Consider the following 131,080-nt stretch of genomic DNA (forward strand, 5'->3'; position numbering starts at 1 on the left):
GAGGAGGGCCAGGCCAAGACCACGTCTGGTTTATCTCAGCTTCTGGCCAACAAAGTCCAGTCCAGACAGGCTTCCTAAGTGCTTAAGTAACGGATGTACTAGAGGGAAATGTCATCAGGCAAGGCCTTGCATTAGAATAGTGGCAGCCCTTCAGCCAGCTTCACCAGATCCGTCCGGAGTGCCAGGATCCATGCGGGGAAAGCAGGGGGAGGAGGGCAGGGCCCAGAGACATGAACTGGCCTGGCCCTGCCTTCACTGAGCTCAGCCTGACAAGTTTTTGTCAGACACGGATACCCCTACCACCAGGCCAACATGAGGGTCCCCTTGAATGACAGGGCCGTTTAGGATCTTGGCAGCCCCAGGCCTGAAGCCTACTCACACTCATCGTAGAAGCCGTAAATGCGGTTGATGCTGGCACATTCGTGATTCCCACGGAGTAGGAAGAAGTTCTCGGGGTACTTGATCTTATAGGCCAGCAGCAGGCAAATGGTCTCCAAAGACTGCTTGCCCCGGTCCACGTAGTCCCCCAGGAACAGATAGTTGCTCTCTGGAGGGAAGCCGCCGTACTCAAACAGCCGCAGGAGGTCGTAGTACTGGCCGTGGATGTCACCTGTGACCCAGAGAACCAGGTCAGTACTAGGTGCAGTCCAAACTTGAATGCAGGGCCAGGGTTGGGTTCAAGGGAGGAGGGATCCAGGGACTTTACGGGGGGGGGAGGGCAAAGCCACTTTAAGGAAACAAAAGGGCCTGGGCAGGGGGCTCACCACAGATCTTGAGGGGTGCCTCCAGCTCCAGAAGAATGGGCTGGCTCAGGAAAATCTCCCGGGATTTGAGGCACAGACCACGGATCTCGTTCTCTGTCAGCTGGACATTCTTTCCAGGCCGCGAGCCCTGCACTGGGGGTGGCATGAGGCATCAGGCCCCTGGTCCCTCAGGCAAGAACACGGGTGACCCCATGGGCACTTCTGGGACACCTGGGCTTCCTGGGCCCCTGCTTGCCCTGGGGCAGCTGTCGCTGATGGGCCTCCTGGGATCCCCCCTCAAGCCTCCGGGACAGAACCCCAACTACCCTCAAGGCACTCGAGAGGGGGCTGCTGTGCGCAGGGGCCTGTCACCCAAAATCTCATAGCGCAGGACCCCTTCCTGGGGCGCTAGGCTTCTTGTGTTTCTCCCTCACCCCAAAAGCCTAGGCCAACCCGTGAGCCCCCAGCCCTGCTCCCAGACGTCCCAGACGCGCCGCGATTTCGGGGAGCGGCTGCAGCCACGGGACCTCGCGGCCCGTCCCCGCCCAGTCTAAGCTAGCCCTAGGAGGGGCAGGTCCACCCGCGCGCCACTTCCGGGCCGGGCAGGGGGCCAGGGCGCGGCGGGCGCCCACCTCCCCCGACCCGGCCAACCTTCCAGCAGGCGCCCGATGATAGAGTCCAGGTTGAGCTTCTCGCTGTCGGACATGGCGGCGCCGCCGCTCTGGCCCAGCAGCTCCGGGCCCGCTCCTGCCTCCCGCCCTCCCTCTAACTCCTTCCGGCCTGGCGCTCCTTCCGCCCACCCTGGCCCGCCCCGGCCCGCCGCCCCGCCTCCTCGGCCGCCCGCCCCGCCCCGCCCCGCCCGCTGCCCCAGCGCTCTAGCGCCTCCGCAGGACGCCAAGAGCAGCGGCCGCGGAGGCCCGGGAGGCGGAGCTTCGGTCGCGGGGCGGGACTTGGAATGAATTCGTACTCCGGGGCGGAGCCTGCCCAGTGGGCGGGGCTTCGCGGGGTGAGGTCGAGTCTAGTCCCGCCCTTGAGGAGTGATCCACCCCTGTTCGGAGGATATGGGACCGGAAGTACTGTGGAAGTTGTTTTTCTCTTTCTTCGGGGGCAGAAGGGTGGTGTGAGCTCATTGGTAACCACCTCTCCGAATACTGCGAATTAAGTCCTTGAAGTACAGGAAAGGAAACGGAGGCTCAGAGATAGCAAGGGGCTGGTCCAAGACTGGGCCTCAAAGCTACATTCACGGAGGATCTCTACTTCTTGAGTCTCTGTGGCCCCCGGGCAACTGACCACCCAGACACCTGTTGCTGACCGCTGATCACATTCTGGTCCACATTGCCTGTGGTGTATACTAAATTAATTTTTTGTGTGTTTCATTTTTGTCTTTTGAGCAGCATAGTAATGCTGCCTTGTGTGCATATTAAAAGTACTACTTTGTAAAGAGCAAACGTTAAATAAACCATAATTCTCATTGGAACCCTGAATTGAGTGTCTTATGTGCCAGTAACCTCAAATCTGGAACCCAAGCTTGTACCCACCCAGCCCACTGGGATGGGGGGAGGAGTCCAGGGCCACTGGGTCAGGCCGGAAGAGCCTGGGAGAGGAAGGGGTAACCCCCTACACACATTTGGGAGGGGCCCCCAGCGGGTTGCTGAAGCTGTGGCTGAGGAGGAAGTGAGAGGAGGAGGTGAGATACAGCAGGGAGGTAAGCTGGGCGGTGGGGACAGGGGCTGGGCCCCGGTCTCTGTCCAGGGGGTCTGGCCTTTCTGCCACTTCTGGGTGTTACCCTACTATCATCCTACAATAAAAGAAAGGGCTTGGTGAGATACCCTGAAATCTGCCCCCTCTGACCTGGGGCTAGGGCCTGGCTGGATAGGAGCCCAGGCCCCAGGCTGGTCAGGAGCTGCCTCTCCTTTGACTTTGCCGACATCTTGCAGCCTGTGGTACCGGGGTCTGTGGCACCATGGCCCAGGCCTTGGGGGAGGACCTGGTGCAGTCTTGCGAGCTGCAGGATGACTCCAGCTCTTTGGGATCTGACTCAGAGCTGAGTGGGCCTGGCCCATACCGCCAGGCTGACCGCTATGGCTTCATTGGGGGCAGCTCAGCAGAGCCAGGGTAAGTGGGGAAGGGATGGGGTTGGGTGGGGTGCTGGGAAAGAGGGTGGGGGCTGAGGGCTGAATTCTAGAGTGAAGCCCAAACTCGAGGGTCTTGGGAGGGTCTGGGGACTCAGCTGGTGTCACCCTTCCTCAGGTTCCAAGTAGAATCCTAAGTCTGGCAGGGCTGCAGTTTCCTATATGCCTCTTTTACTTCCAATCTCTGAGGGTTTGCACCCACCCTTGGGGCTAACATTCTTCCCCTTTTAATCTCTGGCCCAGGAATCCCAGCTCCAAATTAAAGAACCTACACCCCTTCCCCTAACAATCCTCCCCCTTCCCAGCATACAGACAAGAAAACAAGTCCAAAGACAGATAGGAAGGTCACACAGCAGAATAGAGACAAAATCAGATGCAAACTCATGACTCCTGGCTTCTAGTCCAGGGCTCTGTCTACCCAACTTCCCCTGTGAGTAGACTGTGTCCCCATCCTGGGGGACAGCCAACCAGCCCTTCCCCCAACACACACCTACACACCCCTTTCAGTCTTTTCTGCTTCTGCCCACATCAGAGCCACATCCTTTCCTGTCCCCATGACAACCACTGGAAACTCCTGGGTGACAGGTCACTGCCCACCCCCAGCCCCCAGGGCTTGCCAGAGATCTCCAGGGCCAGGAGTTGGGCTCACCTGGATAACATTAAGAGTGGCAGATATGGGCTCTAGGTAATAGCTGCCCAGTGTCTGGATGCCTGGGCCATGTCCCCCCAGGCCAGGTCACCCTCCTGCAGACCTTATCCGTCAGAGAGAGATGAAGTGGGTGGAGATGACCTCACACTGGGAGAAAACCATGTCTCGGCGGTACAAAAAGGTGAGGAGAAGAGGGGCCCCACCCAGGCCTCCTTGGCTCATCCGCATTTGCCTCGGCCATGCCCCAGCAAAATTTCCCCTCCGTGTCCCAGCACCTCACGCCTTTTCTCCTTCCTACCTAAAAATGGCTCTTGTCCAATGACGGGTTGTGCTTGGGGCCTGCCAGCAGGAGCTGGGGAAGCTGGCGTGGCTGGCCTAACAGGGTCCCTTGGCCTCACCCACAGGTAAAGATGCAGTGCCGGAAAGGCATCCCCTCGGCCCTGCGGGCTCGGTGCTGGCCCTTGTTGTGTGGGGCCCACGTGTGTCAGAAGAACAACCCTGGCACTTATCAGGTGAGGGAACTGGCAGGGGTCCCACCTCCCCTTCCCAGGCCCTTCCCCTGAGCCTTCACATCCACCCCCATGCCCACCCACAGGAACTTGCTGAGGCCCCTGGAGACCCACAGTGGATGGAAACCATCGGCAGGGACCTGCATCGCCAGTTCCCTCTGCATGAGATGTTTGTGTCACCCCAGGGTCACGGGTACGAGGCCAGTGATGCTCAGGGACCCCTAGCCCCACAGCCCTCAGGCTCTTTGGCCTAGTCCCTCACCTTGACTTTCTATCCTTGCATCTCAGAGGACCCAGCAAGGCCCTGGGGTGGAGTGTGGGGACTGAGGCCTGGACAGGGGTCGCCAGAGGGTGGGGAAGGGATGCCTGGAGGACTGGCCCCTAAAGGGGTCTTCTGGCACAGGCAGCAGGGGCTCCTGCAGGTACTCAAAGCGTACACCCTGTACCGGCCCGAACAGGGCTACTGCCAGGCCCAGGGCCCCGTGGCTGCCGTGCTGCTCATGCATCTGCCCCCAGAGGTGAGTGCCCTCAGCCCTGCCAGAGCAACCCAAGACCCGGACCCCCCACCCCCAGGAACTCTGGCCTCAGGGACCTGTGATCCCTGACTCTCAGGTCCTGTCCTAGTGACCCACAGCCTCATGACCCCCAACCTCAGTGACCTTCGAGCCCAATGGCCTTGACTCCAGGAACATGGAACTCTGATCCCTGACCCTTTCCCCAATGATCTAGGAGTCTAGACATTGTCACTTTGATCTCATGACTCCTGATTCTGAACCCTGTGACTATGATCCCCTGACCCCAGTGACCCCAAGAACCCAGGACTTGAACTTTGGGATCCTCCTGACCCTTGACCAGCAAGCACCAACCCTGTGACCCTCAAATTCAGCACCCTGAGCCCTGTGACTTCTAACCCCCCAAATCCCTTGGTAGGCCTTTGTCTGGGCAAGGGGAAGCTTTTGGTAAGAACTGCTCCTAACCCACCCCAGCACTGAGTCCAGGCTCCTGGCTCCAGGGTCACTCCAGACACCACTGGGTCCAGGCCCTCCCCTTTGCCCCTTTCCTCTGCCCAGTGGTCCCCTCTGTGGTCTCCTCCACGGTGGGTACTCAAGACCTGTGCCCACCCCCCAGGAGGCCTTTTGGTGCCTGGTACAGATCTGCGAGGTTTACCTCCCTGGCTACTACGGGCCCCACATGGTGAGAGGCTGGGACAGGGCCAGAGGGAGGTCTGGGTGGGCAAGTGGGGGCCTGGGGAAAGGGGTGGGGCAGAGCCAGGGGGGTTGGGAATGGAGTGGAGGTGCTGACGGACGTGGCTGCAGGAGGCTGTGCGGCTGGACGCTGAGGTGTTCATGGCCCTGCTGCGGCGGCTGCTCCCGCGCGTGCACAAGCACCTGCAGCAGGTGGGCGTCGGGCCCCTGCTCTACCTGCCCGAGTGGTTCCTGTGCCTCTTCGCCCGCTCCCTGCCCTTCCCCACGGTGCTGCGTGTCTGGGACGCTTTCCTTAGCGAGGGTGAGTGGGTGGCCGGCCAGGTGGGTGGGGACTGGTGGGGGGACTGGGGCCCGGAGCCTCGGGTGCCTGGTGGGCCCAGGGAACGAGCGTGCCCACTCTGCTCTGCCCCGCCGCCACTGCCGATCCTGGCCCTTGGTATGGGTGCCGTGGTGTGCTGAGGCCACATCCCACCCATGTAATGAATGCTAGCCCTCTCAGCAACGAGCCCACCATAGAGAGGGCAGCATCTACTTGGTGGAAGGCTGAAGTCAGGGAGGCTTCCATGAGGAGATAGGGCAGGAGCTGGGGAGATCACAGCAGTAGGACAGCTCAGGGACTGGGCACGGTCGGGGCATGGCTGATGGAGCTCACAGGCACTGGGTGAGCATTCACAGAGCCCAGTCACTTCTCTGGAAGCCAGGGCCACTTGAGTGAGCGAGACCTACATTCTGGTGGGGGTGGGGGTGGGGATGGGAGGCAACAGTAACCAAATTAACAAGATATTTATAGATCGTCATAAGTTCCACGAAGAAAATAAAACAAAGGATGTGCCAGAGTGTAGGGGAGCTTCAGGAGGCGAGTGCTGTTTAAAGATGCTTGTGGCTGCGCTGTGGAAGAGGCAAACTGGCAGGGACGTTGTGGAGGCTGAGAGGCCGGAAAGGACACTGTCCACAGGGTCCAGGATACAGATGACTTGAGGGGTCCAGACATGGAGAGAGGTGGATACCAGAGCCCGGCCAAGAGTGGGAGGAGTTGGGGCAGAGCTGAGCTTGACGCTGGGTTTTTGGGGCTCTGCCTTGATACCCCCATCAGTAACCCACCTGCATTCTTTTCTATGTGGGTTGTCGAGCGGTTGCACCTAAAAAGTGGTAGAAATCGATCAATACCGTTGTTGAGCATCTGCTGTATGCCCAGTTGGCTTCAGGCTAGCTTAGAGCTCTGGCCACGGGTGTCCAAGTCACCATCTACGCGTCCTTCCCTGCAGACTCAGACCCTGAGGGCGGGGTGGGGCCCATCAGGCTGGTGAACTACCCTTGTTCTCTGCTGCAGGCTCCCTTTTATAACAGTGAGAACGTTAGTAGTCACTGTTATCTCTTTAAAGTCACTAGGCCTCACTGGTCCCCTGACTGCTTTTCTCAGCAGACCCAAGGCTGCCAGGAAGGGATTCTGAGGCTCCAGGAACAGGCCCAAGGTCACACGATGTGCGTGCATGTGTGTGCACACGTGTGCACTGTGCTCTTGGCTTAGGGGTAAGGAGCTCTGGCTAGAATCTCTCTGGAATCAAGTCGCAGATCTCAGCTGGAAAGGTCTTTGTGTCACCACCCAGCCCTTCCCTGTAGTGATGAGGTGCTGAACCCTAGAATGAGAAGGCTTGGTGCGAGCCTGTCAGTAGCCCCTGGCTCCTGGTGGGCTGCTTTGGTCAGAGGTGTCTGTGGTTGCTGAGACATACTTGATCTGGGTCTTGGCAGAAGAGCTGTAGGAGCAGGGAAGGAGTCTGGCTGAGGGTAGGTTCAGATGCAGACCAAGGAAGGGCAGGACTGGCCCCCACTGAATGAGCCCCCGGCCTGCAGGTGTGAAGGTGCTGTTCCGGGTGGGGCTGACGCTGGTGCGCCTGGCGCTGGGCACTGCTGAACAGCGCCTGGCCTGCCCAGGACTCCTGGAGACACTTGGCGCCCTTCGAGCCATACCGCCCACCCAGCTACAGGAGGAGGTCTTCATGCCCCAGGTTGGTGCCCCCTCCCTGTCCTTCTGCAGTGGCCCAACCACTGCTGCACAGTTGGGGAAACTGAGTCCGGAGCAGGAAGTCAGAGTAAGAACTGGGACTTGCTTTCTGTCCTCAGGCCTCAAGTGGCTTTCTGTGACTCCCTTAGCGAGTCTGTCAGCCCCTCAGCCACTTCCTGGGGCTGTGTACTGCCCGCCCCCCAGAGACCTCATCGTTTCCTGCCCTCCCCTAGGCCAGGTAGACTCAGTACCGACCGCTTCCCACAGGTGCACAGCGTGGCCCTGTCCGAACATGACCTGCAAAGGGAGATCAAGGCCCAGCTAGCTCAGCTGCCTGCGACGGCATCCGGGCCACCCCCGAGGCCGCAGGCCCGCCTGCCTGGGGCCCAAGCCATCTTTGAGGCCCAGCAGCTGGCAGTAACTCGGGGAGGCACTAGGCCCGAGGTGCCCCGCATCGTGGTGCAGCCCCCGGAAGAGCCCAGGCCGCCTCGGCGCAAGCCCCAGACCCGAGGAAAGACTTTCCACGGGCTGCTGACTCGGCCCAGGGGCCCCCCTATTGAGAGCCCCTCAAGGTCCCATCGCGGCTCGACCTCCTTCCTGGACACCCGATTCTGAAGGACCACGGACTCAGTGTCCCCCAACCCAACTGCCAAAATGGATGATGCCAGCCCCGAAGTGGGCGCCGCACTTTACAGCTGGGATTCGATGCCTCAGCTACCTTCTCAGGGACTCTGTCAGGCACGAGGATGAAGGAAGGTCACAGAGTGAGGTTTCAGGGACCCTGGCCCACCGTCTGCCCACAGAGCTGTCCGGATGCCTGAGCCTTTGCAAGCAAAACGCTGGTGCTTGAAGGAGCATGGGGGTAAGGTGTGGGCTGGGCGAGGGGAGCCTGAAAGGCCCCTGGGGAGGCCTGGAATAAAGTCTGAGTGGAAGCCTGTATGGAGTTGGATCGAATGCCCCCTATCCCCACCCTAGACCAGCTGCTACTTCCCCTCCAGCCCTCATTCCCCTCACAGCCCACCTCTCTAGTCCATCCCTGGCTCCCAAGGGCACAATGAGGCTGCCCATTGGCTACTGGAAGGTGTTTACCAGCGGCAGGAACCAATAGGAAGTGCCTTGCCCTGCCTCTTGGGGGCAGATAAAGCTCCTGTACCTGTGGGAGGAGGGCTCCCCAAGTGGTTGCTGGGCCTAGAAGTGGGGCTCTGTTCCTTATTTTGCTTACTCCTCTGCTGGTTCAAGACCCCTACCCATAGTCCTGGTCTGGTCCTCAGAGAGCCAGGCGAGAACAAAGGCCTAGTGTGCCTGGACAAAGGAGAAAGGGCCTGCCGGCCTTTGCCCCCGCCCTAAGCCCAGGCCGCACCCCTCGAGACTGCCACCATGGAAACCCCCTCCCACACTCGCTAATTGCCCCCAGGGGTGCCTTGGGTGCCTGGGACAGGAGCCATTGCCAGGACAACGGGGCTGGTTCCGATGCAGGCTTGTGTCCCTGCAGGGCTCATTCCTCCCTGCCTCCTTGGGTGCCCTCCCTAGAAGGATGGAGGGTTGGCGGCATGGCAGGACTTGGGAGTACACGGAGAAAGTGTCTGCAGTCTGCTTAAATGGCAGAGGGCTTGATCTGACTGTCTCAGTGGCTGTATTAGAACACTGACACCTGTCAGACCCCTGATTCAAGATGGTCTAGTGACAGGACCAAAGGCTCCAGAAATACACTCACTCTACATACAATCTTGTGGCCTTGACTGTGTGACTGGCCAGGCCCTGGCTCTGGGGCAGACCATCCCACTCCCAAGGAGCTTATGGCCTGGAGGAGGGACTCACGGAAGCGCACAGCCAGACTGAAGTTTGCCTGGGGGAAAGAGGCTCAGGAGGGGACACAACTTGGCCAAAGCCTTGCTGCCCATGGCAGACCTAAGGTTTACCCCCACACCACATCAACAGCCATCAACCTGGCATCCACCTCCGTCTGTCCTCCTAGGGGTGCTCTCTCTCCTGCTCCCACCCACTCCCCAAGCCTTGCCCCAACTGGCGTTCCAGCCGCTCTGAGTGTCCTGTGAGTTGAATAGAACTTCCTGAGCCCTCCCACCCTCCTCCCCACGCCACTAGGGTACTTGCAGCTTAATAATAGCACACTCTCCTGGAACCCTTCCTCAGACCCCCTCCTCACTTCACCCCAGACACCCTCTCTCTGCAGGTGGCATCGATGGCCTCATTAGAGAAAGGGGCAAGTGGCCAGGTTGAGCACACAGCCTGGGAACACACTGAAGGCACAGCCCACCAGCCCATGCCTGTGGCTGAGAGAGGGTGTTTAATGGAATCTCAGGTGTTGTAGCAGGAAGGATGCAGGAAACTTCAGGGAGTCCACCCGTGAACTCTCAGCTATTTTGCTGGGAAGCTGGGGAGCAGGAAAGCAGCAGCCTTGGCCCCGGGGCCAAGAATCCATCCTGAGTCTGGAGAGAGGCCATGGTAGCAGCGGTTTTCCCTGGATATAGATCCTAGGGGCAGGTTATCTCCAGCAGGACCCCTCCAGCTAGGGTTGAATCACTGCCTTGTCTTTCAGGGAAGCATTTCCTGGGTAGTCCTTCTGCAGGTTCTGTTATCAACCATCTCCCTGGGGAGCCCGAGCCCTAGGGCTCCAGAGGAGGATCAGCTCCTTCCTTGTGCAAACTTTTTAACTCTCTCTGTTCCCACAGGGCTGAGCTAGCCCCTAAGGCACCTGTGCACTAGTTGGGAAAAGATGCCTCCCTCCAGCCATATGCATAGCAGAAGGGACAGGACATGACCACTCAGCTGGGTACCTTTGTGCAGTGAGCAATCTGCACAACCATACTCAGTGAACCTAGCAGCCCCAGCTCCCCACAAACCTGCCTGAAAAGGGGCTCAGAGAAGGCAAGGCATGAACCTGAGAGTAATCAGCCTACAGGGACCAAAGCTGGGATGGCACCCTGCAATGTCCATTGGCCTGGCTCAGCTTAGGGGATAGGAGTAGGGGGAAAGCAAAGAAGTGGAAGGGTAAATGGACCCCCCTTGGTTTGGAGGGCATGGTCTGCATCCTGACAGCCACTCACCCCCAACACTAGCCAGAGGCTAGGCTTGGACTCCCTGTAAAGTCTCTGAATGGGAAAGGGTCTCTCACTCTGAACCTCAATCTTCTCCTACAGATAATAGGATAATAGCAGTTCCTACCCTGGCCCCAAGAGCGCTCTACCAGTCTCATTATTACGATAATTATTGTTCATTTGAGCTGGGCAGCTGGTGTCATCACAGCCAGTGCCCAGCCAGGGCGGTCTGGGAGTGAGCACAGAACCACACTGCTCTCCAGGCACATACGCACACACTCTGGCAGAGGGAAGACCCCAACCCTGCCTCTCATCAGCTGTGTGGCCTTGAGCAAATCACATCACCTCTCTGAGCCTTGATTTCCTCATTTGTAAAAGGTAGAGACTCATAACTGTTACCTCACAGGGGTAAGTGTATCTCACTGAAGCCCTCTGCAGGTACCAGGGACAAGTCAAGAAATGCTTGCTGACGTGGCTACCAAGTGCTTACCTTCTACCAGGCACACCCTGCCCAGCCAAGCCTGAACTAAAGTATGCATTATAACCCCCATTTGAGGATGAGAAAACTGAGTCCATAGATGCTACATTGCTTGGATTAAAAATAAGACAACAGGCCCAAAATGGAGTCACTTATGCTCAGCCCCACATCACCAAACCAAGACTTAATTACAATTTCAGCTCTCCTGGGAATAGTATCTTGAACCAGTCAATCAGGAATGGCCTGACCAGCACTAGTGGGATCATCTGCCTGATAGATCCCTGCCATCCCCTAAAGAAAAGCGACCTTGCAGAAACCAACCCTCTTTTTCACATAAGTTCTTTTCTTTGTGTCTGCTCCATTCTGGCTATAAAAGTCTTTCATTTTGCACAGCTCCTTGGAGCTCCTTTCTAGCTGCTGGATTGGATGCTGCCCAATTCATAAATCATTGAATAAACCCAATAAGATCTTTAAAATCTACTCAGTTGAATTTTGGTTTTTAACACTTGTTAAGTGTCAAAGCTCATGCTCTTTCATGACATCCATGCCCCAACCCTGCGCCCTCCTGTGGGATGGCCCTGGAGCTCAGGTTACCGACGCAATCATGCAATGGATCTTCTAGGGTGGATTTGCCTCATTCCAGGAGCCTGGGCTGGCCACAGGGAGGGGGGTCACATGGATCTGGAGCTGGGGAGCCCAGAGCAGCCCTCGAAAGCTGTGTGGGGAATGCGGGCTGGGCTGGGGGGCCCTGAATAATTCACTTCTCCCCTTTGAGTAGCTTCACTGGTAGACAGGAGTGGATCCTCACAGGCTGCTCTGTATATAGTTGTTGAAAAGGCCCAGAGCAGCTACCTTTGCCTGCACAAGTGCTGTGGGGCTATCAGTACCCTCCCCCAGCCCAGGAGGCTCTTGGAAATGGCCAAGGGGTCTCTGGAAAGAAAGCCTGAGTTTGTGGGGATAAGGTAGAAGAATTCTAACAATAGCCTATATGTGCTGGGTGCAGGATGTTGTGATAATCCTCAACACAGTCGAGATGATAAGTAGCCCTATCTTAGGCAGGAGGAAAGTGAGGTTCAGACCAGTAAGGAGAGGTGCCCAGGTCCCAAACCTGGAGCTCGGATTGGAACCTCCCTAGTGGGACATACTTGAGGAGCAGATGTGAGTCTCTGGGTGTGTTTCTTGGGGTGAATTTGTGGTTGTCAGCCAGATCTCTTGAGGTCTGCATATTTGAGTGGGTGCACCTGGGGATAAGGATGTGTGTCTTGGAGAGATTGTGGGTGTAACTGTGGGTGTCCAGCTGACCTGGATGTGGATGGGCAGGGCAGATGTTGCAGACACCCCACTTCTTTTCCCACTGGAACTCCCAGCCTGACCACCCCCTTCCCTCTTGGCTCCCTGCAGGGCAGGGGGTATTTCAAGGAACTGGGACTGCTCTTGTGGGGGTATCTTACCCAGTGGTCACTACTCTTGTAGGAGCCAGGAGAGGTGAGGAGGGGACCACCCACAGACCTACAGGTTTGCCTGCCGAAGGTGCCATTCTGGGAGAGCTCCCCGCCATAGGGCAAAGGGCTGGTGGGTGGACAGCCGCTGCAGTGTGTGCTGGGGAGCTCAGGACTCCATCCAAGGGCAGAGCTCCAGACTGTGTGCCCCAGCCACTCTCCTGGCCACCCCACCCCCAATGGCAAGCCCGGGTACCAGTCTCTGCCGGCTCCAGCTCTCCCCTCCCCCCTCTTCCATCTCTTTTCCATTATGGGTCTCTCTTTCCCCTACCCTCTGTCCTGTCTTGTCTTTCCCACGGCCCTAGGTCTGTGACCTTCTCTGAGGATCTCTGGTCTTCTGTTTGACTTCGTGTGTCTCTGAAGGTCCCCTGTCTCTCTCTCCCTGGCCCCTACGGCGCCCTACCTCTGGCCGTGTAGGGCCGCCAGCCCCAGGACCCCAGGTTCGGGATGAGTGGCGGAGGTTTTGGCGGGAGGGGCGGGGCAGGTCCCCTGGCGGACAGGCAGTGGCCCCTCCGCCCCGCGCCGCCCCCGCCCGGCACTGGGCATGCCCCGGGCGCTTCTATATAAAGCGGCGCCGCCTCGACCCGGCGCTGTGCCGCCGCCTCCGTGTTCCGCCGGGTCCGCGCCGCCCGCCGAGCCCCGCCGAGCCCCACCGAGCCCCGCCAAGCCGCTGCCGCCCGCCAGGTACCCCGGCTGCTGCCTGCGCCCCGGGGAGAGCCAGGGAGGGGACTCTGGGGCAGGGACCGCGGGGACAGGGACTTTAAGCGCCCGCGCCCCTCAGCGGGACCCGCGACACTACCTGCAACGCCCACCCCACCATGCGCACACACAGGCGGGGACCCAGCGCGCCCCCCTCTGGAAAGGCTGAGTGCCAGGACCCTCAGCATTGCCCAGCGCAACTTAGGATGTGTGAGATGGGGTGTGGGTCCCATGGGGTCTGGGCTTCCGAAAACCTTCTGCTTCCTTGGGGTGGGGGTGGGGTAGCCTTGGACACCTCCTGGCTGGGACAGGAGAGAGGCACTGTCGCAGCCACCTCTTAGCTCCCAAAGTCTTAGGGGCAGGGTGCTGAGGTAGAGACCCTGCTGCCCTGACTCCATCTTTGTCTCTCTTCTTCTCAGCCTCTCCACCTGTAAGATGGTGAGTCTTCTCTGGCCCCTCTGGACAAAAAGCCCAAGCCCCTAAGCAGAGGGAGAGCCCAGAGGGCAGCACCTGGCCGTAAAAGCCTAGCCCTGGGACTGCCTGGCAGACAGCTCCAACCCATGACCAGCTGCACACATACGCCTTGACTTCCCACTCTGTGTGCCATGGGACAAGCAGGGGCTGTGTGCCAGGCCCTCCATCTCTCCCCCACCAGCCCTGGGAGGCAGGCACTCTTGGTCCCTTTCGGCATTCATTCATTCTGCAATATTTATATTACCATGCGCCTTGCCATAGTCTAAGTTTGAGGACATAGCAGTGAACCCAGTCTGGACTCTCAGGGAACTCAACTTCTAAGAGAGTGCACCGAAGCTCAGAATTTGGCACTGGCCAAACTGGGGTTCAAGTCCAAGTCAGAGGCCCAGACCTCTGCTCTCCCAGCCGCCTGCAGTATGCTGTCTCCCAATGACTGAGGTGATTCCCTAGGTCCAAGCCTCATCAGCACCATGGGGGCGGACATAACAGGCCCCAGGCACCCACAAGGCTCAAAGAAACCTCATGACTTGTCCAAGGAGGCCAAGCCTGTCCCCCGGAGGACAGGCCCACCCGTGTCCCCGCCTATGTTCACACTGAGCCTCTGAGCAGCCTCATTTGGGAGTCAGCCAGCCTCAGAAAGGGGCAGGGTATAAGATTTCATCCAAAGAAAGCATTTTCATGATTCAGAACATCCTCGGGCCTGCTTGGGGATGATGATGGAACAGATTCACCTACATATTTCGGTCTCAGCAGAACTCCATGATGGTAGATGGGTCACTGAGGCCAGAGAGAAGTGAGCAGCCCAACTGATTGCTTGGTTCATTAGCTTATTTATTCTTCAGTCATCAAACACTGAGTAGCTGCGGTGTGCCAGGCACGTTTTAGGTGCTGGGGCTGCTTCAATAAGCAAAACAGACAAAACCTCTGCCCCTGTGAACCAAGCTGGGACGGACCTGGGCGTGGGATGTGGGGGGTGCAGTGGTCCAGCCAGCAGTGCACTGCTTTCTGCCCCCACCCCCGGGGGCACCACACATACCGTTTACAAAGCACTTCCACCTACATGTCCCTGGTGTCCAGCCTTCATCCTCCAATCCAGCCCCATCCTCTTTGGTTCCGAGGACAGTGTCTACCCAAGGACAGGACAGTAGGGGGCTTATACCCTTGGGTGACTTAATGTGCCTCTTGCTCACCCTGCCCAAGACCCACCACTTCTGCCCCCCTCAGCTCTCCCTGGATCCACTGGGTCCCGAGTGGGACTGCCCCCTGGGCTCCAAGGACCTGGAGGAGGAGGAGGGCCCATGGGGCGGGGGCTCTGGCCTGCCACCCCCAGGCTTCTTCCCTGGTTCCTGGAGCCATGAAGTGGGCCTGGACTGCAAGGGCTCCCCTGAGGGAGCAGAGGCCCGGGCCTGGACTGTCTACTACTACAGCCTCCTGCAGAGCTGTCTGCAGCAAGCTGGCCTTCCGGAGACTCAGGACCGCAGCCAGGTGCCCCGCACAGGTGCCCAAGGGCTCCGTGGAGGGGGGCATCCCTGGGGAGGAGGGAGGCACCCTCAGCCCAGCCTGCTTTCCAGCTCTGTCAAAGTCAGCCCCTTCCCCCAGGCTCTGGCTCAATCTGAAGCCAGGGAGGCAAGGCCAGTCAACCTCAGGCAGGCAGGCATTTCAAAGGGCATCTGGCACCAGTAAAGTCAGATATCAAGGCTCCCCTCCCACCTCCAGAAGATCCAGCCCTGGGATTTGCAATCCATGTTCTGTGGAGCCAAAGCTTCTACAGAAATATCTTGGGAGCTGCTGTGGAGCCAGCTAGCAGTTGGGATCCAAAACTCCTCCCTTGTTTTATCTGTTTTATGTACCAGGTAGCCACAGAAGATTTTGTGTGGACAGAAGGTTTACAGCTAGAATACATGACCATCTCAGACTTTGCCCCCTTCTACAGATGGGGAAACTGAGGTGCAGAGACTCCTCTCTCCACTGCACAGGGTGCACAGGGACCAAGGGTCACACAGAAAGTCAGTGGCAGAGCTCAGGCTAGAACCCAGGTCTCCAGTCACCCAGCCTTCATGCCTTCTGGACCAGCCACAGAGAGAAAGGAGCCAGCCTCTCGGGGCAGGGGTGGGCAGACAGCTTCCCCCTCCCTCCCCAGCCTTCTCTGTCCCCTTTCTCTTTTGGTCCCATACCCAGGAAGGACCTGGGGGCCCAAGGGTATGGGCAGGCCTAGGGGGGTGGGGAAAGGTGGGCAAAAAGACAGCAAGGGGAGCCCCTGGTGAGCTTGGCAATGTTCTCTTCCCTGAGGCTGCCCTGGGGCGGAGGTGACCTTGTGCATTCTGGGATCCCCCTGCACCTTTCTGTCCGTGCTGCTGGAGGGTGGGGTCCAGAGCCCGGGTGAGTGTGTTCCCAAGTTCCCCCACCCCCTCCTACAGAAAGGGCAGTCCTGCCCTGGCCCGGCCACATCCCAAAATACCCGCCGACCCTGGCAACTGCCTGCATTCCACCACACCAGCTGCCCTGCTTTGAGTGGGGGTGGGTTCTGGCAGCAGCTGCCCACTACGACCCAGGGGCCCAGGCTGGAGGTGGAGGGCATGGGGCATTAAGCCTTCCCTGGCCAGCAACCCTCCTCCCTCTGCCCACAGGAAACATGCTCCTTTGCCTGTCCCCTGCTTGGCTGACAAAGGTGCCAGCACCAGGGCAGCCCGGTGAGGCAGCCCTGCTGGTCTCCAAGGCTGTGAGCTTCCACCCGGGGGGCCTGACATTCCTGGATGACTTTGTCCCCCCGCGCCGGGCCACCTACTTCCTGGCGGGCCTGGGGCTGGGGCCTGGCCCTGGTCGAGAGGCAGCTGAGCTCGCCCGCGACCTGACCTGCCCCACAGGAGCCTCAGCTGAGCTGGCCCGGCTGCTGGAGGACCGGCTGCTGACAAGGCGATTGCTGGCTCAGCAGGGTGACGTGGCCGTGCCAGCTACCCTGGCTTTCACCTACAAGCCACCAGCACTGCTGCGGGGAGGGGATGCCAGCCCGGGACTACGGCTGGTGGAGCTGAATGGCAAAGAGGGCCAGGAGACACTGGTGAAGGAGGAAGTAGGGGCCTTCCTGCACTCCAAGGCCCTGGGTGATGCCCTGCAGGTAACAGGCTACTGCCCCTGAGGCTGTACAGATGCCAGCAGGATGGGAGCCATGGATGGTTACCAAGTCCTGCTGGGAAAGTGTCCCCAGCTTTGAGCCCTGCCACTGCCCCATCTCTCTGTAGCAGTCACCTGCCTTACCTCAGTCTGTTCATGAGCTCCTATGGTCTGCGTGTCCCATCTTGCAGGTACATGGCGTGGTGAGGATGCCCCCTTCCCCTCCCTGTTGCAGGTAGCCGTGAAGCTCAGTGGCTGGCGCTGGCGGGGACGGCAGGCTTTGCGTCTGTACCCACGAACAGAGCTGGACCCAGTGGTGGACACAGTGCTGGCACTGCTGGAGAAACTGGAGGAGGAGGAGAGTGTCCTGGTTGAGGCTGTGTGCCCACCTGCCCGACTCCCCTTCCCAGGTGAGAGCCACCTGGGCTGGCCAAGGGTGGAGCTTGGCCTGGCCTTCTGGCTACTCAGTGCTGGGCTCAGGCCTCACTGTCTTTCCCCAGGTAGTCCCCTACCTGGCCCTGAGCTGGCTCTGCGTATCTGTGCTGTGGTGTGTCGGACACAGGGTGACAGGCCCCTGCTGAGCAAGGTGAGCATGGCTCAGGTTCAGGTCATGATCCTACTGCCACACCCCAGCCCATCTCCACTGGGCCGATGGGGGGGCCCCAGGGCAGAGAGAGGACAAAATCTTTGCGGGCATTTTGTTGCCTCCAGGAGAACTGAGTCTGACACTTTCCCTCCTCTCCAACCCTGTACCCCTCCCACATCAGGAGCTCTACCTGGTATCCTGCGCTGAGTACAAGGACCCAGGGCTGAATTCTCTTTCTAGGGAGCTCTTGCCCAAGAAGAGGCTGACCCAAGGTCCTTGATAAACCTCCAGTGCCTGGAGCCCTGTAGGAGGGCCCTCCAAGTTGGGAGGTCAGGGAGGCTTGGGTTCCCTTCCTGGGGACATATCTCTGTGCCAAGCAGAGAGAGGAGCTCTAGGGCTGGGGCCCACCAGGGTGGCACAGGCCCCCAGGGCTGCAGGAACTAGAAGCAAGCATGCTTGGAGACCTTAGGGAGCAGAGACCCCAACTGGGCCTGGAAGCTTGGCTAGAATCCCCCTAGTGGTCTAGAGACCAGATGAGTAGTTTACGCAGTAAGTCGCACTGGAGGACAGGACTTCGTGAATGTCCATTGAGGGGTGTGGCCTGAATCGTGGCACAAGGGAAGGTGTGTTGGGGGCCGGGGGTAGTCCCGAGAGGACTCTTCTTGGACAAGCCCCCTGAGCCACACCCTGCCCAGGTGGTATGCGGAGTGGGCCGTGGGGACCGGCCTCTGCGGCACCAGAACTCCTTGCCACGTACGCTGGAAGTGGCGCTAGCCCAGTGCGGCCTGGGTGAGGCCTCGCAGGTGACGGATGTGCGGCGGCGCGTGAAGGCGGCGGCCGAGGCTGCGCTAGCCGCCGTGCTGGCCCTGGAGGCTGGCCTGAGCGCTGAGCAGCGCGGCGGGCGCCAAGCCCGCACTGACTTCCTCGGTGAGTGCGGGACGCCGGGGACTGGGACGGGGGTGGGGCACGGGGCGGGGGCCGGAGGCCCGAGGGCGGCTCGCACTGAGCCCGCGTCCCGTGCCCGGCCCAGGGGTGGACTTCGTCCTGACGGTGGCTGGCCGCGCGCTGACCCCCGTGGCCCTGGAGCTGAACGGAGGCCTATGTCTGGAGGCGTGCGGCGCGCTCGAGGGGCTGTGGGCCGCACCGCGCCCGGGGCTGGTGGCCGAGGAGGCGGCGGCCGCGCCGCTGCTGGAGACGATGCTGAGGCGCTCGGCGCGCTACCTCATGGAGGGAAAACAGCTGCTGCTGCTCGGCGCCGGCGGCGTTAGCAAGAAGTTCGTGTGGGAGGCGGCGCGCGACTACGGGCTCAAGGTGGGCGGGGCTCAAAGTCCGGGCCTTGGTGGAGGCGGGTCCCGGGGGCGGGCCCGGGGCGGTGTTGACCTTGGGGCGGGGCCTGCGCCGGGCATTCTAGCAGGAGGCCTAGAGCTCAGGCGTGGGCTGGCTGGGCGACAGGCCCCGCCGAGGTGGGCAGTCTCAACTGTTTTTGGCCTCTAGGTGAATTCTCTTCCCGCCAGGTGTGAAAAGCCTCCGGGACACCAGACCACCAGTCCCAAGCCCTAACCCTTGAGGTTTCCCTACAAGTCTTGACCAGACTGAGCCTGCCTATGGGAAAGAGTCCACCACCCTTCTGCACTCTGTCACCCCTCCCTTCTGCACTCGAGCCCCCTCCCACCTTGGTCACAACCTCTCTCCTGCAGCCATCTTTCCTCTGGCCGACTCTTATCCAGCTCCCAGCTTAAACACTGCCTCCTCTAGGTTGCCTTCCCTCACCTTTAGGCTGGATTAAGTGTCCCACCTCTGTACCTTCCATATAATCACCAACAAATATTTTTGGAGCACCTAGCATTGGTGAGCCTGTCTCCCCTGAGGGCCAGGACTATGTTCTAGGTCCCATCCTATGGCCCAGTGCCCAGCAAAAGCTCATCTCAGTGTGTTGCCGTCCTGTGGTTTCTGCAGCTGCACCTGGTGGAGTCGGACCCCAACCACTTTGCGTCCCAGCTGGTGCAGACCTTCATCCACTTCGATGTAACAGAGCACCAGAGGGATGAGGAGAATGCACGGTTGTTGGCGGAGCTGGTGCGGGCACGTGGCCTGCAGCTAGATGGCTGCTTTTCCTACTGGGATGACTGCCTGGTGCTCACAGCCTTGCTCTGCCAGGAGCTGGGTCTGCCCTGCAGCCCGCCGGCCGCCATGCGCCTGGCCAAGCAGAAGAGCCGTACCCAGCTGCACCTGTTGTGCCACCATGGCCCACCCTGGCCCGCGCCCTCCCTCTATGCTGTGCCCTGCTGTCCACTGGAGAGTGAGGCTGACGTGGACAAGGCTGTCCGCCAAGTACCCCTGCCAGGTGTCATGAAGCTGGAGTTTGGGGCAGGCGCTGTAGGTGTACGGCTAGTGGAGGATGCGCCACAGTGCCATGAGCACTTTTCCCGGATCGCCCGTGACCTGCAGGGCGAGGCCGACCATCCCGGCATTGGGCTGGGCTGGGGCAATGCCATGCTGCTAATGGAGTTCATTGAGGGCACTGAACACGATGTGGATCTGGTGTTGTTTGGTGGGCGACTGCTGGCTGCCTTTGTCTCTGACAATGGCCCCACACGGCTGCCTGGCTTCACTGAGACAGCCGCCTGTATGCCCACTGGACTGGCACCAGAGCAGGAGGCGCAGCTGGTGCAGGCAGCTTTCCGCTGTTGCCTGGGCTGTGGGCTGCTGGATGGCGTCTTCAATGTGGAGCTCAAGCTGACTGGGACTGGGCCGCGGCTCATCGAGATCAACCCCCGCATGGGCGGCTTCTACCTACGAGACTGGATCCTGGAGCTTTATGGTGTGGACCTCCTGCTGGCTGCTGCTATGGTGGCCTGTGGCCTGCGGCCCGCCTTGCCTGCCCACCCACGCGCCCGTGGTCACCTGGTGGGCGTCATGTGCCTGGTGTCCCAGCACCTGCAGGTCCTGAGTTCCACCACCAGCCGTGAGACCCTGCAGGCTCTTCACGACCAGGGCCTGCTGCGCCTCAATCTACTGGAGGAGGCCCTGGTGCCTGGCGAATATGAGGAACCCTACTGCAGCGTGGCTTGTGCTGGGCCCAGCCCGGCCGAGGCCCGTCTCCGCCTGCTGGGCCTCTGTCAGGGCCTCGGCATTGATGGGCCCCACTACCCCGTTGCCTACTTCTTGTCCCACTTCAAATAGTGCTGGGGCTGGAGGGCAGGGGCAAATTGCTGGAAGGGGCACTGCAGTGCCCTCTGCTCCCTGGTGCTCTCCCAGCATCTCTTGCCAAAGCCCTGCCCCAACCCTGGTCAGGTCCACTCCAAGGCCCCAGGTCTCTTCCAGAGTGGCAGGGCCATTTTGACACCAAGGTCTCCTGGGCTTGAGGGGCACAGAAGAACGTATCTGGGAGGCTGTTAGGCCTTCTTGCCCTCCCCAAAGCCCCAGTCCAGCCCACAGCTGTCCCAGGACTCTACCCATGGAGAAGCAACAACAGTTGCACATACATACACCCTACCCCCAGGTTGCTGGGAGTGGGCCTAAACCCAGTCCATCTTCCCCACCCCTCCAGGTCTGTCTCTCTTCCTGCTGTCTGCAGGAGAGAACCTGGCTGGCCCCTGGCCTTGAACACATCCCAAGAACCCTTTGTTCTCCTCATGCCCTCATTTAACAAATTTTAGGATAGGCCTAGAATGCCTGGTGACAACTTCTGGCAATGCCCCACCTGCGTCATTTGGCATGAGCAGTAGAAGCAGGTGACTGGGGTCAGCAGTAACCATCTCCCCTCCAGGCAGACACTATTGCCCCATTCTACAGAAAAAAAAACAGGCTCAGAGAGGAAAAACCACTGCCTCGATGTCATAGCACAGTGGTTGAAGGGTCAGGGGACAAGATGCAAGGTCCAGGTTTCTGCTTTTACTAACTTGTACGTGCCCACTCAGCTTCTAAGCCCAACTCACCTCCCTGCCCTCACACGTGGCCCTGAGATGTGTGAACCTCCCCCCTCCCCCCAATGCACCTTGCACCTTCACCAAGCTTTGGTGGTTGGCCTCAGGCACACCTAACTAGCACGGGCTACACTTCCTCATTCAGGGGAGGCTGCTTTAAGAATACTGCCTCTGTGCAGCACAGGAGCTGTGGACAGCGCCACAAGCATCCCTCTCCAAATAAAGGCTTGTGGACTAGTGAACTGTCCAGAGTCTGGGATAGGTTCTTGCGACTCGGACAGCACTTCTCAGGGTCAGCTAGAGGAGGGGATGAGGAAGGGGGAGGGAAAGGTAGTTAGGGGATACCTGTAGCCTCTGGAGCTAAGGATAAACCGCCACACTGGCCAGGCCTCTGAGCTGACCTGTGGGAGGCCTGCCAGGGGCACCTACACCAGGACCCAAACCTGAGTTTCCCGAGGGTGAGATTACAACCAGAGGGCCACACCCAACCAGATAGCCTTTCTCCAGCCTGGGGACCCCTGAATTCTGTCCATTTGAGTTCATACCTAGCCTGCCCTGTCCAACTGGAATGCACATCCAGACAGCTTCCAATGATCAGAATTCATCCAAGGCTTGGTCTGGCCCAATTCACCCCCTCAGAACCCCATCCAACAAGAATACATGTCCAAATCTAAACTCACAGACAAGGTCTGGTGTGTTCATTCATTCATTATATTTGTAGTAAAGTTTTATGAAGCACCTATTCTGTACCAGGTAACCGAATCACGACTAAATGTGCTTAAATTGGCAACAGGCAAACTCCAGCACAAACTCATATTTACCTGGTGGATCAATGAGACCCAAACCCTTTCAGTAAGGAATTCGGCAACAAAACCCAGCATTGAGCAGAGTATGGAGCAGTAGAGGCTCTGATTTGCAGGGTCCTGGAGCCGAGAGGCACGTTAGGGAGATCACGATGCAGCAGTCGGCTCCCTTTCGGAGGCAAACAGAGGAATATACGCCAGCTGCTTCTCGCCACTCAGGGAGCCTGACAGGGCACGGCTGCTGGGAACTGCATTTACACTCACACATGCATGCACTTCTGACTCTGCCCCATCCAAACTCTTCCCAGAACCAAGATAGACGCCTTCCAGGCCGCCCTTGTCCGGTGCCGCCCCGGTGAAGCTGTGCTGGAAAGATTGAAGGGCCCGCGGAAGAGAGTGCGGAAGGCCTTAGTACCCCTGCACTCTGGGACTACCATTCCCGAGATGCCTTGCAATCGACGCCATCTTTTCTCCTCGCCCGCTAAGCGGCCGGCTCGAGGGAGGGACAACCTCTTGCGTCATCGGCGCGCGAGGCGGCCGTCGCGGAGTGATGACGTATAAGCCACAGCCCCTGCCTGTCAGTCAGATCGCGGCCGGGTACCGGCCGAGTGGCCCGCGGGGCCGGCGCCGCTATGGCGGCGGTGTTTGACCTGGACCTGGAGACTGAGGAAGGCAGCGAGGGCGAGGGCGAGCCAGAGTTAAGCTCCGCGGTTAGTGTTTCGCCCGGGCGCGGCTCGATCCCGGAGTCGATCCCTTTACCCGGGCGGTGGGATCTCCCGGTCTCCCCCAACCCGGAGTGGGCTCCGCTCCTGCAGGCCTGGATCTGTCTGAGATCCCCGCCACTATTAAGCTCTGTCCCCACCCTCACCCTGACCTGCCTTGCAGGCCCCCAGCCCTTCCCATGAGTCTCCCTTTCCCGCTCTCGCCTCTCCTCCCAAGTCCTGGCCCATCTCCTGCCAGCTCCCATTGCTGATCCCCTCCTCCTGGGCCGAGCAGTCCAGCCTTAGGGGGTGGTGGGGGAGGCATCCTGGAACCTCCCTTGGCTCTTACCCCTCGGTTTCTCACAGGACGTGTGCCCCCTTGCCGAGTTGAGGGCAGCTGGCCTGGAGTGAGTGAGGGTTGTGTTGAGGGAGGAGGGAATGGGCTGGGGAAGGGGACCTGAAGAATACTGAAGCTTGCTCCCATTAACTTCTTGTGCCCACAGGCCCGTGGGACACTATGAGGAGGTGGAGCTGACTGAAACCAGTGTGAACCCGGGCCCTGAGCGCATTGGACCCCACTGCTTTGAGCTGCTGCGTGTGCTAGGGAAGGGGGGCTACGGCAAGGTACCGGCCCTCCCTCCTTCCTCACAGCCTTAGTTCTTGCTACAGCAAAGGGTCTCAAAACAAATTAGACTTGTAAATCAGTGGAGCCTCTGATAGAACTCAGAGATAAAAACATAAAGGAGGGAAGAGTAAATCCTCTCAGACTTGAAATCTTTATAGCCCCACCCTTGGGTGGGCCTAGGCCTCTGGATCCCTGTGCCAGAGCTTGAGGGTGGGGCTTTTTGAAGATAGGATATGGAAAGGGAGGTTGATCCTGTCTCCCCTGCCCTACAGGTGTTCCAGGTGCGAAAGGTGCAGGGCACCAATCTGGGCAAAATATATGCTATGAAAGTCTTAAGGAAGGTGAGTCATTGTTCAGCCAACAGAGCCTCACTGAGTGGTTGCCTTTCCCGATGTGCAACACCAGGCTTTGGGAAGACAGCGGTGAGCGTGCTGGAGGAGGTGGTCACTGTCGTGGGCATTTGCTTGTTTATCGTCGGTTGTGATATTGTTGTTTTGCAGTAATTCCCAACCGTGGACAGTATTGCCTCCTAGGGGACATGTGGCAATGTCTGTGTACATTTTCGAGTCGTGGCTAGAGAGGGGAGGCTCCTGGCATCCAGTGAGTAGAAGCCAGGGATTCTGCTAAATCCCCTACAGTGCAAAAGACGGCCCCCCACAACAAAGAATTATCTGCCCCAAATGTCGTTAGTGCCGTGATTGAGACACACTGTGCTACTAGGAAGAATCAGTCCCTGGAAAGGATGATTGCTGATAGCAGCAGAATTATGGAGAAGTACAGTGGGGTCAGAGAGGATGGCAGAAGGGTGGTGGCTGGAGGGACTAAAGGAGCCCTGGGTGCCCACCTTCTAACCGATTCCTGCCTCTCCAGGCCAAGATTGTGCGCAACGCCAAGGACACGGCACATACGCGGGCTGAGCGGAACATTCTAGAGTCAGTGAAGCATCCCTTCATTGTGGAACTGGCCTATGCCTTCCAGACTGGCGGCAAACTCTACCTCATCCTTGAGTGCCTCAGTGGTATGAGTGTGGGCCCAACCAAGGGTGTAGGCAAGGCCAAGGAACCAGCACAGGGAGCACTGGGGGAAGCTGGGAGAGATGTGGTGTGTAGAGTAGACAGGTGGTCCCCACTCCATCCATCCATTGGTCCATTCATTCATTCATTGATTCAGCAAACATCTGTCCAGTGCCTCTTGTGTCTCTCCCCTGTGTTGGGGGTGGGTGGGAATGGTGGGAGTTTGTATAGGAGTCCAGAGGGTTGTTTTGTCCATTTCCACTCCCTCTTCACATCCTGGTCCTCTCTCCTGTGTGCCCTGCATCCAGTCAGGTCCCAGATCCAGGTGGTTCATTCTCTGCAGCATTCTCCATTCTCTCTGCTCTCTTGGGGGTGGGGGAGGAGTCACAGTTGTTTCTTAACTAGACTTGAGACCTCCAGCTCACCCTCTCCCTAGTGTCTCCTTCACTAACTTCCAGGGTTATCTTCTGAGAGCACAGGATTGTCCCCAGCACTCTTGCTCAGAATACCATGGTTCCCTGTAACTCCTCAGATTGAGTCTGGCCTTCATGGCCTGGTGTCCCCTGCTCACCAAAGTGGCCCGGGTCTGCTTGCCGCCCCCTGAGCCCATCTGTGCTGATGAGCCCTGTGAGCTTCATCCCCTGTGTTCCATCTCAGCATCCTCTTAAATTCTCACTGCTACCACAGACTTTCCCTGTCCCCTCACTTTGCTGTGTCTCCCTGTCTCCCCTGAGGGATTTCGGGTTAAGCTCTCGAAACTGTTGCCTCTGGCATATCAGAGCAGCTGCGTGCGTGTCTGTCTCCTAGTAGACTGAGCGTCCTGAGGGCAGTGGCTGGGTCTCTTCATCTCTGTGTCCCCAGCTTCACCCAACACAGGGCCAGGCACCGCGTAGGCATCGGTAGATGTTTGCTGAATTGAATTGAATCCCCACGGCAGCTCTGTGAGGCAGGTAGGGTGGGAATTATGAGCCCTACTCTCCCCGAGAAGAAACCAAGAGTCAGTGAGCAGAAGAGCTTGGTCCCAGCACGCAGCTGCTGACATGTTTGTGTCGCAGGTGGTGAGCTCTTCACACATCTGGAGCGAGAGGGCATCTTCCTGGAAGACACGGCCTGGTGGGTGTTACCTCCTGCCTCTCTCCTGAGGGGGTCCAGGGATCCCTCCCCGACAGGGCCTGGCTCTACCCCGCCCCTGGCCTTCATCCTGTCCTGTCTCTGCAGTTTCTACCTGTCAGAGATCACACTGGCCCTGGGCCACCTCCACGCCCAAGGCATCATCTACCGGGACCTCAAGCCTGAGAACATCATGCTCAACAGCCAGGGTGCGCATGCGTCTGCTGCACTCGCAGCTGCGAGTCCGGGGTCAGGACCCTCTGGGAGGGCCAGGGAGCCCTGTGGGGTGGGCTGGGGCCCTGTCCTACCCCTGTAACTTCGTCCTCAGGCCACGTTAAACTGACCGACTTTGGACTGTGCAAGGAGTCGATTCACGAGGGCGCCGTCACCCACACCTTCTGTGGCACCATCGAGTACATGTAAGCGGTAGACGGTAGGGCCCAGCAGTCGGGAGAACAGCCAGGCAAGACTTGGCCTGACAGACTGTTCCACTTGGCCCCCAGGGCCCCTGAGATTCTGGTGCGCAGTGGCCACAACCGGGCGGTGGACTGGTGGAGCTTGGGCGCCCTGATGTACGACATGCTCACTGGATCGGCAAGTCCAGCCTCCTCGGGGGCGGGAGTGGGGGCAGGAGGAGGGCCCCCTCCTGGGGCAGGGCAGGGCCAGGTGGGAGGCCCACAAGGCTCCTCTCACCCTCTGCCTTCTCCAGCCACCCTTCACTGCAGAGAACCGGAAGAAAACCATGGACAAGATCATCAAAGGGAAGCTGGCGCTGCCCCCCTACCTCACCCCGGATGCCCGGGACCTCGTCAAAAAGGTGGGCTCCTGGCCGCCTCTCTCACTCCCTCATCTACAGAGACGGCCCACACTCTGTCTATGGAGTGTGTATCTGCTTTTACTTTAACCTGAGCACCCAACCCCCACATCCTGTGGCCTTTCTCTTGCCTTCTGAAACAGCCTACACTCTACACAGTATGTATTTCTCTAAATAAATCTACCTTTACTCAAAAACAGAAACAAAAAAACCCAAAAAGGTGGGCTCCCTCCTGCCCCTGACAGGCCCTGCATGGGCTCCTGAGTCTCCCTGGGCCAGTTGCGGGTCCACCCCTACCTGTAGACTCTGCCATTGGATAAGGAGCACTGGCTCTGGTGTCCAAGATGACAGCTCTGATGCAGACCAGCTGCTGACCCCAGACAGGTCCCTAGTCTGAGTCTTAATTGGTGAAATGTGCATGACAGACTAGTCACTCTCACCAACAAGGCAATCACTGGGGACGAAAGTGGGTGGGTAGGCGCCCCGCCCAGATTTCGAGGTGGAGCACCGCTGAAGTGCCCTGGAGGCGTGCCGGCAACCAGCTGCCTTTGCAAACGCTTCACAGAGAAGGGCCACTGGACCAAATCTGGGAGGTCCTAAGGGTGTCTGTAGGTGGAGACCACACTCCAGAGCAAACCCCCCAACCCCCAACCCTCGTCTCACCTTTCATCATTCCCTTGAGGCCATTCGGGAACACTCGATTGTACCTCTCCCGCAGACCCTTACCCTCTGCCCTTATCCTGCAGTTTCTGAAGCGGAATCCCAGCCAACGGATTGGGGGTGGCCCAGGAGACGCTGCTGAGGTGCAGGTGGGTCTGGGGCCACCACAAGAGGGCAGGGCTGAGCCCTGAGGGGTGCCCTGTGCAGGGAGTGGGGCCTTAGGGCACAGGGAGTTTCTGAGGGAGCCAAGGAAGGGGAAATGTTGTCAAGTTTGGGGGCACTCCACCCACAGCGGCACCCCTTCTTCCGGCACATTAATTGGGATGACCTCCTGGCCCGCCGCATGGACCCCCCTTTCCGGCCCTGTCTGGTGAGTGGAGGTCCCATTGGCCCCAGGGCGGGTGCGTGGAGGCCCCTGCCTTGGACACCCTTGACCTCTCCCCTCCACCGCCGGGGTGACCACAGCAGTCAGAGGAAGACGTGAGCCAGTTTGACTCCCACTTCACAAGGCAGACACCAGTGGACAGTCCAGACGACACGGCCCTCAGTGAGAGTGCCAACCAGGCCTTCCTGGTGAGGTCCGGGGCCCTGAGGGTTATAGGGTCACGGGCAGGGATTGTGGCCAAGGAGCAATGGACCTTGAGCCTCGCCCGGCCCTGCCTCTGCCCCTCCAGGGCTTCACGTACGTGGCACCCTCCGTGCTGGACAGCATCAAAGAGGGCTTCTCCTTCCAGCCCAAGCTGCGCTCCCCCAGGCGCCTCAACAGCAGCCCCCGGACCCCCATCAGGTACCGCGGGGCAGGGGACTCCAGTGGCAGGGGCACTTGACCTCACAGCCTGAGCACCAGGCAGGGAGTCGGCCCTCCCGACCCCATGCCAGTAGGCGCTGACTCTGCCTTGGTTTCCCCTGCAGCCCCCTGAAGTTCTCGCCCTTTGAGGGATTCCGGCCCAGCCCTGGCCCACCAGAACCCATGGAGCCTCCTCTACCTCCTCTCCTGCCAGCACCCCCACCACCGCCACCCTCGAGCACTGCACCTCTCCCCATCCGACCCCCCTCAGGGACCAAGAAGTCCAAGAGGGGCCGTGGGCGCCCTGGGCGCTAGGAGGACGGGTGGGCGAAGGCCTCCAGGAAGACCCCTCCCTCTAAGCCGTGAGGACAGTGGGCCCCTGGGCCAGTTCAGAGACCTGGGGCTGGGGCTGGGGGTACAGGAGTGAGTGTGTGTGGGAATGTGTGTCTCTGGGGAGGGTGGCTGTGCCCCTGAATCATGATCATGAAGGGCTGCTGGTCGAGGGGCCACCCACCTGGCCTCTCGCAGTTGAGCTGTGCCCTTGGAGAATTAAAGTATTGAATCATGGCACTGACCTGGCTCTTCCTTTAGACTTCTGGGGCCAGCGGGTGGGGGAGGTCACAACAGGAGCACAGAGCTATGGGACTGGAGAGGTTTTATTTCAGATGGCTGCCCAGTGCCCCTGGGGATGGGTGGCCTTCCTGGAGGGGCCAGGGATACACACATTCGGGGATAGAACTAGTGGGGGGCATGACAGTCTGAGGTTCTCCAAGTGGGGGTGTGGGTTACAATGTGTCCAGGGTAGGCCGTGTCCAGACATGGCAGCTTGGGAAGCAGAGGCACAGTGGCAGGGATGCAGCACCAGGGCTGGCTCCTACAGTGCGGTGACGTGGAGACCCTGGCCCCCAGCTGCCCTATCGCTGTCGTCCCAGGCCGCGCTTCCAGCAAAGGCGTGCAGGTCACTCAGTAGGGCCTCGGCACTGCCCCCTGATCCTTCTGGCCCCTGGGAGGCCAGGCCCAGGCCCCCTTCGGCATCATCGTCATGTACCTCCAAAGCCGGCTCTGGGACCTGCTGTGGGATGGGCCTCTCCCCGCATCGCTGCTCCTCTTCCTGGGATTCAGCCTCCACCCGGCTAACTCCCAGGTCGTAGTCATCTTCCATGTCCTGCTCATCCTCCTGCTGCTCTGGCTCCTCATCTGGCGACTCCAGCTCAGCCCTGGTCCGGAGCCATCGGCCTGGCGGGCTGGCCCAGAACAGGCGACGAGTGCGGCCCCACAGCGCGGCACCCAGGCGGGCCGGGTGGTAGTAGCCCCCCGAGTCCCGGCTGAGGCGGCGCCAAGCCAGTGCCAGGCCAGTGACCAGCAGCAGGAGCAGCAGCAGCAGCAGGACAACAGTGACTGAGTTGGAGCCCCCGCTGTCCTTGGCACCTCCATCTGAGCCCAGGGTCCCCGGCAGTGCCAGCAGTGTCCAGAGCCCTAGGGCACAGGGCAGGTCCTGTGGGGAGACAGGCAGGGGCTCATTGCCTGTGCTTGGCAGCCTCTTGGGCAACATGGGGACAGTCAAGCAGAAAAGCCCGTCCTTAGCCAACAAGGCCCTTCCTGGCTTTGTGATATCTGACCACCGGTGCCTCCTCACTCCCACTGCACCACGTAAGCCTGCTCCTGCCCAGGGCCTGTTCCCTGGCTGTTCCATCTGTCCAGAATGCTGCATTCCCCTGAGAGCCACATGGCTTGCCTGCTCACCTGGCTCAGAGGACCTCAGTGCGGCCTAACCAGACCTGGATTTCTACCCTGACAGTTACTCCTGTGGCCAGCCCAGCCCTGCTCTGCATTCCTACCCACTCCCCAACACTGTAGATCACTCTGCTTGTTTATTGTGTTTATTGTCTTTTTGGCTCAAGCACCTAAACAATTCATAGCACAGAGCAGGTGCTCAATAGATAATGGTTGAATGTGTTAAGACACTGCCACCTGGGAGTGGGAGATGGAAGGGAGGGAAGATGCCTGCGAGGCTGGTGTTGGGGCTGGCTCCTCCCAAGGCCCCAGCCAAGGGACTGGGCCAGGTCCTGGGATGGGAGTCCCTGAGACCCCTCTTCCTCCCCCCAGCCATGGGACTGCCCCAGCTGCAGCATTTCCGTTCAACTCTGTCCCTGGGGGCCTCAGGCTCGCAGGGCCAGGGGCTCAGGGAGGCAGGTGCAGCTGCCAGAGGAAGCCTGCGGTCGGAACAAGTCAGGTGGGGGATGTGGGGAGAAGGGGGAGGGATGCCGGGGTGCAAGCAATACTTCCCCCCGCCCCCGGCTGTCTGCCCAGGCTCTAGGGAGGCAAGCTGGGACTGTGCTCAAGTCCCAGCTCCTGGGTAGAGCAGGCGTCAGGGTCTATCTGTGGGTCGGGCGTAGAGTACGGCACTGGGGGCCCACACCCTGAGTCCGTAGGAGGACCATCTAAAGCGAGGTGAAAGGCCCAGTTTCTGCCCTGTGCTCACCCTGAGTCTCTTGCCTCCGCCCTTGACTGGCTGTTCCTGCCCCTGGGCCCCAGTCAGAGGATCTCTCCTCAGCTTGCGGGACCCAAACATTCCAGCCCTGACCCCCTGTGGCCCCCACCCCAAGGACCCAACAGGTGCCATCGCTCACCATGGTCTGTGGGCCTCTCAGCACTGGGCGCCCACCTCCAGCTCGGGCTGTGTTGAATGAGAAGTGAGCTCTCGCGCTCTCGACTGCAGCTAGGGGTTACTCAGTGCTTCCGCTTCCTGCCCACAACACTCCATTGGCCCCCACCTCCGTGGGGGGCCTTGGCCTCTCAGCACTACCCCGATCCACACCAGATCCTCACCGGTCTCTCACCCAGCGAGGCTGGAGCTATGGGGCCTGTGACCAGGCCTCCAAGAGGAACTGGGCACCCAGCTTGAAGCAGGACAAGGCCCCGGAGGTACCCAGCGACCCTCTGCCTGTTTCCCAACCTGGCAGAAGTCAGGGACTCGATGACTATGGGGGATGCTCACAGCCCCCAGATCTTTCTCTGATCTACGATCTCAAGAGGCCACTTATGTCCCCAGGTGTCCAGACTTCCTTTCCCAGCCCTACCCTTGCAGCAGAAGGGCAAACCTGGCTTTTAGAAAGAGAATTTTATTTGGAATGAAAATATAGAGCTGATCCCTCCAGCTTCCTCAGGGCAGGGAACAGGGGGGCTAGGAGGGGGCGGGGGAGATGGCCCCTCAGAATAGAAGCTCTCCTTGGTACAAAAATCCTCCACAGTAACAGTGACAAAAGCCAGGTGGTGGCTCCAGCCTGGGCCCACAGGATGGGTCAGGGTGCAGACTGGCCCCTGAACCTGCCCCAGAAACCCTCAGTAGGGGGCAAGGGGCAGCCAGTTGGAGTCAGTGTGACCTGCCAGCAGAGGCTGAGTGAGAAAGGGGGTGGAGGAGGAGGAGGAGGAGGTGAGTGGGGAGTGGCATCCACAGGGTCTGTGGTCCTACGCGTCTCCATTCTCCATGCGGCCGAGCTGCTCCTCCAGGCGTCCGATACGCTCGCCCTGCTCCTTGACCAGCGCTCTCAGTGCCCGCAGCTCCTGCATCACCTCCTCCAGCTTCCCTGCCTCCTGCAGGGGCATCAGCGGGGTCAGGGGTTGCAGAACTGCAGCCCTCCCCAAATCTACTATCAGGCAGGAACTTGAGGCTCAGAGAAGGGCAGTGAATGGTTCAGGCATGCACAGCAGAACTGGGGCTTCCCAACATCACCCCTGACTGAGCGGCACATACCCCAGCTCCGGCGAGGCTGCTGCTGGGGGTGGCAATATTGGTGGAGGCAGCAGACATGGAGGCCCCCGGGCGGGTGGAGCCAGGGGCCGCTGCAGGCCGGCTATCTGATAACACGTTGCGCCGGCTGACCTTCAGGTCCCGCTGTTTGCTAGGCACGTAGGCTTCCCGCAGGGAGATGAGGATGGGGTTGGCATCCCGCCCGCTCACCCACTCCTCTGCCTCCAGGGCCGCCTCAGGACCAGCTGTGTCAGGGTACAGATCATCCTGGAAGAGGTCCGACTGGGCGGCGGGGAGAGGTCCAGATCAGCTGGGAGCCCACCTGCAGGGTCCTCTTGTCTGGATCCTGAGTCGCCATCTCCTTCTCACTCTCCTGGCCTCCAGGCTTGCACCCTGTCAACTTATCTTCCAAAGGCCTGACCCCTAGGACCTTTTTAAAGCTCAAATCTTCCCTTTCACTTCCCTTCTGGACACCATCAATAGTTCCCTAGGAAGACTCCCCCAACCTTTCCAAGCAGGGGTCAGCTATGTGGCTCTGTGGGATTCTGGGAGCCACGTCTGTGCTCTGTGGATTGGGAGTTCCTGAGGCAGGCCCTGTCAAACCTGTTCACAGCTCTGCTCCTGGACGTGCCTGGCATGCAAAATTGTGCACTCTGTAAACGCTCGCAGGAGAAAAATGAAGCCTGTCCAAGGCTCTTGGCTGGGGATCTGAGGCCAAGCCACATGTGGCCGAATCCTCACCTTGTGGGAGCCTCCCTGCAGCTAGACCCCTAGTTCTGCTCTCCATTCCCACCTCTGTGCCTTTGCCTGGCTTGCTATCCCTCACTGGAGGCCCTGCCCCAGCCCTGCTGTCAGTCCTGCCTTGCCTCCCACAGGGAGACCTCCTAGGCTGCCCAGCATCTGTCTCCTGCGGCTTGTCCAGGGCAAGGCCTCAGCTCACTGCGTGTCTCATCCCTGCTTGCCCCTGGCCGGGCATGCTGGAGTCCATCTAGCCCCCTGGCTGCACCCACACTTGGCCATGTCCCATTCACAGGCCTCACCTTGGTCACCCATGTGTGGCCTGTCTGCTACAGAAGGGAGCTGGTGGGCAGGGAACCAGGTGGCCTCACCTTTCTTGGCACAGTCATGACAATGGGCTCACACTTGCGCTCATGCAATTTGTAGAACCTGGGAAAGGAGGGGAGGGAGGACCCATGGGTGAAACCTTCCCTCACCAGCTCTCCCAGCTGCCTCCACGCTTCACTTCTAGTCCTTATCCCAGCCCCTCCCACTGACCCTGGGGCCCCGTTCGTGCTCCTGAGCAACCTCTTGTGACTTGACCTTTCACCTGGGATGCCCATGGTCCACTTCCTGCCCCGAAGGCAGACCCATCACCCTATGGCCGGCTGCCTCCGGGCCCTTCTTACCGGGCAATCTCGCACTTGCTGACCTCCAAGCCCCTCTTGGGCATGCTGCCCATGCCCCTCTGCGGCTCTTTGCTAGTGAACGTGTTCAGGAAGTGGATGTAGGGGGGCTCGTCTGTGATCTCAAAGTACCGGATGCTAGAGTCACCCTGCAGGGTGGGAGGGGACAGGGGTCAACACCCGGGCCTGCCTCTCTCCTCCCTGCACCCCTCAGCCCTGCCCAGCCCCACCTTGCCACAGACGTAGACCACGTTGGTGTCAGGGTCATAGAAGGGCAACAGAGCCCCGTTGCTAGAGTCCAGCTCCTGCAGGGCCATAGGCTCCCCGAAGTTTTCCTGGCACACAGGGTGAGGGGCAGTCAAGCCAGGCCAGAACCTCCCTCCTCCTTCCCCATCAGGACTGACCCTAGCCAGCCTCACAAGCCGGCTGGCACTGCCCCTACCACACTTACCCTTTGCCCACACGGAGTGCCCCACCATCCCCTCCTGGCTCCCATGGTCCCACTTTCCCTGCCTACTCCAGGACTTCAGAATACTCCTAGGCCACCAAGCAAATGCTGAGGAAGTCCCCACCACATGGGAGCCAGGGGTGCCATGCAGCACAAGTCCCTGTCTCAGAGGGGCCCTTGGAGGTCACTATACAGAAGGATAAGGCTGTGGGGCAGAACACTTCCGGGGAAGGGCTGGGAGGCTTCCTGGAAGAGGGGACCTCTGTACCGGATTTCAAAGGGCAGCCGGGCGGGAACAGACAAGCAAAGGAGGAAAGAGCAAGAACACTGTGGGCAGATGTGGAGGTGGCTGCAGGCGGTGGGGGAGGCCAGAGGGCAGGGGGCAAGGAGAGGAGAGGATGGCAGGGTTCAGGTTCTCGAGTGCCTTGGGTGCCAGGCTGTGAACCTGGGAACAACAGGCCTCTCCAGGGTGACCCCGCCCCTCCTTGCCCAGGGTGGAGCCCAAGTCTTGAGCCTGCCATTCAGACTGGCCACAGCCACTCACTGGGTCCCAGAGCGCTAGCTGCCGCTCACTCATGCGGCTGAAGCCTGTGGTGAACACCTTGCCATCAGCCAGGAAGATGGCCCGCATGGGCCGGGCCCCCTCATGAGCCTTCTCCTGCTCCTGCAAGGGAGATGGAGCGGTCAGTGTGGCGCCCCAATAGAACCCCTCACTCTGTCATCCCCACCCTCCAGGGCCACGTACTGCCACCAGGGTCCCCCGGCGGGGGTCAATGATGCGCACGCTCTTGTCCTTGCAGGCAGAGCAGAAGAGGCTGCCATTGCGGTTCCAGCTGATGTTGTAGATGAGGTCGGGGTGCAGGCTGTCCAAGCGGTACAGCTCTTCAGCTGTGCCCACGTTCCAGATGAGCACCACGTTGTCGCAGCCTGCCGGGCGGGGGGCCATCAGCCCACCAGGCCCGCTCTGACCACCCTCCTGGGACCAGACCCTGCACTCCACCTCTGTGGGCCTCAGCCTTCCCGGGTGTCGGATGGGTCTGGGAGAGGGTGGGGGGTGTTCCGGAGCTGTGTGTGGCAAGGGGTGGGGTGGGAGCAGTGGTGCAGACCTGCGCTGAGCAGCACGTTGCGGGCCGTCGGGTGCCAGGTGATGATGCCTACACGCTTGGTGTGCCCCTCCAGCACCACCACCGGCTCCGTCAGCGGGGAGGACAGCCCGTTCTCTGGGATCTGCCACACCTAGGGAGGGGTGGGGAGGTCAGCTGAGGCCTCTGCTTGGCCCGGCTGCCAGGAGCCTTGAGCCACACTTGTGACCCCAGCCCAACCACAGCCCCACGCCTCACCATGACTGTGCAGTCCTCCGAGCCACTGGCGATGACTTCGTCATTGTGGGGACACCAGTCAATGTCCAGGACAGGTCCTGTGTGTCCGCACACTGTTGGGTAGGCCTTGTCAATGCGGCCCGTCTGTAGGCACGAGGTGGGCAGTTAAGGTGGATCTAAGACGCCCAGGCTCCATCCCTTCCAGAGCTTTAGTCCCCACTCCCCTCCATGGAGGTGAAATGATGCAATTGCCCTGGCCCACAGGTGGACCACTTATGACTCTCACTCTGCATCTACCTGACCCACCTCTTCCTGACAGGTATCACCAGGTGATCAGGAAATCTTTGTTGCCTCTGACCCTGATTCTGCAGCAATAAAAGACTGTCTCCATCTGAGTTAACACCTCCCAGGCAGTAAATCTGGATTACAACACTGGTCCAGCAGTGTGGGGATGGTCAAATTATGGGTTGTGAAGTGAGCAGAGAGGCCTGGCAGGTGAGACCAGGCTGCCTCCAGCCTTTCCCCAGTCCCGATGGGGCCCACCTTGCTTAGGGGGAGTACCAGGAAGGCGCCCCCACCGCTAGCTTCCACAATCACCGCCAGGAACTTGGGGTTGACGGTGCAGAAGGTGCTGTCCCAGGTGACACGGGACACTCGTATGTCCTCATAGCACTGGTCATTCTTGACAGGCTGCCCGAACACATGCCGGAATTTGCTCTGCCGAACTACTTTGCGGAACATGACTGCAGGATAGAGAAGCAGGGGTCAGCCTCCACCCATCCCAAGACCATCCCAAGAAGCCCCAACCCTCCCAAGCTGCATGAAGAGAGGTAGGGAGGATGCAATACGGGGCATCGGCATTATAACCACCTGGCTGTCAGTTTCCCCAGTTACAGAACAGGATCCCAGCACAGATCTGGCTGCCTCTCCCCAAGGGGGTATCTGAAGGTGGAACTGCATTGACCTCAGGCCTACACTGTTGAGTCCTCAGGGGCTTTGCAGGACCCAACCTGGGGCCCCTCCCAGGTACTGGTATGTGTATGGAGGAGGTGTGAGGTGCTGAAGCCAGAGCAAGCTTAGCTCCTTTGTGGGTCCTAGTCAACTCCCAACAGTCTCCTTCCTGCGCAGGATTTGGAGGCCAGGTAATGGGGAGGACAGACAGAAATGGTCTCCGCTGTGGGACAGCGCTCGGCCCCAGTTCTGGGTCCCACGGAATGTGCAGTGCCTGCAGGAATACGCAGTGAGCCCCAGATCAGCCTAGGAGACCTGGCAGGGACTGAGCGGGGGTCAGGACGTCGCTCTCAGCCACAGAGCATCCCCGAGAGTCCTCAGAGCGGGGTCCAAGGTGAACCAGGAGCGCAACTTCCAGGGATTCCGGCCCAGGAGGGGAGAGGCTATGCGGCCAAGGGGAGCTGGGACTGAGGGTGGAGCGCAGCGGAGGGGAAGGGCTCCTCGGACTCGCGACCCCCATCCTAGCCCCCCACGGCTCTGCCCCCGAAATCCCGCCCAACCTCCTACCCGCGCCCCCAGCCCCGGACCGCTGCGCTTACCGGGGTCGCCGGGAGCTGCAGCACCAGCCTCGGGTGGCTCAGGATCCCAGTCTCTGGGAAGCAGGAAGCGGGAATCAGGAAGTGACAGAGGAGCGGGGGGGGGGCGGGGGCGGGGCGGGGGCTCACGGGGGCGGGGCCGAAATCACGCGCGGAGGGGCGGGGCGGGAGGCTGTGAGCTGGAGCTAGGAGGCTGGGGGCGCCGGCAGTGCGGGGAGTGCCGGGGCGCGGAGGTGGCGGGAGCGCCAGGAGCGCCAGGGACGCGGGGCGGGGCCTCGGCGAGCCCCGCCCCGCCCCGCCGGCCTCCGGGACACTATGGGGCAAAGGGGCAGGGGCAGGGACAGGGATGGGGCCGGAGTGGTGCAGCCTGGCGGCAGACTTGGGCCCCTTCCCAATCCTGCTCCTTTTGTCGGAGTCCTCAGGAGTCGCCAGAGTTGGGTGGAGACCGGCCCCCCCAAACCCCCACCTCAATGCATACTTCCGGGTCCCTTAGTCCACCTTGACTCCAAAATGCACTATCTACTAGGATAGTCAGTATATTCGCATGCCTTTTCTTAAGGTACGAAGATACATGCTCTTGGTACAATGTAAATAAAAACATCGGTGTTTTAAGGGGTGAGTGGAAGACCCCAGCCATCTCATTCTTCGCGGTGAGCATCCTTGGGTCCTGCCTGGCCTCCTTATTAGAAATAGTAATAGAGCCATGACCCCCAGATCCCTCACACCGTCCTTCCTTTCCTCAGCCATCTCCCACGGAGGCCTGGAGGTTTGTTCATAGATGGTTCCCTCCTGTTAGCCAGCTCCTGAGATAGGAGCCCAGCTGGCCTCCCAGATCGACAACCTCCCCATCCCACCCTGGGAGACTTAGGTGTTCCTATAGGTCACACAGGCAGAATCTGCCCCTTCCATCTGGTATTTGATCTCCATCTGCTGGACGCCAAAGTCCTTGCTTTTTCCACTGCTCCATAAACCCTAAGACAGGCCAATCTTTTCAGCCCAGGACAGGAATGTGGGTGGCTTGGAAGAGGGAATGCAGCCACAAAGCTTCCCTCTCCATTGTGTCCCCAAGGCAACAGCCAGTCTAAAGCCCACACCAGATCCCCTACTCTGGGCCCTCCCTTTGCTCTTCATCACCACATCCACGGTTGTTGCCCACCTGCCCCCTCCACTTCTTACCTTCCTCCATCCTCTCCCTGCATGTGGCACAGTGACACTGACCAGCCTATCCCTGAAACACACCACCTTCCTTCCCACCCCAGTGCCTTGGCACATCCTTTTCCCTCCATCTAGAAATTTTCCCCCAGATCTTGAAAAGGCTCCATCCCTCAGGCTTCTGCACAAATGTCCCCTCTTCTGAGGGCCCTGCCTGACCACTCGCCTCACCAATCACTCTCCGGCCCTTACTCATCCCCCCTGTATTGTTCTTAATCACTACTTGATGTTATATTGTATAATGATTTGTATATTTGCTTTTTGTCTGCCTTGCTCCACTAGGATGTCAGCAAATTGAGGGCCGCACTTTGTCTTTTTTCCCCCTGTATCCCCAGTTCCTAGAGCAAGACCAAGCCCACAGGATGTGTTCAATGAGTGTACATTGAATGAATGAACAGCAGCCCTGAATGTGGAATTGAAAAATGTTCATATTCACAATCGTCATAGTCAATGTCTGGTGCCTACAAAGGAGAGGGAAGTATGTCTCCCACCTATAGAAGAATGAATATTCCAGAAGCAACAGGAACCCAGGCGCCTGGAGTGTGTTAGGGGTGAGGTAGAGGAGCTGGGGAATTTGGGGGTAAGTCCTCCCTTCATCCTCTCTGGCCTTGGGTGTGCATGTTTCATCCAACACAAAACTCTCCTTTGTGGGCCAGCTGGAGACTCCTTTTTATCTCACAAAACCCTTCATGGCCCTACTTTTTCTCCTAAATAACAAGTATCCATTATGAGCAGCGTTCCCTGCTGGGGCCTTGGAGGTAGGGCTGGCCCACTCTCCAAAGGTGGGGTCTGGAGTATGGACCAGAGCTGAAGGCAGGTGTCTGGCACTGAGGTTTTAGTCCCTGATCTACCTGCCCCATGAAAGGGCTTTGAGACCCCCACCTGGGAGAAGGAAGAGGGGCACTCTGCAAAGGGGTCGTAAGTCCAGACCCTGCCCTCAGGAAGTGTGTACTGTAATGGAAAGTGGAGGAACAGGCTGTGTGGTGGTGGGGACCATGCCTGGTGGACAGAGTGCTGCCACATGGGCTCTGGTGGGTCAGTGCAGGTCCCAGGCCTGAGTGAGGCCTGGGGGTGTCCACTGGCACAATCGAATTAATGGCTAACAATTATGAAGCACTTACTCTGTGCCAGGCAAGAATCCAAGCACTTCATAGGGATTAATACTCCTAGAAAATGGAATCCCCACTTTACAGGTCAGGAAACTGAGTCCCATAGAAGCCCAGAGCCTGGCTGAACGTCACACAGCTGGTGAGTGGTGGAGAGCCAGGATTCAAACCACCTCTGAGCTACACTAGGAGCTGTGGCCTAACCCCACCCATGTGTCTCCAAAATGGAAGGCTGGCTGGAAAGGTACCTAACAAGTGCTCAATAAATATCTGCTAAATTAGTGAATTCAACAAATTTGTGCCTGTCCGGAAATCTCTATTCCACCAGCCTCAGTGCCGACAATTCTAGGAAATGCTACAACTCGGCTAGTATTCTCACCACCACCACCACCACCACCCAGTGCGCTGCCATCTCCGGGTTTGGTTAATGATCACAACAGCCAAACTTGCAAGGGGAACATTATCACCTCATTTTACAGAGGGGAAAACAGAGACCTCTGAACCAGAAGACAGATCTGACTGCGCCATTTCAGGCTGCCTGTACAGGCTGCTGCCTTTAAAAAAAATGCAAGTACCCCTGGGAAGGGTAGTATGTAAAATGTTATTGTCACTTACAGTTACTGGTAAAGGCATTTCTCAGCTTCTAAAGGTCACAGTCCTGAGCTAAGGGGAAGGGTTTTGGGGGGGGCATTGAAGAGGAAGAAGTTCATGATTTTGAGGCCCTGGGGGTTGAAAGAAAGCTGGGTGGGGAGAGTGCCAGAAGAGAGTGGTGGGTGTGAAAAGGAAGTGGGGTAGGGCTTGAAAATAGACCTTCAGTACTTCCTACTTTTTCTAGCAGTGTCTGCAGCTTGAGAGCGAAGAGGTTGGCTATGTTCCAGAGACACTGCGTGACCTCCAAGGGGCCTGGGCTATCTCTGGAGCCACTGGTCCCCAGAGTTCTCTGCTTCGACATCCGCCCATCTCTGCATCTGGGCTGAGTGTATAGAAGGGGCTTGGTGGTGACAGGATCAGGGCACTCTGGACCTCAGCCCCCACCACAGTGAGGGGACAGGTGAACACTAGTTGAATCCTTAAATGTAGCAGACCTGGAAGTCCCCTGAGCTGCTCAAGGCACAGAGGTGGCCCCATACTCCCTCAGGCCAGGGAATATGCAGCCCAGAGCTGGTCACGGGCACAGCTAATCTCCCCTGAAGCTCACAGGATCCCAAGTGCCTCCTCCCATCAATCCCGAGCCCCAGCAGGGACATCCCTGGCTGTCAGTGAAGGAAGAGCCTCTGTTCACTGAGCCCCTATTGTGAGCCAGTTGCTGCCAGGCACCTCACACACTTTCTCATTTAATCCTCACAATGGCAGATGAAACAGGAGCTCGGGGGCGAATCTGTTTGTCCAGAGTCACCCAGAGCCTGACTGGAATCCAGGCTTGCTAGCTCTCACCTCTACTCCCATCACCTTGCTGAGTGAGGGAAGTCCTGTCCCAGCATCACTGCCTCTTGAAGGCAGGGGGCTGGTGGAGAGGGCTTGGCCATGCCAGGCCAGCCTGTAGACTCCTAAGACCCTGGACTCCTGATAGCTCCTGAGTGCCTCCCTTCTCTACAGGGACTCCCTCCTTCGGCTCCTGGTGCCCAGGTTAGAGGATGGAACAGGAAGGAGGGGAGGCAGGGAAGGATAAGGGGAGGTCAGATCAAGCTGGGGAAGTCAGCCTGCTTGTCTTTCTACTCCAGGACCAAAGCTAAGGGGGAAAATGTCAGTGGGGTTTGGGGGACATCGGAGGGAAGAGCCCAGCAAGGCACCATCGGCTGTGATAGCTCAGGGGCGCTCGGGCCCATATGTGTGGGCCAGGCATGGAGGAGCTTGCTGGGACCTGGGCGGGGCTGCGAGGCTGGCAACAAACTGTCCGGGACTTTTGGCTGCTTCATGGTCACTTCCCCCGAGTCCACCTGCCAGGCCCAAGGGCCTTGCTGGGGTGCTCCACGAGGACCCCTTCCACAGCAGCCCTCCTCTCTGACTGGCTGGTTCCTCTGTCTCCCTTGGCTCTTCTGCTGCCCTGATGGGCCTGGACTTTCCTGGACCCTCACGTAGGGCCTGTACCCGGGGCCTCCTCTTGGGGGACGCTGCTGGGGCTTTCTCCCTCTGAGGCGGCAGGTGTGGCTGGGTTCACAGGGACCTCTGGGGTGGAATCCATGGATGGGGTGGAATCCATGGATGGGGCAGAGGAGGCTTCATCGCAGGGGCTGGGGACTGGGCTGGCAGTGGGCCCAGGGGTCTGGGCCTCGGGGCTTGCCTGGGGCTGGGCCACAGGATCCAGCTGGGGCTGGGCCTCATGGTTCTCCTGTGGCTGGGCCCTGGGGTTCAGCTGAGGCTGGACCACTGACTCTGACTGTGGCTGACTCATACGGTTTGCCTGTGGCTGAGCCATGGAATCCAACCGTGGCTGGGCCACGGGGTTCTCCTGTGGGGGGGGCATGGGGTTCACCTGTGGCTGAGCCTCAGCCGTGAGCCCTGGCAGAGTCTGATCACCAGAGTCCACGTGGGTCTGTGGCTCAGCTGGCGTGAAGCTGCCTGGCCGCTCCTCACAGACAGCTGCCGCGAAGGAGGAGAGCAGCTCGCGCAGCAGGGCCCGAAGGTCGGCGCTGGCCAGGAGGCAGAGGAAGGGGCTGAGGCAGCTGTTGAGCAGGATCAGGTAGTCAGAGTAGACCAGAGCCTCCCAGAGCAGGTAGCCGGGGTAGATGTCCCACAGGAAGGCCAGGTACAGCAGCTGCGCCAGTTGGTAGGGCAGCCGCAGGACCACATAGGCTGACAAAATGGTCTTGGCCACACGGGCAAAGCCACGGCAGGCCATGGACCTAGGCTGGTGGCAGTGGCAGGTCCTGCAGGCAGCGGCCTGGGTAAGCATGTGGCAGACGAGCAACAGGAGAAAAGGCAGGAAGCCCCCCAGGATCTCCAGCATCCGCAGCGGCAGCTCCTCGCTGTCCCAGAAATCCAGGCAGATGACCAGGTCGTACCACCAGACGGCGGCCTCAGGGAAGACAAGCCAGGGCACGCTGAAGAGGGTGGCCAGCACCCAGACCCCGGCAGAGACCCAGAGGGGCAGGCGGGCTGGGCGATGACCAGGGTACCAGCGTGGGCACAGCGCCAGGAGGCAGCGGTCCAGGCTGAGGGCTGCCAGTAGGAAGAGGCCGGAGGAGTAGGACACACCCCACAGGAAGTAGTAGAAGCGGCAGGCAGCCGTCCCCAGAGGCCAGTGCCCTCCATGCTGGATCTCCAGGATCTGGAAGGCTGCTGCCGCCAGGAACAAAAAGTCAGACAAGGCTAAGCTGAGCAGGAGCAGGGCGAGCCGTGTGCCTGCTCCCTGCCGGGCCTGCGAGCCAGCCAGCCACGCCATGAGCCCATTGGCTGGCAGCCCCAGGAGCAGTAGGGCCACCAGGAAGACCGTGTCCCAGCCACCCTGGGGGTAGTAGTCCTCGTCTTCAAGCTCTGTACGGGACCCGTGACCCACGGCACCCAGGTTAGCTTCCATTGCAGTGTCCATCTGAGGTCCCCAGTGTACCACCGGACATGGAGTGGGCACCTGGTAAATCAGTGAAAGCATGAATGACTGATGAGAGAGAGGATGCTGTGCCTCTCCATGCAAGTCACTATTTCTCTCTGGTCCAACATCATTACCTTTGGTGTGATAATCTTTTGCCAGAGTCTTTAAATAGATTGCTTCACCTAGTCCTCATAAAATCCACTCTACAGGTAAGGAGAGGAAGGTTCCCAAGGTCAGAGGTAGGAATGTGGGCACCAGAATTCAGACCAACCATTCTGCTACAGGGCATCCCATTGTGTCCAAATAGACTAAACCAGAGGTTTTAAATATATTTCAATAAAATATTATAGTGGGATTCTTTTATGAACTAAAAGGGTGTGCTCAGATTAAAGGAGGGAGAGCATCCTTAGGGCTCCAGGGAACACAGTTTAAAAGCCCCTTGGTCAGAGCATCGCAGGTTCCTTTTTTTCTGGCATCCTGGATTCAAGAGTGTAAGAGTCGAAGTGGGGAGGGCTCAGGGTCCCGTGGGCTGGTAAAATCCAAGGGTGGGTAAGGAGTCTGGGGCAGAGGATGGCTCTCATTTGTTCCGTGGGGCTACTAAACAGAAAAGGGGGCAAGAGGCTCAGCAGTGTGGCCAGGATAAGGGTGACTGGGTCCTAAGAGGCCTGCTGCCCCCGCCCCACCTTCCCTAGCTGGGGGAGGGAGTTTCCCTCTGAAGGTAGGGAAACCAGATGCCCCAGAAAGGCTCCATACTGCCTGTAGCCCATGGCTCCGGCCACTTGACCTTTAGCCTAATGGTCTCCCCACCCCTAGTGCTCTTACTCAGGCAGTCCCCAACTCTGCCAGCTCCAACCCCTACTGGATCAGAGCCCTGGGCTCCCTGGGCCCCGACTGGTGAGGTCTGGCTTACCTGTGAAGTGCAGGCTGCTGGCTGGAAGGAGCACGGCGTGCCTGCCTGCCTGCCCGGAGGTCTAGCTGTCCACACGGCCCCACGCCGGGGCCTGCTGCATGGCGCCCGGCGGCACGAAGGCGGCCGGCATGAAACCCAAGCTGAGAGGACATCAATCATTCATGGGGCTGTTTGCCGGGAAACCCTAACCCCAGCCCAGTAGGGCCAAGTGACCAGCCAGGCACCCACCAAACCTCAACAGGGCCAGATGGCTGAAACCTCCTCACCTTGGGCCCCTCCAGATCGGGCAGGCTCTGGGTCCCCCTCGTCTGACGTCACTCCTGTGACACTCCCATGATCCTCAATCATCTGTGATTCAAGGCCTCTGTGATCTGGCCTCTCTTCCTCAATTTCACACAGCCTCTGCTCCAGCCAGGATGCCACCCATGGGGGTCCACAGTGGGCAACCCTTCCTCTCCTTTCCCACCTCCCAGCCTTTGCCCCCACTCTTCCTCCCACCTAAGAGGCCTCCCCATGTCCTCACTTAGCTACGTCCTGCCCACGGCACACAACAGGGCTGAGTCTTCGACTCTTCAGCAATATTGTCCCCATTTTATAAATGAGGCAACTGAGGCTTAGTGACAAATTGCCAGGTCTCCCAGCTTATAAGTGGTAGAACTGTAGTCCGAAGCGCACAGTGGCCACTGTGTCCTGGCACCCCATGTTGCTGAGAACTGTTCTCTTGACCCAGCTGGCTCTGCCCTGGCCACCCCCAGGCAGAGGGCCTGGATTAGGGCTTGGGCTGCCTGCCTCACTTACCCTAATCCCCCTCAGGGCCCCATCCCTGGCCATCAGCTCTCAGGTGGGGGTGCGTAAGCAGCTTTATGGGTCCTGGGATTCAGGGTGCTCTCTAGTGCTGTGTCTCTGAGCCCCGTCACCCCTTCCCACATGGCCACAGAGCAAGGGAGGGGACAGCATGGCTCAGCCCCAGCCCCCAGCCCCCAGGCTTCCAGTAGCGGTGCTGAAGGGCCCCCCTTGACCAGGAGGAGGAGCAAGAAGGAGAAGGGGCTCCGAGGGTCCAGAAAGAGCACTGGCAGCTCCGGGGAGCAGGCCCCCACACAGGGCCCCGAGGCCCCGGGAAGCAGCAAGAACCCAGCTAAGACCGGAGAAGGGCAGGAAGATCCAGCCCCTGCAGCCCCCGGGCCGGCCTCTCGTCGCCAGTCCCACCGGCATCGTCTTGCCCCCCAGCATGATGCTGCTCAGAGGACATATGGGCCCCTGCTGAACCGCATCTTCGGGAAGGTCAGGTGGGGCCTGGGCAGGGCAGGGTTGGGTGCTGCGGGTGGGGATGGGGACTCCTGGCCTCAGGCTCAGTCCACCCTGCCCCTAGGATGCAGGCCTGGGTTGTGGGGGTAGGGTTTCTGCAGTTTGGGGAAGGGTAGGTCTTGGGCAGCTTGGGCAGTGGGTGGAGCCAGATCTCAAACCCAGGGTTCTGTGGGAGCTTGGGGCCCCAGGAGCAGGAAGGGGGTCACCACTTCTCCTGAGACCCATGGGACTTCAGTTGCCTTCTCCCGCCCTTGTGGGACTGGCTCTGCCCAGGCCAGCACGGGCTGGGGCTGGAGGAGGAAGGATGGCCAAAGCCCTGGCTGGCCCCGGCGACATGTTGGACTCTGCCCCTGCAGGACCGCGAGCTGGGCCCGGAGGAGCTGGATGGTGAGTGGCCCTTGCTGGCAGTGGCGGGTGGGAAGTATCCCAGAGCCTGGCTGCCTGCCTCTGACCTCCCTCCCCTGCAGAGCTTCAGGCTGCCTTTGAGGAGTTTGACACAGACCACGATGGTTACATCGGCTACCGGGAGCTGGGCGAGTGCATGCGGACGCTGGGCTACATGCCCACCGAGATGGAGCTCATTGAGGTCTCCCAGCACGTCAAGATGCGAAGTCAGTGCTAGACCCCCCTCGGCCTGGGGTGGGGTGGGGCGGGGAGGGTGGGAGCCACCTGGCTTTGCAGCCCAGGTCAGCTCCACCCCAGAGGGATGGTGGGAGGTGTCTCTGGGAGCCCAGCAGGGGTGATGATGGAGTGAGGGGGGTGGCAATTTTCAGGATAGTTTGACATTGGCCAGGAGACAGGGGGGTTGGGGGGCAAGGAAGGCATGGGGTGCCAAGAGAGGCCCTTGGGGCTCAGACTGAGGACCCCATCTCTAACTGAGACCAAGTGGTCTGTGCTGGTACCAGCCACCTGGGCTGTCTGTCTGTCTCTCTGGCCCTCCCAAGGCTCCTGAAAAGAGTGAGGACTAGTGTGACAGAGTCCTTACCATTCCTTGCAATTAAATGTCCAATGGGCTGCACCTGTGTGATTAGCATGAGCTGATTTGTCAAATATCAGATTCCCTTCATCCCAGGACACCTGCATTTGGTTTTTTCTTTACAGTTTCTAAAATAGGATCTGACTTACAATTAATGTGAATATTTAGTGTCATAGTTCTTTATTTTCCTCAAAGCTATTAATTGATCATTGATACTTTTTATAATTGATGGCATCTTAGAATCCAGGGACTAGGTGGGTATGCTCCTAAGGGATATTTACTGCTGCCAATGAGGTTCCAGCACTTTATAGCTATGAACTCCAACCCCAACAGCACCCTGTCCTTGGATGAGGAGGGAGGTTCAGTAAGTCACCCAGGTCCACATTATTAGTGGCAGAGCCAGGCCTTGAACCTGGGGCTGTCTGGTTGCACAGCCCAGTCTCTTTCTCACGTACTTGGCTGCTTTGCTGAGAGTACTTCCTGAGCATTTCACCTCCAGCAGAGCCCTGGGCTGCAACCTCCTACCCTCCTGGGGCCATTACATGGGTGTCCTTCCTGGATGCAGAGCTGGGGAGTGGCTGGCCCTCATGACATCCCTCCTTGGGCCCCAGCCTTCACCACTGTGACATTTTGCCTGGGTCTGCAGTGGGTGGCCGCGTGGACTTCGAGGAATTTGTGGAGATGATGGGCCCGAAGCTGAGAGAGGAGACGGCGCACATGTTGGGGGTGCGGGAGCTGCGCATCGCCTTCCGTGAGGTGTGGAGCATCCTCCAGGGTGCGTGGGTGGCTGGGCAGTACCCTTACTCGCCTCCCACTGAGGCCAGGGGAAACTGGGAGCCTCAGCCTCTGGAGCCCAGAGCCCTGCAGCTGATGGGACTAGGGCCAGGGAAGGGTCAGAGAGGGTTTGGCTCACTCCCAGCTTGGTGATCCACCCAAGGAGACTTCCTGGGGCAGAGGGGCTCACTACCTCTGCCTGGGAGGAAGAGGAAGGCGTAGATGGACAAAGATAGGGACATCCAGGCACAGGATGTGGCAAGGTGGAGGTCGGTGCAGGTCAAGACAGCTTTGGGTAGGAGGGAGTGAAGACTGCTGGAATCCCAGTTTGACAGGGACAGGGATGGGCGAATCACGGTGGCAGAGCTGCGACAGGCAGCACCGGCTCTGCTTGGGGAGCCGCTGGTGGATCCTGAGCTGGACGAAATGCTTCGAGAAGTGGACCTCAATGGGGATGGCACTGTAGACTTTGATGGTGAGTCTCCTTCCCAGACAATCCCCCCCCAACCCCCCGCATCCCTGCAGCTCCTAAGCTGAGCCCAATGCGTCCTGGGATCCCTGGCTTGGACCAGCCCAAGCACTGCCCCTTTTCTCCCGCAGAATTTGTGATGATGCTTACCACCCACTGAGGCTCCAGGAAGGAGAATGTTGCTCCTCTGGCCCCAGACACCAGCAGGGTTCATGCTGCACACCCTCCGCATGAGGCCCCAGGATGAAAAAGACCCAGCAGCCCCAGACTTCTGTTCCTGACAACATATGGCAAGAGAGTTGGCTTGTGATGTCACCTGCCCAGCCTCGTCCTCCCCTCCCCTCCATCTGATCTGCCTGGAGGAACCCTGTCCTCAACTACCCATCATTCCCCAATGTGAGCAAGACTTGGATCTCTCCAGCCCCCGGGGAGGTAGGGAGCTCCCTGGCACTGGCACCTTTCAAAGATGGGGCAGTGTTGGGGGGGTATTCTGGTAATATGGTGAATTGAGAGAGTGGTTGGACATCTCCCACTACTTATGTGTGGATATCTTTATTTAAAAAAGAAGAAAGCTGAACTTGAAAGAAAGAGATGACCCAGGTACCAAAGACAGAGAGAATCCAAAGCTGGGTGGCGGGAGGGAGCAGATGCCACAGGGCCTTCAGAGGAGGGGAGGTTTGGGAGCCTAGGCTCTGACACTCAGGAGGGACAAAAGACCTGTAAGAGGCTGGGGAGCAAGACATAACCTCAGTACATGCCAGGACCTCAAAGAGGCACCCTATTCTTGAAAAGGGGATCAAAATATACCTCTACCCACCAGCCTGAGAAAGTGGCAAGGAACAGATGTTCAGGACCTTGAGTGGAAAAAGTTACCCTAGAGAACCTGAAACTAAGGCCTGCATGTCAAGCAGGAGTGCAGTCCTCACAGTGTGAAAAAGCTGAAGAAATAGGAAAAAACTGCTGAGAAGGGCACTCTTTCAACCCAGGGCACATGGGATTTAAAAAAATACCCCAAATTCTGTCACTTCTGAAGATGAACTCAGGACAAAAATTACAAAGCACATAGGGAAACAAGTCACTATGAGGGGACTAGGCAGATGCAGTAAACAGGAGAATCAGCAAAGTGTAAATAATAAAACAATCAAAAGAGACTATTAAGTCAATGAAAAAAAAGAGAGAGAGAGAGAGAAAGAGAGAGATAAAAGAAGGAAGAGAGACCAATATGCAGAAACAGTGTAATATGAAAATAGAAAGATTAAAAAACAATAGAACTTCTAAAACTAGAGGATATAGTTATTGGAATGAAAAATTTTAGAAAATTTTAGAAAAGATTGTGAACTGGAAGCTATAGCTAAGAAATCACCCATAAGGTAGCACTGAGGGATATATTAAAGAGTAGTTAAAAGTCATTAGGAATCTCAGAAGAAGAAAATAGAGAGCGGGCATGAGGCAACAAAGAGATGATGGTTGAAAATTTTCCATAAAGACTTCCACAAAGACAAGAGCCCAGATTAAAGGAGTACATTGGAGCCAGAGAAGGAGAAATAAAAATAAATGTATTTCTAGATGCATCCCAGTGAAACTGCAGAATATAAAAGGAAAAAATCTTGTAAAGAACTCAGGAGAAAAGTCAGATTACTTTCCAAGGATTAGCAATTAGACTCTCCAAAGACTTTTTTCATTGACAACAGCAGATGCCAGAGGACAATGGGATAAATCGTTCAATGTGCAGAGGATAAATGACTGCCAGCCAAGAAGCCTATACCTAGCTCAATCACTAGTCAAGAATGAAGATGAAATATAAACAAACAAAGGCTACTATATTCGATATCTTGTAGCAGCTTATGTGAAAAAGAATATGAAGGTGAATATATGTATATTCATGTATGACTGAAGCACTGTGCTGTATGCCAGAAATTGACACAACATTGTAAACTGACTATACTTCAATTTAAAAAAAAAGAGTAAAAAACAAAAACAAACCAGTCTCAAGGGCTTCCCACCTACAAAGTCTTGTTGAAGGGCTGGCTTCAATAAGAAGGAAATTCAAGGCAGAGTGTGTACTAGGCAGCAGGAAGGAAATCAGTAAACATATCCGTGTATCTAAAGAAGCATTAACTATAAAAAATAATTTGGGGGATTTTAAAAACAAGGAGGGGCTAAAAAAATAGACAAAAATAAAATAAAAGATGGGAGGGGATACTTTAGACACGCTGAAGTCTTTTTCTTGTTTTTCCTGGAGGAGGATAGATTCATTGATTAACTTTAGACTTTGTTAACTGTGTAAGGGGAACCATTAACATAACAGAAATTGAGACAGAATGTTCCCTTCAATAGTCAAATCAACAAGAATTCTTGATTAAGCTAGTAGAAGGCTGAGAAAGAGGAAAAAAGGCAAAGAAAAACAAAATCTATAGAAAACATTCAAATAGAAGGTAGAAATAATGCTTAAAAAACCAAAAATTACAATAAATATAAGCAGATTAAGTCATTTGGTTAAGGAGGGAGGGTACAGCTCAGTGGTAGAGCGCACATGCACGAGGTCCTGGGTTCAAACCCCAGTACCTCCATTAAAATTTTTAAAATAAATAAACCTAATTACCTGCCCCCCCAACCACACCCAAAATATAAACAAATAAAAGGGGAAAATTATTCAGTTAACAGAGTCTCAGTCCCAGAAGGAAAGACTAATATTAGATTGGGCTCTCTGTAAGTGACAGAGGCCCCAAATAACAATGCCTACACTGGATGGAAGTGTATTTTCCCCAGAGTCTCAGGTGAAATCCAGCTGTAGTGTCTGTAGGGGCCCAGGCTCCTCCTGCCGGCTGCTCTGTCATTCCACCAGTGTGCCCACGTTTATCTGTTTTCCAGCTGGCAGGAGAGAGACAGGAAGAAAGAGGAAAGGGGGAAAAGAGCTTGACCCACTTATACCCCAGTAGGCAGGGCTCCCCACCTGGTACGCCTAGAAGCTAAAGATGCTGGGAAGTGCAGTCTTTGAGTGGCCTTGTGCCCAGCCAGAAACCAGAGGTTCTTCTACTACAAGGGCAGAGAGCAGATCCCAAAAGGCAGATACTAGGCTCTTCCTCACAGCCGAGCGCAGGATATGAGACACATCTGAAGCATAGTGACAACTGAAAGGCTGAAAGTGATGGCTTGGGCAAAGATTTACTAGGAGAGAATTAACCAAAAGAAAGCTCGTGTGACTCTAGGCATGTCAGACAAAATGAGCTCTGGGGCAAAAAGCACTAGGGATAAACTGAGTCACAATTCACTGAGGAAACCTAATGTTCCTAATCCGCATGCAACTCAGTGTGTTTTCCAACTAAAAGGAATTCATAGAGGTGCGGTATTCGTTATTGCCTGAGGATAGTGTTGCTGTCAATCAACTTGGATTAGATCAATTAACCAGCAAAAATCAAGTACATTGGTCACATTGAAACTTTAAACCTTGCGATTCAGTGTTCTGTCAACATGTTCACATAGACCAAGGATTGGTAAAAAGCCAGATAGTATAGATTTTAGGCTTTGGGGACCATGTGGTTTCTGTAGTTTGTATGGCTGAGCGCCAGAGTCAACATATAGGTGTGGCTGTGTTGGAAATTTAATTAATAATAACTAATTAAACTTGGTTTATTGACACTGAAATTTGAATTTTATTAACTTTTTTGTGTCGTGCAATCTTATTATCCTTTGACTTTTACCCAACCATTACTAAACTGTGAAAACCATTCTTAGCTTGGGGGCTGTACTGGGCCTATGGGGTATAGCTTGCTGACCCCTGAAATTGTCTTTTTTTTAATTAAAAAAATTTTTTTTTCTGAAAGTCTTATAACATGGAAAAGCACCACTTCTGGATCACTTTCTGTTTAGTTAAGATTGTGAAATTATGAGTGTAGCAGCAACTCTATATTAATTTGCTAATTTGCCCACTTTAAGTGAATGGTTTTCATACCTTGTTCTTTTTTCCCATGTTTGTTCTGATTATATCTATTGAAATGAAATTTTAAATCTGATTAATCTGGTAATACAAACTGTGGGCTTTTATTATGTATCTTTATTTCGCTTTTCTAATTTTTATCTTACAAAAGTATTGGTCCATGATGCATTAGAAATGAAAACTGGTCCTTTCGCCACAGCTGACTTGAGAACCACGGATTTGGGAGTTCCTGCATCCAACTGGTGCCCCCTAAAGTGCCTTGATTGGTGGCTGAGGGTGGGGAGTCTGGGTCGGCCAGGAGAGCAGGAGCAAGAGCAGGGGTCTGGGTGTTCATCCTTTCAACAAAGTCACAGAAATCTAAAGGCACTGTCCTGGCCGCTGCAGACACAGTGGAGGCCAAGCCAGGCAAATACCTTCTTAACGGCGCTCACATTTTACTGGGAAGACAGACTGTAAACATGTAAGTATGTGAACAGGGTCTCCCGAGCCCACACTCATTCAGCCAGCCCCTCAGTTGGTCAGCTGGGGGCCAGACCAGGTTAGTGACGCCCACCTTGCTCTGAGTCACGAAAGCCCTGCCCTTGGCTGAGCCAGTCTCTCTGGGCCTCGGTTTCCTCTGAGGATTGCCAGAAATGACCTGTGTTAAGTGCTTAGCACAGGACCTGGTGTCTCCTAAGAGTTCAATAAACGGTCGCTATTATGATCTCAGATTTCAGGGTTCTCAAAGATTCTGTTTCCTGGTTATTGAGATTCTGAGATGCTTGGACCTTCCAAAATTCTGAGATGGTCTGTTTCTAATGTTCTGTGGTTCTAAGAGTCTTTGCTCACTGAGGATTTCTGTTATACAGGCACTGCTTCCTATGTCCTTTGCCCTCCACTTCTCCCAACCCCAGGGCCTGGGAACTAGGGCAGTGGGTGGAGGAAGCCAGGCTACTGCCTGGTCGTGGCCCACATTCGGAGCTGGCTGTGGCAGCCCAGGGCCCCAGAGCCAGGCTGGAACCAGAATACCAGCCAGCCTCCAGGCCCCATGCCTGCGTCATCTGAGTGCCTGTGGCCAGGGCCACTAGGGCAGGCACCAATACTGCCCCTCCAAGTGAAGATGGAGCAGGACTGAGTCTGCTAAGGACTGGAGGAGCAGGGAGACTGGGAGAGCCTCCTCCAAACTTGCAGGGCAGAAGAGTCCCAGGCCCAGCTCTGCCCCACCACACTGTGTGACTTCGGCCAAGTCTTGGAGCATCAGGACTGTCCTGTGTACAGTGGGGAGATAGACAGTCTTGGAGACCCTCAGCTCCAGGGTCAGGCTGGTGGGCTGGGCGGGGCTACTGCGAAGCAAAAAGCAACCACTGGCTGGAATTAAGCACCCCTTTTATTAGCACAAAATATCACCAACCCAGCAACCCCAGGGGCCGAGAATAAGTTAAGGCACAGAGCAGGGAGGGGGCGACTTTTGCAGGCCCGAGGCCCGCATGCCCAAACTTCTTGAGCAAAGTCCCCAGGGGACTGGGGGCTCGAGGGTCCCGGAGGGGCTTTTCCCTTGAGATGAGGGCCCCAGGGGCGCCCTCTAGGGGCGCGAGGAGGCCGCACCGGGCCTCTCACAGCCGACGCTGGATCCCGCCGACCGCCGGCAGTTCACTTCTCGAAGTAGGGCAGGTAGAAGAACTGGAAGCCCCGGTGGCCCTTCACCGCACAGTAGATGAAGATCACGTGGTAGACTGCAGGGCGGGGTCTGTCAGCGCCGGGGCCCCGCCCCGTCCCGCCCCGCCCCGCCCCGCCCGCGCCCGGCGCCCACTCGCACCTCCCGGGACCAACAACAGGAAGCCAGGCACGAAGAAGATGGCGCTGGAGACACCTGCGGGATGGGAGGAGGGCCGGGTCAGGGCAGGGCGGCTCCCGGGCGGGACTGCGGGGTCACTGCCTGGGCAAGTTTCACTCTCCGAGGTAAAAGGGGCCGTTTCCTGCCGGGGGGGGGGGGTGCTGAGTGCTGGGGAGGTGTAAGGGCTTGCCAAAGACCCCTGAGCACTGGAGGGGAGTGAGCGCTGCCTGCTGGGGTGGGAGGGGGCACTCACCTGGCGAGGGGGCCACCTCCAGTCCCACGGCGATCAGGATCAGCACTGCACATAGACGAAGCCGCGAGGGTGAGGGAAGGAGCAGGGGGGCAGCGGCAGGTGGCAGGGTGGGGACCTCCACCCGCAACCCCCAACATGGCTTAGGCCTGAGGAATGGTGTCCCCCACCTGAGCTGAAGGTCCCCTGGGCAGAGAACCACCCAAGCTCACCAAGCTCTGTGCTTTCAGAGCAGGGCACCTGGCAGGCCCTGGGAAAAGTCTGTGAAAGGAGAGATTTTTGTCTGCTTCTTGGTGTGGCCTTTTCATCAATCAACATTTAATGGAGCAACTGCTGAGTGCCTGGTACTGGCAATCCCGTGGGGGGAAGGCAGATGAGGTCCCTGCGTTCATGGCCCTTCCCTAGTGGAGCAACTGACAAGAACCTCCCTGGTGATCAGGCAGCACAGGAGCCTGAGAGATCATGGAGGGCTTCTTGGAGGCAGTAGCATCTAAGCTGAGCAGAGACAGCAGCAGCAGTAGGAGTTACCATTTAGTGACCACTTAACAGGTACTGCCAGGCACTGAGCTTTTTTGTCACCTTGACTAAATCAAACAGGTATTATCATCCCCATTTCACAGAAGAGGAAACTGAGGCATAGAGAGGAAGTAACTTGCCCAGGGCTGCATTTGGAAGGTGGAGGTGATCTGACTCTAGAGGCTTTGCTATGGGCATCTCACAGGCAGAGAGGGAGAGGAGGAGTATTCTGGATAAAGGGAATAGCCTGGCAAAGGCCCAGCGTCTGGAGGGAACTTGGGGCTTTCTAGGAATTTCCAGCTTTTGGCGAGACTGGAAAGGCAAGAGTCCAGGCTTGAGGAGTTTGGCAGGGCTTGTAAGCCCCAGGGAGGGATGCAGAATTTGGCTGAGGACAGTGGGCACTGGGGAAGTCGGGGAGGTCATGGCTGGATCAATTTTTCAGACCCAGAGAGAGTCCTGGGTCCCCAGTTAGAGGATGGGATGGGGGGAAGAGGGGAGCTGGGCTCTGGAGCAAGGGGGTGTGGTACAGCACAGATCACCTCAAAAAGGGTGGGATGGGGCTGAAACTCACTCCCTGTACCCTGGCTTAGGGCTTTGGGCTCTGTCCATGTGGAGGAGGCATCTATTTCTAATTCTTACAAAGGCTCTTTATGGGTCTGTGGTGGCCCACAGGCCTGGCAATGTCACTGATGTGGGTTTAACTCCCAGCTCATCTACTTCTCAGCTGTGACCCTTCACCTGCCTGAGTCTGTGTCCTTACTTTTGAACTGGGAGGGAGGGTAGTGATGCTTGCCCTGTCGGGTGTTGTGATAAGGCATGTGGCCAGTGTGACCCGTGGCCAGCACGCAGTAGGTGTTGGGGAAGCAGTGGTTCCCTCCCCTGCACACAGACACCCAGAGCTGAGGTGAGGATGCTGCCCAGCTTTCTGGCCAAGGAACTTTGACCTTCCTGGAGGAGGGAGGGCAGCTGCCACAGTTGGCCCTCCTCATGGGCTCCTCTTGATCCCAAGCCAAGATCCTTTCTGGGGACCCTGACTCCTCAGCCCTATAGAAAGAGGAGCATGGGAGTCAGAAAACATCTGGCTGTGGTTCTGCCTGCTCTGGGCCTCAGTTTCCCCATCTGAGTGTTGGGGGTGGGAGTTATGTCCTGGTCAGCTCTCAGACTCCACAGAAGTGGGAGTGACAGGGGCCCTGTGGATCTGGCTGGCAGGGCGCTGTGCAGCCCCGGCTGTGGGGCCAGGCATATCTCTGAGCACCCGCCCCTATATAAGTTCTGGGCTGTGGCCCAACCTCTCACATGCTGCATGACTTCTGTAAGGAAGGAAAATAAGCCTGCCTGGCACCTGGCTCGAAGTAGAATAAATGGTAGCTGTTACTCTCTGTTCTCTGATAAACAGGCTAAAAAACAAACAAAAACCCAAAAACTAAAACCAAAAAGGAAAGGAAACGTTTGGAGCACTGAACCAGGTTCCATTTTCAACTATGTCTGACTTCTTGGCTGTGCACTCTGGAGGCTGGACCTGCTCCTCTCAAGGCCTCAGTTTCCTCACCTGTAAAATGGGGTGAGGTCATGGCAGCCAGCTGTCTCCTCAGGATGCTAGGAGGCTGAGTGTGCCAAGGGGCACGCAGAGCCTGAACAAGAGAAGGGTGGATCCCCCCATGGGGGTAGGCGGGATATGCAGGGGACCCTCAGGGGGACTCACCCAGCCCCAGCAGTAGGAGCAGGAAGGAGGCTAGCACTACCCGGCGGTTCTTCTGGATCAAAGGGTGTTGAGTCCAGCTGGATGGCAGGAGAGCAGGATGGGTGTGAAAGAGGTGGTAGTGGGCCCAGCCCCTCCTGTCACTTTCCCCAACCCGGATAGCCGAGGGGGACTCGCCAGGGCTGCCTGTGCTGGGGCAGTGGCCACAGGTGGTATGAGCAGGACAGGGTCTCACCTGCAGCAGGCATTGTAGGAGCGCTGAGTGCTGCTGCTGATGGTGCTAAAGGACCACTGGGAGTTGCGGATGGATGTTTGGCCAGAATCCCTGCAGGACAAGTGGGCCCAGTGAGGGGGGAAGAGGAGGTGAGGAAGGGGACCCTTCGGGAATGAGGATGTCGTGGGGGATGGTGCAGGGACTTGGGCTGGGTGTTCCTGCAGGATAGGGGACACTGAGAAGGGACAGGGATGAAGAGGAATTCAAGGGCTGGGAGTTTCTGCAGGATAAAGAGCCTGGTGGGGGTGAGTGGGTGAGGCTGGCACTAGGGTAGGGTGCAGGACAGAGGACCCCATGTAGAGGTCCCTTGTAGGACAGGATGGGAGAGAACTGAGTGAGGTGAGGTGGAGGAGTGAGCAGGGGCCTGGAGACAGGAGCAGAGGCATGGGGCTAGGAGTATGGCGTGGGTCCCCACCTGGCCCTGACCTGGTGCTGACTCCCCCATCCGGCTCCGGAGATGCCTGGGCTCCATCTTCATCGTTTTCCAGGTTCTATTCCAGAACACAGGGCTTAGGGGTTACTGAGTTCAGGTCCTTCCTCCCCTCTCATGGAGAGGAGGAAGGTGAGCCCACACAGCTGGCTGCCTGGCTGCCTGACAGCTGCTCACCTGGCCCTCCGCCCTCCCTGCAGAACAGGTTTGATGATTCACAGAAACTGAAACCCAGATAGGAGGTGGGTGCTGGGGGCTTTCGCAGGGAGGAGCCGGCAGGGGCTGGTTGAGGGCTCCCAGCGGGGGTCCCAGAGCCAGGAGATCTCCCAAGCTTGGGAGTCAGGGTGCAGTTGTCGGGATGGTATTTCAGGGGCCCAGGATAGAGGCTCTGGATTTGGGGTGCCAAGGAAGGGCAGGTCAGTGATTTCCAGGTTTGAGGCAAAGGAATCTGGACTAATTTTCCAAGAAAAGGATCCTAGAGTTGGTGGCTGTCCTCTGGGAAAAGGGGGACTTCCAGTTTAGTGGGAGTTGAATCATAGGCAAGGACTCATCATGTGAGTGGGGGCCTCCAGCTTAAAGGGGAAGGATGGGGTGGGGACTTCCAGCACAAAAGACGGGGCACTGGTTCCTGTTAGATCATCTGGCCTGGGACTCAGAGGGCTGCTTCTGAGTATGGACTAAGTCTGGTTCAGGTACAGAAGAGCTCCCCTACCCTCTGGGGTAAGGGGAGGGAAGGTCAGTACCCAGAATCGGTGGACTCCAGGTTGGGATATCCAGCTAAGGGTGGGGGCCGAGCTCCCAGGTCTGGACTCTGGGCTCTCTAGTGGTGACTGGGGACCAAAATCAGAGCTGAGAGGGTCTTGGAAGGGACATAGATCAGTGGCCACGTCCGGGGCGGTCTTCCGCTCCGGCTGAGGCCTCTAGTCAGATTCTTCCGAGTTGGGGTTCTCTAGGGTCCGCCCCAGCCAGGTGGGATGAGGTGGGCCGGGCCGTTCACCTGGTAGCGCAGCCGGGACTGCTTGTCCTCGTCGGCCACCTCGAACGGGGCCCGGCGCTCGAAATGCAGCGGCCCAAAGCGGGCGACTCCGCTGGACTCAGGCCCAGGGCCCGCGTCCTCCAGGGACAGCTCGAAGGCATCATCGATGCTGAATTGGGGCCGGGAGGCGCTCATGGCCCCGGCCCGCTCAGGCGCCCTGCGCTGTCGCCATCTGAGCCCGCCAGCCCCGCGTCGCCGCGGCCCCGCCCCTTGCGCGCAGGCCCCGCCCTGTCGTCTAGGTTGATCGACGGTCCGGCGCCCTGGCCAAGGCCCCGCCCCTACGTGATGGCCCCGCCCCCGCCCGCCCTCAGCAGGGCAGAGCTGCCGAGCGCCGAGCAGACGAGTGGACTGGGCCGCCTCTCCTCTGGACAGAACTGGGCTCGCAGCGCCGCCCAGCGGCCGCCCCGGCGAGAGACAGCGGGGGCTGCTCTTGGAAGCTACGCCTGCGTCTGTGCAAGGGGCTTGGAGGGGCTGCCAGGCGCAGGCTCCCCGGCCGGAGATGGAGCGTTCTGCATCCCAGCCCGCTCTTCGAGTGCCTTGGTGACTCCTGGCAACTGTTCCCCACCCTTCCTCACCACAGCCCTGCGCGGGAGGGGTACTCCTACCACCTTGCGGGTGTGGAAACAGGCTCAGAGAGCTTATGTGGTTTGTACTCTCCCCAAATGCAGTCTCCACGCAGCAGCCTAAGTGGTCTTTTAAAACATATCTGACCCTTTTCCCTGAGTGTTAGTCTTAAATTAAAAAAAAATTTTTTTTTGAAGTATGCTGCCAAGTCACTACTCTGCATAAAACCACCTATTGGTTTCCCATTGTGGTTAGAATATCTGAACTCTTAATAAAGGTCCACAAATTTCTGAATGCCCTGGCCCCTGCCTCCCTCTCCCAATCTCATCAAGTCCCTCTCTGTCCGTCTTTCAGCTCACTCAGCCACAGGCCAAGCTCGTTCCCATCTCAGGGTCTTTGCACGTGCTGTTTTCTATGCCTGGAAAGCACTGGATCCTGCTCTTTCACACGGGGATTTTTTCATCAGCGGGGTCACCTCTCAGAGAAGCCATTCCTGACTAAGCAATCTGAAGTCAGTTTCACATCACACAGCACCTACTTAAAGATATTTCCCACTGTCTTATTCACCACTGTGTCCACAGTGCCCAGCACAGTGTTTGACACCAAATAGATCCCCAGCAAATATTTGTGAAAGATGTGAACAAGTGCTTTGCCCAAATCCCTGCAAGTGGTAGGACTGGGATTTGAACCCAGGTTCAGCTACCTCTAGGGGTACTCATCCTCCTCCATCTCTCCACCCCACTTCATTTTGTGACCTCATGTACAGAGTTGAGTCAATCCTGCTTCTCAGTTTGTGACACATCTTCACTATGAACAAGGCCTCCTGAATTATGTTAATTCATCTGCCTCCTTTCCCCATTTTTCCTCCTCCCCTCTCCCTTTCACTCCCTTTCCTCCTCCCATTACCAAGTGGGACCCACTTCAGTGGGCTTGGCATCCTTGAATCCTGCCTGGCCTTCTACTGCACATGGCATTGGCTTGTTCGTGGATGTTTGCAATTTACAAACATGGTGTCATGTATAATACTCATTCTGTTGTTTGCATTTTTACACTCAACACTGTTTTCCACATTCATCTCGTTTTTTGCTTCTGCTAGTTGCATGTGGTTGTGCATGTTGAGTATCCAACTCTTTTATTATGCACTCCTCAGTGATGCACACTTAGCTTGGCCTCAATGCCTCATCGCATGTGTTGCTGTTGTGAACATCTTCACACCATCCCTTTATGGTACGTGCCATGGATGGTCTCCTGAGTGGTTGTACAAATTTGTACACCCACCACGCAGGTTCTGGTTTTCTCTTAAGTATTCGGTATTCCAGCTTTTTAATGGCTTGCCAATCTGATGACTCTAAAGGGGTGGCTCGTTTTCATCTGAGTTCTCTATTGATGGGAGAATGTGAACGGCTCTTCATGCTCTGGTGGTCCTTTTTCTGTGGATTGTTCAAAGCCTTTGTCCATTTTTTTTTCTATTTGGTTTCTAGCCCTTTTCCCTGCTGATTTACATGTCTATACATATCTAAGTATTAATCCTTTGCAGGGTTTGATGTTGCATATAATTCCTCCTTGTCAGTCTTTGTCTCACTCTGTCTAAGGTACCCTTAGTTAAAGAACAGCTCTCATTTTTATATAGTCAAATCCATTAGGTTTGTGCTCTTTGAATCTTGTTTGAAGCCTTTCCTCACTCTGAAGTTACAAAGATATTCTCCAACATCTATTCTACTGGCCTGATAGTTTTACTATCTAGAAAAGGCTTGCAACAAGATAGTTCACTGACTCTGGAGCCAAGCTGCCTGTACTGGAATTCCCGTCTTCTCCTCACTACCTTTGGGATCTTGGAAAACCAGGACTAGGGTGAGGGGAATGAGGAAGTCCCCTTGGGTGAAAAATTTAAGGGGACACCAAAAAACTCAGTAAGCAAGATCAATATCTTAATGCATTATTTAAAAAATTATTTGATATAAGGCAAAAATCCATGATGAACAAAATACCAATTTTTAAAAATAAAAAAAGGATTCAACCTTGCATGACACCTCACTCCAGTCCTGGCCTTGCTTGAGCAAGTTACACAATCTTCCTGTGCCTCAGTTTCCTCATTTGTCAGATGGAGGTAATAATAGTGTTTCCCTCATAGCATTAATTTAGGATTAAATGAGTTAATACATAGTAAGGAGCATAACACAGTGCCTGGCACATATTAAGTACTTGATCAATGTTAGGTATTATTACAATTCAAAAGATCCTTAACCCTATGGTTTGTACCTTTGAAAGTGGTGCAAGAAAAGACCTAGATTTCGAGGTAGAGTGAACCAGTTTCCTCAGCACTATCTACCAAATAATCAGTTCTTTCTTCCTCTGAATAGTTGTGGCACTTTTATCACATACCAAGTATACTGTTGTTAACATAAATATCTATGTTAGGCTCTCTTTTGGTTCCTTTGGTCCGCTTGACTAATTGTCAGCCAGTATCATGTGCTTTTTATTACTATGGTTTGCAGTGTGGTTTAAGATGGCAGGGCAAGTCCCCTGCTTTGGTCATCTTTTTCAAACTTGATCTAGTCTTTCATGGACCTTTATTCCTTTACAGAACTTTGACAAAAATCTTCAACAATCCTCCCAACTTTCACGGGATTTCATTTACTTTCTAGATTAATTTCAGGAGAAATCACAGCTTTAAATGTTAAACTGTTCTAGTCATTAACAAGGTATGTTACTTCAGTTATATCTTCTTCTATATCCTTAAAAGTTTTTTTTCTCCAAAAAGTTCTGGGCTGTGTTTTTATTTCCTAAATACTTTCAGTTTTTGTTGTTGGGAATGGTACCTTATTTTCTACTGCATTATTGGGTGGGTTATGGACAGTGTTAAGAGTGTTATTAATTTTTGGTAGCTTATTTTATATCTCTGTAACATTGCTGAACTCTCTAATTTGTTAAAATAGTCTATAGATTCTGTTGGATTTTCTATGTAGATATAATCACTCTCATTTCTTTTTCTTGGTTTATTGCTTTGACCAGTGCTTCTAATACTTTGCTAAACAGCATTACCAATGGAGAGCATTCTTTAGTTTGTTCCTGATCTTGAAGGGAATGTCAATACTTATTCCATCATACTTAATTGCATATGGCTTTTGGCAACCTGAGAAAGTTGTTCTTTTTTCCTAACTGTGAGTTTTTGTCATAGTCACACAACTTCATTAAATGCTTTTTCTGCATATTTTGAAATAACCATTTGACTTTTCTTTTTTAGTTCCCTGATGTGATGAATTAAATAGTGGATGTTTCTAGTATGAAACCATTCTTACATTCTTGGAATTAGCTCTGCTTGATCTTGATGCTTATTTCTTTTGAGAAAAAAAATTCAAAATTTTAATTGTGGTAAAATATACATAACATAGAATTTACTGTCTAAACATTTTTAAATGCATAGTTCAGTAGTATTAATTATATTCACATTGTTGTACATCCAATCTCCAGTTTTTCATCCTGCAAACTGAAACTATATATCCATTACACAACAATGCTTCTTTTCCCCTCTCCTCAAAGTCAACTGCCATTCAACTTTGTCTCTATGAAATTTGACTATTCTAGGTACCTCGTATAAATGGAATCATATAGTATCTTTTTGTGAATGATGTTCATTAGCATTATTGATGCGTTTTTATATATACTAGTGGCTTCAACTAGCTTAACATTCTCTTAGGATTTTTCACACCTATATTTATTAGTAAAATGGGTGTATACTTTTCTTGCCTTATGGTATTCTTATCTGGTTCAGGATCAGTATTAAACTAGCTTCATAAAATATGTTGGTTGGCTTTCCCTCTTTTACCATTTTCTGGAACAATTTTGTAAGACAGACTGTTGCTTCAAAATTTGGCAGAACTTGCCTGTAAAACTTCCTGTGTGGGTAAAAAACAAAAGCAAAAGACAAATAAAGCGTGGTTCCTTTTCACCCCCGAGGTTCCACCTCTCTCAGGGGACTTGTGGGAAATGTACCAGTCTAAGTATCTGAAGTACTTAGCATGTGGATCAAAGGAGACAGACAATAATCCTTCGCAGTTATGGGGATGAGATGAAGACAGCCCACGCGCCCCAAGACACTTCCTGTGTTCAGTTACCTAAAACCTGGAAAGTGGGAGAGGAAGACTCATGGTAGCTATTTTTCACAGCTCGTTTCCAGAGGCGGAGAGAAAGGTTGTTTCAGCCTCCTAAGTACCTCACTTCTAGCATTCGTGTATTCCCTAATATTCACGGGGCACCTACTATGTGCCAGACACCATGGAGTATTCCGTGGTGACAACACACCCACGCGGGACTCCACAAGGGGCTGTCATTCCTTTGGGGAGTTTACAGTTCCCACAGGAATAGTGAAACCCTCTTTCCCCTCCTTCTTACTCCTAGTTTTATTTATTTATTTTTTTAATGGGAAAAATCCAGGGTGCAAAAGTCATGACTACTGTGCTGGATATGCTAAAAGAAAAGAAAAGCCCAGAAAGGAATGCACAGATATAGGAGTTTGTTTCCCCCCCCAAAGTTTGGGGGGGAGATCAGTGAGTCTATTTATTTATTATTAGCTTTTTTTTTTTTTTAATGTAGGTGCTGGGGATTGGACCCAGGACCTGCTGCATGCTAAGCATGCGTGCTACCACTTGAGCTACAACCTCCCGTCGCAAACATAGTAGTTTCAAGCGGTGGCTTTACGGATGGGCTCCCCCCGCCCCATGCTAGTTCTATAATGCTGTGACACTACTTCTACAACTTTAAATAGACTGGCAGAAGGCCACGTTGGAGGGCCCAGTCCAAATCAAATCAATGACACAAATGCTAGGGCCGCCCCCGCTGGGCCGACTCCGGCCGCGTCTCTCTGACAGGCCCCAGTCCCTCCCCTCCCCTAGAAAGTCTCAGGCCCAACCCCTGGCCAGACCCGCGCACTCAGCCGCCGCGCAGAGAGCCAACAATCGTCCGCTTCCGCGTTCGGGCCGTTTTCGCCGTCTGCCCTTAGCCAAAATGGCTTCAGGTCGGAAGTTGCCGAAGCAGGTCCGGAAGCTGCCGAGCGAATCCGAAAGTTGCCGAAAGAGAGCAGCGGGGAAGGAGGATGGCGGATATCATCGCAAGACTCCGGGAGGACGGGATCCAAAAGCGTGTGATACAGGAGGGCCGAGGAGAGCTGCCTGACTTTCACGATGGAACCAAGGTTCGTGTTTACTCACCTCTCTTTAACCCCTCCGCGGCGAGCGGTGCGCATGCGAGGCGGGAGGAGGCGGGAGGAGGCCTTAGGCGAGAGATTGCGCATGCCCAGATAGTAGTGGTCGCTGACCCTACCGCGCACATGCTGAGCTCGACGCTGATTGGTCTGCATTTAAGTAGCGGATGAATTCGGATGCGCCTGCCCCGCCCCCTGACTTGGTTGTCTGGCCGCATTGGGCGTGGTGGCCGTCAGTTATCATTAAACAGGTTGCGGGAGGTGGGTAGGGGTTTGACCTCATTGCTTGCACAGACCCAGCGCTGGAGAAGACCCTAAACCCGAAACCCGGGTCCTGGGGAGGGCCTCGGGACTGGGGAGAGGCCCCCCGATTGCAAGGTTCAAGACCTTTTATAGATGGAAGGGCCTTCTGAAAACATAGACTGACTCCCATTGTTTAGATGGGAAAACTGAGGGTCTGGAATGCGCAAATCTACAGAACAGGCCCAGAGGTCAGGTCGGCCAGACCAGAACCCTTTGGCAGTGTTCCGACTGCTCTACGTGGCAATGCTCGGGACAGAAAAAGTCTGGGAAGTAAAGAGCCTCACATCTTCCTCCTTTGTACATCCAGGCCCCCAGCTCCAGCCTTTCTGGCCCCTTCCCCCAGTCAGTGTACATCTCCAGGTTTCCCTGCTTTTGCTCATGCAGTGCCCTCCACCCGGAGTGCCTTTCCCAGTTGCCACTTGTCTGTAGAGTAAGGAACTTTATGGGGTCAGGCCCTGTGCCTAGCAGAGCAGTCACACAGGACATGCATATTGAGCAAATGACTAAAGATCCTGGCTGGGGACACCAAAAGTAAGAGCTACTCTGAATGAGGGCATGTTCCCTGACCAGAACTATGCCAAGATCAGGCAGGTAAAGATCCTAGCCAGGCCCAGTGTGAGTACTGTGAGGGCAGAGGGGAGCTGCGTAGCTCTAGTGATCAGTGATCCTAAGAGGGATCCTTTCTGAGATGAGAGAACGGATGCGGATGTGGTGGATTCGCCTGTGGGCTGGAGGGTTGGTGGACTTGAAGGAGTTCCTAGCAAGGAAGCTCCTGGAGGGAACAGACACCAGATGGAGAAAACACTGTAAAAATAGCAAAGATCTGTGAACAATGACAGAAAGAATAGGGACAGGTAAATTAAATAACCAATCACTGATGTTGATTGAATGCTCACAGGAGCACCGTGCTAAATGCTTCATATTTTTATTTTCTGTCATTCTTGCGACGTTGGGTAGCTACTGTTGTTGACTCCATTTCACTGATGCGGAAACAGAGTTCAGAGGAGGGGTAGGGAAGACTGTGGGCTCCTCTAACCATATCCTGTCGAGTGTTCAGTCTTTAGACCTTCTCTCTCTTCACTCACCCTAAGCTGATCTCATACAGGCTCATCTCTTTAAAAAAAAAACTCCCCATGTCTGGACTCCCAAATGGATATCTACTTCTCCCTTAATCTTGATATCTGGCTCCCTACTCACCATCTCCACCTGGATGTCTGGTTGGCAATTTAAACTTAACCTGTTCCACTCAAGCCTTCCCCATCTCAGTTAAGGGCAGCCCTGGGCCTTCTGGTTGTTAAGGCCCTAAACCTCCCAGTCTCCACTGCTCCTCTCCTTACATCCCACAGCAGCTCCTCAAAATACACCCAGAATCTGACCAATTCTCACCACTTCTCCCCTTACCAGTCTGGTCCAGGCTGCCGCTGTCTCTCCCTTGGTGTATTGCAGTAACCTCCTAAGTCACCTTCCTGCTTCTGTCCTCACCCCCCTCCAACCTGTTCTCATCCCAGCAGCAGCAGAACCCAGCAGAATCAGGAAATGTCCCTCTACTTAGAGCCATCCAGTGGCTCCTATCTCAGAGTGAAAAAACGAAGTCCTCACCATGGCCTGCAGGCCCTTTGGGGTCCATCCCTGCCGACCTGGTGACCTCATGATGCATACTCCCCACCCCCAACCCCCCCACTACACTGGCCTCTTGCTTCATGAGCACACCACACACTCTCCCTCTGCAAGGCTTTTGCACTTGCTGTTCTGGCCTAGAAAATTCCCACCCCTTTCTATCCCAGCACCTGTCTGGCTTGCTTCTCCCTTACTCCCTTCAGATCTCTGCTTAGATGTTCCCTTCGCAGAGAGCGCCCCCCGAAGCCCCCAGAAACTCGCCCTGCCTTACCTGCTGCATTTTGTTTTCTGAGCCTTAGCACTTAGCTCCACCCACGTAGCACATTGTTTTGGGTGAGGCCTGTCTCTTTCCTCTGCAAGTTCCATGTGAGTGCCATGGGGGCAGGGACTTTTGTCTGTCTTGCTCACTGCTGGGCCTGGCACAGAGCTCAGGTATGTAGTAAGTGCTCAGTAAGTATTTATTGAAAGAATGGAGCCAGACTGCTTGGGCTCCCATCTCAGCGTGTTCATCCACTAGCCGTGTGACTTGGGCCCCTTACTTCCCTCTCTGTGACAGTTTCCTCACCTGGGTGGCATGGTGAAGCCACGTCAGGTGGTGACCCCTGGGTAAGACCTGTCCCTTGTGCCACCTGCAGACTGAGAGCTGGGCTTGTCCTGGGGGGTTAGGTGAGGGCTGTGCCATTGCCTGATCTCATATGTGACCCTCAGGCCACCTTCCACTACCGGACTCTGCACAGTGACAAGGAAGGCACCGTGCTGGATGACAGCCGGGTGCGTGGCAAGCCCATGGAGCTCATCATCGGCAAGAAGTTCAAGCTGCCTGTGTGGGAGACCATCGTGTGCACCATGCGTGAGGGGGAGATCGCTCAGTTCTACTGTGACGTCAAGGTACCCAATGTCCCGCGCCTCCCTGCAGTCTGTCCGGCCAGGCCCAATTCCCCATCCCAGGGCCTCTGGCCTGGCTAGGTCACCACCAACTCCCTCCAGGGTACCACACCCCCAGGACACTGGCGTCCTGACGTCTATTTTGCCTTTTCCTCTCCATTAACCAGACTGCAGCCAGGGGACTGATTCTAGAATGCAATGACCTGTACAACTCCTTGCTTCAAACCTCTATGGCTCCTGGTCACTGTCGGGCAAAAGTATAAGCTATAGATGGTCACGTGGCCCTGCAGGTCTCCCCCTCCCACTCACCTCCCTGCCTGTCTATCCCCTTCTTGGCCAAGATCCTCCCTCATACTTCAAAGTGAATTCCTGGGTCACCACCCCCAGGAAGCCTTCTGTGACTACTGGTGGTACACCCTCCTCTGGGTCCTCCAACCCCTCATGCTCCGCATAGCCAGGATCCGGTCCTCTGTGTCTAGGCTACTTCAGGGCAGGGATTGGGCCTGTTTACCTTAGCTTCAAAATGCCCAGTATGGGCCAGCCCAGAGCCAAGACCCAGGACGCATCTGTTGGCTGGATGAATGTTAGCTGAGCAGGCAACAGAGTCAGTGGGAGGGGCTGGTTAGACTGGGGTGGGGGTAGTCTGGCACCCACCATCCCAGCAGATGTTCCTTGTGAAAGGTCAGAAGCTAGGTCCCCTATGCCTGAGGGTCTCCGCTGAATGTTTTAAAATTGCTGCCCTGAACCCAGTTCTGAGATGGACCCTGAAAGGGGTTGGGGTGGGGCAGGAAAGAAGAGACACTGGGAACAGAATGTGCAGGGACCCCAGTAATGGTGAGGAGTCCAGCTTGCGGGCTGCAACCCTGGGAAGAGGAGAAAGAGATAAGAATTCCACTGGGTTTGTAAGGACAGGGGAGACAGGTTGACAGTGGGAGTGTGTTTGTGTGGGAGGTGGAGGGGTAGGTGCTTGACTTGGTTTGGTGGCCAGAAAGGGTGGCAAGAGTGAGGCCTGCACTGAATATGGGGCTGGGAGGCCGGAGCAGTCCTGAAGGGAAAGCTCTCCTGTCTTTCTGTGGAGTGGGGCCTGAGTCAGTTGCTGCCCCTCTCTAGGCCTCAGTATCCTTTCTTACATGGTGATGGGGCAGGGGGCTTGGACTCCTGGGCCCACGCTGACAGAGCCCCTGGTGCCCACTTACTCTCCTGCAGCATGTGGTCCTGTATCCCCTGGTGGCCAAGAGTCTACGCAACATCGCAGCCGGCAAGGACCCCCTGGAGGGCCAGCGGCACTGCTGCGGCATTGCCCAGATGCATGAGCACAATTCCCTGGGCCATGCTGATCTGGACGCCCTGCAGCACAACCCCCAGCCTCTCATCTTCGACATCGAGATGCTTAAGGTGAGGGGCCACCAAGCCCCAGACACCTCGGCAAAACCACCACCGCCCAGCTTCAGAGTGGGTGCTGGCCCTGCCTGCCTGCCCAGAGCTGGTGGGCTCAGTGACTGTGGGTTGTTGGGACAGGACAGGTGCAAGGACACCTGTGTGGAACCACTGGCAGTGCCTATGGATCTCCTCCTCGGGCCTCTCCCCTTCCTTCAGGTCTCTGCGAGGGCAGGGACGTTCACCATCTTGTTGAACCTGGCACAGTGCTGGGCACATAGGAGATGTCCTGGGCCCGGCCAGCCCAGAGGCTGCTCAGGTCTGCAGCTGGGGAGGCTGTGGCGCTCACCCCGACTTGGCCTCCATCTCGGCAGGTGGAGAACCCTGGCACATACCAGCAGGACCCATGGGCAATGACGGATGAGGAGAAGGCAAAGGCAGTGCCCGTCATCCACCAGGAGGGCAACCGGCTGTACCGCGAGGGCCACGTGAAGGAGGCTGCCGTCAAGTACTATGACGCCATCGCCTGCCTCAAGAACCTTCAGATGAAGGTGCTGCCTGGAGGCTGTGGTGGGTGAGCGGAGGTGGGGAGGTGGGGGCCGGAGGGCCCAGGTTTCAGTATCTTTTGTCCTCTCCCTGCCCCATGCCTCCAGGAACAGCCTGGGTCCCCTGACTGGATCCAGCTGGATCAGCAGATCACACCGCTGCTGCTCAACTACTGTCAGTGCAAGCTGGTGGCCCAAGAGTATTACGAAGTGCTGGACCACTGCTCCTCCATCCTCAATAAGTATGATGGTGAGCATAGGGCACTGGGCCGCCAGGGCGGGCCAGCGGGTGGTCAGGCGAGCAGTGTGTTCTGTCACCAGTGGGTACTGGGGCACAAGGCAGAGCCTTTAGTATCACTTGCATTCTGAGCTCCCACAGGAGCTCAGACCAAATCTCTCCCACCCAGGCAGGGCCATGGGCTGTGTTGTGCCAGTGAGGTATCAAGGGCATCACGGGGCTTGGGGGTGGGGTTGGCATCCTCAAGTCAGGAGGGCTTTGTCCCATGATGGGTCTGGGAGCTGGCTGGTCCCACCTCATGCCCTGGTGTGCATGTTGCCCACTGATACCCCTGCAGACAACGTCAAGGCCTACTTCAAACGGGGCAAGGCGCACGCGGCGGTGTGGAATGCCCAGGAGGCCCAGGCTGACTTTGCCAAGGTGCTGGAGCTGGACCCCGCCCTGGCGCCCGTTGTGAGCCGTGAGCTGAGGGCCCTCGAGGCACGGATCCGGCAGAAGGATGAGGAGGACAAGGCCCGCTTCCGGGGCATCTTCTCCCACTGATGGGGTCCTGCCAGCCCGGCCACCCTGCCTAGCCCACTGCTGCTGTTGCCAGTTCGCCCACCCCAACTCTACCATGCTTCTCTGTATATAAAAGCCTTATTTATCTCTCTGTGTCTGGGCCCACCGAGCTGATCCATGGGGAGAGCCGGGGTCATCACCTCACTTTTCCTGGTACTTGGGTGGCTTTGAGAGGCAGAGGATTGGGGTTCTAATCCTAGCTCCCCCTTTACCAGCTTGGAGACCTCTCTGGGTCTCAGCGACCCTAAGAGAGAAATGAGGAGGATGATCTTGTCACAAAGAAAGTGTTTTTTGCTGCCCATGGCTGAGGCTTCTGGGAGCCTTCAGTCTTAAGGTGGAGTCAAAGGAAGCTCAAGCCAGGAGGCTGTGTCCAGGTGAGGTGGGCTCCCAGTGCAGCCCTCCCTGCTCTGATCCCATGGTCCCATGGCCTCAGCTTCTGGGAACAGAGGCTCCAGTGAGGACCCAAGTCTGGGCCCCAGCAAACTGAAAGGCTGACCTGGGTAGGGAGGCTGGGGAGGGGTAGGGTAGGCTGACTCTCCAGGATGAGGCCTTGTGGAAAGTGAAGGACAGAGCTCTTCACAAGACCTCCGAGGCCCAGGCCCCAATCCTGGCCCTGTCCTCTGGCCTGTCGCATGACCCTGGGCACCTCCTGGCCTCTCTTTGCCCTTCAGCATCTCCATCAAACTATAAACGTGGGCTGGGCTGCCCTGTGATGCCAGGCAGGTGGGCAATCAGGTAGGCTGCAGGTGGTGTTTATTTTCATGGATTTACACTCTGGAAAAGCCTTTGGACCCTCCTCCCACTCCCAGGGCTGGTCCCCCAGCACGAAAAGGAAGAAACACTGAGGGGCAGACAAAGATGCAGGATGTGGGGCTGGGGGCCCAGCCTTCCACATGCGGCCACTTGGGCCCCTCAAGTGTGTGAATAAATAGTCCAGGTCCAGCCACAGTTGAGGCCTCACTCTTCGCTGTCCAACTTGAGGCTGATGCTTCGGGCCTTGCCCCGAGCCAGGGTGGTGGGCGGCGTCCCTGGGCCCTCCCGCTCCGCCTGGCTGGGGCCCCTTGAGCGAAGCAGCTGGCTCTGTTTTCGGAGGAAGTCCACAGGGGCAGCCCCGCCATAGCTGCTCTTGGCCAGGGTGGCCCTCGATGATCCCGCGGGGGCATGAGGGTGGGAGCTTGCCTCCAGCTGGCCCAGGTGGGCCACATAGCCATCTGACAGGAACTGTGGGCAGAGGTGGTCCAGGATGAAGGGATGGCTGGTCTCAGGCCCATAAGCTGCCCTCACCTGTCCTACCCAGGCTCCTGGGAGTGCTGGCTGTATTGCAGAGCTGGCATAGTCTGCCTGGCCCCAGGCTGGGAGCCAGGGCACCCTGGCTTTACTTCTAGCTCTGCCCCTCTCTGGGCCTCATCTTGAGTTTCCTCATCTGTGAAATGGGATCTTGAGGGGAAATAACAGCAGCTAACGTTTAGCAAGCACTTGCTTTCTTGATGTGCAGCAAATCACGTGATCTTCAGGATAGCTGTTGAAGTCTGTGCCATTTTATCATTTCCATTTCACAGACAGGAAATTAAGGTTCAGAAAGGTCAAGGCCTATGCCTAGGGCCATGCCAGAGTGGAACCAGCACTCAAGGTCTTGAGCACACTCCAACTTAAGTTGACAATCCTGGCCTGCAGGGCAGCTCCAAGCTCTTGTGACCTCTATCCTGGGAGGAGCCCAGGTTCCCCCAAGCCCGCCAGCCTTCGCACAGCCAGCCCCCTCAGGTGCTTGTTAACACACAGGTGGTCCTTATGGCCTAGACCCAGGCTCCCACTCCCTGGCTGCCTTGCAGTGCCCACCTTCACTTTGTCCTCACCTGGCACTGAGCCTGCAGTTTCCGCACGGCGCGGCCCACAATGTAGGTCTGGCTTGGGGGCAGGCCCAGTGCTGCGTATACCGCCACGTCTTTGGGGGACCCGTAGCCGGCCACGATGTTCAGTTCCACCTGTGGCCAGAGAGGCCAGTCAGCAGCCCCAGGGGGGTGGGGTCACAAGGCTGGGGGTGGGGGCTGATGGGTGTCTGGGTTCAGATTGTTTCAGATAGGGTTATATAGTCTACCTCACCAGGCCCCAGCTTGAGGAGGGACTGGTTGGACCTCCCTAGTTGGCCCTAAGAATGAGGGGCCCCTAGGTCCACAAGGGAACTATAGGAGCCTTTCCATTCTGTTAGGTGTTTCCATCACCACCGATCTGGGGGTGATGGCATTAGGACCAAATGGACCTCCCTGTCCCACAGCCCAGGGAGGGAACCTCCCCAGCCGCAGCACCTCCTGCACCAGGCTTTGCAGAAACATCGCCTTCTGGCGCAGTGGATCGTGGGTAAGGCCGTCGCAGAAGGAGACAACGCCGTGGGGAAAGTTGTGCTGTGATAGCCAGGCCACCACGCGGTGCTTCTGCATATCGGGCCGACCGGTTACATACACGATCAGGTAGCCAGTGTCCTGCCAGTGCCTGCGGGGTGGGGCGGCCGTCAGCTCCTACCTGCTCAACTCTGTGCACTGGGGGTGGGGGCCAGTCACCACAGTGAGCTGGGAGGCGGCTGCTCCTACCTGACCACGTCCACAGCTCCGGCGCGCACCTTGGGGTCACTGCCCATGATGGAGACGCTGGCGGTGAAGGAGCCGTCGATGCTAAAGACCACGGCCTCAGTGCCACGCGCCACCACAGTCAGGCAGCACTCTGCATATGTGTGGTCGCCCCTAAGGCGCGTGGGCCTCGTGAGTGACATGGGGGTGGGGCCCAGAGGAGCCCCTCCCCGCAGTGGCCCGCCCCACCCCCACACTCACCTGACCACCATGCGCACCGGGTAAACGCCGATGCCCAGTGCACGCTCTTGGGGCACTGGGAAGGTGAGGCGGCCCGAGCTGTTGGTGACCTCAGTGCCAAAGTGGATCCACTTGCCCGAAAGCGGCTGCGTCATGATGTAGACATCCACCTAGCGGGGAGAGGGTCCCCTTGACGCTAAGTGGAGGAGGGCCGAGGCAGGCCTGTCCTAGGGGGTGGATGGGTTTTGGGGCTCAACCTGGTGGGACCAGGAGCTATTCAGGGGACGGGAGGCGGGACCGGGAGCTCCCGCTTGAGGCAAGATTAGTCTGAGGGGGGCCGGTCTACCTGGAGCCAAGCCCACTGTGTCCTGACCTTCTCTCCGGTGAGTGTGACCACGTCCAAGGGCCCGTACATGAAGCGCCCGTTCAGCACCTGGGGGCGGCCCTCGCACACCACCGTATCGCTCGCCCGGTGGTTGGAAGTGACGTTCTGGCAGGAAGAGACAGCGTGAGCCCACAGCAAGATGACAGGGATGCGGGAAGAGCTGTTGGTAGGGACCAGTGCCGAGACAGTAGGGCGTGGCCTGGAGGAGGCGGGGACGCTGCGAGAGGGGCGAGGCCCGAGGGGTGGGCGCTTTTGCTGACCTCTATCTGAGGTCATGAGGGCTTCTGCGTGGACTTCGGTTCTGAAGGGGTAGAGTCATGACAGGGTGGGGTGCAGAGGGTGAGGCAGGGTGAGGGCCAATCCGAGACCTGACTTGGCGGAGGGAGGAGGGGAGACCAGTGGCACCCAGGGGCTGGGCTGAGGAGGTGGGGCCAGGGCCACAGTGGGTGGGATGGCAACCAGGAAAGTCTTGAGGGACGCGGGGATGTGGCCTCGCTCTTGAGGGTGGGAGGGGCAGGGTTCATACTCGGATCTTGACTTGGGTGCGTTTGCGCTGCCACTTCTCCCTGGGGAAGGCCGGGCTGTAGATGGATGGCTCCTCATACTCTGTTAGCTGTGGCCGCTCCTTCTCGATCACCTGTGCAGGATGGGACCCAGCGAGGCCATGTGAAGTGGGGAAGGGTGCCTTGGGACTGCCTCTCCCCCAGCCCACGGGACCCTATCCTTGTCCAGTTCCCTCTCCCACCCAGTATCCCTAGGCCCACCTGGCGCAGGATGAAGGCCACCACATCCGCTGACTCCCAATAGCTGGCGTGGAAGAGGTGGGGCAGCGTGACGGTGGGGAAGGCGGTGAGCGCCTCAGGGCAGTACAGCGAGTAGTCAATCCGCTTGGTCCCCCACCAGCGCTCAAGGACTGTACAGCCACGGTGGGCAGTGAGTCAGGGGTGGCTTCCCACCCCGTGCACACCTGTCTGGCCCCTAGTGCTCTTCCCTCCCTCTTTTCCACCAAGCCTGCTCTTTGCCGCGTCCGGAGTTGGGTGCTGGGGCCCCCTCCTTTCAGAACAAATGCTGGGGGCAGGGGTGTTTCCACTGGGTGTTAGAGGTGGAATGTTTCCCCTCCCTGGGCCAAGTGGCTGGCTGACTTACTCTTAACCACCTCACTGGTGGTGCTGGGGGCAGCTGGCTGGACTGGCGGGTCATTGCCTAGCTCACTGCCCTTCCAGAAGGCACTGCTGGCAGAGGTGGGTGTTGAGGGCACCAACATCTCCAGCTCCTCCAGAAAGAGGCCTGAGTGGGTCTGCAGAGTGTCAGCTGGGGGTGGAGGGGCAACCTCAGTGGCAGACTGGGCCAGGCTGCCCTCCTGTCTTCCGACCCAAGGTTCCAGGACAGCTTGGCCCCTACACCTCCACCACCTTCCCTGCCAGCCCTCCCCAAGCCTGAACTGCCCGCTACCTGGGTGGAAGTGGAGGGGGGCATTCTCTCCTCTTGCCCACTCCAACAGCCAGCCAGAATGCCTGCCATCACCACCCCAGTGCAGGCCCACTTGCCTCATGGGGCCAAATGGGTACTCATTTGCATGCATGAGTACACACCCCACATCAACACATGAACACCAGTGCAGATGGAGCCACAGTGCATCCCTACACACAGACAGAGCCGCACCCCAACTTCCGTGGGGGGCGGTCACTCTCAGGGTCACCCTGCCTCCTCTCTCTAGCCCAGTCATCACCACTGCCCCCCAACTTCTGGGTAGAGAATGTTAGAGGGTCTTGGGGATCCACACTGCCCAAGGGGCCAGGGGAGGGCTTCCTGGTCCTGGGAGTGGTAACATGAGAGGGTACTAACAATGTGGGAACTACCTCATGTCTTCTTGGCTAAGGGGGCCCATCCCCACCCCCACCCCCACAGTTGGTGCCCTCCTTCTTCTCCCCTTTATTTTGTTTGGGGGCGTACCCAGCAGCAGGGATGAGCCATCTCCCAGGGGGAACTTCTGGTAGCGAGGCACAGCCAGTGGGGCAATGGCCTGGAACTTGGGGGCCAGCAAGGGCTCAAGGCGGGAAGCGCAGGGGTCAGCCGCATGGAAGAGGTTGTAGATCTGCTCACAGGCTGGGCGCATCTGGGCCACTGGTACCCACAAGATAAAGGGGGGGGTTCACCTGGGCATTTGGGAGGGGGTGTGGGAAGCAGCACCCTGACATGCTGTGTGATCCTGAACCAGCACTTCCCAGACTGTACTCCCTGGGAGGTTACTGGGGTCCTGGTTAGAGTGAGACAGTTCTCTTGTCTAAAAAGAGATCAGAGCCTTCAATTTGCTGATGTGATTCAGGATGAAGCATTTTCCATGCCTGTTGGACCCTTTCTCATGAAAAGTATCTGTGGGTATGAGTTCCTCTTGGTGCCCTTTGGGAAACTTGGCCTTGGCAGGTCCTTTCTTTCTGGGCCTCAGGTTCCCCCTCTCTAGCCAGCCCACTTAATTTGTATAGTGGGAAATGGCATTAACACCCACATTTCAGGTGAGACAAAAATTGGAGGAGAAGGGGAAAGGGTGGACGAAGGTGTGGGCTCACCCTCCAAGGCAGGCATCACAGTTTTGCGCAGAGCCAGCACCAGGCCCAGCGGAGAGCCAAAGAGGAAGAAGCCGGAGACCTTGAAGTCGAGGCGAGCAGCACTAGTGGGACCATCAGGAGCCTCAGAGGTGGCGGCAGCAGATGGGCAAGAGGCTGTGCTAGCCCGCCTGGGCTCTCCAGAGGAGGTGGTTGGGGCAGCCGTCTGCAGGCTGTGGGGCAGGTGGGGTGTTCAGTGCTGCTGCCTCCACAGCCCAGCACAAGCCCAGTGTGGGGTGATGGGGCAGGAACGTCACCTGTTCTGAGGGCCCTCGGGCTCAGGGCTGGCCATGTCACTTGGGGCGCGCTGTGTGGGCAGGGCCGAGGGTTCTGGGCTGGCCCGGCCCAGCCCCTCCACCCCATCTGCCAGGGGATCCCGCACTGGGCCGACCTCTGGGGAGAGCAGCTCATTGTTCTAGATGGAATAGGGGACAGAAACATCCTTAGGACTGGAGACAATTGATTTCTACTTATGAGAAATTGAGGAAAGAGGCTTGAGGGTTGGGCAGGGACTCAAACCAAGCAGGCCAGTGAGCCCCAGAGGGGATGGAAAGAGGCAGCAGGGGACAGGCGTGAGAGAGGTCATATTCCCAGGGCAGAGACCTAGAGCTGGAGAGACATCCCCTCCTGAGGAGATGGGGTCCAGCCACACTGACCATGCTTCCTCGGCGGCTGCTGCCCCGGCTCCCAGGGCCCGCGCCAGCACTGTGGCAGAGCGCGTCAAAGCCCAGGATTCCTCCGACGCCGTCTCCGATCAGCACCACCTGGGTGAGAGGCCAGTGCCATCAGAGGCAGGCGGACGGTGGGCTCCAGTGGCAAGCTGCCCAAGAACATCCCTAACTCCTGACCTGCCCACAGAAGCCGGCGCCCTCAGACGAGCGCAGGAAAGCGGCGTAGGCCTGGTTGGTGCGGGCGATGACAGTGGCCACAGCGCCCTGGTATCGGGAGGATGAGGTGGCCAGCAGCGGCAGGGCAGCCAGTGGAATGTGGTCCTGGGAGCGAGACAGGCTGTCGCCGTCATGACTGTAGGGGCTCAGGCTGTAGGAGGAGAGGGCATAATGGGTTGTGGGGGGCCTCCAGGCCCGCCACTGCCCATTCTAAGTCCCCTTGGCCTGTTGGCAAGTCCCAGCACTGTGGGGCCTTTGTGGAGAAGTCAGTCAGTATCCAAGAGGCCTTTATGATGGAGCCACTGACTAGAAACTGAGGTCCAAATGGGTGCGTAACTGGCCTAGGTGTCTGGCTTCCTGGCCTCCTCCCCTTCCCCCCATGGGGCCTCTCTGGTCCTAGGAGCCCCCAAGTGGCTGTCCACACTTTGGGACCCTGGGTGTCCCCCACCCTTCCACCCTGACCAGTACTTGGAGACAAGGGCATAGGCAGCGGCACAGATGGGTGGGCAGGGCACCAGGCGCAGCGCCACGTGGCCCAGGGCCTCAGGGAAGTGGATTCGGGTGACAGCCTCGAAGGCCAGGCTCAGCGTCTGCACATCCGCCTGCTTGGAGTTGGTGTCTCCAGGACCCGAGTCTAGGATGTTGCCACTGTGCAGGATGAGGAAGAGGGCGTGGACTGCGCATGTCTCAGCCCCCAGATCCCCTGTTCCATCTGGGCCCTGCGGGGCACAATGGGGTGCCAGGGGTGTCAGAGCAGTGGCCCGGCCGGCTGGTGGGCAGAACTGCGATGTGGGGTGGCCAACCATACTCACTTCTGAGTCCCTGGGTGCTCGGGCCCCATCCCCAATGTCTTTGGTAGCCTCAGTTCCAGGGTCTGTAGGATGGGGAAAGCCAGTGTAGGAGACTGAGGGGTTTGTGGGGATCCCCTCATCTGGAACTTCAGGTACCCCTGCTCTGCTGTCTGCCTGAGCACCCCCCCATCTGCTCCCCATCTTCCTCTGACCTCCTCTCATCTGACTCTCCCAGGTCACTTCACGTTTCTGGGCCTTTGCACATGCTGCTGACAGAGATGCCTTTCCCCACAATGCCTGTTTGCCTGGAAAATTCCTTCTAATCCTGCCCTGTCCAGTATCATAGCCACTAGCCACATGTGCATATTCAAATTGAAATGAATTAAAATACAAAATTCAGTTCCTCAGTCACACTAGCCACATTTCAAGTGCTTGACAGCCACATGTGGCTAGTGGCTAGATCATTTTCATCATCACAGAAAGTTCTTTTGGACAGAGCTGGTCCAATCCTTCAAAATCCAGCTTAGACATCACCTCCCACGTGAAGCCTTCCTGTACTCCAAATTTAACTCCATTCTTCATGCTGTGTCTGAACCTTGACTACACTCCAATCATCAATCATCTACCCATCCATCCATCCATCCACCCATTATCCATGTGTATTTAAGGAGCATCGTTTCTGGATTTACATTCATTTTAGACCCCATTAATTTTCAGAATGAGCTGTTCTCCAAGTCCCCATTGCATACGAGGTGCTGGTGGCTGGCAACCCAATGTGGGATCTTTACCTGGTGCCCCCTCAGCCTCCATGGGGGAGGCAAAGGCGTCAATGAAGTCATTGGAGTTCCACTTGGTCATCTCCTTGGGGAAGACCTCATCACTGTCCGAGAAGCCTTCTGAAGGGACAAGGGGCTGTGTTATGGGGTGGTTGGAGCTTCTTAGGGACCCCCACACCCTAAAGGACTGTGATGCTGACCATGGGCATCAAAGAACTCCTCTTCAGAGCTGTTCTCAGAGTCTCGGGCAATGTTCTGCATGCGCCACTCGGACAAACTCTGGGGAGACACGCCCCCTGCAGGGCCACATCGGTCTTAGCCTGGGAGTCCAGCTTGAGGGTCACTCCCTCCCATCCCTGTGCCCCAACCATACCTCCATGCTGGGATGAGTAGGAGGAACGGGAGGATGAGGACCACTGCTTGCTGAAGCTGGCATCTGGTGAGGCATCAGGGCCTGGGGGGGCCTCAGGCCCATCGGGGGTGCCAGCATGGCTGGCCCCAGCCCGGGCCTCACTGCTTGGCTTCCCTGGGGGCTGGGCCTCAGGTCCCTCACTGCTTGTGTTGCACTTGGCCATGCGCTGTGCCAGCATGCGGGCGGTCTCATCCTCCAGTGCCCGGATGTCAGCCATGCTCAGCTCTGTCCATTCATCCTGCCAGCACCAGGCCTGGCGGTGGGCCCGCAGCATCACCCGACGCAGACCTGTAGGTGCCCAGGCATCAAAACCACCCTCACCCCCAATCCTGAGTTTTCCTGACGCTGCAGCCACATGCCCAGCCCTTGAGTTCGGGTAATGGCTCCCCTGGGCACACCACCCACCCAGAGCAAAGTAGGGCAGGGCAAATGCGGTCCAGGAGATGGGAGTGGAAACTGGGGCATGTGTCTTCTTGCCCCACCTCCCTCCCTGCCCACTGCCTCTTTTATCCCTCTGGACATGCCAACTCTGAGCACTGAGCCCACCTAGCACCCCGGGAAGCTGGGACAAATGTGTGTTCTTGATCTCTTTCAGCTGGCTTCCTGCTGACTTCTTCAGAGACGTTAACAATTAAGGCGTTAACAGTTAATGAAATTGTTGATGGTTAATGAAGGTGTTAAAAGTTAATGGAAGTGTTGGCACTTAACAAAGGTTGTAGCAAAACATGATACCCATTCTGGGATATTTTCATCTTAAGCAGAGAAATAAAGTTAGAAATTCAATATCTAGGAATTAAAGTAATAACGATTGAATTATAATTATAAACTTTTGGAAGGAAATATATCAGAATCTCAATAGCGGTTATACATGGGTGAATTTCATTTTGTTATTTCTGCTTCTTGGTATTTTTCCAAATGTAAGACAAGGAGTCTGTATCACTCCCTAAGCTAATTTCTTCATCTGTAAAATGGGAATACTAGTCCTTACCTTGAGGGGTGTTGTGGGTGTTAAAGTAGATTTTGCATGAAAAGTGATTAGCAGAGGATTTGCCATGTTGTAATCAATATTAGCTTTTAACATCTGGCTCAACCTCTTCCTCATTTACAGAAGGGAAAATTAAGGTGCAGAGATGGGAAGTGTCTCACTAGAGGTTCTGTGAGTCTGTGGTGGAGTCGAACCCAGGTCCCTGGATACCCCCATCCTTCTACCTGCAGGTAGCCCACCCTCAGACCTCGGATAAGCTGTTGGGTTAGTTTTAGGGGGTGTGAAACAGGGCCTTCTGATAACAGGGCCAGAGGATGGGGCTTGGAGCTAGGAGTGGGAGGGACTCCCGAGAGAATGACAGAGTCACAGCTTTGGCCTACTCTCCTTAGCATGCCCGTTAGAGCTAGTGACCCTCCTGAGGGTCTCTAAGCCTCACTTGACCCACAGAATACTGGAGAGGCTTAGAATCTTAATGGATGAGAAGCAGCATCTCTGAATTTCAGAGATCATATCTCCAGCTTCTTGTTCTCCTGACTCTTACCCATACCTCAAGGCTAGGCTCCCCCAACCCCTGGCTAAGCAGCACTGCTCCCCTGTGCCTCAGCGCTCACCACATCAAATGGAAGCAATGGCTTTATGTTTCTGTGTCCCCAGTGGACTGGGAGCATCCCTGGCTCAAACAAGGGCCCGGTGCATGCTAGGTAAATGGAATCTCCTGTGGCTGGGTGCTCACCAACATCGTGGATGAACTGTTCAATCTTGGCCTGCATGCCCCAGTAGCGGAACTCAACCTTGCACAGCTTATAGGCGCACATGAGGGGCCCCGTCTGGGCTGCTGTGCGTGCCCAGTCGTCAGTCAGCGGTCCTCGGCCCGTCTTGGCCGAGCGGTACAGCCGGGGGTCCTCTTCTGCTTTGTACTCGCCTGGGGCCACTGCATCCCGCACAATGTCGATAGTATCTGAGGGGGTTCCAGCAGTACTGAGCAATACCAGCCCCCTCCAGCCCCTGCCACCCCCTCCCCACTTAGGGATTGGGAGGGCAGATTTTCATGCATAGGAACCGAGGCCCAGGAGAGCCTGAGACTTGTCAGAGGCTGCCTGTCAAGGGGGCAGGTGGCCTGAGAGGGGCTCCAGGTCCCCCCACTGGCTCTAGGCCTCACCGAGGATGCGCTGTCTCCTCTCAGCCCCACTCAGGTTGAAGACATTCGGCTGCTGCCCCCCATCAGGCAGGTAATAGGTCTCTATTTCAATGGAGAATTTCTCCACAAAGGGGCAGGTGTACCTAGGCAGAGGGCAGGGGCGAGGGTTATTACTGTGCCCACCAGGGCTGTTCCCCTCATGGCCCTAGGCCTGCCCCACCTACTCACCGGGTTCGGGTGTAGGGATAAGCATTCCAGGATTCCTCCTCCACCTGCAGGGCAGCCTTGGGCAGCAGCGCCCGGAACCAGCCTGGGATGTGGGAGCCCACGTGGTACACCTTGTGCGTGTATTGCCCACTGCCGCCGGGCCCATCTGTGTAGGGCCGGTTGGCCAAGATCTCCACGCCACTGCCCTCGCCACTTGACTCCTCTCGGCTCTTTTTCTGCAGTCCAGGGCAGAACAAAATGAGCAGCTCAGCTCCAGCTCAGCTCTCGGGATGGGATCCCCAGCTAGGCCTGGCCCCCTGTGCAGCTCTGAGGCCCTAGTCCCAGCCTTTCTAACTCTTGGAAACCCTACCCTGGTCCCTGGTAGCTCCTGGGGTCAGGAGTCCAGTCCCCTAAGGGGTTCTGCAAGCCAGTATTTATTCAGTCATTCAAGTAATTGTCATCTGCTCTATTCTGGGCATTATCTGGGATTATATTAATTGGGATCTGTTAATGTACAGAACAAAGACCCCTGCCTGCCCTTGTGGAACTTACATTCTAGTGGAGGGAGACAGATAACAGAAAAAAAAGGAAATTATGTGGTATGTTAGAAGGTGGTAAGTGCTATGGTAAAAAGAAAGCACACAACAGTGTAAGAGGGATAGAGTTGGGGGTTGCAGTTTCCATAGGATGGTCAGGGAAGCCCTCATTGAGAAGATAACATGACCTTGATTTGAATATGTCTTAGGAAGAGGGAGAGTGCTGAGCAGATGTGAGGTGGGGGAAGTATTCAAGGCAGAGGGGAAGCCAGTGTAAGCTCCTGAGACGGGAACATGCTGCATGTGTTCCTAGCAAGGGGGCCCAGGGTGGGTGGGCTGGAAGAATCAAGGAGAGTAAAGGGGGTCCCCACCTTTCTAGGACCCCAAAACCAATGCCTGCCCCATCCCTCATAGTTAGCACTCAAATCCTGCCCTTATGTGGCTCTGGAGCTTGAATTTGGCCCACTCAACCCCCCTAAGACCAGATCCCAGCCCTCTTGCCTGCTCAGACTCTGGCCCCCATGTCTGGGGAGCACATCTAGAATAGGTCTCTCCTCTCTGCTCCTGAGAGCCTGCACTGCTCATCCTCACAGCCCAAGCCCAGACCTATACCCCCTTCCTCTTAGCCCAGACCTCACCCTCCGGGGTCTGCCTGCCCCTCTCCATCACAGTTTTGGGGCCTGATCCTCATCCCATGTCCCTGACTGCCTGAGATTGCCGGGATCCTTCACGATCTGGGATCCCCCTCCCAGTCCTTCCCTCCCACCTGGGACCCCTCCTCACTTTCTGCCTCCCACTCCTGCCTCCTTGTGCACGCCTTTCCTTACCCTCAAAGGATTACAGATTCTGAGGAGGATTAAAGGAGATCAGCTGTGGGCTGAGCGTACAGCAGGAGCTGGGCTCTTAGAGGGTGGGGAGGTACCACTAGGCCCTTCTGCCGCTTTTCCCACAACCCTTCACCGCCACCACCCCCACTCCTACATCCAACTGGGGAACCTCTCTCTCCTCCTCCAGCCTCTGAGCCCATCCAAGCCCCAGAGCTGGACTGGAGCGGGGATAAGCTGGGCCCGGCCCCCCTTGTCCCAGGTGTAGCCTGCGAGCTCCTGCGGTTATCCTATCATGAAGCATGGCCTTCCCCTTGGTCTCCCTTTTCTCACTGGCCTCACCTGGATCATGTAGAGCTGAGCCACCTGGTACTCGTCGAGGCTCATGGGCAGCAGAATGTGGTACTCCTTGATGAGCATCCTGAAGACGCTCCGCCGGCGGCGCGCGGCCTCGGCTCCGCCTGGCGCAGGGCACCGCGCGGCTGTCAGTGCGGGGCGGCGGCGCGCGGCCCCGAGCCCTGGCCGCCGGCCGAGGGGCTCGGACCGCGGGACCCCATGCCCGGCCCCTCCACCGGGGAGGCGGAGGCCAGCCCAGCGGTGCAGCCAACGCCGCGGGGGGCCGGGAGCCGCTGCGAGGCTGAGCGCTGACCTCTTTTCCACGCAGCCCCCGCCCCCCGCCCGCCCATCGCCATGGCAACCGAGCGCTGACGCGAGCCCCCCGGAGCGGCGGGCGCTGGCCGGCGGGCTAGCTGGCCAACCTGGCCTCTACGGCCGCCGCAGTCCCCTAAGCCCCCTCAGAACAGCATCTCTTGGGGGCCCGCCCTCAGCAGCCCCCAGGCCCCTCCTTCCGGGCCGGCCTTCCACAACGGGCCCCTCGGGGCCCGCCCCCTGCATCCCTTTCCCCAAGTTGATGTGGTCCGTTGTCCCCCACTCATGGACGTCTACTTAGAACCTTGTCCCCCAGGATGTCTCTCCGCAGAGCCCGGTGCGCCCCTCCTGTCAGCGTACTGTCAATGTTCCCCACCTCCCGCACCCAAACCCACCTTCTAGGAGCGGATAACTAACACCTCCGCCCCCTAGACCTGCCTTCCCCACCCAGGCCGGTAGCCCAGCCCTCAACTTTCGCCTTCCCAGCATCCTCCCTGGACGCTCGGCACTCGTCTATGCAGCCACCCCATCATCCTTCCTGGGGGCTGACCCCTCTTCAGGGTGAGGCAAAAGTATCCCACGAAGCCCCTGTCCTAAGAGACCCACTCCGACCACTTGCTCCTCAGTTTCGCTCCAGCCTCCACCCCCACCTCGTACCCAGCGAGCAGTCTAGCGGCCCCGCTGTCCCCACTTCCCTCTGCTCCCCGGAGCCCCGGTCCCCCGCCGTGCTCTTGGCCCGCCCGATAACGTCCCGGCTCACCTCTAGTTTACAGCGGAGGCCCCTCACCCGGTACGGACAGGGGCGGACCGGCTGTGGGTCGGGGCCCGGAGCGCCCCCAGCCCCAGCCTTGGCTTCCAGCAGTAGCCGGACCCTCTAGAGAAGCAGCGCGGGCCCATGGCCCCGACCTTCCTCCCGGTCTGCCCGCCGGCTCCCCTGCCCTCCCTCCCCACCGCCCGCCGCGTCACTGCAGCCGCCCCGCCCCCTTCCTGGGCCCGGCTAGCCCTCCCCACCCCTGCGGGGTCCGGGCAGCCCCGCCCGCGGCGGAGGGTGGCCCGTCTTCCTTCCCCAAGGCGACGGGGAAGAGGCCGTTCTCCAAATACTGGCGCTTTTTACTCCTGCTGTTCTTTGGGATTCCCAAAGCACTCTTGGTTCCTATCTGCACCGTGGCTCAGACCCTGTGTACTATGGAAATATGACAGAGTCCCATTCCCAACCTCCCTGGCCTTTGTAACCTGGGACCCAGGGTGGGGGAAATGTCTCCCCGTCCAAAATCTGGCCAGAAGCTGGTCTCTGACCTGCCTCTACCTAGCTGGTTCCAGGGCCCCACACCTCTAGGGTCATTCAGCTACACACCCAAGCAGAAGAGGGCTGCAGTCACCAAATCCTTGGGCTAGTCCCAGAATAGGGATCCATGGCTTTTCCCACCTATACCTTCCGGGTCTACAAGTTTGGCCAACAGCCAGCCACCAGATCCCAGGCAAAGGCTGAGACAGCTGAGGGCTGGGCTCCTGGGACCACACCCAGTTGGCTAGAAGGCACTGGGACAGTGTATGGCAGCACTGAGCTGGGTCACCCACGTCAGAGGCTAGTACTCTCTCCTTGACTTTCTCAGGTCCTAAGGGGAAGGAAACAGCAGTGCTCCCTTTCCTCAGGATGCAGAGATGGGGTGTTTTCAGAGCCTCCAGGGCTCATTCGAGTTTAGGATGTTAGGGCATTAAGGCATGTGAGGGTGTGGCTTAAATGAACTGGCATTTCCACTCTGCAAGGCATCATGGCTAATCTAGAGGAAGAACCCTCTGGGTTTAGGCTGGAGACAGTGCCATCCAGCTGTAGAGGCAGCCAAGGCCCTGCACTGCCCCCTGGTGGCATCATGTGAAGGAGGGCAGGGTTCTCAGCTAATGGAGCTCAACCCTCTGCACTACCTACAGCTGGAAGGTTGAAGGCCAGAGAAGGACAGAGTACCACTCAAGGTCAATGGACAGTGGAAGAAAGGCAAAGGCGGGCTCAGCTGGTCTCTGTCCCACCCACTGCACCACCCCTTACCCCCTTCCAGAGCCTCCTCTTTCCCTTTTTTCTTCCTGACCCATCCAGGCTTAGCAGAAGCACCAGACTCAGAAAGACTATGAGCTGAGAGAACAATTCCAAATTATCTTTTATTTATACAAAAATGGCATTTTAGCAAAAGACATTGAGAAAAGAGTCGCTATGGCCCAGGAGATGAGGCAGGGAGGCAACAGGCCTTCTGAGGCCCTGCTGGGGTAAAAGGGGTCTGGGGAAAGTGGTGAGAAGTCCTGGGTAAGTGCTGAGTGGTGGGGGCCGCAGAAAGGAGAAAGCTCCAGTTGGATCAACACTGTTGGCAGGTCATGGATGGGACTCACAGTGACCTCGCTGTTAACTCTTTCAGGGGTTTCAGTTAGTGCTGCCGACTGGAGTGAGAGCCGCCTACTGGTTCCTGGAGGGCACCCACCAGAGGACACAAGTCAGGAAGCCCAGGATGGGAAGTGCAACTCGGGGTGAAGGCCAGGGAGAAGCAGGTGCTCTGCAGTGGCCAGGAAAGGTCCAGATGCTGAGGTGGAGTCTAGTCCTGTTACGTGCGAGCGTTCCGCTCTGTTTCTGCCAGGCACTCTCTGACTAGGGCCCGGGCATGGATGATGCCTGGAGTGGGAATGGGGAAGTAACATACAGGATCTCAGCGACCCTCCACAGTCCCACCCCCATCCTCCAGAGGAAGACCCCTCCCTCTATCTCCTTTCCTTTCAGTAAAAGGGACTATAATCTAATGAAGGGCTGGATGAGATAAGAAGTTTGGATAATCTTCAAAACTTCTCTGTTTAAATATAAATTCCCTGGCCCTTCCCTGGAAATTGACTCAATTTCAATTCAATTCAAAACGCCTCTCTGGATAGTGATACTGGCCCTAGTCTAGGCTTGGCTCAGATGGCCTCCAGATGTCTTCCCTTCCCTAGTGAAGGACTGTCCAGTGTTAGTCTTCTGGGCAGGGGTGGTGGGCCTGGTCTCACTTACCTCTCTTCAGGCGCTCCATGGCGCTCTTGCTGCCAGCATAGGTGGGTCGGATCTCTTTGCCCATCTCCTCTATGACCGACAGCAGGTCCGTGTAAGTGCTCTGGGAACCCTGGGCGCCAGGTGGTTTCATTGCCTATGTCAAAAGAGAATAGGGCAGTGATCTTAGTCCAAGAGGGGGCCTCCAGTGCCCATCAATAGGCAATCCTTCAGCTCCACTCACCTGTACGTAGCCCATGGAGGGCGGTCCAAAGTCATTAAACAGTGGTCTGAAAGGGGCAGCGGCTCCCGGCACCGAGCCCGATGGCGATGGGACACTTCCGGCTGCAACATGCAAGAGTAAGAGGTCAGCGAGGGGCAGGGACGCCTCGTCCCGGCGTTCAAGCCCGCGACCGGATTCACACCATTCCCTGCAAAGGAATGCTTCAGTCAGGCTGCTTAACTTCAAGACAAACCCCTCCCCCTGAGCATCACCAACAAGCCCTTACGTGGCCACGCCCACTTCACAGGCCAGCAAACTGAGGCTCAGGGAGGGTAAGCAGCAGGCCCAGTGTTGCAGAACTCAGGCCGTCTTCTCGAGATAGCGACCGCCCGGGCAGGAGAGCAGGGGTGGATCCTCACCTGTAGGGACCGGGGTGCCGGGCCCAGGGGTGCTGGAGCCAGGGGTGCTGCTGGGGGCGGGGGCGATGGGTTTGTAGGACATCCCCAACTCTTGGGTGCGGCAGACGCCGGCCGGCCGCTCCTCCCGGGTTGGCTGCCTGGCCGCTCAGCCGCGCTCTGATTGGCAAGCCGGCAGCACGCCCCTGGTAAATAGAGCTCAGGCCGGAAGGACGGGCGGGTAGGAACGCTCCCTCACTCCCGATTGGCGCGCGAAGATGTCACTCGGGCCTTCTCATTGGCAGAGGCTTGCCCCAATAGGCCGCAACCACTGCTGATTGGCCCCCGCCTTCCGGACCTCGCACCTGTCTGCTCCGGATTGGGCGACGGCCGACGCCCTCCGCAATTGGCGAGTTCGCGGCCCGGACAGGCGCGCTCTCAATTCGATTAGTCCCAAAGCCCGAGAGGCGGGGCCTCGGAAACCCGGACCTGGGTCTGGTCCGTCGTGGTTCGCGCAGAGCGGGTGTTTCCCGGGCTCGGGTGCCAACCTCACACCTCACTCGCTTTGTACGTCAGCTTCACGCTGCCCGTCCCATCCAGCTGGGGCTGCTGTCGCCGTCGCTGTCGCTGCCTCCGCGCGCGCACGCCTTTCCGCCGCTCTGGGTGCCGGAGGACGCAGGGCTTTGACGTTCCGAGCCCTGCGCCCCACCCCGTGCGCTTTTACGTCACCTTTCACCGGTTCAGCAACCTGTCCGCGATCCACGCATGCGCCCTCTTCAGGGCTCATTTGTTCCCATGGCAACGGGTCCCTCATCAACGCTACAGACGCGCCTGCTCCTCCCAATTGCCTGGACGTCGGGTCTAGGCTAGTGTAAGGTTCAAGGGCGACCTCAAAGACTCTTCAACCTGCCCCCCAACCTCCAAGGCTCCAGGCCTGTGCCTCATAAGGACAATAGCAGGAACAGCTAACCTTGAATACTTGCTGCATGCCAGGCCCTGTACCACGGACCATCCTGGACATGGGCCATGCACCATCTGATTTCAATTTCACACCCCCACCCACGCTAGCGATTTGCACTTGGGCAAGTTACCTCGATGATATGCCTCAGCTTCCCCATCTGTAAAATGGGGACACTAATAATTATAAGGTTCTTGTGTGGATTAAATGAATATTCATAGACTGCTTATTGTTTCATTCTGCTTTTTCCCATCCATTTCTCCACCCAGACCTCTCCCCTCAAATCTTATTCCTCACAACCCAAGATCTTGGACTGTCCTCCAAACACTAACCCTGCCTGCCAGGCTACTTCTCCCCAAAACTCTGGCCTTGTGTACCCTTGATGCCCCCAGGTCTATAGGTTTTCCTCACTCCCAGGACATTTATTCATTCACTCATCCAACAAACATTTTCTGACTCCATCCTCCATCTCAGGCCTTGTTCTGGACACTGATACTAAAGTGAACTGGCCATAGCTTCTGTCCTCAAGGAGCTCCTAGTCTCAAGGAGAGACAGACAGAGAAGCAAAGGCACACAATACAGTAAGACAATGTGGAAACTGGGACAAGATGCATTGGAACTTAGAGGAAGGGGTCTGTCTCGTGACATCCAGAAGTCTTCCCAGAGACGGGGGCATTCAATAGGTGAATGGATAAGTAAACCATGAAATGGCTATACAATGGACTATTCAGCAGTAAAAGGAAATAGTCTTAGGAGCCTCAAAAAGACACAGGCAGGCATATTGCTGAGTGAAAGAAGCCAGTCTGAAAAATCCACATACTGTATGATTCCAATTGTATGACATTCTGGTAAAAGCAAACTTATACAGAGGGTAAACAAGTTACTGGTTGCCAAAGTGAGGTTGAGGGGTAAAGCATAGGGAATTTTTTTAGAGCAGTAAGATGATTCTGTGTGACTGTAATGGTAAATACAAGACATTAAGCATTTGTCAAAGAGGAAACTTTAATGTATGCATACTTTAAAAATTATTTAGGAGATCAAGGGATCCCAGGATGGAATGCAGAATATAACAGAAAAATTCAGCTGTATCACAAATGTATAAAGCAGCCTCACTAAAGGGAGGAGGGGAATAAGGTGCTAAGCTGGAAATGAGTGGAGTCTGAAAGAACAAAGACAAAAATGTAAATGTAGAATGGGTGATTTCTCTCTTGGAATAAGTTACAGGTAAGCAAGGGGAGGAGGCTAGAATGATCTATGTGGTCATGGATTGGAGTTGGAAATATCAGCATGAATTCATGTTTAGCTTAATATAAATACAGTTGGTTACATACAAAAATATTTTAAAATTTACAGGTTAGTGTACATATATATGTCTCCTCACTCTGTCAACTGAGAGGGCCTAGAGGCAACCCAGCACTCAGTTCTTGGTTTCTGATACCATTCCCAATAAAAGGAACCAGAGTGTTTTGGAGAAATGGCTGATGCTAGGACTGGGGCAGGAAATATACAAGATGATTCTGGAGTATCTAGTCGTGTCAGAAAGTAAGAAAATGCTAAAACAAAACAAAACAAAACAAAGCAAAAAACCCCAAACTCCAAACCCCATAATGATGGGAGTATGTCAAAGGGACACAGGAACCAACTGAAAGAGTGTCCAGTGGCCAAAGGTGGAGCAATTTGAGGAAAAAAATAAATAAAATAGTATTGGATTATAACTTGTATCAAATAAATATTTGTGAGTCCATATTGATATAAATAAATGATTGAAAAAATAAATAAATGGAGAAGAGACAAATCTCCTGGACAGGAGAATTTCAAGTAATTTATGTAGAAACTCTGCCCTTAATGAGGAGGTTTATTAACCCTCCATCCCTTAAGTGCAGGCTGTACATGGCGACTTCCTTCCAAGAGTACAGTACATAACAGGGGAAAGAGTGGTTTTACAGTACGGAAACCTGACAAACACTATCTTAAGCAAGGTGATCAAGGTCAAAATTAATGGTGATTACATGTTGATATTGTGCACTCTTGACATGTTGGGAGGAGAACCGCACTTTACCTCTATAGTCTTCCTCCCCCACACCCATAACCCCAGACTAATCGTGAGAAAAACATCAGACAAATCCCAATTTAGGGACCAGTCCTCAAAACTGTCAAGATTAAAAAAAAAATAAAAAAGGAAATCTGTAAAACCATCACGACCAAGAAAACCCTAAGGAGACATGATACCTAATGTAATGTGATGTCCCTGATGGCATTCCGGAAGAGAGTAAGGACAATCGGGAAAAGAGATGACATCTGCATAAAATGTGGACTTTGGTCAATAATAATGTCTGTATTAGTTCATTAACAGTGACAAATGTACCATTCTAATGCAATATGTGAATAGAGTGTTATGGTTAATTTATGTGTCAATTCGACTGGGTCACAGGGTGCCCAGACCTTTGAGCAAACATTATCCTGGGTATGTCTGTGAGGGTGTAGCTGGACAAAATTAATACCCATTGAATCTGTGTAAAGCAGATGGCTCTTCCCAGTGTGGGTTGAAGACCTGAAAGGGACAAAAGGTTGAGTAAGAGGGAATTTTGCCTGCCTGACCATTGAGCTGGGTCATCAGTCTTCCACCCTCAGAAAGAAACTTATGACATCAACCTTCCTGGTTCTCTGGTCTTTGGACTTGGGCTGAAACTATGCCGCCAGGTCTCCTGGGTCACCAGCTTGCTGATGGTAGATCTTGAGACAACTCAGTGCCCATAATTGCCTGAGGTATTTCCTTGCAATAAATATCTTTACACACACACACACACATATTTGTTCTGTTTCTCTGGAGAACCTTGACTAACACTTCGCAGAAGATGGATGTGGGGTATTCAGGAACTCCCTGTCCTATCTTCAAAATAATTCTGTAAACCTAGAACTACTCTAAAATAAAACAACTGAATGTAATATCTTTATCTGGGTTATGGTTACCCATGCGCATATACATGTCAAAATTTACTGAGCTGTACATCTAAGATTTGTACACGTCACTGAATATGCGTTATGCTCAAACTATTTAAAGTGGACTTAATGTAAAAATCTCAATTTATGGCTTCTTTTGGAAAACCAGAAGACCCATGGCTCTGGTTTGCTCCGGCTGGCAGCAACCAATTGAGTTGGGTGGCAGACGGCCCCTTTAGGTGGGGAGGGGCTCCTGGCTCGGCATGGTTGCTGCCTGCTGACTGTTTCTTCCCAGCCCTGGTCCCTGCTCCAGCTATGTCTGTTTGGAATTTCCGGGTTAGCAGCCTTTTTGGGGTGGCAGGGCATGAGTGAGATTTGGGGGACGTTGTGGGCACTTCTGATGTCAGCAGTCACACTGTAGCCAATTAAGATCATCCTGCCAACTGTCCCCCAACCCCCCAACCCCTACTCCAACCACAGAGCCTGCTAAGCTGGGGCCAGGGGGCTGTGGGAGGCTGACCTTGAGTGGGGTCTGGTCTTCCCCTGGCATATGTCCATCACTATCCCCAGCCCCTGCAGAGGGGACAGACTTCTTTTCAGGCAGTGATGCCATCTGTGCCAGCCGGTGGAGGGCAGTGGGAGGGAGAAGCTGCAGGGCTGGGGCAACTCTTCTTCCTCATCCCTAGGCCTGCCAAACTGGCAGGAGAGATCACCTAATTGAGGATTAAGGATTAATTGTGATCTGCCAGGCAAGTGGTACTGAGGCTGCTGCAGCCAGCCCTGCACCTCGGTACTAAGCTCTGGGCTGGGCGGAGCACCGGTGGCTGCCTGCCTACTCTGTCTCAAGACTATCTTGTCAGCCACAGAGATGGTGAGGACCAGACACAAGCACTGAAAGCTCCCTCCCAGCAGGTGGGAACAGCTGGTCAGGCCATGCTCTACAGACCAGCCAGGACTTGGCCGTAGTTCGAAGAGCCTGAGGCCTGTCTTGGGTCCACTCTGACCTGGTGGCACCCTTTCTTGTTGGCACTGTGATTTTATAGTCCCCAGGCCTTGGTGCAAGTCCCACCTCTGCTTCATCCTAATGTGTGTGACTTTATGCCAGTTCCTCATCCTCCCAGAGCCTTTTGGTGCCTGGCAAAGGGGCTGGATCATCCTGGGGGCCATAGAGGGTCATGACCAGTTTCTGAATAGGAGTGTGATGAAATGCAAATGGCAGCTTAGGAAGAATAATCCAGTGCTGCAAGGACTGGAGGGGAGAGATGGCAGTGGAGCGGCGTGACTTCCAGCAAGTCGCTGGGACTTGGCCTCCAGGGGGCCTCAATCTGGAAAATGGGGCCATGAAGACCATGGCAGGGGTGGAGTGAGGAAATGTGTCATTTGGTTTTCCCAGGAAGCAGACATTAAGATGAAGTTAGAGAGACAAAAAAGAGAAAGCAGGAAAAAGCAGGACTGGGCAGGAGAGCCTCTGATTCGAGGCTGATCTGACCACACCTCGGCTAACCTGGAGGGGAGCTCAGAGCACAGATCACCTGCAAGAGGAGCCTCCCATTAGTCAAAAACGTGCGCAGCCTGGTCCCTGCCGGCTAGGTCAGTGGCTCCCGGCTCCAGGGAAGGGCGAAGCACTAGCCCAAAAGCTGAGGTATATTCTGATGGGGGCTGTGAGCTCACTCACTTCTCTCAGCTGACCAGCAAGTTCTTTCCTGAAGGGAGCTTTGAGCAGTATCCCTCTCAGACAAAATGAGATGGAGCGTGGGAGAAGCCCTCATGCACTGGCTCCTCTGCTGTAATCCTGGGTCTGGCAGGAGCCACTCGCAGGATGTGGGGCCACCACACACCCAGCTCCAGGAGAAACAGGTTGGATGTACTCATCCAGGGCTGTTTCCCAGCACTTGCTCTGGGCTGGCCACAGAATCCAGGGAAGGCCCCTGATCCAGGGAGGGACCCTAGCCACCCAAAGTTCACAGTCGAGGGAGCTTGTGGTCTAGGACTTCACTTTTGGGGACCAAATACTAGGTCTTACAAGGTGATCAAGTGAGTAGTGAAGCTATCTCTCCCAGCTCGAAGATGCTTTATTGTCAGAGAAACAGAGATGGGCAAGGGGGCTTGGTGGAGGAGGGGGGAGTTGGGGTGAGGGCAGTCAAGGGCATTGCACACAGGCGAGGGGGTGGGGTTGTAGGGGAAAAGAGGAGGTGGGTCCCAGCGGGAGGTGATGGGCTTCCAGGAACACACTGGCAGGCAGTGGCTCTTGTCCCAAGTCCTGTCTGCTGACTCCATCTTCTGTGCAGGCTCAGCGAGACATCATTCGCACAAACTCTGCCATGACAAAGCCAAAGTTTTGGGTCTGCTATTCTTGACCTCCCTAGAGGTGAGGCTAATATACTGGCCTTGGGGTGGGACAGAGTGTAGTCGAGGGCAGGGCCTGCAAGGGAGTCCCCTAGATCTGGTAGCGAATAGGCCTCTGGAAGGCCTAGGAAGAGGGGCTTTGTCTTAAGGGAAAAAAAAAATCTTCTAACTGAACCTATTTCCCTTTTTGCTTTGGCCACTAGGAAGCTTGGGAACACTACTTTGGAGATTTTCTACATACTGCTTTTCCTTGGCTTCCTATTATTATTTAATCTTTATTTCCCCTCAGTTGGGACTGAAGCATAGAGGAAGAGCTGGGTCCTGGGTGGCTGCCTGGATTAACATCTTGGCTCCATCCACTTCTTTTGCTAAGGACCTACACTTTTCTAAGGACTGACTTTCTTCTCCTGCTTATGGGGATGATAATAGTTCCTTCCTCCTGGGTTCTCATGGTGATTAACTGGGAGAGGACAGAGGTGTGCTTAGCACAGGACCTGGGGCACACCCATAATGCTCCCTTCATCACTTCTTTCTCTGTTAAAACCCTTCCAGGGGCGAGTGGTGCTGAGCATGGTGAGTGGTGGGCAGTACCTTCAAAGTCAACCAAGCCATCCCCGTTGAGGTCAATGTCCTGGAGGATCTCGTCCACCTCCCGCTGGCTGAGGCGCTCTCCCAGCAGGGCCTTCAGGGCCGCCCGGAGCTCCCCCAGGCTGATGCAGCCGTCCCCATTGGTGTCAAACTGTGGTCGCGTCGGTCGTGCAGTGGGTTACAGATTGAATCATTCATCCAGGCAGCCCCTCTCTCACAGCAGACACGCAGACCCCACCCGCCCTCCTGCCCCAGGGACCGCACCTCCCGGAAAGCGTCCCGCAGCTCCCTGACGCCAATCATGTCTGCGGTCTCTGCCAGCAGCTTGGGGCCCATCAGTTCCACAAAGTCTTCAAAGTCCACCTTCCCACCACCTGGAGGCCACGCCCGTCAGAGACCCTGGGCCGTCAGAAGCCCTTGCCCAACCCTGGCCCTCCCCTGCCCTCTGCCCTCCCCTTCTGGCCTGGGTCCCTCTCCCTTGCCCCACTAAATGGGCCTCTCTCTCCCTCTGGGCCTCACAGACTGGGTCATCTGTATTTCCTGAGGGCTTTCCTTAAAGTTCCTGAAGAGCTCAGTTTGGTTCAAGTCCTGGCTCCAGCGACCTGGCTGTATGACCTTAGGCAAGTCACTTAACCTTTCAGAGACTCAGTTTCTTCATCTGAAAAATGGGGACAATAGTCCTTGACCCAAACACCTCCCAGGGGATAGTGAGATTCTCCTGGTCATTCTGGGGGCCAACCTGTGTAGACACCCCTCTTCCCTAGGCTGTCCAGCTGTCCTGACCATGACTATGGCCTCTGGAGAACTGGGGGCCGGGCACAGCACATACTGATTTGCTGTGAAATCTCGATGAGCTCCATCTCGGTGGGCATGTAGCCCAATGTCCGCATGCAGGCTCCCAGCTCCCGGTAGCCGATATAGCCGTCCTGGTCTCGGTCAAACTCCTGGAAGGCAGCCTGCAGCTCTGCCAGGCAGGACAAAGTCAGCCCTTCCCCCATGTGCCCCTGGATCCCAGCCTGGATTGAACCTTCTCACCTTGGTCCGATCATTTTCTCCTTTTAAACACTCATTTCTCTTTGCTGCCTCAGGGCCTTGGTACATGCTATTCTTTTAATCCATTCTTTCTGCAAGTATTTAAGGGACATCTGCTATGTGCTAAGCTCTATTCTAGGTACTGGGGATATGGCAGTGAAGAATGAGAAAGAAAGAGAGAAAGAGAGAGAGACAGAAAGAAAGGAAGAAAAGGAAGGAAGGAAGAGAATGAAAGAAAGGAAGGAGGGAAAGAGGGAGGGAGGGAAGGAGGGAAGGAAGGAGGGAAGGAAGAAAGAGAGAAAAACAAATCCTTGACCTCATGGAGCTCACATTCTGAAACACTCTCCTCTCCTCTTTGGTCTTTATGTCACTGACTCAAGGAAGTCTTCCATCTCAGTTCAGTCCCCTTTGGCCCATTTGTTCACTTCCTTGAGAGCACTTGGCACCATTGTACTTGTAGTTGACTTATTGACATCTGTCTCTGAGGACATGGGCCAAATCTGTCCCATTTGCCACAGGTCCCAGTGCTCAGCACAGGGCCAGGCACACAGTGGGCACCTGGGAAGGGTTTGCTGAATGAACAAACGTAATGGGACTGTGACCTGCCTGGCAAAGGAGATGAGGGAACTGATTGCTGGGGGTTCTCTCAGCCTCTCCCTGCTCAGTCTTGTCCCCATCTTCTTGCTCTGGTCCCCTGCAGCCTTCTTGCTCCTCGTTCCTCCTGGAGATTGCTCAGGCCCCAACTCAATGCCCCCCACCCTGTATGCCCCACCCTATGCCCCCAACTCTAGAAATTCTAGTTCTTTCCCCAAAAGTTTACCTTCAATCTCCTCTGGCCGCAGCTCCCGGTCCTGAGGGGACACAGAGGGGTTAAGAATTCCTGGACCCCCTCTTGTTCTTTGAGGTCCCCTACTCAGCCCCCTACAACTTGCAGGCACAGGGCCTGAGTCTGACGCTGCTCAGACTTGGTTCCCCGCACCATTCCTGCTGACGGGCCTGGGCATCTTGGGCCCCCCTTCCCTGTCCCCTGCCCAGATCTTTCCCAGGGTCTCCCCCCATGCCCACCCTCTTCTAGGGCCAGGAGCTCCATTTGCCAGAGGTGGGTCTGGGTTCAGGCAGAACCCTGGGCTTTGCCATGGGGGCCTCAGTGTCACTGTACATCTCTGTCCCTGTCTTGCCCCTTCCCTACCCATCCCCTTGGTGGCTGTCTCTGCCATTCTTCTGGGTCTCTGTCTGCCCCCTCTTCTTGTTTTCCTGGCATGTTTCCCCAGGACTCCCCCGTGTTTGATAATGTGTCTGTTTCTCCACTCCTCCCTATACCCCATACTCCCAGATCTCTGTGCCTTTGCTCTGAGGCCCCCACTCAAGGAGAGGGAAAATGAGGAGGCAGGCAGACGGTGGCCGTACATACGAGCTGGGTGGCGGCAATGCTGGGCCGCAGGAAGATGCAGGCGGGCCCCACCAGGCTGCTGAGCACCGAGTAGCCCTGGATGCCTGGCCCTGGGCCCCTTTGTTCTTCAGGGTTGGGGCTGGGGCCTGGGCCGTGGCGGGAGCCCCCTGGGGGGGAGCCAAGCCACTGCCAGCGGTCCTGCAGCAGAGCCAGCCGTGAGCTGGGGCTCTGGCCCCTCTCCATCCACTCATCAGCCTCTCTTAGCTTTAGAACCCAGCACAGGATGGGGGACCCTCACCGTCAACACTCTAAGCTGTTCAGTTAAACAAACCGAGGCCCAGATAAGGCAAGAGACTTGGCCAAGGTTACTCAGAAAGCCAATGGCAGAGGGAGACCCTGAGCGCATCCTCTGAGTCCCTCAGGCCAAGACTGGCTGGCAGAGGACAGGGATAGCATTAGGGATAGGGCCACTGGATGGCTGGCTAGGGGCCTGATGGGCTTAGCAGGGGAGGCCCAGTGGTCTGCAGGAGTCAAGATCAGGATGGGCCAGAGTCTGGGGGCTGCAGGGAAAAATCTCGGTCTAGGGCAATGGGAAGCAATCCCTCCGTCCCCCTGCTATGCCCGACCTGTAACCCCAGCCCAGCCCTACACAGGGCTCCACCCACCCCACCAGACCTTTCCAGGGTCCAGCCCAGCCCCCTGGCATTGGCTTCTTCCCCTTATCCCTCCTACCTTAGGCCCCCGGCGTCGGGGCCGCTTGGCACAGTTTCCCATGGGCCCCTGAACCATGCCAGGCCTGGAGTCCCAGGGGCGGCTCAGAGCTGGGCCTCAGAGGATGCTGTGGGCTCCCACCAGCCCCCAGCCGCTCCCAGTGAGAGTCTGGGAGCACTGCAGGGGATTTTCCTAGGGTTTTGTGGGGAAGATCGGGGGTGAGTGGGCAGGCGGGGAGCCCTGGACACAGGGGCTTGGGTCCTAATCCGGGATTATCTCTGAGCATCTCTGCTGATGAGGGGGGCCACCCCGGGTGAAAGGCCCCCTGGAAGGCACAGCCTCCCCATGCCCACTCCTGAGGGTCTTCTAGACACCCCCTCTCCTGCATTCTCTCCCCCCACCCCTACCCCTAATCTCTCCCAATCAGGAGAGATTTAATGTCTTGAGAAGCAGGGCCTGGACCTGGGAGGAGGAAACTGTGTGTCTGGTGTCCCAGGGCAGGCTGTCCTCCCAGAACAGCAAACCTAACCTAGGAAGCCCCTGCCCCTTCCCACCAGGACCCATGCTCTCACCTCAGAGCATCTGCCCAGCCTGCTTGCCCTCAGCATCCTTGCCTGGACCAGCTGCCAGGTCCTTGTACTTTGCTGAGGAGCTGAGGGCAGCTGACTCTGGGCTCTGTGGGCTGGAAGCAGGGCCCAGTGAGGGCAGAGGTGGGGAGGGGTCGCCAGCCTCCCTGCTAGGTAGCTGACTGACTGACTGACCCCTTTGTCAACATGCCCATCAGTCTGAGTTCCCCTCCCTGGGCTCAGCCCTGGGTTTGTCCTCCAGGGCCCCAGTTGTAGTATGGGGTCCCTCCAGTTGAAGATGGCCCCACACCCCTGCCCCCTTTACCTGCCCGTAGGCGGCCTGCACCTGGGCCTCAAGCTCCTGGAGAAGTGCCTTTCGCCTGGTGGCTGCTGGGCTGGCAGGGGTCCGGCTAGGCCTGGGAGTGCCCTCAGAGGTGCTGGGGTCCCCCGTGGGAAGGCTGCCGTCTGCCGGACTCTGGGCAAGGGCCATGGAGTCGAGGGCTTGGCACTTTCTGCTGGCTGAGGGGCACCGCCCCGCTCCGCTCTCCCTGTTCCTGGGGAGGGGGGCTTAGTGGGCAGCTGTGGTGTGGTCCCCTGCCACTCTGCTCCCTGTTTGTCACTGCACTGGCTGATGGAGCCCCAGGCCCTCCGAGGCCCACGTCTTTCCTAGTTCCCCAGGCCCCTCACACAGCCTCAGCCTGAAATCTTAGCCTTTCCTGCACCCGCCACCCTCCAGCCCTCACACTGGACACAGACTGTGTGCCTTGGGGCTCTACCGCACCACACCGTCTTTGCCGACTCTGGGTCACCTGGCTTCTCTTCGTGGTCTCTGCACCTCCCCACATCCCCTTCTACCTCTGTTTCTGTGTTGCTCTCTGTCCCGGCCGCTCCAGGGGTGTCTCTCTGTGTCTGTCTCACTTGTGGTCCTCTCTGGACCCTCTGCTCCTGGCTGATATCTGTCTAGCTGTGTCTCTCTGTCCCCTCGTGCCCATCTCTGTCAGTTCCCTCCCTCTGTTGCATGAGACTCTCTCATATCGGTCTGTCCATCTGTCTGTCCATCCTTGTATTTCCTGTTCTCGCCATCCCTCCTCCCAGGATGCCTCCTGGATTCTGGAAAGAGCATCCCCACTCAAGCCCGCCCCAGACACCCTCCCTTCTCCTCACTCAGTGCCCCGGTACCTCTGCACTTCCCCACCGCCCGCCTCCTGCCAACGTCTCCCACCCAGCTTCTGCTGACTTCCAGCCTCCTGCTTCTCAGGGAAAAGGGTGGGGGTGGGCCTCTCCTGGCCCCTTGTCATGCCCCCAGTCCACTTACCGCCCAGCTGCCTGCTCCTCACCTCCCAGAATGAGGTCAGTTGTCCTGCCCCGGCCCGGCTTCAGGCCTCTCATGATTTATTTATCTGCCCCCTGCACCAGCCTTTGTCCGAGGGAACTAGATCCTGCCAGGCACCTGCCACCTGAGCTGGTGGCTCTGGCCTCTCTTGGCCATGCATGGCCATCTGTTCATGTATTCCTTTTGCAAACATCTGAGGTCTGTTGGGATCCAGCCCGGGGACAGTTGCTGGGGCCACACGATAGACCCTGTCTGCCCTGAAGACCCTGCTCTCAGACACATCTAATTCAGAAAAGGGCCAACAGACAGTCCCCAAGTGCTTGGGGGCACTGACCAAAGCTTCAGGAATGCTTCCTGGAGCAGATGAGGCACTGCCCACCAATATTTAACTTGGTCCTGGGCAAGTCCCGGGGTTCCCGACAGGGATCAGCTGTGAACTGAAGTGTTCCAGGCTCTGGATTCCAGCAGGGTATGCGAGGGGAGGCCCTCAGGAAGAAATCAGGGTCAGTAGCCCCTGGAAAGGATGTGAGTGGCAAGAGATTGGAGAAGATGTCAGAGAGGCTCCATCCTCAGCAAATGTTTGTGGAGGCTCTGCCTTCCTGGGTGCTGGAAACCAGTCCCTGCCTCCTGCAAACTCCCATGTGGTGGGAGCTGCATATTCAGCAAACCCAGAATGAGATGGAAGGGTAAGTGCAGGGAGGGACCCAAGAGGAGGATGGAGAGGGAAGAGAACGGGGACCTTGCTGTGACAGGGGGCTGAGGAAGTGACCTGTGAGCCAGGACCACAGGGATGAAGGGAGTGACCGCATGAAGGAGGGCAGCCATGCAGGCAGAGGCAACAGCTCCCACAAAGCCCTGAGCGGGTGTGAAGATCATCCTTCAGTTCCTCTGCACCCCAGGTCACAGCTCCTCCCAGAGGCCAGGAGTGCACTGTGTCCCCAGCAGCACTGCAAACATCCCTCAGAGACAGGAATTCTCTCGTTTTCTGCAAGGTCGTAGATGGGGAAGTTGGATGGATGAATGAATGGGCAATGGGGTGGCTGACTGGATGGAAGGATGGGTAGATGATTTGAAGGGCCGGTGGTTAAATGATTGGTAGGTAGATGAATGGTTGCATAGATAGATGGTTGGATGGATGGTTAACTGGATGGACAGATGAGTGGACGAGGATATGGATGGAGAGACAAGTAGAGGATGATTGGGTAGGTAAATGAGATGACGGGTAAATGGGTAGGTGGATGTTTTGACAGACTACTGGTCTAACATTTGGTTGTTGGATGGCTGGATGATTGGGTAGATGGTTCTGTAGATGGATAGACAGATAGGTGGAGGTGGGTAGATGGCTGGGTGGATGGACTGCTGGTGAAGGTCTTACATCCTTCATTAAGAGTCCATTAGGAGGGGGGAGGGTATAGCTCAGTGGTAGAGTGTTGTGCTTAGCATGCACAAGGTCCTGGGTTTGATCCCCAGTACCTCTATTAAAAAATAATAATTAAAATAAATAGATAAACCTAAGTACCTCCCCCAAAATAAAAAAAAAGTAGAGAAGACCAAAATTAAAAAAAAAAAGAGTCCATTAGGGTGGAGGCCATGTCTTACCTATTGTGGTGTCTCCCCTGTCATCTAGGTCACTCGCTGCAGAGACATATAACCAGCGTGTGAATGGAGACTGCGTCTGTCTATCTCCCCTGCTCTGAGCTGTGATTCCTCTGATGGCAAAAATGATGGATGACTCTTTCTCCACCCACAAGCCAAACCCAGGCTCGGCACTGGGAAGCACCACACACAGAACCACACTGAGATATCACTACACGCTCACTAGGATGGCTAAAGTGAGAAAAGACAGATGACAACAATTGTTGGTGAGGATGTGGAGAAGTTGGAACCTTCATATTCTGCTGTTGGGTTAATAAAATGGTGCAGCCACTTTGGAAAAGACCTGGCAGTTCCTCAAAATGAGTTGCCATATGACCCAGCAATTTTACTCCTGGGTACATACACAAAGCAATTGAAAACATAACTTCACACAAACATTTGTACATGACTGTGTACAGCAGCGTTATTCGTAACAGCCAAAAAATGAAACAACCCAAATGTCCATCAATGCCTAAGTGAGTAAAGAAAAAGTGTTATCTCACCCAGTTTTATTTGGCCACAGAAAGGAATGATGTATTGCATGGGGTACAGCATAGATGAACTTGAAGACACCCTGCTAAGTGAAAGCAGCCAGACACAAAAGGCCACATAGTGTATGATTCTGTTTATATGAAACATCCAGAACAGACAAATCCATAGTGACAAAATAGATTGGTGGTTGTCAAGGGATGGGGGGCGGGGGAGTGAAGTATGACTGCTAATGGGTACAAGGTTTCTTTTGAGGATGATGACAATGTTCTGGAATTAGTGGTGATGATTGCACAACACTGAATATGCTAAAGACCACAGAACGCAGGCTTTAAGAGGGTGACTTTCATGTAGCAATAAAGTGCTTACATATATTTTAAAACCCACCAAAGACAGGTACTGATGTATACATGGACTGAAGGTCGGGGGTGGACACAGGGAGGTGCCTGGCCCTGTTGGCTGGGAAAGCTATGCTTCTGGGCCCCAGAGGAGGCCCCAGGGTGGCGGCAGACTTAAGCCACAGGCTGGGCCTGTGGTTAAGAACAGCCACCACAGCACAGCGCCAAGCCATCCTGGGGGCTGCCTGCCCAGAGGACCTGCGTGTGACGGCTGGAGGGTGTGAGCTGGCAGGAGGCTGCCCCGGGTCTGTGATGCTTGTGCGCAAAAGGAGCACATGCCAGCTCCAGGCCAGAGCAGGTAAATGGACCTCCCTGAGCCTCGGTGTCTGCTTCTGCATAGTGGGAGCGTGACTCCCTTCCTCCCAGGGTACTGTGGAGATGAAATGAAACCATTTATACGACAGCTCTTTGTAAGCTGCTAAATGCTGGGCAGATGTTCTTCCAGCTGTGAGTCAGAGATGGAACCCAGCTCCAGTGCCCCCCTCCCACTCCCAGCCCCAGGCAGCTGTGGGCTCCAATGAGGCTAAGGGGTCCCCCAGATTAGGCATGTTTGGTGTTTTCCTGTGCTTTGGGTGGACACCTCCACACCTGGGAAGGATGCCTTCCTCTTTCCTTGGGGCTCTGAGAGGGAAACCGGGCTGAGTTAGTCTCCCAAGGAAGACCGCCACTGCCCAGCCCGACCCCCAGCACCAGGAAGGGGAGCCAGGAGAACCGGGCTCGGGGTGTAGATGCGCCTGCAGGGAGGCCGGCATGGGGCTCTGCCTGGAAGCATACAGCCCTCCCAGGGCCAGGAGGCCCTGCTCGTTCCAGTCCATCCAGTCTTTCCAACCACTCACATCTCCAGGCTCAGTCTGTATTTGGAGAGTACAGAGCATGTAGACTCGGTCAAAAACCGGTTTGGAGATTACAGGGCCTTGCAGAAAAAAGAATGAGGGTTAGAAGTGAGACCCCTGAAGCCAACCAGACCTGTACACTAGCTGTGTGACCTTGGGAAAGTCACTCTGTGCTTCAGTTTCCTCCTCTGTAAAACGGAATCAGAACAGGCCCAAGTCTTAGGGTTTTAATATCTGTAAAGCTCTCAACACGGACCTCTAAGGGTTTGCTATTTTTATCATGGAGACAGGATGTGTAAATGGATGTTTATTGAAATTCATTCATGCATGCCAAAAGCGTTTATGCGGCACCTACTGTGTGCAGGTGCTCAATCCTGGCCCTCTGAGGGCCCTGAGAAGTTCTGTGTGTTTGGTGTGGAGAGGAGGTGGGTGCATCTTGTAAAGCCACAGCCCAGCAGGCAGGGTGCACCCCTGCAGACGAGCAGGTGCGCCCATCCGGCCCGGCCTCGCCACACCCAGCCTCGCCCAGGACCAAGATCCGCTGGGTGACTTGGCGCATTCCTGGGGTGGGGCGGCGGGGGTGGAGCTGGACCGTAAATATCAGGCCTCCGGGCTCCTCCCCACTTCCTGCCGCCCTTGCGCTCCACCGCCGCCAGTGAGTAGGGTCCAAACTGGGTGGAGGGCGGGGCCGGCTGAGCCACCCCTTCTCTTGGGGGTCTGACCCCTGACCAGGCTGCTGGCCCCTGGGCCCTGCATCCCCGCGGGGTCCTCCTTCAGCGTCCTGTCTGTCTCTCCTAGTGCCGCCCTACACCATCTTCTACTTCCCCACCCGAGGTGCGGTCACTGCTCCTGCAGGAGGGCGAAGGGCACAGACAGTGCGCCGCCGGACTCGCAGGCTGCTCCCAGGGCTCTGGCCAGGGCTGGAGGCGGGATGAGGGAGGACGGGGGCGGGGCCGGGATCGCCGGGACTGACCAGGGCCGGCTCTCCTCGTGGCTGCATCCTCTTGGGGCCACAGGTGGTGCACTGTATCCATCTGTCTCTGGTCCCTTCCTGGGGCACTGTGGGCTGGGGTCTCTGTTCCTGTCCCCCTCGCTAAGACACTGCAGGGGCTGAGGGCTCCATTCTTTCTCCACAGTTCATCTTTGCTGCAGCAGCCTCCCAAGCTAGGGTTTCTATCCTGTCCCCATGTCCAGTCCCCATTATCGGGACTCCCCCAGGGCGCTGCCTGGCTGGGGTCTCTGCCCATCCCTGCTACCCAGTCCTCGCCTCCCCCAGGGCGCTGTGAGGCCATGCGCATGCTACTAGCTGACCAGGGCCAGAGCTGGAAGGAGGAGGTGGTGACCAAGGAGACCTGGCTGCAGAGCCCACTCAAGGCCTCCTGTGTGAGTGACTGCGTCAGGCAGGGCAGGTACTGGGCCTTTGCCGGGCAACAGTAGGCGAGGGGCAGCTGAGCTCTGTGTCCCTCACCGAACCATCCCTCCTTCCAGCTGTACGGGCAGCTCCCCAAGTTCCAGGACGGAGACCTCACCCTGTACCAGTCCAATGCCATCCTCCGACACCTGGGCCGCTCACTTGGTGAGTCCTGAGGTCGAAGGCAACCCAGACCAGAAAAGCACCTGACAGGTTCCAGCAAGATGTCCTGGAGCCGAGCTGCTGTACCTGCAGCCACCAGTCCTGCCCAGCTGGAGGGTGGACCAAAAGGGCCCCAAGGAAGGGGCAGGGCCTGGGTTAGGATGGGTCTGGGTTATAGGGCTGAGGCTGCCAGTCCACTTGGGCAGGGGTCATACATCTCAGGCTAGCCCCTAGCCAGGCTGTTAGGGTCTGTTTCTTGGATGACAGCTCTGAAGCAGTCACCAGCCGCCACGTGTGTGCCGCTGTAGGCTAGAGGCCACTGTGGGTGTTGCCAGCGGACTCCAAGCAGACCTTCTGCCCATTTCTTCCTGCTCTGGCCTCACCTGAATCTGGAAACCCACGCTCACAGTGAGCAGGCTTGTGGCCTTGTTTCAAGTGTGGCCGGAATATGGGTTAGGGAGGTGGCTGCCTCTTCTTTGGCTAGCTTGGGGGTGTCCAGAAAAGCCCTGGGTCCCCGGGAGGATGTGGCAATCAGGGAACAGGACAGAAGAGCAGTGGGAGCAGCCAGGCCCAGGCTCAGCCTAACTTCTGCAGTACCCAGGGTAAGAGGACAGAGGCCTCCAGCGTCGGCCTGCCTCCCCTTCTCCAGCTCCATGCTGTCCTGCACTGCAGAGGGACACACCAGTCTGCATGCCACGTTCTGTCCAGACCCCACAAACGGCCACCCCTCAGGCCTAGGGAGGCATGCATCAGAGGCTCAGTCCACCCTTGTAGGGGGACAACCTGGAGGAGAGCTTTGGGGCTATTTGAGCAGAGAGTTCCTGAGTCCCAGGGACCTAAGATGTGGCCCCGAAGGCAGCATGGGCTTCAACTACACATGTTCCCTTGAACTCATGGAGATGGGAGCTGCAGGGTTGGGCAGAACAGTGCAAGGGATCTGAGGCCTGTGGGCTTTGGGGAGAGAGGGGAGCAGGGGGGCACCAGCCTGGGCAGAACTGACATGCTGCCTGTTGGCTGACCCAGGGCTCTACGGCAAAGACCAGCGGGAGGCAGCGCTGGTGGACATGGTGAACGATGGCGTGGAGGACCTCCGCAGGCACTGCGGCCACCTCATCCACCACAGCTGTGTGAGTGGCTGGTGCTGAGTGCTGGGGCTGGGAGGCCGCCCTGGCCAGATGCGCTGAATGCCGCCACTGAGGTCACTCCTTTCTGCAGGAAGAGGGCAAGGCCCAGTATGTTCAGGAGCTGCCAAGGCACCTGAAGCCTTTTGAAACCCTGCTGTCCCAGAACCAGGGGTGCAAGGCCTTCATCGTGGGCGACCAGGTGAGTGCTGGGTCTGACCCATTATAGGTCCATTTCTCAGAAGGGCAAACTGAGACCCAGAGCAGGGCCATGACTCTGGCAAGCACCCCCCCTTTTTAAAAGATTTTTTAAAATGGGGTTTGTTCTAGAGTTCTTGGTGTAATTTATCAGATATGTATTTTGCAAATATATTTCAGTTTGTGGCTTGTCTTTTGGCTTTCTGAATCAGACATTTCATAGAATTTAAAATTTTTGAAGTCATGTTCAGAATTTTATTTCTTCTGTGGATAGGCTTTTGGGGTTTTGTGTTAAACTTCATCACCAAACCCAAGGTTAGGTAGATTTTCTTCTCTATTTTCATCTACAGTTTTTATAGTTTTACATTTGAAATTTGTTTAATAGACAATTTTGAGTGAATTTTGGCATAAATTGTAAAGTGTGTGTCTACATTTTTTTTGATTGCTTCTGGTTTCCAATTAATTATTCTGTAACTATTTTTGGAGAAGTCATGGGATATTTGGTTCCATTTTAGTTTGAGCTTCCAAATTTAGTGGATTTGGCAGGTTGCCATTGGAGCAGCCAGTGTTCCCAGCCACCCCTCTCTCTCCTGACCCTGCTCAAGCCTCCTGGCCCCCCCTGCCCTGCAGATCTCCTTCACGGACTACAACCTGCTGGACTTGCTACTGAGTCACCAGGTCCTGGTCCCTGGCTGCCTGGACTCCTTCCCGCTGCTCTCGGCCTATGTGACCCGCCTCAGTGCCCGGCCCAAGCTCAAGGCCTTCCTAGCCTCCCCTGAGCACGTTAACCGCCCCATCTTTGGAGGCCACAAGATATGAGTCCAGTCAGCCTCCCCTGGGAGAAGGGCTGCCCAGGGAACCAATAAACATGGTGAGAGGACAGCTGTGCTGTGGTCACTGAGGGGCTGGGTGGCCACAGGGGGTCGCCTGCCCCTTCCCAGGGGAGGATGAGGGCTGGTTTGGGCCCTGGAAAAGCTTCAGGCTTCCAGAGCTACCAGGAGACAAAGAGAAGTTCCAAGTCCAGAGAAGAAGATGAGATTCCAAACCTCAAAGATCCATCCTGGAGGACTTCCTGCAGGAGGTGGTTGACCTCCCAGGGACACTCCTAGTTATGGCAACCTGGGGAACCATCTCCATCTGCGAGAAGGGCAGTTGTGAATGTAACAGACAAACCCTGCCTTCGGTGTGATGAGTTCCATCACCTGGACACAGGCAGGGTGGTTGGTCTCTGCAGGCTCAGGTGCTGTGCATACACTACACTTGGGAGTGACACACACACTCGGGTGTTTCACGCACCTGTCGATGTTGCCCATTCTCATGTGATACCCACAGTCATCCCCAGGCCGTATGGCAGGTGGCCAGCAGGGCCCAGGTATGTGACTGAAGGCAGACCTGGGAGCTCTGGGTTTGTCGTGCTGCTTGGGGACCTGAAGGGAGTCAAGGGGTCTCCTCCAGCTCTGGGGAGCCCCTGTCATCCTGAGGTGGGAGTCCCAGCCCATCTCCCCGACCAGAGAGGCTGTGACTGCCTCCTGCCTGGCTCCCTCTGCCTGCCCAGCACCTCCTGCTGGCTCATCAGACAATGTGGATTCAGACAATTCCAGAAGGCCGGGAACTGCCTGTGCGAAGCTCTCAGTGGCTCCTTGCTCCCCTCCTGGCAAAGACCACAGCCTGATGAGCGTGGCAGGCCTTCTTGACATGGCCTCCCCGATCTCTAGAAGATTCCCCACCCACCTGCCTGGTTCACCTTTAGAGCTGCTCTCAGCTCTCCAGACAGCTAAGCTCTGCCCCTCCCAATCTTTGTCCCTGTGACCCCCATGGCCACACCCTTCAGTGCTCACTTCACAGCCCCTCTGCAGCGACCAGGTGCCCTGAGCCTGCTGCCTCTCCCTCTGTGGGGTCCTGGCCCACCCTGTTGTCTCCCCTCCAACCCTCCTCCTGTGAGGTCAGAGGCCGGATCAGGTTCATTTCTGTCTCCCTTGCCCCCAAGTGAGGTGGCTGACTCACCTTTACCTGTCAGGAAGTGGGGGTGCAAACACCAGCAAGAGCCGACTCTTTATGTCCAGAACTCTCCATGGGAGAGGCTGCAGGGCCTCAGTCACCCACCCGTGCTCTTTCTCTCCCTCCCTCCCTCATCAGCCAAGTCTGTTTTATAAGGGTCCCCTATCAGAGGCCTGTCTGAGTTCACAGACCTGGTGCCCCCACTCCATGCTGGCCCTAAACCGGGGACTTAGTTATCTCACCGAACCCCCAAGGGAGGAAGCCAGAACTCAGAGAGGTAAGGCAGCTTGTCCAAGGCCACAATGGAAGAGCTGGAATCCAAACCCGAGACTGAGTAACTCCCAGGCGGTCCTCGGAAAGGGAAGTAGAGAGGGTGTTGGGGCTGGAGGAGAGAGCAGGAAGGAGGCCAGTTTCAGGGGCAGGAGTGAGCCAGGCACGGGCAGGGGCCAGAGGCTCCTGGGGAGGGGCAGAGTGGGCAGGGCCACTGGAGTCCACAGTAGAGGCCACACTTTGGACTTGGAGTTGACTCCCAGGGCACAGGGGTCACCACAGGCTTTTGAGGCCTGCAGCCCCATGGCCTGTGAGCCCCCTCGGTGTCCCGGGCATTCAGCAGAGCGTGTGCAGCCCCCAGCCCCACCTGGTGCGAGGCGGGCCGGCAGCCCTGGCCGGTGTGCGTGATGGAGAATGCCAGCACCCAGGGCCGTGTGGTTCATGGCACAGGCAGACGGGACAGGGGCCAAGGGAGGCCACCTGGGGGACACTCAGGTGTCCTGCAGTCCCAGGACAGCAGGAGGAAAGTGGCTCTTTTGAAAACTTCCTGCAACCAACTGCTTCCACTTTCTTTGGGGTGACTGGGCTGGGTGTTTTGATTGCGCGGCTCTGTGATCCCAAGAAGGTGCCTGGAAGAGGCCCCTGCAGCTGAGAGGAGGGACTCCAGGGAGGGGCAGGGCCCCGGTTTGGGTGTCTGGGGACTGTTGTGAGCTGGTGCAGCAAGGACAGGGGTGGTGAGATCAGCAGGTGGAGGAGAGGCTGGGAGCCCCCCCAGCTGGAGAGGGGGCAGGTGACGCCTGGCCTGAGCTCCCTCAAAGCAGTGCCCAGAGCATTTCACATGTATCGACTCATTTGATCCTCACAAAAGAACCCGCTTAGTAGAGGCTGTAAATATCCTCATTTTACAGAGGAGGAAGCGAGGCGTAGAGAGGCGAGATGACCTCCTCGAGGGCGTGCAGCTGGCGAGGAGGCCAAGTCAGGATTCGAACCCAGGCTCTCTGGTACAGGGTGACTGCAGTCCCCAGCAGGAAGCTGGTAACTCTGGTGACCCCTCTAATTATATGGGGGACAGGAACCCTAGGAGAAAGGTTGGGCTTCCAGCCTGTCAGGGTGGAGGTGGGACTGGGTCCAGTTTGAAAGCTGGAACATTTACAGATTGACGGCTGAGTTTGCTCCCCAGGTAGGGAGGAATGACGTGGCGGTTACAGACTAAAAGTACTGGTCCTCCTGGCAGCTCCTGGTCCCCAGTCAGCTGCTGTCAGGTCAGAAGAGGTGGAATTAGGGGGCTGATCAGTGCATGCAAGGGTTTACCCTTTGGTGACAGCTGTGGGACTCAAGAGTCTTTCCCGGGGTACCAGCCTGGGGAGAATGGGGATGGGGGTGCTGGGAGTCACCCCAGACCTCAGGGGTAGAACTCGAGGCTGCTTTGAGGCTTTACGTCCAGGTCTTAGCCTGTGGGTCTCGCTCCCCCAGCCACACCATACAGGCAGGGAAGCTGTGGGAACTTTAGCTCAGTCCCTGCCAGCCTCGTCCCTTGCCTCCCTCACCTTCTCCCTGCTCTGTCAAGGTCCCAGATGACTTTGGCTTGGGCTCCATTCCCCTCTCCAGCCCACTCCCCCTGAATCCACTTGGTGAGCTGCTGAAAGACTCCTTTCCCTGCCCTGGAGGTCTGCCCTCGCCCAGATGGACAACCTCTCTAGGCCTGTTTCTTCTTCTGACATCCTGGGAGGTCACAAAGTACCACACTGTTTACCGAGCACCTCCTAGGTGCCAGACACTTAGCAGGTCTTAAAATCTCCATTTTACAAATGAGAAAATTGTGGTCAGAGCTGAAATATGCACCGAAGCCTCAGAAAATGCTCTCAAATGTGCTCTGGCCGAATCTAGTTATCTACGAAGCGGTTATTTAAAATGTTAATGTTAGTAAAATGTTCAATGTCCAGATTGCAATGAAGTCGAAGCCACAGGAATTTTAGAAGCAAGGGTATAGGTCACGTCCAACCACGGGGCTTTGCTGTTTGCTTTAGTGGCTGAGCGGCTGGAAACCAGCTCTGCAAATGCGTGCAGACGGAACCGCGCCGAGCGGGTGCACCCCAGAGTCTCCTCTCCCTGACCCTGTGGAGACGTTTACCCCTAAGAACAGCCGAGTGTTTGTCCAGGAAGTGTTTTTGGCAACGGAGCTTGAACTCCAAACCTTCCCGTTGGAAGACTTTGAACGGATTGAGGGGGAGCCCCTGCATCTCCAGATGGGATTTTTCCGCAAGGTCGGGAAACCAGCCCAGGATCCTGCGGGCGTGATCTGTGCTGTTCCTGCAGCGTATCCACACGAACCTGTTCTTCAGAGCAGGCCCAGGGGAGAAAATAAAACAGATATTTAGTCCACCTATCAGTTGCATCCATGACTGGGTTCTGGCTCAAAGTGTGTCAAAAATGAGAGGGTGGCGGCCTCTCAAATATTCAGACTCAGTGTGTTTGCGTTTGCAGATAGACTGACTGACCAGGCCACACCTGTGGAAAATTACCATTTTGAGTGTCTGAAGCAGAGGCTTTTTCCTGTTACTCCAAAAATAGGGCTACTGGGACTTTGGCTCATGAGTCCAGCCAAGGCAGAGTTAGACACACACCTGGGATGGCTGACGGCCACTCAGCTCCGACCTGGCAGTGTCTGTGAGCAGCTCCTCCCCCGCATAGTGCCCTGCTGGTCCCAGGCCTCGTCCCCCCAGACACATGTGACCCAAAGCCAGCCAGTCACCCAGCCCCAGCCCCAGGCACAGTGCTTGGTCCATGGGGTCCGTCAGAGTCCTCCCCTGACCCAGCCCAGAGCTGCTTGCCAGGCGCCAGGAGCGGCTTCTGTGACCAGAGCTTTCTCTTCTGCACAAGAGTCTGTGAGGCTGTGAATTCAGAACAGACTGTGAGGGGTTGGTTACAGCTGAGAGAGTGGAGCGCGCGCGCGTGTGTGTGTGTGAGAGAGAGAGAGAGAGAGAGAGAGAGTGTTTCTTCCAGGGGAAGTTTGTCCTTCCCCTGGTTTGTTCACATGACCCCAAAAAAGCCTCTTTTAGAGTTGGGTTTTGGTGACTTAAGCTGAAAAGAGACTGTGATCATTTTAAAATATGTCCACAAATCCTTCGACAATTTTCCCCTCGGAATTTGGAACCAACGTCCTCCCCCTTGACTGTGGCTGGACTTGGTGACCTGCTTCTAACCGGCAGATGTGGAGGTGATGGTGCAGGATAGGATATCCAAGGCCAGGACATGGAAGGCTCTGTGGCTCAAGGCTCCTGGCTCCCCTTCTTGGGTCACCAGCTACATGTCATGAAGATACTCAAGCAGCCCCATGGAGAGGTTCAGGTGATAAGGAACTGACGCTTCCTGCCAAAGCCAGCACTAAATCACGGTCCATGTGAGCAAACCGTCTCAGAAGGGACTCCTCCATCCCCAGTCAAACCTTTGGATGGCTGCAGCCCTGGCTGCCATCTTCATTAGAATCTTGTGAGAAACTGTATTGACCACATATTTTATTTTCTATTTTCTGATGCTTTGGCATCTGGGGTTTCTGACCCTGGAGGGACTGCTGCTCCTAGGGTTAGCTAATTCCTAGAGATGGTAAATAACTTGCCTGAGTGTGTGCCTTTCAAATACACACTAACCAATTCAGAGCCGACACCCTCAACTACCTCCTCTAATGGGCTCTTACACACTGGCCTACTATCCACCTGCCATAACCACTCCAGGACCAGGTACCGGACAACTAGGAAAAGCCCCTGTAACTCCAGAGCCTGCTGAAATTACCCAGAGTTGTCAGTCCTCAAGGCTTACCCTGCCTTGCTTGTTCCTTTCTGGGGAAAGTACAATAAAGACTCCAGACCACAGTTCCCCATCTCTCTTCTCTCTGCCTTCTGACCGACCCTGGTGCTGACTCGGGTGGCCTCCTGGTGTGGCAGGCCTTGTTCTCCTGGGATCTGTGAGGAACAAACTATCTTTCAACGACAGTTATCTCTTGATCTGCTAGCCTTGCCATACTTAAATGATAATAAAACCTATATTTAAAGCAGAGACCCTGAGCAACAACCACCCAACCAAACCACTCTCAAATTTCTGACTCAGAAATGGAGATAATAAACGCTTATTGTTTTAAGAGGCTAAAGTTGGAAGTAACTTGTTAGGCAGCAACAGATAAGTAATACAGAGCAGGAAACAGGCCAATACCATCCGGCCTCAGTGTGGAATGAAAGTGGAGCAGATTTCAAGGTTCACAATTGGGGGTTGGGTATAGCTCAGTGGTAGAGCTCACGCTTAGCATGAATAAGGTCCTGAGTTCAGTCCCCAGTACCTCCATTAAAATTTTTTTTAACAAAAAGATTCATAAAGCAAAGCAGATGCTCTGAGGTTTAATGAGCTATTTTAAGTTTTCCTGGTTCTTTCAGTTGAGGCTTGGCCTCTTCTCTGAGGCCACTGGGCAGAAATGTTGGTCAGTGCTTGGGACAAAGGTGCATCCTTCAAACAGGAATCTTTCCTTTAATGACCCTGATTTCCTGGCTGCAAACCCAGTGCAGCCAAACACCCCAGTGCACATTCCAGGCTCAGTAGTTAGTTTTTCCATGCAGCTCATTCACCTTGAAGAGGTAGGAAGGAGACCGCAGTGGTTAAGAGAACAGCTGTTGAGTGTGACTTCAGGTCCCAACCCTGCCCCTTACTTGTGGTGTGCTCTTGAGCTCATACCCGAACAGGACAACACATCTAAAACATTTAGCACATAATAAGCGCTTAATAAACGGCTGAAAACAATTTTTGTAAGAACTCAGCTTTGTGGATAGTGTCACCCCAACTAGCTTTGACACTATCTCAACATCTAGAGAAAGTGTCATTTCTTCTTTCACCAGATATTTTGTACAAATGAACAACTGAGCAAGAGAAAAAAGAAATAGATGGTCAGTTGACCTCTAGCAAAACTTGAAGTTCGACATATTCAGCCAAGTCATCATCTGGGCACTTGGGCGTTTAGACTGAAATGAATAAATGTTACTACGTTGTGATTTCCTCTCCAAGTAAAGTTTTTTTTTTCTAGTTTTTGTCTTTACTTTTTTAAGTAAAGTTTTTTAAACCAAGTTTTTGTTTATTATTCAGTTTTTAAAATCAACACATTATTTAAGGATGAAAATCAAATTGATTGTTCCAAGCACAAGAGGTGGAAAAGCTCTTTTCAGAGACAGCCCTTGATAGGTGATTCTTCTGCTTAAATAGGCAGCATTCTCCAGAGAAAGAGAACCAGTAGGGGATATATATATGTAAAAAGATATAGAAGGGGTGGTATAGCTCATACGTAGCATGTATGAGGTCCTGGGTTCAATCTGCAGTACCTCCTTTAAAAACAAACAAACAAACAAACGAACAAACCTAATTACCGCCCCCCGCCAAAAGATTTTTTTTATTTTTAATTAAAAAGAAAGAGAGATGTATTATAAGATACTGGCTCACATGATTATGGAGGCTGAGAAGTTTCACGATCTGCCACCTGCAAAGTGGAGACCCAGGAAAGCCAGTGGGGTAGCTTGCAGGATTGAGAGCCAGGGAGCTGATGTAGATTCCAGTCCAGGTCAGAAGGCCTGAGAACCAGGAGTGCTCAGGGCAGGAGAAGATGGAAGTCCAGCTGAAGCAGTCAGGCAGAAAGTGAATTCAACCTTCCTCCGACTTCTTGTTCTTCTGGCCCTCAATGGACTGGATGACCGCCCCCGCCCCCCCCCCCCCCCGCAACAGGGAAGGGCCATCTGCTGGGACGTCCGTCCTTCCTCACACACGGCACCCCTGTGCCTGCACATGTTTTCTCACGTGGTGAACTTCTTCCAGGACTACCCCGATGCCCTCTGACCTTGAATACCTCCTTGTCTTCCCGCAGGGGCTGATCCCAGCAGCCTGGGATTGGCCTGAGCTGTTTTGCAGTGACAGATGCACCAGCCCTGCAGTCACTCTGTCAAGATGCGAAATGCACTCATTAATAGGGTCACTTGGCAAACCAGCAGTTGGTACCAGCTCTCAAGCTGGCCCCTGGTGCTCCCTTCTATGATTCCAAAGCACTGTCTGGGCCTCCAGGTCTCAAGGGCACATTTTATTTTGTGCTAGAATGCTCATTACATGTCTGCTTTCCTATTCTATGCCCAGGAGCCTCTGGAGAGAAGGGATTACGTTATTATTATTGTCTTCTTCTTTTCCCACTTAACTGAGCTACAACTTCCATATAGTAGATGCGCCTACGTATACAGCTCGATGAAGGTTACTCGTGTGAATATTTCCAGCCTCACCTCCCAAAGGAAAAATTTACTCTCTGTTTGCTGATGTCACTGGATCCAAGAAAGCCTCAAATTGATGTAACCATATTTGTTGTCTGCTATGTAACCAACCATCCCAACGTGTAGTAGCTTAAAACAATTCACATGTCTTATTCCTCCCAGTTCTGTGGCTTGGCTGGTGGCTCTTCTGGTCCAGGCCAGTCAACTGGGGCTTGACTGTGCAGGTCGCCCTCCCTCCCACTGCCTGGGCCTCAGCTGAGACACCGGGGACCTCCTTCCACATGACCCCTTGTTCTCTAGGAAGCCAGCCCAAGCTTGGTCATGTGGAGGCAGAAGGTTTTCCAGCAGCAAGAGTGAGGAAGCCTCAACACATGAGGATTTTCAGGCCCCTGCTGGTGTCACTTTTGATAATTTCCTGTGGACCAAAGCAAGCCAGTCAGCCACACCCAGACCTCAGGAGGTGGAGACATTCTTTAGCTCCTGATGGGACGAGTGGCAAATTTACATCGCAGAGGGGCTTGTGCAGGACAACGGAAGAACTGACTTGTGGTTCATTTGCCATCAACCATTGATGTTCCTCAGGCAGAAGCTGGCCGATCACAGGAAGAACAGAGATGCAAGAAAGCAGACAGGCAAAGAGGTGACCACATGAGTAGTTTTTAGGGTACCTCTAAATGAGTAGAAACAGACTTATGTCACATAAACTAGCAGTCAAGAAAAATAGAAGGAGATGCTCAACCAATCCAAAAGAAAGCAAGAAAGAAAAGAAAGAACAGAACAGGCAGGACAAATAGCATAAAATGAGACTGACTCAAATACAAATTTAATTAGCAATTGAACGAAATGTGAACAGACTGGCCACACAAATATGCCCAGCTGATATTTTACAAAGATGCAAAAACAATTCAATGGAGGGAAAATAGGCTTTTCAACAAATGGTGCTGGAGCAATTAGATTATCATAGGCCAAAAAAGGGGAGAAAATGTTCACAATCTAGGGCAAGGCAGTGGGTTCTTAGAATTGACACTAAAAGCATGACCTGTAAAAGGAAAAACTGATAAATTGGACCTCATAAAAACAAAAACCGTTTTCTGCAAAATGAAAAGACTGGCTATGAGTGGGAGAAAATATTTGCCAACCACATATCCAACTAGAGACTAGGATCTAGAATAGATTTTTTAAAAACTCTTAAAACTCAACAGTTGACAAAACCCCAAGCAATTCTATTTGAAAATGGGAAAAGGCATGAAGAGACAGTTCATTGAAGATGACATGCAGACGGAAATAAGCACATGAAAAGATGTTCGACTTCATCAGCCACTAAAGGAAATGCAAATTAAACCCACAATGAGATATAACTACACACTGATCAGTGGCTAAAAAATTAGTGACAACACCAAATCCTGTGAGGATATGAAGAAACTGACTCACTCGGTGTTGCTGGTGGGAATCTAAATGGTACAGTCACTGGAAACAATTCAGCAGTTTCACATAAATCTAAACATGCAAATTATCACATGCCCCAGCAATTACACTCTTGGATATTTATCCCAAAGAAATGAAAATTCGTGGTCACACATACAAAAAAACCTGTATATGTATGTTTAGAGGAGCTCTATTGGTAATAGCCCCAAAGTGGAACTAACCCAGATATCCTTTAATGGGTGAGTGGTTAAACATACCATGGAATACAACTCAATAATAAAAAGAAATGGAGTATTATTTTTATTTTTAAAATTTATTTGTGTATTTATTTTACAATATCATATTATAAAAATTGAAGTATAGTTGATGTAAATATTATATGTAACAGGTATATAATATAGTAATTCATAATTTTTAAAGGTTATACTCCATGTATAATTATTATAAAATATTGGCTATACTCCCCATGGTGTACAATACATCCTTGTAGTTTATTTTATACCTGATAGTTTGTACCTCTTAATCCTCCACCTCCATCTTGTCCGTCCCCCTCCCTCTCCCCACTGGTAACCACTTCCTTCTCTACATCTGTGAGTCTGTTACTAAGAAATGAACTATTGATACATAGAAGAACCTGGATGGATCTGGGATAATTGTGCTGAGTGAAAAAAAAAAGCTAATCCCAATATGTTGCATACTGTTTGATTCCATTTATATAACATTCTTGACATGATCAAATTATAGAAGGGGAGGAGAGATTAGTGGTAGCCAGAGATTAAGGACAGGAGAGGGGAGTGGGGTGGGGGGTTGGGGGGTGGGGGGGTGGCTGTAAAAGCTGACGTAAGAGAATCCTGTGGTGAGGAACTGTTCAGGATCCTGACTGGCAGTGCTACATGAACCAGGACAGGTAATAAAATCGCACAGAACTAGACACACTCACTCATGCGTCCAACTAAAATCAGGGAAATCTGAACAAGTTGGGTAGATATTATCAATGTTAATGTCCTGGGTGTGACACTGCACTACAGTTTTGCAAGATGTTTTCTTATCTCAAAAGAAAAAGTTTAGGGCAGCGGGCTCAGTGGTAGAGTGCATGGCGGGCATGCATGAGGTCCTGGTTTCAATCTCCAATACCTCTGTTAATAAACAAACAAACAAACAAACAAACAAACAAACGAATGTAATTACTCCCCCCCAATTTAAAAAAAATTTAGGTTAAAAAAGGTAAATAGACTTAAATACTCTAGTTAAAAGAGGGTATCAGATTGAAAAATGAAAGAACATTAAATTCTATTGTATTTACAAGAAACACATTTAAAGCAGAAAGATACAGAAAGATAGAAAGCAAAAGGGTGAAAAAGATACACTGTAGGCACCAACTGGGAGAAAGTTAGTGTAGTCACATTAACGTCAGGCCAGCAGGACCTTAAAGCGAAAAACAAATAACAAATAAAAAACTTTTTAAAAAATAGAGGGAATTTTGTTTATGTGAAAAGGCTCAGTATTTCTCCGGAAGTTATAAAAATTCTAAATTTGTATGTGTGTAATATCATGGCCTCAAGCTACATGAAGCAAAATATGATGGAATTACAACGAGAAATAGACAAAACTGCAATCGGGGTGTGTGTGTGTATGTGTGTGTGTGTGTGATTTGTCCATCTTGTTTCACGTATGTTTTCTCCCACTCTACATTGGGATGTTTTAACATGCTTTTCTTAGTAATTGGTAGAACAGGCAGAGAAAGCAACTAGAATAATATAGAAGAGCCAAAGGACCACAGAAAACATTTTCTTTTCAAGCACATGCGGAACACATACAAAATGGCTTCTATAGAAATGTCCATACGTTCCAATGGGTTGAAAGTGTAAAGCACGTTTCCCGTATACTACGCAAGTGAGCGAAAAATCAATTCCAAAAAGAGATCTTGGGTCTTTGTGATCGAGGGACTGACTGTTTAAGGAGCTACCAGGAGCCCTCATGCTATCAAACCACAAGTACTGCAGAGAATCTTTGCTTCAGAGAACGCAAACTGATGCACAAAATGGCAAAGGGAAATTTACCTCAACTTTTTCTTTTAATTTTAGGGCTTAAAATTTGTTGTTGCTGTTGAGGTGTTATACATACACAAATACATTATTACACATGTATTGTGTGTACTGCAAAGTACACTGCTCTTAAGTGGACTTTGTGCATTTTCATGTCTGTACAGACCTGGGCAGTCACCCCCAGATCAAGATATAGAACCATTTCTAACACCCCGTAAGTTTCCCTCATCCTCCCTCAAAGTTAATACACTCCAAGCCACACACTATTCTGGCTTCTAACACCATAAACTAGTTTTACATGTTTTTGAATTTCATATAAATGGAGTCATATACTATGAATTCTTTTGTGTGGCTTCTCTTGCTTAGTGTAATGTGTGTGGGATTTACCTCTGTGGCGTGTGGCAGTATTCTATTGTGTGACGATATCATAATTGACTGGTTGTATAGCACAGGGAACTATATTCAACACCTTGTAATGGTCTATAATGAAAAAGAATATGAAAAGGAATATATATATATATAAATGAATCACTATGCTGTCTATCAGAAATTAGCACAACATTGTAAATTGACCATACTTCAATTTAAAAAGATAATTGATTGGTTGACATTTGGGTTATTTCCAGTTTTGGGCTATTACGAACGAAGAATCAGCTTGTGTAATTGTGGAAACTTGGTAAATCCAAAATCTGCAGGATAGGCTGGCAAGACGGAGACTCAAAGAGTTGATGCTGTAATTTGAATCTTAAGGCAGCGATTTGCTGGCGAAATTCCCTCTTCCTTAGGGAAGATCAGCGGTTTTTAAGGCCTTCAACTGATTGGATGAGGCCCACCTATGTTATGGAAGGCAATCTGCTTTACTTACTGTCTACTGATTTAAATGTTAATCTCATCTTTTAAAAAATACCTCCAGAGAAACATCTAGAATAATCTTTGACCAAATATCCAGGTACTGTGGCCTACCCAAGTTGACACATAAAATCAACTATCACAAATATATACCTAGGAGTGGAGCTTTAGTAGATAATGCAAACAGTTTTTCAAAGTGGTTGAATCATGTTAACACTCCCACCAGCAATGCACTGAAGTCCCAGTTGCTCTATTGTCAAAACACTTGGGATTACCAGTGCTCCAGATTTTTTTTAGTGGGTGTGTAGTGGTAATCTAATGGTGTTGTGGTTTTAATTTGCCATTCCCTGATGACTAATGATGCTGAGTACCTTTTCATATGCTTAAGGGGTTGTGCAATATTGCCACATAAAATACCTTAAGACAACGAGCACTTTAAAAATCTTTTTTTAATTTTTAAAAACATTTTTTCTGAGGAAGGTGGTAGGTAATTAGGCTTGTTTGTTTGTTTATGTATGTATTTTAAATGGAAGTACTGGCGATTGAACCCAGGACCTCATGCACGCTAAGTATGCAGTCTACCACTGAGCTATACCCTCCCCCCACCACTCCCTACATAAAAAAGTGGGCAAACACTTTTTTTTTATATTGAGGGTTGGATTGTGAAATATGGGCACAGATAGGCTAGTAATTTACTCCCCTTCAAACCAAAGTCTTTGAATATTTAATCATCATGCATTTTGTTTGGCCATGTAGAAGCTGCTTTAAAGAAAACAAGAAAAGATTGTTTACAGAAACAGACTCACTTTCAGGGGCTGAAAAAAAGCCCTCCTATTTCCTACTTCTCTGTAGTCCTCATTCTTGTCTCAGTTTGTGTGTTAATTGGATATAAATTGAACTAAGGTAACAAAACCTCCAAATAATAGCAGCTGAAACAGGCTAGAAGATTTTTCTCACTCAACTAAAAGTGCAGAGTCATCCGACTGGAGCTGGTGTCTACTCTGTGGTGCTGGGGACCCAAGCTCCTTCCAGCTGACTCTGTCATGCTAAGGCTGCTGTCCTGTCTCCTCCGAGTTCCATCCAGGGGAAAGGGTTTCTCTGAACCACCCCTACTGGGGAGGCATAGTCTAGGGTTTACAATGTCAATGATAAAATAAGTCATTTGCTGCCAACACCCAGCGAGACCCTGGGCAGCGTTTGGTTAGGAATTTCTGACTTTCAATTGACAATGACTTCTAGTGAATATGCCCTGCAAAAATATTCAGCAAAGAGAGGCAATCAAGAAGTTATCAAGAAGTTCTTTTTCCTCGCTTTTCAGCACTTCAGTGAGGCGGGGCTAATTCACTTTTAACCAGTTATTTAAGGAATCAAAGGCGGGGTGTGCGGTAACCTGGCTGCTCTATAACTGGTTTACTCCGGTTCTGTTTTATATACTGGCCCCTAGGAAAGCTCCCGGTGGCTTTTACCTAAGCCTCCACTCTGACTCTGATGACATATCACTGGTTTGACGGCAGAGATTGTCCTGCACACCACCGAGCCCACAAATAGGCCACACGCACTGCGGGGCGGCAGGGATCACTCCTAACAGGTTCTCCTCCATTTGTGTTAGGATGATTTTGACTGCAAGCCACAGAATCCCCACTCAGACAAGCGTGAATGTGCTGACTCAGTCACCTGAGGGGTGATGCATTTGTCATCTGGCCCTGTCGCACTTTCCCTGGCCCCCCACGTCTGCTCCTTGCGCCCATCAACGGCCACATACATGCCCTGTATCTCAGGCTCTGCCTTCTGGGGAGACCCAGCCTAAGACTGCAGGCGCTAGTTACAGTAATAGTTTTTGTGAGTTTTTCCAGCATTGGGAAGGGGAGTGGCTGATATGTTTTCTTCTGTGGACACTTAATTTTTTAATTAATTAATTTTATTTATGTTTGGGGGGGAGGTAATAAGGTTTATTTATGTATTTATTTTAATGGAGCTACTGGGGATTGAACCCAGGACCCCATGCCTGCTAAGCATGGGCTCTGCCACTGAGCTCTGCCCTCCCCCTTTGTGGGCAGTCTTTTAAAGCACCGGGAGGTAGATTATAAGGCAGGCTCCGTGGGCTCAGGGACTCTGTCTCACCCCCTGCTGAGTTCTCAGTGCCTTGAACAGTGTCTGGCACATAGTAGACACTCAAGAAATATCTGCCAAAGGAGTGGGGAGGGGTGGTCCTGCCGCTCTGGCAGCATCCTCTGGTTGGGTCTCTCTTGGCTGAGTTTCCTCCTGGGGTGAGCCATCGTCCTGGCCGCTGCACTCCCTGGTTTTGCCTCAGGAGGGTGCCAGAATCTTGGCATCTGGAGAGGAAGGGTCCCCCTAGGACCCACACCTGACAAGTCCGTGGCTGAGTGTCTGAGGGTGTGTGTCCAGAGGTGGCAGGAAGGAACCTAAGCCCTGACCCCAGCTTCTCCCACACTGAGATGGAGCTCATCACCTGGCAGGTGTGGGGATGGCCCTTGGGTGATGTTTGCTCCCTCAGGGAGCAGAGATCCTAGGAGCAGAAAAGGAGTCTGGAAATATCCCAGAGTAGATGCAGAGGACCAGAGGTCTGGATCCTGAGCTAGCCCAGTGGGCTCGTACCACCTTCCCTCTCCCAAGCTGGTCAGGTAGAGGGGAGGAGAGGCTCAGCCTGGGGCGGGGGTCGAGGGTGGGAAGGACCCAGTGTCCTCCGCAGCCCCGGGACTGGGCAGGCGGAGCACGAAAGACCACTGGCCTGGACTGAGGGCCTGCTATGTGTCAAGCATTATGTCCTTTAATCCCCACAGCTTGTCTTCACTTTGCAAGTGAGGAAAGTGTGGCACAAGAGGTTCTAAAGAACAAGGCTAAGGTCCCTGAGAGTGCAGGGAAACCAGGACTTGAAGGCAGGTTGTCTGGCCCAGAGACTGCGTTCTGGCCCCTGAGGCCCCAGGTGGGGAACTACAATGTGAGTGCCACGAGGGCAGGGGACGTGCCTTCTTGATCACTCAGTTCATGAAGGGCTTTTCAGCTCCAGCCCCTAACTGTGTTTTTCCAGGCTTTTAGCAAAGCAGGTGGGGGTGGGGCACGGGGCCCAGCCGTGGACTGCTGTCCAGAGGTGAGACGTGGTCTCTCTGATGGCAAGGCTATTTTCGCTACATTCTGAGGGAATGTGTGAGGTCAGCGGTGTCTGCACCCTCATCTGCCCTGGAGCAGGGTTGACACAGTGTCCTGTCTGGACATAGACCCTGGAAGAGCCTCGCTGTCACCAACTGGCCCTGCTCCAGCAAGGTGAGAGATGAACTCCCTTCTGAGGTTTCCAGTTGTTCTGGCAGGTTTAGGAAGATTATTCTGAGCGCTAAACAGGTAAAATGAGCTCACCCAGGTTATCAAGTTAAGCTGGGATGCTGCAAATGATGTGAGCAGGGCCTTGGGGCACCAGGAATCCGGCCCCAGCCCCTCTCAACCATCTGGGGAAGCACTGAGGTGAAGCCATCTGCCCTTCGTGGTGACCTGCCTCACGTGGCAGGTTGGTGGGCATGGGGGGCACTGGATCAGCCCAAAGAGGGGACAGCAGCCAAGGGCTTTTACCAGTATCAGCCTGCTCTTGGGAGCTGGCACCCCCACGTGAAGTGGAGCCCCCAGCCCTGAAACAGACCATTATCATCAGTTTTCAGTGAAGCCACATCTGGGGTCCGCTAGACACCCAACACTCAGTGAGGCCACTGGGCTCCTTTCCCCACTGCAGGCTGCTGAACCACTGCGGCAGGGGCACAGGGCGATTTGGGGGCTGCCCACGGAGGTGTCAGCCCACAGTGCTGGGTGCTGCCAGGTTTAGGGGAACAGGGAGGCACTCCCGGGTCCCAGGTCTTCTACTTTCTTGCTTCACTCCCTCGTTTGGCTGGAGCAAAACTTCACGTGGATTCCTAAGAAAGGCATGGAAGGTGATTTTTCCAAGACCTTCATTTCTAAAAATTCTGTCTTTCCACTTGATGTCATCTGTCTGAGGGCACATTTGCGGCTGGAACTCTCTCCCCCGACCTGGAAGGTCATGGCTGTGTGGCTTCTCACCTCCACTCGTGCAGGTCCCCAGGCCCGTCTAGTTTCACTCTTTTTTGAGAAGCCTTTATTTTTTTTTCTCTCTCGAGGGAAAGCTTTTGGATCTTCTTTTCACTCTGGGTGTTCTAAAACTTCTCAGCCGTGGCTGTAGCTGTCGGTCGTTTTTCTCTTCATCTTCCTGGATCCTTGGGGTCTTTCAGTCTGGAGATGCATGTCCCTTAGCTCACAAAACCCTCCCCTACCGCATGTGTGGTTCTGCTGCTCCCTCTGTCCTCTCTGTTAGCTGGGTGTCAAAAATCATTTCGTTTTCCATTGCTCTTCTCTTTTTCTTATTTTTACCTCGTTTTATAACACTACGAAATGTTTCTTTCTAGTGCAACCCTTCAGTTAGATTTTTGCTTGGGCCATCATTTTGAATTCCCAAGAATTCTTTCTTGTTCTGATTTTCAGTTTTCCTCACTGGGGAGATGCTGTGCTCCTCTGCCGAGAAGCACTCCCTTCTGAACTGAAGGACTTACTCCCCAGCCCTGGGTGCACGGGGGCCTTCAGCCCTCTTTGGAATTTATTTGGAAACATTTGCCTGCCTGAGTTCATGCCTCTTCCCCACGCAGCTCACATCACCCAGTGGCTGGTTGAAAAAAAGAGTATAAAGACTAACCTTTGTCCCAACTCAGGGTAATCCTCCAGGACCATCCAGCTTCCATGCTTCCCAAGGGGCTGGCTGAGGCTTCCATGGACACCCTACTGCAGCCCGATTTATTCCTCCCCCCAATCCTGTTTCCTTCCTTTGTCTCCCATGGGTGTTGACCCCAAGAACTCTCCCTAATGAACCTCCCCGTGCCAAGCTCTGTCATAGAGACTGCATCCCGGGGAGCCTAGGCTGTAACAGCTGGTACCAAAGGGGCCCAAGAAAGCAGACACTCCTGGGGAGTTTAAAGCAGGACCACCCATTGCCCAGCTGGCAATGAAGACTGATCAGACTGGTGGCGGAGAGAGCTCCTGGCCCAGGCAGCAGAAGGATGGCTACACTTTAATTGTGGGGAAGGGGAGGCAATGAAGGGGACACCAGTGGAACTCAGAGGGATGCACCAGCCGGTGAGACAGATCAGGCATGTGAGAAACATGACGGCAATTGTACCTACAAGGACAGTGGAATCACATGTCCATTGCTAAGGTTGGTTGATGCTTTGAAAAAAAAGACCATGAAAGGCAGAGAACGACTAACTGGTGTGAACAGTGAAGGGGTGTGATGGAAGATACCTGGGCTTCCACTTTCTGCAGCTGGAGGGTGAAGTGTGAGGACCAGGACCAGGACTTCATCCTGAGAGGGGCTGAGCTCTAAAGAAGCTGAAGTTTCCCATTGAGGCAGATCTGTGTGCCCAGGTCAGGAGACTCTGCCACACAGGAGGGCAACATCGAGCTGACACCCCCAAACCCTTGAATCCCCAGATTTCCCTGAAGCTTCCATCCAGAAGTGATCCATCCTTCTCTATTAAGGGCTAATGCTCACCCCTGCCCCACCTGCTTCAAGAAAATGCAAGCAAGGGGGGGAGGGGAAGAGCTCAAGTGGTAGAGCACGTGTTTAGCATGCATGAGGTCCTGGGTTCAACCCCCAGTACTTCCTCTAAGAATAAAAAAATAAATAAACCTAATTACCCCACTCCCACCAAAAAAAAAGAAAAAAAAGGTGCAAACAAGCCCATGTGGAGTCCCACAGCCTCTCCTGACCTCTGTGCAAATAACTAGGCTAAATCACCATAGCCCTGGTGGGGACAGGCTGGGCTGATACAGGAGGAAAGAGACCACACTCAGAGGAGCTGGGTACCCAGCCAGCACATACCAGGAGAACATGCCAGGGGCTGGACTGTGATCACAGAAGGGCAGAACACAGTTGGACCAAGGAGAGTTTATTGATCTGGGAACACACCCCAGGGTTATAGGACTTATGCTGGCAAGAACCCCAGGAAATGGGGCAATTAAGCTGTTAGGATGGCTCTAAGTAGCAATGTCCACACTAAGAGAGTTAGAAATGCCAGGATTGTCACAGTAGGCGCAGGTATAAGGCTCAAAGAAGTAGGCACACTAGACTGGATATTCTATGTAAGGCTGGAAACTCCACATTGACCAAACCAGCACAAAAGCAGACATATGGCCATCATTAAAAAGTCTACAAATAATGAATGCTGGGAAAGTGTGGTGAAGAGGGAACGCTGTTTCACTGTTGGTGGGAATGTAAATTGGTGCAGCCACTATGGAAAACAGTATGGAGTTTCCTTAAAAAACTAAAAATAGAGTTACCATATGATCCAACATCCCCACTTCTGGGCATATACCCAGAAAAGATGAAAACTCTAATTTAAAAATATACACACACCCCAGTGTTCATAGCAACACTATTTACAACAGCCAAGACACAGTAGTAACCTAAATGTCCATCAACAGATGAATGGATAAAGACGTGGTATATGTATGTGTATATGCGTGCGTGCGTGTGTGTGTGTGTGTATACACACATTGTGTATACACACACACACACACACACACACAATGGAATACTACTCAGCCATAAAAAAGAATGAAATAATGCCATCTGCAGCAACACGGATGGGCCTAGCGATTATACTAAGTGAAGTCAGAAAGAGAAAGACAAATATCACGTGCTATCACTTATATGTAGAAGCTAAAAAATGATACAAATTAATTTATTTACAAAACAGAAAGAAATTCACAGACATAGAAAACAAAATTATGATTAGCAAAGGGGAAGGGGCAAGGATAAATTAGGAGTATGGGATTAACAGTTACAAACTACTATATAAAAAATGGGTAAACAACATGGTCCTACTGAATAGCACAGGGAACTACATTCAATATCTTGAAATCAACTACAATGGAAAAGAATATGAAAAAGAATATATACATATACATATATATAAAAAACTGAATCAGTTTGCTATACACCTGAAACTAATGCAACACTGTAAATCAATTATACCTTATAAAGTTCTTTTTATCAAAACTCAAAATAAATTTGATTGAAAGGGGAAAAAATAAATAATACATCATTAAATAATCCTTGAGTTAACAAGGAAGTCATGACAGGAATGAATATGCTTCATTAAATGAATAGAAATATTACATGTTGAAAGTGGCAGATAGAACACAGCTAAGAGCATATTGAGAAAAAATTAATAACGTTAGTTATTTTTATCAGGAAATAAAAAAAGGCTAAAAATAAATGAGCAAATCATTGAACTCACAAAGTTGGGAAGATAACAGAAAAAAAATTTTAAATGGTGGAAAATAATGATTAGAGAAAAATAACAAACAAGAACCAAAGGACAATAGAGAGCAGTAATAAAACCAGAAGCTGGTTCTGCATAAGACAGCAGGTTTTTTTTTTTAAACAGAACTAATCAAGGATGAAGAGAAGATGTGAATGATTTCTACTTTTTACAGGTTCTTCCAGATAATAGAAAAAAGGGGAAAGTTTCCCAGAATAGTCTTATGAAGATAGTGACATTTTGATTTCTAAAATCAGATAAAGACAAAACAAGAAAATTACATATTCATTTCACTTGTGAACATAGATGTTAAAGTCCTAAATGAAATACACAATATTGTAATTAAAAACAATACATTCATGATCAAGTAGTCTAGGAATTCATTACAAAACTTTTCAGTATAATTCTCCACAGTAATGAAAATAAAGGAGAACACCATGTGATAGCTTCAAGCCATGCAGAAGAAGAATTTATTAAGATCTGTTATTTATGTATAATACAAATTCTTACTGAACGAGGAATAGAAGGGAACTCATGAACTTGATGCAGGTTTCATGCTAAAAATCTACAGCATATATTTTATATAATGGCCCTTAAGCCCCAGCCCCAACACCCTGACTGGGGGGAGGTCAGCCTGAGCTGTGAGAGAGGTGGGGGTTTGGGTTCAGGCATCCCCGTCTTCATTTATGCTCACATGTCCCCTTAAGATCAGAAACAAGATATTAACATTTAATATGATTTTGGAGGTGCTGAACAATGTAATAAAGTAAAAGGAATAAAAGGTGTAAGAGCTGGAAAGAAGGAGATAAAATTCCCATTATTTGCAGATGATGTAGTCATTTAGTTACAGGGGCCTTTGGAATCAATAGACTATGAGAATCAATAAGATTTCAGCAACATTGCTAGATATAAACCTACAAAATCAATAGCATTTCTTGAATTTCTCTATATCTCTAACACTCAAATAAAAAACAAAATCCTACTCACAGCAGCTAGATACAAAGGATCTAGAATATATAAGAATACGTATGACCTCTTGGTGGAAAACTTTAATAAAGGATAGAAAAGAGAATCTGAATAAATAAAGAAATAGACCATATGCAGGGTAGGATGACAAAGTTATAAAAATGTGAGTTCTCTCCGAATTCATCTCTAAATGTGATGCAGTCCTAATCAAAACTGCAGTTGGATTTTTGAGAGAAATTTGATAAATTCATGATAGCACTTTTCTAGATGAATAAAGATCCACAAATAGCTAAGAAAACTTCAAAGGAGGAGGAAGAGGGAAAGGGAGAAGTGAGGGGGAGGGAGGATGTGCTTCTCCCTGCCAGATTTATAAGACCATAGTAATAAAAAAAATGTGCTGCTAGCACAGGAACACACAGACAACGGAATAAAACTGACAGAGACCCAGTATCTACAGGAGAATGTGGTAAGTCAGGTTGTCCAGTAGATGGTGCAGGGAAGAGCATTCCTACCTAACAGCACACTGCAAGGTGTTCTCTAGATGTGATGCAGGAAAAACGGGTGTGGGGCACGAGGAGGGCCGTGTCCCAGGTCTTGGCTGAGTCCCTGGGATGTTCTCCGCCAAGTGTGGGTTCTTGGCTTCGCGTAGGAAAGAATTCAAGAATGAGCCACAGTTGAGTAAAGGTGGATTTATTTAGAGAGCTACATAGTGCATAGAGTGTAGGCAAGAGAACGGCCAGGAGGTGTGGGGGTTGGGTGCTCAGGTTAAAGTAAAAGTAGATACACACTCCATAGAGTGCGGGCCATCTCCGAAGATGAGGGAGCGAGAGGTCGTCAAGAAGTGCCCTGTTGCCAGTTTTTATGGGTTCGGTAGCTTCATATGCTAACAAGTGGGAGGGCCATTCTAACTACCCTGGGGAAGAAGCTGGGATTCCCAGGAAGTTGGCCATTGCTGACTCTTTGACCTTTTATAGCTAGCCTTAGAACTGTCATGCCACCTGTGGGCATGTTATTCACCAAAATAGTATATTACAATGGGCGTATAATGAAGCACAAGTTCTACTAGGAGTCAAACCTCTCACCACCTTGAGCCACAAGGCCTACTGGGAATTTAATCTTCCACCATTTTGGTGTTAACTGCTATGTCATTCCTTGAATGGCTGTGCCCTGGCCCCTTCCTTCCTGTCTCAGATGGATGAATGGTGTGCAAGTAACTTGACAAAGTTAATAGAAGACATATAGGAGAATGTTATGGTAATCCAGGGCAGTAATAAAAGACTTTTAAACAAAATTTCAAAAGCACAAAACATAAGCACCTCTATCCCCAAAAGAAACCCTTGATGAATTTAATTGCACTAAAGTTAAGGAGTTCTGTTCAAGATACCGTGGACAGAGTGTAGAGAGAGGGGACAGAATAGGAGAAGGGATTTGTAATGTCTAAAGCCAAGACGTTAATATCTAGAATAAGCGAAGAACTCCTGCAAATCAACAGAAAGTAGGTGGCAAATTAAACAGAAAATGGTCAGGATACAAAGGGGCAATTCCCAGAAGAGGAAAACAAAATTCAAGGAGCACATGAAGAGATGATGGACCTCTGTAGTAATTAGACTCGACTTAGAACAACAAAAAGTCCCTTTACACCTATTAGACTGGCGAATGAAAGTTCCAAAGCTGCCAACGCCACACGCGTGTTGGGGACTCTGGGGGCCGGACTGAATCTGAAGGACAGCTAGGGTGTGGGGTGGGCTGGTGCGGCAGTTTGCGAGCGCAACCTGGCTCTCCTGTGCAAAGCAAGTGTTCACATATCTGGGAGGCAGCAACTCCACTTCTGGGCAAGCATCCAAGCAAATTCCCACAGGAAGTGAGAATGGAATGTAGGGATAAAAGAAACACAAACTAACTAAATTAATTAGTGCAGACAGTGGGGCGGGGTACAGCTCAGTGGTAGAGCATGTGCTTGGCATGCAGGAGGTCCTGGATGGCAGGGGGTGGGAGTGGGCAGCACAGGCTAGTAATGACAATGGACTAGGAACTGAGGAGTATGTCCGTGCGCGCGTGCGCGGGCACACACACACACCCCTGCGGTCCAGCAAGCAGGAACAGCCAGGACCAGCCGGTGACCCTGCAATAGGAGGAGAAAGGGATGGGACAAGTTGAAATGAACCCTTGAAATCTCTTATGATCCACAGGGCATGGGGATAGAGGGTGGGGGTAGACAAATGTTAGGAGACACAATGCGTGGGAGGTAAAAGAATTTACCAAAGACAAAGAGAAGTTTAAGAACAAAGGGAAGTTTAATAGATACGCTGCTACAGGCAACAGCAGGCCACACAGACGAGAGGTGCCTGTGTGAGCGCCCAGGGCGAACATGCAGGGTCTTTTATTGAGGAAGGGGCTGTGCACACAATGGGTAGGAGGCTGCGTGATGAGCTTGTGCACAGGTACCTGGTTCTAAGTGAGGTGAGACTTGCCAGGAGCTCCTCTGAGCAATGGGATTTACAGTTCTGATAAGGGCAGGGTGTGCAGTGATGCCTGTCCACCCAGGGTATTGTGAGATTAGCCATTTTTGGGGGGTGGTTAGTTTTGTTAGGGTAAAACACATATTGAGGGAAGATGTTTTTACCTTGAAGAAATGCAGGCATATGGAGGGTCCTGAAGTGGGGGTTTTATGGCTTTAGAGACACTTCGAAGAGACTTCAGAAAGCCCGGTCCACAGCAAATGCTCCCGCACACCCCAGGGCAAGCAGGCAGGGTGAGTTAGGCTAATGTCTTCTCAGGAAGATGGGAAAGGGACGGAGACCTGGGGCTGGGGCAGGATGGGTGGGGGAGGGGAACACCAGCCAGGGCCTCCTTCCCACCCCCACCTGTTTCAGTTGCCAAGACCTAGGCCCCTGAGGTCTGGCTGTCCCTGTCAGGCCCTGGAGAGCCCAGAGCAGGAGGCCCCTGTGTTGCTGGTGAGACTCCAGTCCCCATCGTCGTGTGTGTGTGCAGGTATGTCTTGAGTGTGCATGACAGCATGTGAAAGGGTTGTGTGAGTGTGGGTGTCAATGTGTGTGTGTGTCTTTGGAGATGGGGGTGCGTTGTCTTTGTCAGGGCTGTGGAATTTGGGGAGAGAATGTAGCAGAAAGGGAACTATTTGGGCTTTTTTGAAATAAAATTGCAATTGTTACTTTGCTTTATTATTTCTTTGCTTTGTTGTAGCTCATTGAATACCAGGAGTTGAGAACTGGGGAAGGCAAATTTCAGGTTGCTTTTAGCTCAGGTCAGATGAGCAAATGAAGCTCTCCCGGAAGAAAAAGAAGCAAAGAGTTTTGTGTGCTAAGGGTTAAGGAGGGTGCTGGCAAGACCTGAGAGAAGGTTGTGAGTGGGGAGGGGCAGTGACCCTCAGTCCTGGCCCCTGGGCGGGAAACTGGAGCGTGTTCTAAGGCCCAGGCACTGTGCTTATGGCTTGGCCCAGCCCTCTCTTAGGCCCAGAACTGTGCCTCAGCACAGTGCCTATCCTTGCCTGTGCCACCCCTGCCTGGGCCAGTCCCGGAGTGTGCAGTAAGCAAATAATTGTTTCATTACCTGCTTACATGTTGATGGCGTTTTGCAAGTTTCGCATGGCCCCTGAGGAATCACTGTTGGGGTGGAGGCAGGGTCAAAGGTGAAGAAACCAGAAGCCCACCGGTCCTCGGGCAGGAATCTGGTTCTCCTGACTCGACATCATTCTTTGGCTGGGCTCCTGTCTGGGTTTTCTTTCTGCCTCTGGGCCCTCTCTCCTTCTGAATCCCGCAGATGCCTGGACTCACTAAGCCCGACAGGGAACATGATGTCCTCCCAATGGCTGCCTCTCCTCGTGGGTCCCCATCTCAGTCTCCACTGAGGCGCTCTTGCCCACACAGTCACCAAGTCAAGAAGCTTCCACCTAGATGTTTTTGGAGAACTTGCCCAGGGTCCAGCCCAGATCAGCCCCAACCTGGAACCTGCCTCCCCTGCAGCCTCGGCCCACAATCCAGCTCTGGGGGAAGGGTCTTTATGACACACTGCCTGAACACCCCTCACTGCCACTTTCTCCATCACTACCATCAGGGGAACCCAGAGGAAGGCCTGACCCCCTGGAAGGGGGTTCCCAAGTGGACAGCTGGGATTAAACAGCGTTGGAGCTTGTCCTGGAATCCTTTAAAATTGCTCTCATTCAGTTCAGTGCTACTGTGCCAGAACCACCTAAGCTTGTAGTGATACTTTTGAAAAGGAAAGGTCCAGTGTCCCACTGTCCAGATAAATTTAAAAACCAAGGTCCTGGGTTCGTTCAATCCCCAGTGCCTCTGTTAAGGAAGAAGAAGAAGAAGAAAACGATGTGGTAGACAAAAAATAGAGACAATGAAGAATTTTTAAAAAAGACCTTATTCTCCTGTCATGATTTTTACAGTAACCTATTTATAACAAATGGTGCCTGCTTGCACTTAGGGACGCAGACAGGTACCCTCTGAAGGCACAGGTCTTTGGTGAAGAAGTGAGGTAATTCAGAGAGAAATGACAGGGAGGTAGCAGCGGGGGGTATGAAGGTGGCCTTCAAAAGGTAGATGGGTATGAAAATCCAACTTGGGGTGTGAGCTGTGTGTGCAGGTCAGTGCACGGGGGTGTGTCTGTCTTTGTCTAGCATCTGTCTTTTGTCTGTGGGAACAAGTGTCTACACGCAAGGGCTGGTGTCTCTGAGGTCTGCGACCCCAGCAGGGGAAGGGGCTGGACTGGACGGACTCTAAGTCCTCTGGAAGATTCTGGAACCCGTCCCCTAGCCCTTGCCCTGAGTCCTCCAGCGCCCGCTGGAGGGTGGCAAATCCTGCGCGGGCGAAGGGTCCGGTGCAGCGGGCTGGGAGGCGCCGCGCTGCGGGGCGTTGGCTGGCGGGCGGGCGGGGGCGGGGGCCGGGGGCCGGCGGCGAGCGGCGGGCGGGCCAGCGCAGTGACTCAGCACGGGGGGCGGGCCGGGCCGGGGCGCGCCCACCCATATAAGTCTCAAGGCCGCCAGTCGGAGCGCTTGAGCTCTGCTGCCGCTGCCGCCGTGACCACCGTCCCTGCCGCCACCAGTGAGTCCGCGCCTCTTGGGGATCCCAGGGATTCCCAGAGGGCTCCCAGGGTCTTTGGGGCAGTTGGGTCCCTCGGAGGGGGCAGAGCGCCCAGAGCAGGGAATGAGGCCCCAGGGAGGACGGGTGGGTGCCCTCTCCTCCATATTACGCCTCACCCAGATTCTAACAGACTTCTCTCTGCATCCTTCAGTGCCGCCCTACACCATTGTCTACTTCCCTGTTCGAGGTAGGGGCCTGTGACGGGGTGATGGGGGGGAAGGGGAGGGGAGGCAGAGGTTGGGGGCTGCAGCGCACGCCCCTCACCCACCCGAAGGAGTCCCCAACCCCCCTTTTGCCTCCATCACGTGGCTACTACCTCGGGCCTGTGCCTAGGAGCTCCTTAGGCTGGAGTATCCAACCTCGCGGTCTAGGCCTGCCCCTGCGCAGTGTGCCCTGAGACCGCCGGAGGAGCCCCCGCCCTCTTGGCCCCTCTCCAGGGTGCTGCGAAGCTGGGGTCTGTGGCCGTCCCTACTTCCCAGTCCTCCCCTCCCCCAGGGCGCTGCGAGGCCATGCGCATGCTGCTGGCTGACCAGGACCAGAGCTGGAAGGAGGAGGTGGTGACCATGGAGACCTGGCCTGCACTCAAACCCTCCTGCGTGAGTACTCATGCCCTCTCAGGGTCAGGGGCTGGGCCTTGAGGGCAAAACTAGGGTCGGGGGGCAGCCAAGCTCAGCACCTCTGACAGAGCTGTGCAACCCCTCCAGCTGTACGGGCAGCTCCCCAAGTTCCAGGATGGAGATCTCACCCTGTACCAGTCCAATGCCATTCTGCGTCACCTGGGCCGCTCACTCGGTGAGTCCTGATGCTGCAGGTGGCCCAGTCCAGGGCAGGGGTGGGTGAGCATCAGCCAGTGTTCCTGAGCATCTGCTCAGTGTGCGGTCTGAGCTTCTTCCATTTAAATCAAGCCTCCCAGCAACCCTGTGGAGTACAGGCACATGAACACTAAATAACTTGCCTAAGGTCGAGCTCAGGTTTGCCAGCATCCTTGCCCTATCCCAGGCCACCTCCCACTGTACTCTGAGCATGGACTCAGATCAGCACTGTCTTCCATCCACATTCTCTTCCCTCCTCCCTGTGGCTCACAGGCAGCCACATGGCCTGTTGGTGGATCAGGTTGCAGTTGCTGATCAGGCTCCTGGTCATGCTGTCTGCTCTCGCACTCCCCCCGTCCCCAGGACTGTATGGGAAGGACCAGCAGGAGGCAGCCCTTTTGGACGTGGTGAATGATGGCGTGGAGGACCTCCGTTGCAAATATGTCACCCTCATCTACACCAACTATGTAAGCACGTGCCCCGGGATGGGCACTTAGGACAAAGAAAGAAAGGAGCTGACTTCCTTTTCACCCTACACCACACCCCTCACGTGGCTCTGGCTGATTCCCTCCCTTGGGCTGCTTCTGGCTCTGAAGGTGGAGTTGTGGGAGCCATTGTGGACAGGATGCAACTCTCAGCCTCACTGCCTGGGGATGGACTCAGTCAAGTAGCAGTCAGTGGATAGTGCAAGGACAGGAGATGCCTTGAGGTGGTCCTTGATCCTTAGCTGGGGGAGGTCAGGAGGGCTTCCTGGAGCAGGTTGCAGGAGGAAGAGTATAGCCAGCTTCTGGAAAAAAGTGCTGACACTTTCAAGGACATAAAGTATGCAGGGAAGGAGCACATTTAGGGATCTGGGACCAATTTAGCAGAGGCAGGGCCTGTATGCCTCTGTGTGAGAGCAAGGGAGAGTGTCAGATGGAGCCAGAGGGGCGGCAGGCCCAGATCCTGAAGGCCTTGAACCAGGCAGCTTGGATGCTTTCTTGGGGAGCCTTAGCAGGTCAGTGTCTGAATACGAGATCTGGAGGGATCCTCCAAGGCTTTTGCAATAATCTGGAGAGATCATGGCAGAGAAGGAAAGGCAGGGATGAACTAGAGAAAAATCAGCGACTGAAATGGACAGGATGTGGCGATAGCCTGGGGGTGGGGACTGAGTAGAGGAGTCTGGGGCCGGGTGGGTGGTGATTCACTGAGATGGGGCAGACAGAAGGGAGCATCTCAGGGCAGGGGCAGGTAGCGGTATGCTCAGGAGGATGATCCACAGTGGCATCTTTCTGGCAGGAGGCAGGCAAGGAGGGCTATGTGAAGGCACTGCCCGAGCATCTGAAGCCTTTTGAGACCCTGCTGTCCCAGAACCAGGGAGGCCAGGCCTTCATCGTGGGCAACCAGGTGAGCTTCTGGCCCTGTTCTGCCTCTTCCACGCCACCCTCTTACAGATGGGAAACAGGTGCAGAGAGAGCATGTGAGCCATTGGTTCGGCAAAGCTGGGCAGACCTAGGGACCAGATCAGTCTCCTTGCCCCTACCCCTCACACCCACTGAGTCCCTAGCCCCCTGCCCTGCAGATCTCCTTCGCAGACTACAACCTGCTGGACTTGCTGCTGAATCACCAGGTCCTGGCCCCTGGCTGCCTGGACTCCTTCCCCCTGCTCTCAGCCTACGTGGCTCGCCTCAGTGCCCGGCCCAAGCTCAAGGCC

The 131,080-nt window shown here is 54.8% G+C and overlaps 15 protein-coding genes and 1 long non-coding RNA gene across 30 annotated transcripts in view; 7 read left to right on the top strand and 9 right to left on the bottom strand.

Moving 5' to 3' along the window:
- Window positions 1–1,542, bottom strand: part of PPP1CA (protein phosphatase 1 catalytic subunit alpha) — a 3,293-nt gene extending 1,751 nt beyond the window's left edge. The window contains exons 1-3 of the mRNA XM_031690956.2: window positions 1,395–1,542; window positions 765–896; window positions 380–610 (exon numbers count right to left, since the gene is read on the bottom strand). Of these exons, the coding sequence (XP_031546816.1) occupies window positions 380–610; window positions 765–896; window positions 1,395–1,449 (418 nt within the window). The 5' untranslated portion in view covers window positions 1,450–1,542. The remainder of the gene's footprint in view (window positions 1–379; window positions 611–764; window positions 897–1,394) is intronic.
- Window positions 1,543–2,401: 859 nt separating this feature from the next.
- Window positions 2,402–8,152, top strand: TBC1D10C (TBC1 domain family member 10C). 3 transcript variants are annotated; one of them, XM_015244743.3, is made up of 10 exons: window positions 2,402–2,430; window positions 2,681–2,858; window positions 3,606–3,705; window positions 3,929–4,036; window positions 4,120–4,226; window positions 4,437–4,551; window positions 5,162–5,227; window positions 5,350–5,539; window positions 7,090–7,244; window positions 7,508–8,152. In XM_015244743.3, the coding sequence occupies exons 2-10, from the start codon at window positions 2,707–2,709 to the stop codon at window positions 7,853–7,855; spliced, it is 1,341 nt and encodes a 446-aa protein (XP_015100229.1). In that variant the 5' UTR covers window positions 2,402–2,430; window positions 2,681–2,706; the 3' UTR covers window positions 7,856–8,152. The 3 variants fall into 3 exon arrangements, with proteins under 3 accessions (XP_015100229.1, XP_006210761.1, XP_072826516.1); XM_006210699.4 differs by having other exon boundaries at window positions 2,411–2,448; XM_072970415.1 differs by lacking the exon at window positions 2,681–2,858 and having other exon boundaries at window positions 2,427–2,448.
- A 4,723-nt stretch (window positions 8,153–12,875) lies between these two features.
- On the top strand, window positions 12,876–21,311 carry CARNS1 (carnosine synthase 1). Of its 2 annotated transcripts, XM_072970414.1 has the most exons (10): window positions 12,876–12,957; window positions 13,392–13,410; window positions 14,671–14,944; window positions 15,736–15,825; window positions 16,074–16,561; window positions 16,793–16,967; window positions 17,058–17,143; window positions 17,839–18,070; window positions 18,174–18,454; window positions 19,100–21,311. In XM_072970414.1, exons 2-10 carry the CDS (start codon window positions 13,408–13,410, stop codon window positions 20,324–20,326), a joined length of 2,856 nt encoding a protein of 951 aa, XP_072826515.1. In that variant the 5' UTR covers window positions 12,876–12,957; window positions 13,392–13,407; the 3' UTR covers window positions 20,327–21,311. The 2 variants fall into 2 exon arrangements, with proteins under 2 accessions (XP_072826515.1, XP_072826514.1); XM_072970413.1 differs by lacking the exons at window positions 12,876–12,957; window positions 13,392–13,410 and having other exon boundaries at window positions 14,510–14,944.
- Window positions 21,312–22,428: 1,117 nt separating this feature from the next.
- On the top strand, window positions 22,429–28,152 carry RPS6KB2 (ribosomal protein S6 kinase B2). Of its 2 annotated transcripts, none has more exons than XM_006210702.4 (15): window positions 22,429–22,582; window positions 22,940–22,980; window positions 23,077–23,197; window positions 23,471–23,539; window positions 24,069–24,216; window positions 25,267–25,324; window positions 25,430–25,530; window positions 25,650–25,740; window positions 25,825–25,915; window positions 26,031–26,138; window positions 26,882–26,944; window positions 27,088–27,165; window positions 27,261–27,368; window positions 27,470–27,582; window positions 27,708–28,152. In XM_006210702.4, exons 1-15 carry the CDS (start codon window positions 22,505–22,507, stop codon window positions 27,895–27,897), a joined length of 1,458 nt encoding a protein of 485 aa, XP_006210764.2. In that variant the 5' UTR covers window positions 22,429–22,504; the 3' UTR covers window positions 27,898–28,152. The 2 variants fall into 2 exon arrangements, with proteins under 2 accessions (XP_006210764.2, XP_072826518.1); XM_072970417.1 differs by lacking the exon at window positions 22,940–22,980 and adding an exon at window positions 23,699–23,798 and having other exon boundaries at window positions 22,448–22,582.
- Window positions 28,153–28,220: 68 nt separating this feature from the next.
- On the bottom strand, window positions 28,221–30,543 carry PTPRCAP (protein tyrosine phosphatase receptor type C associated protein). Its single transcript, XM_006210756.4, has 2 exons — window positions 30,213–30,543; window positions 28,221–29,077 (listed from the first exon to the last, which is right to left on the bottom strand). Exons 1-2 carry the CDS (start codon window positions 30,213–30,215, stop codon window positions 28,457–28,459), a joined length of 624 nt encoding a protein of 207 aa, XP_006210818.2. The 5' UTR covers window positions 30,216–30,543; the 3' UTR covers window positions 28,221–28,456.
- Window positions 30,544–30,688: 145 nt separating this feature from the next.
- Window positions 30,689–36,112, bottom strand: CORO1B (coronin 1B). The gene is made up of 11 exons (XM_072970418.1): window positions 36,054–36,112; window positions 35,047–35,246; window positions 34,525–34,647; window positions 34,291–34,420; window positions 33,930–34,111; window positions 33,729–33,848; window positions 32,967–33,071; window positions 32,740–32,885; window positions 32,443–32,500; window positions 31,337–31,615; window positions 30,689–31,176 (listed from the first exon to the last, which is right to left on the bottom strand). Exons 2-11 carry the CDS (start codon window positions 35,242–35,244, stop codon window positions 31,051–31,053), a joined length of 1,467 nt encoding a protein of 488 aa, XP_072826519.1. The 5' UTR covers window positions 35,245–35,246; window positions 36,054–36,112; the 3' UTR covers window positions 30,689–31,050.
- A 4,282-nt stretch (window positions 36,113–40,394) lies between these two features.
- On the bottom strand, window positions 40,395–41,897 carry GPR152 (G protein-coupled receptor 152). The gene has a single exon (XM_006220373.2). It carries the CDS (start codon window positions 41,895–41,897, stop codon window positions 40,440–40,442), a length of 1,458 nt encoding a protein of 485 aa, XP_006220435.2. The 3' UTR covers window positions 40,395–40,439.
- A 1,350-nt stretch (window positions 41,898–43,247) lies between these two features.
- Window positions 43,248–46,866, top strand: CABP4 (calcium binding protein 4). The gene is made up of 6 exons (XM_006210757.4): window positions 43,248–44,088; window positions 44,469–44,499; window positions 44,580–44,723; window positions 45,735–45,844; window positions 46,190–46,337; window positions 46,463–46,866. The coding sequence occupies exons 1-6, from the start codon at window positions 43,735–43,737 to the stop codon at window positions 46,489–46,491; spliced, it is 816 nt and encodes a 271-aa protein (XP_006210819.2). The 5' UTR covers window positions 43,248–43,734; the 3' UTR covers window positions 46,492–46,866.
- A 3,501-nt stretch (window positions 46,867–50,367) lies between these two features.
- Window positions 50,368–50,921, bottom strand: LOC140699080 (uncharacterized). Its single transcript, XR_012077098.1, has 2 exons — window positions 50,822–50,921; window positions 50,368–50,718 (listed from the first exon to the last, which is right to left on the bottom strand). It is a non-coding gene; the product is annotated as an uncharacterized lncRNA (long non-coding RNA).
- A 695-nt stretch (window positions 50,922–51,616) lies between these two features.
- On the bottom strand, window positions 51,617–56,967 carry TMEM134 (transmembrane protein 134). The gene is made up of 7 exons (XM_031690957.2): window positions 56,248–56,967; window positions 55,247–55,311; window positions 54,782–54,871; window positions 54,550–54,626; window positions 52,335–52,379; window positions 52,064–52,117; window positions 51,617–51,980 (listed from the first exon to the last, which is right to left on the bottom strand). The coding sequence occupies exons 1-7, from the start codon at window positions 56,419–56,421 to the stop codon at window positions 51,898–51,900; spliced, it is 588 nt and encodes a 195-aa protein (XP_031546817.1). The 5' UTR covers window positions 56,422–56,967; the 3' UTR covers window positions 51,617–51,897.
- Window positions 56,968–61,829: 4,862 nt separating this feature from the next.
- Window positions 61,830–67,671, top strand: AIP (AHR interacting HSP90 co-chaperone). Of its 3 annotated transcripts, none has more exons than XM_006210704.4 (6): window positions 61,830–62,041; window positions 64,679–64,858; window positions 66,062–66,250; window positions 66,607–66,783; window positions 66,886–67,027; window positions 67,353–67,671. In XM_006210704.4, the coding sequence occupies exons 1-6, from the start codon at window positions 61,943–61,945 to the stop codon at window positions 67,556–67,558; spliced, it is 993 nt and encodes a 330-aa protein (XP_006210766.1). In that variant the 5' UTR covers window positions 61,830–61,942; the 3' UTR covers window positions 67,559–67,671. The 3 variants fall into 3 exon arrangements, with proteins under 3 accessions (XP_006210766.1, XP_015100338.1, XP_072826522.1); XM_015244852.3 differs by having other exon boundaries at window positions 66,886–67,019; XM_072970421.1 differs by lacking the exon at window positions 66,062–66,250 and having other exon boundaries at window positions 61,888–62,041.
- A 641-nt stretch (window positions 67,672–68,312) lies between these two features.
- On the bottom strand, window positions 68,313–81,505 carry PITPNM1 (phosphatidylinositol transfer protein membrane associated 1). Its single transcript, XM_072970419.1, has 24 exons — window positions 81,330–81,505; window positions 80,264–80,382; window positions 78,583–78,797; window positions 78,376–78,497; window positions 77,950–78,174; window positions 76,193–76,519; window positions 76,020–76,115; window positions 75,832–75,939; window positions 75,065–75,126; window positions 74,721–74,971; window positions 74,214–74,403; window positions 74,022–74,129; window positions 73,623–73,780; window positions 73,330–73,538; window positions 72,716–72,886; window positions 71,909–72,073; window positions 71,527–71,675; window positions 71,289–71,399; window positions 70,751–70,867; window positions 70,399–70,547; window positions 70,162–70,311; window positions 69,880–70,063; window positions 69,430–69,558; window positions 68,313–68,797 (listed from the first exon to the last, which is right to left on the bottom strand). Exons 2-24 carry the CDS (start codon window positions 80,339–80,341, stop codon window positions 68,534–68,536), a joined length of 3,738 nt encoding a protein of 1,245 aa, XP_072826520.1. The 5' UTR covers window positions 80,342–80,382; window positions 81,330–81,505; the 3' UTR covers window positions 68,313–68,533.
- A 1,193-nt stretch (window positions 81,506–82,698) lies between these two features.
- Window positions 82,699–84,906, bottom strand: CDK2AP2 (cyclin dependent kinase 2 associated protein 2). Its single transcript, XM_006210706.3, has 4 exons — window positions 84,213–84,906; window positions 83,815–83,915; window positions 83,595–83,727; window positions 82,699–83,225 (listed from the first exon to the last, which is right to left on the bottom strand). The coding sequence occupies exons 1-4, from the start codon at window positions 84,292–84,294 to the stop codon at window positions 83,158–83,160; spliced, it is 384 nt and encodes a 127-aa protein (XP_006210768.1). The 5' UTR covers window positions 84,295–84,906; the 3' UTR covers window positions 82,699–83,157.
- Window positions 84,907–90,172: 5,266 nt separating this feature from the next.
- Window positions 90,173–94,297, bottom strand: CABP2 (calcium binding protein 2). 2 transcript variants are annotated; one of them, XM_006210707.3, is made up of 7 exons: window positions 94,175–94,280; window positions 93,464–93,640; window positions 92,873–92,903; window positions 91,850–91,984; window positions 91,285–91,394; window positions 91,024–91,171; window positions 90,173–90,402 (listed from the first exon to the last, which is right to left on the bottom strand). In XM_006210707.3, exons 1-7 carry the CDS (start codon window positions 94,229–94,231, stop codon window positions 90,377–90,379), a joined length of 684 nt encoding a protein of 227 aa, XP_006210769.2. In that variant the 5' UTR covers window positions 94,232–94,280; the 3' UTR covers window positions 90,173–90,376. The 2 variants fall into 2 exon arrangements, with proteins under 2 accessions (XP_006210769.2, XP_006210770.2); XM_006210708.3 differs by lacking the exon at window positions 93,464–93,640 and having other exon boundaries at window positions 94,175–94,297.
- A 5,680-nt stretch (window positions 94,298–99,977) lies between these two features.
- Window positions 99,978–107,246, top strand: GSTP1 (glutathione S-transferase pi 1). 8 transcript variants are annotated; one of them, XM_072970422.1, is made up of 7 exons: window positions 99,978–100,062; window positions 100,206–100,241; window positions 100,684–100,790; window positions 100,896–100,983; window positions 102,004–102,107; window positions 102,196–102,303; window positions 106,595–107,233. In XM_072970422.1, coding segments are annotated over exons 1-7 (795 nt in total). In that variant the 5' UTR covers window positions 99,978–100,061; the 3' UTR covers window positions 106,946–107,233. The 8 variants fall into 8 exon arrangements, with proteins under 8 accessions (XP_072826523.1, XP_072826528.1, XP_072826527.1 ...); XM_072970427.1 differs by lacking the exon at window positions 106,595–107,233 and adding an exon at window positions 102,905–103,196; XM_072970426.1 differs by lacking the exon at window positions 106,595–107,233 and adding an exon at window positions 102,930–103,194.
- Window positions 107,247–128,403: 21,157 nt separating this feature from the next.
- LOC102538267 (glutathione S-transferase P) overlaps window positions 128,404–131,080 on the top strand; it is a 2,814-nt gene continuing 137 nt past the window's right edge. Inside the window, exons 1-7 of the mRNA XM_015244844.3 lie at window positions 128,404–128,536; window positions 128,727–128,762; window positions 129,071–129,171; window positions 129,280–129,367; window positions 129,751–129,854; window positions 130,666–130,773; window positions 130,949–131,080. The exon at window positions 130,949–131,080 is cut by the window's right edge and continues 137 nt beyond it. Of these exons, the coding sequence (XP_015100330.1) occupies window position 128,536; window positions 128,727–128,762; window positions 129,071–129,171; window positions 129,280–129,367; window positions 129,751–129,854; window positions 130,666–130,773; window positions 130,949–131,080 (570 nt within the window). The 5' untranslated portion in view covers window positions 128,404–128,535. The remainder of the gene's footprint in view (window positions 128,537–128,726; window positions 128,763–129,070; window positions 129,172–129,279; window positions 129,368–129,750; window positions 129,855–130,665; window positions 130,774–130,948) is intronic.

This window comes from Vicugna pacos, chromosome 10 (assembly GCF_048564905.1).
Source record: "Vicugna pacos chromosome 10, VicPac4, whole genome shotgun sequence".
Taxonomy (NCBI): domain Eukaryota; kingdom Metazoa; phylum Chordata; class Mammalia; order Artiodactyla; family Camelidae; genus Vicugna; species Vicugna pacos.

What these genes read in the sequence shown, in the direction of transcription:
- TBC1D10C (XM_015244743.3), top strand. Translation starts at nt 2,707, where the DNA reads ATGGCCCAGGCCTTGGGGGAGGACCTGGTGCAGTCTTGCGAGCTGCAG. An exon ending in ACAACCCTGGCACTTATCAG is followed by an intron (nt 4,037 to 4,119) that starts GTGAGGGAACTG and finishes GCCCACCCACAG; the next exon opens with GAACTTGCTGAGGCCCCTGG. An exon ending in GCTACTACGGGCCCCACATG is followed by an intron (nt 5,228 to 5,349) that starts GTGAGAGGCTGG and finishes ACGTGGCTGCAG; the next exon opens with GAGGCTGTGCGGCTGGACGC.
- CARNS1 (XM_072970413.1), top strand. Translation starts at nt 14,620, where the DNA reads ATGTGCCTCTTGCTCACCCTGCCCAAGACCCACCACTTCTGCCCCCCT. An exon ending in GGGTGGGGTCCAGAGCCCGG is followed by an intron (nt 15,826 to 16,073) that starts GTGAGTGTGTTC and finishes CTCTGCCCACAG; the next exon opens with GAAACATGCTCCTTTGCCTG. An exon ending in AGCCCGCACTGACTTCCTCG is followed by an intron (nt 18,071 to 18,173) that starts GTGAGTGCGGGA and finishes TGCCCGGCCCAG; the next exon opens with GGGTGGACTTCGTCCTGACG.
- RPS6KB2 (XM_006210702.4), top strand. Translation starts at nt 22,505, where the DNA reads ATGGCGGCGGTGTTTGACCTGGACCTGGAGACTGAGGAAGGCAGCGAG. An exon ending in TTGAGGGCAGCTGGCCTGGA is followed by an intron (nt 22,981 to 23,076) that starts GTGAGTGAGGGT and finishes TTGTGCCCACAG; the next exon opens with GCCCGTGGGACACTATGAGG. An exon ending in GGAAGGGGGGCTACGGCAAG is followed by an intron (nt 23,198 to 23,470) that starts GTACCGGCCCTC and finishes CCTGCCCTACAG; the next exon opens with GTGTTCCAGGTGCGAAAGGT.
- CORO1B (XM_072970418.1), bottom strand. Translation starts at nt 35,244, where the DNA reads ATGTTCCGCAAAGTAGTTCGGCAGAGCAAATTCCGGCATGTGTTCGGG. An exon ending in CGGAGGACTGCACAGTCATG is followed by an intron (nt 34,421 to 34,524) that starts GTGAGGCGTGGG and finishes ACCCCTCCCTAG; the next exon opens with GTGTGGCAGATCCCAGAGAA. An exon ending in TCATGACTGTGCCAAGAAAG is followed by an intron (nt 31,616 to 32,442) that starts GTGAGGCCACCT and finishes CCCGCCGCCCAG; the next exon opens with TCGGACCTCTTCCAGGATGA.
- GPR152 (XM_006220373.2), bottom strand. Translation starts at nt 41,897, where the DNA reads ATGGACACTGCAATGGAAGCTAACCTGGGTGCCGTGGGTCACGGGTCC.
- CABP4 (XM_006210757.4), top strand. Translation starts at nt 43,735, where the DNA reads ATGGCCACAGAGCAAGGGAGGGGACAGCATGGCTCAGCCCCAGCCCCC. An exon ending in GGGCCCGGAGGAGCTGGATG is followed by an intron (nt 44,500 to 44,579) that starts GTGAGTGGCCCT and finishes CCTCCCCTGCAG; the next exon opens with AGCTTCAGGCTGCCTTTGAG. An exon ending in CCAGCACGTCAAGATGCGAA is followed by an intron (nt 44,724 to 45,734) that starts GTCAGTGCTAGA and finishes CTGGGTCTGCAG; the next exon opens with TGGGTGGCCGCGTGGACTTC.
- TMEM134 (XM_031690957.2), bottom strand. Translation starts at nt 56,421, where the DNA reads ATGAGCGCCTCCCGGCCCCAATTCAGCATCGATGATGCCTTCGAGCTG. An exon ending in TCCTACAATGCCTGCTGCAG is followed by an intron (nt 54,627 to 54,781) that starts GTGAGACCCTGT and finishes CCTGCCATCCAG; the next exon opens with CTGGACTCAACACCCTTTGA. An exon ending in GGAGGTGGCCCCCTCGCCAG is followed by an intron (nt 52,118 to 52,334) that starts GTGAGTGCCCCC and finishes CCCATCCCGCAG; the next exon opens with GTGTCTCCAGCGCCATCTTC.
- AIP (XM_006210704.4), top strand. Translation starts at nt 61,943, where the DNA reads ATGGCGGATATCATCGCAAGACTCCGGGAGGACGGGATCCAAAAGCGT. An exon ending in ACTTTCACGATGGAACCAAG is followed by an intron (nt 62,042 to 64,678) that starts GTTCGTGTTTAC and finishes TGTGACCCTCAG; the next exon opens with GCCACCTTCCACTACCGGAC. An exon ending in TCGACATCGAGATGCTTAAG is followed by an intron (nt 66,251 to 66,606) that starts GTGAGGGGCCAC and finishes CCATCTCGGCAG; the next exon opens with GTGGAGAACCCTGGCACATA.
- PITPNM1 (XM_072970419.1), bottom strand. Translation starts at nt 80,341, where the DNA reads ATGCTCATCAAGGAGTACCACATTCTGCTGCCCATGAGCCTCGACGAG. An exon ending in ACAGTTCATCCACGATGTTG is followed by an intron (nt 76,520 to 77,949) that starts GTGAGCACCCAG and finishes GGGCACCTACAG; the next exon opens with GTCTGCGTCGGGTGATGCTG. An exon ending in GGAGCTGTGGACGTGGTCAG is followed by an intron (nt 70,064 to 70,161) that starts GTAGGAGCAGCC and finishes CCCACCCCGCAG; the next exon opens with GCACTGGCAGGACACTGGCT.
- CDK2AP2 (XM_006210706.3), bottom strand. Translation starts at nt 84,294, where the DNA reads ATGTCCTACAAACCCATCGCCCCCGCCCCCAGCAGCACCCCTGGCTCC. An exon ending in CGGCACCCCGGTCCCTACAG is followed by an intron (nt 83,916 to 84,212) that starts GTGAGGATCCAC and finishes TGCATGTTGCAG; the next exon opens with CCGGAAGTGTCCCATCGCCA. An exon ending in CCTCCATGGGCTACGTACAG is followed by an intron (nt 83,728 to 83,814) that starts GTGAGTGGAGCT and finishes CTTTTGACATAG; the next exon opens with GCAATGAAACCACCTGGCGC.
- CABP2 (XM_006210707.3), bottom strand. Translation starts at nt 94,231, where the DNA reads ATGGTTCAGGGGCCCATGGGAAACTGTGCCAAGCGGCCCCGACGCCGG. An exon ending in TGCGGGACGCTTTCCGGGAG is followed by an intron (nt 91,172 to 91,284) that starts GTGCGGTCCCTG and finishes ACGCGACCACAG; the next exon opens with TTTGACACCAATGGGGACGG. An exon ending in TGGCTTGGTTGACTTTGAAG is followed by an intron (nt 90,403 to 91,023) that starts GTACTGCCCACC and finishes TTGTCATGGCAG; the next exon opens with AGTTTGTGCGAATGATGTCT.
- GSTP1 (XM_072970422.1), top strand. An exon ending in GCCCACTCAAGGCCTCCTGT is followed by an intron (nt 100,791 to 100,895) that starts GTGAGTGACTGC and finishes CCCTCCTTCCAG; the next exon opens with CTGTACGGGCAGCTCCCCAA. An exon ending in CCTTCATCGTGGGCGACCAG is followed by an intron (nt 102,304 to 106,594) that starts GTGAGTGCTGGG and finishes TGTTTGCTTTAG; the next exon opens with TGGCTGAGCGGCTGGAAACC.